Source organism: Grammomys surdaster, unplaced genomic scaffold (genome assembly GCF_004785775.1).
Source record: "Grammomys surdaster isolate TR1022 unplaced genomic scaffold, NIH_TR_1.0 125430, whole genome shotgun sequence".
NCBI classification, from domain to species: domain Eukaryota; kingdom Metazoa; phylum Chordata; class Mammalia; order Rodentia; family Muridae; genus Grammomys; species Grammomys surdaster.
This window is the reverse complement of record NW_021620297.1, coordinates 837670-954997: the sequence shown is the minus strand read 5'-3', so window position 1 is coordinate 954997 and position 117328 is coordinate 837670. Positions and strand designations below refer to the sequence as shown.

At 48.9% G+C, this 117328-nt stretch overlaps 8 protein-coding genes, 1 non-coding gene and 2 pseudogenes across 11 annotated transcripts in view; 6 read left to right on the top strand and 5 right to left on the bottom strand.

The window, feature by feature from the left end:
• Positions 1-1886: 1886 nt before the first annotated feature.
• LOC114637915 lies at positions 1887-17356 on the top strand (annotated as a pseudogene).
• Positions 17301-18796, top strand: Eid2 (EP300 interacting inhibitor of differentiation 2). The gene has a single exon (XM_028786221.1). It carries the CDS (start codon positions 17371-17373, stop codon positions 18076-18078), a length of 708 nt encoding a protein of 235 aa, XP_028642054.1. The 5' UTR covers positions 17301-17370; the 3' UTR covers positions 18079-18796.
• A 7156-nt stretch (positions 18797-25952) lies between these two features.
• Eid2b (EP300 interacting inhibitor of differentiation 2B) lies at positions 25953-27722 on the top strand. Its single transcript, XM_028786231.1, has one exon. The coding sequence runs from the start codon at positions 25989-25991 to the stop codon at positions 26520-26522; it is 534 nt and encodes a 177-aa protein (XP_028642064.1). The 5' UTR covers positions 25953-25988; the 3' UTR covers positions 26523-27722.
• Positions 27723-35172: 7450 nt separating this feature from the next.
• Positions 35173-38215, bottom strand: Selenov (selenoprotein V). Its single transcript, XM_028786252.1, has 5 exons — positions 37473-38215; positions 35709-35733; positions 35512-35565; positions 35332-35406; positions 35173-35250 (listed from the first exon to the last, which is right to left on the bottom strand). Exons 1-5 carry the CDS (start codon positions 38213-38215, stop codon positions 35173-35175), a joined length of 975 nt encoding a protein of 324 aa, XP_028642085.1.
• A 3079-nt stretch (positions 38216-41294) lies between these two features.
• Positions 41295-49365, bottom strand: Dll3 (delta like canonical Notch ligand 3). Its single transcript, XM_028786250.1, has 9 exons — positions 49299-49365; positions 48880-49161; positions 47827-47884; positions 46187-46429; positions 45814-46031; positions 43727-43949; positions 41855-42440; positions 41554-41638; positions 41295-41431 (listed from the first exon to the last, which is right to left on the bottom strand). The coding sequence occupies exons 1-9, from the start codon at positions 49359-49361 to the stop codon at positions 41426-41428; spliced, it is 1764 nt and encodes a 587-aa protein (XP_028642083.1). The 5' UTR covers positions 49362-49365; the 3' UTR covers positions 41295-41425.
• A 4881-nt stretch (positions 49366-54246) lies between these two features.
• Positions 54247-61224, bottom strand: Timm50 (translocase of inner mitochondrial membrane 50). Its single transcript, XM_028786204.1, has 11 exons — positions 61105-61224; positions 60064-60214; positions 59501-59532; positions 59304-59325; positions 56954-57012; positions 56750-56869; positions 56379-56483; positions 56201-56299; positions 55434-55590; positions 55059-55165; positions 54247-54455 (listed from the first exon to the last, which is right to left on the bottom strand). Exons 1-11 carry the CDS (start codon positions 61210-61212, stop codon positions 54354-54356), a joined length of 1062 nt encoding a protein of 353 aa, XP_028642037.1. The 5' UTR covers positions 61213-61224; the 3' UTR covers positions 54247-54353.
• A 4176-nt stretch (positions 61225-65400) lies between these two features.
• Positions 65401-92710, bottom strand: Supt5h (SPT5 homolog, DSIF elongation factor subunit). Of its 3 annotated transcripts, none has more exons than XM_028786181.1 (30): positions 92636-92710; positions 92328-92411; positions 83771-83933; positions 82962-83027; positions 82402-82413; positions 81929-81998; positions 81748-81816; positions 81588-81653; positions 81389-81419; positions 81024-81092; positions 78493-78744; positions 76313-76402; positions 76145-76215; positions 74784-74889; positions 74536-74629; positions 74314-74450; positions 71996-72151; positions 71749-71895; positions 70739-70885; positions 70524-70649; positions 69308-69392; positions 68966-69073; positions 68790-68892; positions 68558-68685; positions 68356-68461; positions 67825-67983; positions 67552-67720; positions 67250-67453; positions 65858-65953; positions 65401-65779 (listed from the first exon to the last, which is right to left on the bottom strand). In XM_028786181.1, exons 2-30 carry the CDS (start codon positions 92400-92402, stop codon positions 65633-65635), a joined length of 3252 nt encoding a protein of 1083 aa, XP_028642014.1. In that variant the 5' UTR covers positions 92403-92411; positions 92636-92710; the 3' UTR covers positions 65401-65632. The 3 variants fall into 3 exon arrangements, with proteins under 3 accessions (XP_028642014.1, XP_028642016.1, XP_028642015.1); XM_028786183.1 differs by having other exon boundaries at positions 92650-92695; XM_028786182.1 differs by having other exon boundaries at positions 92640-92689.
• A 3928-nt stretch (positions 92711-96638) lies between these two features.
• On the top strand, positions 96639-97489 carry LOC114637914 (annotated as a pseudogene).
• An 8596-nt stretch (positions 97490-106085) lies between these two features.
• Positions 106086-108345, top strand: Rps16 (ribosomal protein S16). The gene is made up of 5 exons (XM_028786213.1): positions 106086-106222; positions 106358-106459; positions 107812-107908; positions 107998-108045; positions 108143-108345. Exons 1-5 carry the CDS (start codon positions 106175-106177, stop codon positions 108286-108288), a joined length of 441 nt encoding a protein of 146 aa, XP_028642046.1. The 5' UTR covers positions 106086-106174; the 3' UTR covers positions 108289-108345.
• LOC114637929 lies at positions 106876-107000 on the top strand. The gene has a single exon (XR_003713803.1). It is a non-coding gene; the product is annotated as a small nucleolar RNA SNORA40 (small nucleolar RNA).
• Positions 108346-115292: 6947 nt separating the features above from the next.
• Positions 115293-117328, bottom strand: part of Plekhg2 (pleckstrin homology and RhoGEF domain containing G2) — a 12434-nt gene continuing 10398 nt past the window's right edge. Inside the window, exon 19 of the mRNA XM_028786192.1 lies at positions 115293-116958. Coding sequence (XP_028642025.1) covers positions 115475-116958 — 1484 coding nt within the window. The 3' untranslated portion in view covers positions 115293-115474. The remainder of the gene's footprint in view (positions 116959-117328) is intronic.

Sequence of the window (117328 nt, the reverse complement as noted above, 5' to 3'; positions counted from 1 at the left end):
GAGGGAGGGAGGGAGGGAGGGAGGGAGGGAGGGAGGGAGGGAGGAAGGAAGGAAGGAAGGAAGGAAGGAAGGAAGGAAATCAGGCATGGGGGAATATGCCTATAATCTAGCACTTTGGGAGGTAGAGACAGGAAAATCCAGAGATCAAGGCTAGCCTTAGATGTGAGATGTTCCCCCATAAAAGTGGAGCTGGTACTGGAGCGATGCCCTGGTGGTTAAGAAAGAACACTGGCTTCTGCAGACGGTTCAGGTTCCGTTCCCAGCGCTACCCACCTGCAACTCTGGCTCTGCAGACTTTGTGGCAGCATAATTATTCACAATCTGGACCCTTTTATTCTTAAGATATCCCAATGTGGACAGAGCATGATGAGACATGCCAGGAGCCATAACATTTGAGAAGCTGAAGCAGGCACATTAAAAGGAGTATATGACCAGGAATCAAGAGAAAAAGTTTTCAACATCCTAGCCATCGGGAAAATGCAAATACAAACCACAATAGAAGGATGGAGAGATGGCTTCACAGTGGTTCACAGTACCCGCTGCCCTTGTAGAGGACCGGAATTCAGTTCCTAGCCCTGACACTGGGTGACTCATACTGCCTGCTTTTCTCCAGCCATCACACATACCCACACACTTACGCCGACACACTTATTAACATGGTTTTAAAAAATAACAAAAAAAAATGGGTCTGGAGAGAGGCACACGCTCTGCTAACTGACCTACTTGCTGCTCTTTCAGAGACCCCAGTTTGGCTTTCAGCATCAATAAGATGGCTCAGAACCATCCATAACTCCCAGTGTAAAGGATCTGCTGCCCTCTTCTGACCTCCCTGGGCAGTTCACACTCGTAGTGGCCAGACAGAGATGCAGGCAAACGCTTGCATACAGAAATGGGGACTGATAATCTGGGTGGTGAACTAGACCATATCTGGAATTAACTAAAACCCAAGCAGCTGGGCACACCTGGGAGAGATGATTTTTCTTCTAGATTATAGGACTAATAAAACCCATTCTAAATCCAAATCATTTGAGGTTAGAAAACCCACCCTGGCCAGGTGGTAGTGATACAAGCCTTTAATTCCCTCATTCTGGAGGCGGAAGCAACCAGAACTTTATGAGTTCTGTGTCACTACTCACTGTAGTCCTAGGCTGACCTGGAACTCACAAAGATCTGCTCATCTTTGCTTCCCAAGCACAAGAACTAAAATGTTGGGAACAGCTCCCAGTTTTCGTCTGTGCCTGGAGCTGATCCTGTGCCGCAGTGCTCCATACCCAAATCCCGCCAGGAGAGAGCTGGTCTCCCAGGAATGCTCACACACCTGTGAGCACAGGTAACACCACCACTTCTGCTCAACTTCCTGGCCCAAGAGGGACCTGCCCACAGTCATCAGGACACAGGAACCAAGGAACAGCCAGGGACAGGATCCTTCAGGTTTCTGTCTGCACATACCCTGTGCCACAGTTCTCCATACCCAAATTCCTCCCTGAGAGAACTGGTCTCCCAGGAGCGCTGACACACAGGCTTGCAGGAGGGACAAGCCACAGTCAGAGACAGCAAGACCAGCTAACACCAGAGATAACCAGATGGCAAGAGGCAAGGGCAAGAACATAAGCAACAGAAACCAAGGCTACTTGGCATCATCAGAACCCAGTTCTCCTACCACAGTGAGCCCTGGATATCCCAACACACCAGAAAATCAAGACTCTGATTTAAAGTCACGTCTCATGATGATGATAGAGGACTTCAAGAAGGCCATAAATAACTCCCTTAAAGAAATACAGGAGGACACAGGTAAACAGATAGAAGCCCTTAAAGAGGAAACACAAAAGTCCCTTAAAGAAATACAGGAGCTTTCTACTGGGTGCCGGCTGCTTGCTGTTGAAATAGGCAAGTTCATGAAACTGGGGAAGGTGGTGGTGGTCCTGGCTGGATGCTACTCCAGACACAAAGCCGTCATCATGAAGAACATTGACAATGGCATCTCAGACCACCCTTACAGCCATGCCCTAGTGGATGGGATTGACCACTATCCCCAAGAAGTGACAGCTGCCATGGGCAAGAAGACAATCGCCAAGCGATCCAAAATCAAGTCCTTTGTGAAAGTTTATAACTACAACCACCTCATGCCCACAAGGTACTCCGTGGATATCCCCTTGGACAAGACTTGTCAACAAGGATGTGTTCAGGGACTCAGCTTTGAAATGTGAGGCCAGGTGGGAAGCCAAGGTCAAGTTTGAGGAGCGATACAAGACGGGAAAGAACAAATGGTTTTCCAGAAGCTTCACTTTTAGGTACATTTCTGTTTTCGTCATTAAAAATAATAATAAAAAAAAGACTTACAGGAAAACACAACCAAACAGGTAAAGGAATTGAACAAAACCATCCAGGATCTAAAAATGGAAATAGAATCAATAAAGAAATCACAAGGGAAGACAACCCTGGAGATAGAAAACCTAGGAAAGAGATCAGGAATCATAGATGCATGCATTACCAACAGAATACAAGAGATAGAAGAGAGACTCTCTGGTGCAGAAGATATCATAGAAAACATTGACACAACAGTCAAAGAAAATGCAAAATGCAAAAAGCTCCTAACCCAAAACATCCAGGAAATCCAGGACACAAGGAGAAGACAAAACCTAAGGATAATAGGTATAGAAGAGATTTAAGATTCCCAACTTAAAGGCCAGTAAATATCTTCAACAAATTATATAAGAAAACTTCCCTAACCTAAAGAAAGAGATGCCAATGAACATACAAGAAGCCTACAGAGCTTCAAATAGACTGGGCCAGAAAAGAAATTCCTCCCATCACATAATAGGCAAAACACTAAATGCACAAAACAAAGAAAGAATACTAAAAGCGGTGAGGGAAAAAGGTCAAGTAACATATAAAGGCAGACCTATAAGAATTACACCAGACTTCTCACCAGAGACTAGGAAAGCTAGAAGATCCTGGGCAGATGTCCTACAGACCCTAAGAGAACTCAAATGCCAGCTCAGGCTACTATACCCAGCAAAACTCTCAATTACCATAGATGGAGAAATCAAGATATTTCATGACAAAACCAGATTTACACAATATTGTTCCACAAATCCAGCCCTGCAAAGGATAATAGATGGAAAATTCCAACACAAGGAGGGAAACTACACCCAAGAAAAAAGAAGAAAGTAATCTTCTTTCAACAAACCTAAAAGAAGATAGCCACACAAAGATAATACCACCTCTAACAACAAAAATAACAGGAAGCAACAATCACTATTCCTTAATATCTCTTAACATCAATGGACTCAATTCCCCAATAAAAAGACAAAGACTAACAGACTAGATATGTAAACAAGACCCAGCATTTTGCTGCATGGAGGAAACACACACCTCAGTGTCAAAGACAGACACTACCTCAGAGTAAAGGGCTAGAAAACAATTTTCCAAGCAAATGGTCCAAGAAACAAGCTGGAGTAGCCATTCAATATCAAATAAAATTGACTTTCAACCAAAAGTAATCAAAAAAGACAAGGAAGGACGCTTCACACTCATCGATGGAAAAATCTATCAAGATGAACTCTCAATTCTGAACATTTATGCTCCAAATGCAAGGGCATCTACATTCATAAAAGAAACTTTACTAAAGCTCAAAGCACACATTGCACCTCACACAATAATAGCGGGAAACTTCAACACCCCACTCTTATCAATGGACAGATCATGGAAACATGACGGGGGGGGGGGAACCCCGGCACAGGGGGAAATCTTTTTTCTTGTTGGTTCTTCTTAAGGCAAGGGAGGGGGAATAGCATCGGCAGGGGGTAAGACTTTGTCTTAGGAGATATTTAGGGTTGCTGTATAATAAAAGTTTACTTATCTAAGTTACTATGCTACTGTAGCTGACCTGCCTGCCTTCTGTGACTCTCTGAGGCCAGAAACTGCAGTTTCTGGCACTTACCACCTCATCCTAAAAACAGCAACGGATTAAGTACATAGCCTTTGTACTATCTCAGCAGGAACTGCTGGGCCCTAACTTATGCCTGCTAGTCTGAGGTCACAGGAAGAAAAGACACTTAGAGATGTGGTTATAGCATTTATTACTAAGTGTAAAAAATTTCCTATAAAAGCTATCTATGCAGAAAAGCAGAAAGACCATAAGTGGAGAAATGGAAAAATTCTACTCTATCTGGGGAAAGGTAAAAATTTCTATTTTATCTCTCTATTCTTTTTTTTTTTTTTGGTTTTTCGAGACAGGGTTTCTCTGTGTAGCCCTGGCTGTCCTGGAATTCACTCTGTAGACCAGGCTGGCCTTGAACTCAGAAATCCACCTGCCTCTGCTTCCCAAGTGCTGGGATTAAAGGTGTGCACCACCACCGCCCGGCTCTCTCTCTCTATTCTCTCTGCCTCTCATCTCTTTGTCCTCAGCACTTATACATCTTTCAGAATACATGATCACACGTTACAAAGTTCATCACAAATTCACACCAAAAATCAAATCATAAATTGGAAGAGAAGTTTACAGCAGAGAATGTTTACATGCATATCCATTAGGAGTAATTATCTGGCTAAACGTCCATCACCTGTCTAGCTCCACAGGTTCACTGAAGGTTTAAAACCATCACTAAGTTATTAGTGAAGTTTTGTATAGATAAAAACCAGGCAATGTTTTATCTTCTGTTCTAACACCTATAACAAATTGTGAGTTCACTTTTTATGACCTTTGGTTAATTGTTTTACAACCTCTTGGAATGTGCTCTGAGTAGGAGAAAGTCTGGTTACTATCTAAGAGCAACGAACTGCTGACACTTGGGAGACTGACAGAGTTCTCATAGCAGTTTTGAATATCAGAAAGGGACCTAAATAGCAGTCCCACTATAAAAGAGCTAAATAATCATTGATACAATTTTAGGAATTCTTATAGGATCATCATTAAGACTTAAGAAGTCATCTGTATGTCTATATAGCATCACTACAAGACAGTACATCTCCATGGGTCTGCAGAGATCTGCTCCAAAGGGGTGTGCTATTGCTTAGTGATTGTTACATATGTTTAATAATAATATAAAAAGCATATTAATAGCAGAAATTCAAGGCCCATACCTAAATATAGTAAAAGCAATATACAGCATGCCAGTAGCCAACATCAAACTAAATGGAGAGAAACTTGGAGCAATCCCACTAAAATCAGAGACTAGACAATGCTACCCACTCTCTCCCTACCTATTCAATATAGTACTGGAAGTTTTAGCCAGAGCAATTAGACAACAAAAGGAGATCAAAGGGATATAAATTAGAAAGGAAGAAGTTAAAATATCACTATTTATAGATGATATGATAGTATACTTAAGTGACCCCAAAAATTCCACCAGAGAACTCCTAAACTTGATAAACAACTTCAGCAAAGTGGCTGGATATAAAATTAACTCAAACAAGTCAGTAGCTTTCCCCTACTCAAAGGATAAACAGGCTGAAAAAGAAATTAGGGAAATGACATCTTTCACAATAGTCACAAAAAAATATAAAGTACCTCGGTGTTACTCTATCCAAGCAAGTGAAAGATCTGTGTGACAAGAACTTCAAGTCTCTGAAAAAAGAAATCGAAGAAGATCTCAGAAGATGGAAAGATCTCCCTTGCTCATGGATCGGCAGGATTAATATAGTAAAGATGGCCATTTTGCCGAAAGCAATCTACAGATTAAATGCAATCCCCATCAAAATCGAACTCAATTCTTCATAGAGTTAGAGCGATTTGAAAATTCATCTGGAATAAAAAACAAAAACACCCAGGTCTCAACGATTCAGCGAAAACTATTCTCTCCCTCCGTCTCTCCCTCCGTCTCTCCCTCCGTCTCTCTCTCCGTCTCTCTCTCCCTCTCTCCCTCTCTCCCTCTCTCCCTCTCTCCCTCTCTCTCTATCTATCTATCTCTTGGTTTTTTGAGACAGGGTTTCTCTGTGTAGCCTTGGCTGTCCTGGAACTCACTCTGTAGACCAGGCTGGCCTCGAACTCAGAAATCCGCCTGCCTCTGCCTCCCAAGTGCTGGGATTAAAGGTGTGAGCCACCACTGCCCGGCTAAACTATTCTCAACAATTAAAGAACTTCTGGGGGAGTCACCATCCCTGACCTAAGCTGTACTACAGAGCAATAGTGATAAAAAAAAAAACCTGCATGGTATTGGTACAGAGACAGGCAGGTAGATCAATGGAACAGAATTAAAGACCCAGAAATGAACCCACACACCTATGGTCACTGGATCTTTGACAAAGGAGCTAAAACCATCCAGTGGAAAAAAGACAGCATTTTCAACAAATGGTGCTGGTTCAACTGGAGGACAACATGTAGAAGAATGCAAATTGATCCATACCTGTTGGGAGCCAAGTTCTAGCAGAAAGCAGCTGTCATCTTTGCAGCCATCTTGAATCATATACCCTGACAAGAGACTTGTTTTCAACAGCCCACAACAGCTGAGCACACTCTGATAAACATCTTGTTTTTCTCACATATCTTGTTTTGCTGTTTAGTGCCCCCAGCTGCAAGGTGCATGTGGTAAAGTGTCTTCATCTGTGTTACCCTGCTTGTCCACGAGGGCAAGGCACGTGGTAAAGCATAGAAATACCCAGGATTTCCTTTCAATAAAAGGGACTCAAACAGACCCCTCTGACTTGTTTCCATTCTCCTCTTACCCCTCTATCTCCACTCTCTCTCTTGCTAGTCCCTCACCCACAGACCGGAGCAGCAGCTCCAGCCAGGACAGAGTGGCCCCCAAACGTAGGGCAGAACAGGTCATTACACATACTTATCTCCTTGTCCAAAGCTCAAGTCCAAGTGGATCAAAGACCTCCACATAAAACCAGACACACTGAAACTAATAGAAGAGAAAGTAGGGAAAAGCCTTGAACACATGGGCACAGGGGAAATTTTCCTGAACAGGACACCAATGGTTTATGCTCTATGATCAAAAATTGACAAATGGGACCTCATAAAATCGCAAAGCTTCTGTAAGGCAAAGGACACTGTCATAGGACAAAACGGCAACAAACAGATTGGGAAAAGATCTTTACCAACCCTACATCCAATAGAGGGTTAATATCCAATATATGCAAAGAACTCAGGAAGTTAGGCACCAGAGAACCAATAACCCTATTAAAAAATGTGGTACAGAGTTAAATAAAGAATTCTCAACAGAGGAATACCAGATGGCTGAGAAGATAAAGAAATATTAAACATCCTTAGTCATCAGGGAAATGCAAATCAAAACAACCCTGAGATTCTATCTCACACCAGTCAGAATGGCTAAGATCAAAAACTCAGGTGACATCAGATGCTGGTGAGGATGTGGAGAAAGAGGAACACTCCCTCATTGTTGGTAAGATTGCAAGATGGTCAACCACTCTAGAAATCAGTCTGGTGGTTCCTCAGAAAATTGGACATAGCATTACCTGAGGATCCAGCTATAACACTCCTGGGCATATACTCAAAAGACGCTCCAACATTTAACAGGGACACATGCTCCACTGTGTTTATAGCAGCCTTATTTATAATAGCCAGAAGCTGGAAAGAACCCAGATATCCTTCAACAGAGGAATGGATACAGAAAATGTGGTACATTTACACAATGGAGTACTACTCAGCTATTAAAAACAATGACTTCAGCCGGGTGGTGGTGGCACACGCCTTTAATCCCAGCACTTGGGAGGCAGAGGCAGGCGGATTTCTGAGTTCGAGGCCAGCCTGGTCTACTGAGTGAGTTCCAGGACAGCCAGGGCTACACAGAGAAACCCTGTCTCGAAAAACCAAAAAACAAACAAAAAAACAAACAAACAAACAAAAACCAATGACTTCATGAAATTCTTAGGCAAAGGGATGGAACTAGAAAATATCATCCTGAGTGAGGTAACCCAATCACAAAAGAACACACGTGGTATGCACTTACTGATAAGTGGATATTAGCCCAAAAGCTCGAAATACCTAAGATATAATTTACAAACCACATGAAGCTTAAGAAGAAGGAAGACTAAAGTGTGGATACTTTGGTCCTTCTTAGAAGGGGGAACAAAATACCCACAGAAGGAGATACAGAGACAATTTGTGGAGCCAAGACTTAAGGAAATGCTATCCAGAGACTGCTCCACCTGGGGATCCATCCCATAATACAGTTATGAAACCCAGACACTATTGTGGATGCCAAGGAGTGCTTGCTGACAGGAGCCAGGATACTCAGGGCTACATAGAGACCCTGTCTCCCTGATTCCGTCCCCTCCCCACTAAAAAATGGGAGAAATAAAGAAAGAAAGAGGAAGGAGTCAGGCAGTAGTGGCACATGTCTTAGTCCTAGCACTAGGGAGGTAGAGGCAGGTGGCCTAGTCTACATGGTGGGTTCTAGAACAGCCAGGGCTATACAGAGAAAGCCTGTCAGACAGAGGAGGGAGGGGAAAGAGAGAAAAGGAAGAAAAAAATGGAGCACCATACAAAAGAGATGAAGGGTGTCTTGGAGGCCATAGTGGGGGAGTAAATATTATCCAACATGTATACGAATATGAAACTCATTATTTTGTACAATCAATATATACCAATAAATATCATAATAGTTTTTAAAATTGAAGTGCAGAAGACGGAGAGATAAATGAGTTTGCTTTGTTTGTTTTGGGGAATAGGGTTTTTGTATAGCCCTGGCTATCCCCAACCTAGCTCTGTAGATCAGGCTGGTCTTGAAGTCAGAGGTCCTGTCTCTGCCCCCTCCAAGTCCAACCCCTTCGAGGGCCCCCAAGACTGTGCCCTCAGCAATGCAGGAGGGCTGGGAATTAAAGGCATGTGCCACCACTGCCTGGCCAAATGTATTTTTTAAATCAAATTGTATTTTAAAAATATTTTATGGAGCTGGGCGGTGGTGGCGCACGCCTTTAATTCCAGCACTTGGGAGGCAGAGGCAGGCGGATTTCTGAGTTCGAGGCCAGCCTGGTCTACAGAGTGAGTTCCAGGACAGCCAGGACTACACAGAGAAACCCTGTCTCAAAAAACAAAAAAACAAAACAAAACAAAAAAAACCATTATGGAACTGTAGAGATGGTTCTTCAGTTCAGAGCCCTTGCTGCTCTTACGGAGAACCCCCGTTGGGTCCCCAGCACCCACACCAGCTGATTCCAACTACCGTTAACTCATAAACCACATTCTTTTCTTGAAAAAAAAAATCCAGCTTGATTCCCAGAACCCACGACCTCTGTCTCAGGGATCTCTAACCCTCTCTTGGTCTCCAGGAACACTTGAAATCACCCACCCACAGACAAATATATGTAATTATTTAAAACGTTGAACAGATTGCTGGGACATGGCCCAGCAGTAGAATCTTTGCTTAGCCCAGGCGATACCATGGGTTCTAGCCTCAGAAAGCAGCAGAAATAGAAAAAGACAACACAGCACCCGAAGTTACAAAGGTTGGGGAGAAAGTCTGTAGCCCTTGACGGGATCTGACTATGAACTTCAAGAGAAGTTGGATACCTCCCATCTTGGAGCAGCCACAGCCATCTGCCCCCCCACCCCACCCCCACGCAGCTTCTGCCTTTGCTCACGTGACATCGAATCCCTCTGAACAGAAGATTTCTCAAGCAATCCGAACACTTCGCGGTCCCCCAAAGCTGTGGCCCCAGCGATGCAGGACTTGGAAATTTAAATAAAATCACACCTACATCATCAGGCCTCGCCCAACCCCTCCCTAATCCAAGAGGGATAATCCTCTCCTGCAAACTCTACAGAACCCATTTTGATTTGAGTTTTCACAGAGGACACTGCGGGGCGGGAAGGGAGTGTGTAAGCTCCAGAGTCATCCCTTCACTCAAGATAGTCACAAAAACAGAAAGTTTCAGCCCTGCATGGTGGCCAGCAGTCACTGCACTGGGGGCGCTGAGGGGGAAAACTGAAATTCAAGGCTAGCCTGGGCTACAGAGTAAGCCCGAGCTCTATGCTGTGATGCTGTCTCAAGGTAATTTTCTTAAATCAATAGCCAGGCCTCGTGGTACTTGCCCATAATCCCAACATCTGGGAGGCAGAGGCAATTAGTTCTCTGCTTGTTCCAACGGGGTTATATGGAGATGCCCTGTATATATATATATATATATATATATATATATATATATATATATGCAGATATTTATATTAGATAAATACAGAAAATATCCAAAACACTTTATTAGGGACAGGGTCTCATTATGTAACCCTCTCTGGCCTGGAACTCTCCTAGCAGACCAAGCTGACAGCAAACTCAGACCCACTAGGGAATCGATCGCTGGGATTAAAGGAGTGTGCTATTATAGCTTGATGCCTTTTTAAAAAACTGTGAAGCCCTGTCTGTCTGTCTGTCTGTCTGTTTCTTTGTTAGTTTGTTTTTCCTTGCTATCTCTTTGCTTAGCAATGTATCTTTTTGTTTTGTTTTTCAAGACAAGGTCTCTCTGTGTAGCCCTGGCTGTCCTGGAACTCACTCTGAAGTGGAAACTTTTGGTTTCTTTGCTGAAAGAAAGTCAGTTATGTCAAACGATGTTTTGCTGGGTCACATCGGTGCTAGGATGTCCTGCTAAGCAGACACTTGAATACGTGTTTTCCTGAAGCAGACACAGATCAAGGACGCTTTGCTATAGATACAAGAAAGGACACGCGATGAAGAAGTATAAATATGACCCCACAGACAGCGGGAGACAGAACTGAGCACTGGTTTGGTTTGCTCTGCCTCACTATTCTTCAGGAAAGGCAGGCACTATTGGCTTGCCTTATATGGCATTGCTGAGCTAAACTTGTGATAATGCAGCCATTGAGAGAAATTTGCCTGAGAACTCCTCAGGGGTTCCTGTGAAGCTTGCCGCTTCAGAGGTCTCGCCTCAGGGCCAATTGATCAGCCTTGCAGTTTCTTCAAGACTGAACTAATGCTGCTGGTTAGTGTGTGGCGTTTGCCTGCCAAGAGGCCCTGACTGCAGCTGCTGAGTCATATTTGGTGTTTGCTATGGGACTGAACTGCTGCCAAAGATCAAGCCTGCACCCAAAGAACTACTGCTAAAACATGTCCACTTCGCCCACATTCTAATAACTTTTCTCTTCCACTACCTCTGCTGGGTGGTGGGCAACAGGAGAGGTTTAACATTTATTAAAAATAGGCTACAAAAAATATATGCCTATATCACTCTATAGATTGGGCTGACCTTGAACTCAGAGATCAGCCTGCCTCTGCTTCCTGAGGGCTAGGATTAAAGGCATGTGCCACTATCATCCAGAGTTTAGAGACATATCTCAGAAAACACTAAGATAGGCAATGGTGGTACATGCCTTTAATCCCCATGTTCCAGAGACAGAGGCAGGGGGATCTCTGTGACCTGGAGGCCAGCCTGGTCTACAGAACTAGTTCCAGGATAGCCAGGGCTACACAGACAAACCTTGTCTATAAAAAACAAAACTAACTAAAAAAAAATCAACAAACAAAAGAACCAAAGTTTAAAATGTCTGTTTTTGGAGCAGAGACTGAAGGAAGGGCCATCTGGTGACTGCCCCACCTGGGAATCCATCCTGTCTGCAGACACCAAACCGGACACTGTTACCATTGCCAAGAGGCACTTGCTGACAGGAACATGGTGTGGCTTCTCCTTAGGAGGTTCAGCAAGCAACTGACCCATGCAGATGTGGAGCTTGGAGCCAACCATCAGACTGAGCTCAGGGACCCTGATGGGGAAGCTGTCGGAAGGACTGGAGGAGCTGAGGGGGATTGCAACCCCATAGGAAGAACAATACCGGCTGGCAGGACCACCCAGTGCTCCCAGGGATTAGACCACCAACCAAGGAGTGTACAGGGAGGGATTGATGGCTCCAGATACATAGGTAGCAGAGGATGGCCTTGTCTGACATCAAATGGAGGGGAGGCCCTTGGTCCTGTGGAGGTTTGATACCCCCCGTAGGGGGATGCTGGAGGGGTGGGGCAGGAAAGGATGGGCAGGTGTGGGAGCACCCTCACAGAGGCAAAGGGGAGGGAAGGGAAGGAGGTTGTGGGATGAGGGGTGCTTGTGGAGGAACCAGGAAGTAGGATATCATTTGAGATGTTAAAGAATGGAATGATTAATAAAATAAAATAAAATAAAATAAAATAAATGTTTTTGATTGTTTGTTTCTCGAGACAGGGTTTCTCTGTGTAGCCCCGGCTGTCCTGGAACTCACTCTGTAGACCAGGCTGGCTTCGAACTCAGAAATACGCCTGCCTGTGCCTCCCAAGTGCTTGGATTAAAGGTGTGCGCCACCACCGCCTGGCGAAATAAATGTTTTAAAGAGAACTATAAAGCAAAATTGGACCTACCAATGGTTAAGGGCTGGTAAGGGTGTTTTTTGTAAATGTCTGGTCTTGTACAACTCTAATGAAATTATTGTTTATTCAAGGTAATAGGTCACGAAGTTAGTCCTTGTTTCTGATTCTGTAAAGAAAATCTTGTTTTGTGGAGATAACTTGGACACCGGAAAGACTTCTATGTGCAAAACCAGATGTAACTTTATGTTCTTTGCTTTTATAAGCCCCTGATCTACGTGGCTGCAAGTTATACTTGGGGAATCCCCAGTCTGAGTCTAGAGTATTGACCAGTACCTGAATAAAAGTCTCTTTATTAAAATATATTCATGGTCACACTGGTAACTCTCTGGACCCCAAGCCCATAACACCGCTACTACTTCATTCTAAAATTTTTACTTCTGTGACTAGTTTTAAGCTTATTTTTGCACACTGTACTAGAAAAGTCACACCAGGTTCTTTTGCAAATTGCTGAGTGCTGGAGTAAGGTCTCCTTCCCTGAGGAGATGCTGTGATGGTTAACATTACATTTATGGTTTTAATTACTATGCTTAAGATGCGCCTGTATGGGGCTGGAGAGATGGCTCAGTGGTTAAGAGCACTGTACTGCTCTTCCAGAGGTCCTGAGTTCAATTCCCAGCAACCACATGGTGGCTCACAACCATCTGTAATGGGATCTGATGCCCTCTTCTGCTGTGTCTGAAGAGAGCAACGGTGGTATACTCATATGCATAAAATAAATAAGTAAATCTTAAAAAAAAAAGAATAAAAAAAGATGTGTCTGTATGTGATATATATGTGTGTGTGTGTGTGTGTGTAGAAATATATAATATATACATATATACAAGGGGAATTGTGATCTCCCACTTCCATGGTCCTAGAGATGAGCCAAATTATAATTTCAACAAAATTCAACCTGGGGAGCCAATGAGTGTATTGGGCTTATTTACAGAGCACGGGTTGCTGACAGAAGCCTGAGGGCCCCAGAGCTGCAGCACTGTGAAGTCTCACTTAGCTGGATAATGGTTCCCCCCAATCTCGGGGGACGGAGTTCCTTTACACTGACTTCACACTGTTTACTCCAGGGGCCACTCACAATTAGGGCACAATGGCAGACAAATGTGTAGGAGGATCGGGTGCCAACTCAGGTGAAAGTCCAGTAACTCTCCCTAACCCCTTCTTCTCTGAGAAAGTCTCAGCATTGTTAACAAGTCCACTCTCGCGGTCTCTGACCCTAGAGGTCTCCTGCAAACTAGCACTGCTGATCTGATCAAGATGTTTGGAAGACTGGTTTCTAAGACACATGTGGAATTCCACTTGAAGACTCATCTGTTTATCAGATCATCCCTCCACCCACTTAAGATCTTGGTACCTTATCAAATCAGCTGACAAGAAGCTAGAGAGATGTCTCAGTGACTAAGCACTTCAGGAGATCCAACCCTCTGCTGGAGTCCATGGCCATCACAGGACCCTACCCCCCCCTCTCTCTCTCTCTCTCACACACACACACACACACACACACACACACAGAGACATACTACATATGTTAGAAAAAGAAGCAATTTTTAAAAGGGGGTCAGTTAGCTGGCTCAGAGAGTAAAGGTCCTTGCTGCTAAGCCTGACAGCCTGGATGCTGGGATTAGAACCATCACAACCCAGATCTAGTCCCTAAATGCATCTTTTTCTCAGCTGTTTTCTGCTGGTGATGTCCAAAAGTTAAATCTCAGATAAAAAGGTCTGAGAAGCCAAATGTAGTGTCATTATGTGCTTTTGTTTGTTTGTTTGTTTGAGTTGATTGGTTGGGCTTTTGTGTGCTTGTTTGTTTTTTTGTTTGTTTTTGGTTTTGAGACAGGGTTTCTCTGTATAGTCTTGGCTGTCCTGGAACTCACTCTGTAGACAACGATGGCCTCAAACTCAGAAATCTGCCTGCCTCTGCCTCCTGAGCACTGAGATTAAAGGCGTGCGCCACCACTACCGGGCATGTGTTGCATGCTTTTAATCCTCATATTTGGGAGGCAGAGGTAGTCATATCTGTGAGTTCAAAGCCAGCCTTGTCAACATACTGTGATCCAGGAAAACCAGGGCTACATAAAAAAACAAAACAAACAAACAAAATCCTATCTCAGAAACAACAAAAAGTCTGAGATACTGACTACAGCATACAATGTGCTTTTGTGTGTGTGTGTGTGTGTGTGTGTGTGTGTGTAGTGCACACAAACACACAGGTGCTTACTGTCATGAAGGTCAGAGGACAACCTGCAGTAAATTCTGCTCTGTGAAAATGTACTGATCCACAAACTAGAAACAGAAAGAACACTACCCAATTCATTCTGTGAAGCCACAGTTACACCGCGTATTCCCCCTTAGAGATGAAACGGTTTCTGTCTAATCAGGAACTTGTCACAATTTCCTTTCATAGAGGACTTCATAAGAAATTTTTTCCTACTTCTATCGTGTTTAATGCTCCAAATAGATTTTAAAAACTGGTTGAGCGCATATTACTTTTAGGCTCAGAAGATATCATATATGTTTAAGGGGCATTTAACTATTATAAATTATTTTTGATGACTTAAAAATGTCAATACTGGCCGGGCGGTGGTGGCGCACACCTTTAATCCCAGCACTTGGGAGGCAGAGGCAGGCGGATTTCTGAGTTCGAGGCCAGCCTGGTCTACCGAGTGAGTTCCAGGACAGCCAGGGCTACACAGAGAAACCCTGTCTCGAAAAAAAAAAAAACAAAAAACAAAAAATAAAAAAATGTCAATACTGAGTTGTATATTTTAAAATAAATTTTATTAGTTTAGTTTTTTAAAAAGAAAAAGAAACTATACTGAGCTTACCGCCCAGTCTCTCAGTTAGGAATCCCTCTGGTGCTGTCCGTGGTGCTGACTGGCACTACATCTGAACCACTGATTCCAACAGGCAAAGGCTGGAGTGACGGTTTGGCAGCTAATAGATGCTGCATATATGCTTGGTCTTAGGGGTCCTGGGCCAATACTGATCCTTTCAGAGTCCACAACAGATCAGTGCAGATATCACCAAAGTCGAGTTTGGTGAACCAATAAGTTTTATTGGGGTTTCTTCAGGAGGAGAAATGACTCACAGACAAGCCATATCAGCATGAGTGACAGCTTACAAAGCTGAGAACATGGAGCACACTGCACACCCTGGAGACAGCTAAACAGGCTGAAGAGTGTCCTTCCAAGCGACTCAACCTCTTCCTGGCGGCTTAGCTGGTCTCTGCTTCTTCCAGGCAGCTCTGTCTGGTCTAAGAGTCTTCTTTGCAACTTGGCTCGTCTAAGAGTGACTCTCAGAAGCTTAGCTTGTATACTTTGGGAAGGAGAGGCCTAGTGAATCTGGTCAGTTTCGGGGACTTCCTGAAGCCATTTTGAGATATTTACCTTCCTGCTTAAGGCGCTTACCTGCAAACTGAAATGTTTCCCTCTCAGAGAATGCTGCTACACAGCATGGCCTACAGCTGAGCTGCCACCCTAACCCCTTCTTGTACTATTTCTACAGTTTAGATGAGTATCACTCAAAGTCTGCATGTTAAAGACTTGGTTCCTAGGATGCTCCAGGGAGATGCTGTGAGCCTTTAAACACACACACACAACTGAGGTGGTTTGAATAGGAATGGCCCCACAGACTCATATGTGTGAGTGCTTGGTCCATAGGGGAGTAGCATTATTAGGAGGGAAACCCCATGATAGGGTGAGGTGTTTAATTTTGATTGGGCAGGTTAATTAGGACAACCAAAGGGAGCTTTTGATTACTAGACTTCAGTGCTTTGGTAGCTGGATCTTGAGAGCCAGCTTCAAAAAGAGGAAGTGAGGGTCTAGACCTTAGTGGCCAGCTTTTAGGGATGTAATCTTAACGTTTTCTTAGCAAAGCATTGGGAATAGGAGAGAAGGGTGAGGCCAGCCAGAGCCATGTTTGCCACGGTCCACACATCAAAAGCCCTTTCCGTTTCCAAAACTTGTTTTCTCAACTCGCGGTCTGATTTTGGGAAAGAGTGATATTTAAGAGTCCACAAAGAAAAATAGATAATTGACTGAGTGACATCAGTGACAGGAAGGGCTTGGCTACCAGGACACACCAAGATGTTTGAGCAGTTTCACTAGAGGTCTAGAGTGTCTGTGGGCAGCTGACTCACAGGAGACGGCTACTCTCTTTTACTGTCCAGTTCTTCTCTCAACATGTTCGCACGCACAAAGATTTCAGAGAACAACTTTCAGGGGTCAGTTTTCTCCTTCCATCAAGTGAGTTTCTGGTCATCAGACTTTGGGGAAAGTGACTTTGCCCACGGTGCCACCTTGTTGGCTTTTATGGTTCAGTTAAAAGTGGATCTATTTATGTTTTACCTTTGATAAATCACAGTATAGTCAATAGGTTAATATAGTTAATAATAACCTATACTAGGTTAGTTAACTATCTAGGCATGGTGAGGCATGCCTGTCATCCCAGACTCAAGAAGCAGAGGCAGGGAGATCAGTTCAAGGCCATCCTTGGCAGTCTGGGCTTCATGAAACTGTTTCAAAAACACAACCAAGAGACTCGTGGCTGCAAGGTTAAGAGCACTACCTACTCCTGTAAAGGTTCAAATCCCAGGACCCAGCAGGGAGTCCCATAACTCCAGTTCCAGAGGATCCAGCGCCCTCTTCTGGTTTCCGCCGGCATTGTATGTATGCGGTGCGCATACAAACATGCAAGCAAACCATCATGTACATTAAAAAAAATACATACAAATAAACGAAACTTTAAAGACTAATTTTAAAACTAAAATTAAACTTAGAAACTTAAGCCGGTTGGTTGAAATGTGAACCAGATCCCCACCCTTCAACCGAAAGGGTGCAACGGCTCTTCGGACAGCTAGGTAGCAAGTGCGGGGACCGGAGGACACGCGTGCGCACTGCTCCTCGGCTTCGGCGTTGCAGCTACGCCTGCGCAGATGGCGGGGCGCGCGACGCTCGGCCGTGCGCATTGCGCTCGTGTCCGCGCCCTCGCGTGCACGCCCCGCGCGCCTCCCTGTCCCGTTATTCCCGGGTCTCGGCGAGCAGCGGTGCTGACCCCGCGGTCCGACATGTCGCAGCTGCCCGCAGTCAGAAGCGTCCGGCGGACGGGAGCAGCGAGCGGCGACCGCGGACTGCGGCAGGCCGAGGTAGGCGGCGGGCGGCGTGCGCTCCCGGGTCCGGCGCGACCTGAGGAGAGCCGGGGAGGCCGGATGGCGGCGGCCCGGCAAGACCCCGCAGCCCCGGCGCCGGCGGCGGGCAGGAGAGGCCGGGGGGCTGCAGCCCGGGAAGGCAGGGCGGCGGAGGCCCGGGGAGGCCCCGCGGCGGCGGCCCGTGGCGGCGCGGCGGCCCGAGAAGGCCCGGCGGCGGCGTCCAGGGAAGCCCGGATGGCGGAGGTGGCCCGGCTGCTGGGCGAGCCGCTGGAGGACGAGGCTCCGGAGGGCAGGCCCCGGTCCAGGGCGGGCGGCCTGGCGGCGATGCCGTACATGCGCTTCCGCCACCCCCTCAGCATCTTAGGCATCAATTACCAGCAGTTCCTGCGCCACTACCTGGAGAATTACCCGATCGCCCCGGGCCGGATCCAGGAGCTGGAGGACCGCCGCCGGCGCTTCGTGGATGCCTGCCGAGCCAGGGAGGCAGCCTTCGACTTAGAGTACCTGCGCAACCCCCAGAGGGTGGATTTTGACATTTTAACGTTTACCATAGCCCTGACTGCGTCCGAGGTGATCAATCCTCTAATAGAAGAACTGGGTTGCGATAAGTTCATCCACAGAGAGTGAAGAGTCGGGCTCCGGGGTGGGCACGGTACCAAAACCTCGGCATCCAAGTGAAACCCCATCCTGCAACTTGATTTTCAGAAGTCAAAAGGATCTTGAGAATGAGTCAGGGCTTCGTTGGAGGGGGGAAAGGCGTCAGAAAATTGGGGTGGGGGGAAAATGTCGAAAAAGCATCCTAAGACTCCTCCACCGTTTCTTGAGTTTATGATCGGTTGAGATTTCTTGTGCTATGGAAAAATGTCCATCCTCGTGGCTTCGTTAATAAGTGAAGGCTGGTGTTGTAAAACTTTAAAGACTTAAAATTTCCAGTAGTAGAGCCCACGACGAAGAAACGTCAGCGTGAAGAGTTAAAACTGGTTTTAGGACGAAGTTTATGTCAAGAACTTGACCTTGTCAGAACACACAAAGTCTTCACATCAGAGTCAACATGAGTGTATAGTGTAAGACGGATTTTGTGTTTCTGAGACATTGCGAATGGCAAGCAACATAAATACTGTATATAGTATGTGATAAATCGTGTTTTCAAACGTACCAAATTTCTGGGGTTTTATTTTCCATTTTTCAAAAGTTTTGTTTTTGTAACTCATCTCTTCATAAACCCCAAGAATATGAAGGACCGAAACTCTTCTGTACTTCCCTCCTCGCAGCCTCACGCAGCCTCTGAAGGCAGTTTCCGTCCTTCTTTCATTATTTATACACAGTATTTTATTTCTTCACAAAATTGACGTATTTTGGTTTGCGTATTGTGATTTATTATGAAAATACCCTGAAGAACCTTCCCGACCAGTGTGTTCACTCCCTAGGGCTGTATTCCTTTGTGTTCTGTGGTTATGCTGTAATGAAGTGGGAATATACTGATGGACGGTAGCCTGTTTCCCATCAGTTTCCCCTGGCACTATGACGCCTCCTCTGTTAGGGTGATGACTCCTATGCACACCAGTTGGCCCGTGTGTGGGTGCATACTGCTTCAGTTCTGAACACATTTTTCATGTCTGCCATCCCAAGGTGGAATAAGTCTTATATTTGATGGTGTTATATACCTACTACTTTTTTTTTTAACTTTAAGTTTCCATAAAATTGACGGCACAACTTACCAGCTTTTTACACTCTTGTTCTTGGTAATATCCGTAGTCTGAATTCTAGAAGCGACAGTCCTGGGCCGAGGGCTTGCCTTTGTAACTTTACAGATATAGCTAATTGGCCTCCTGGTGCTGCCACCAGTGATCGTTAAGTGGGTATCTTCTGACTGCCTAGCCAATATGCTCAAACATCAGATGAACAGTGCTTACCAGACTGATGGTAAAAAAAAAAAAAATCACTTTTAAGGTTCTTATTGTAAGTTATCTTTACATTTAAGAATGAAAAGAGGGCTCAAAATATATATGTCATTGATAGCACACTTGCTTAGAATCCCCCATTGAGGGGCTGGGGGCGTGGCTCAGTGGTAGAGCCCCTGCCTAGAATCCCCCAGTGAGGGGCTGGGGGCGTGGCTCAGTGGTAGAGCCCCTGCCTAGAATCCCCCAGTGATGGGCTGTGGGCGTGGCTCAGTGATAGAGCCCCTGCCTAGAATCCCCCAGTGAGGGGCTGGGGGCGTGGCTCAGTGGTAGCACCTGCCACTTAAAGAATGTACAAGTCTCTTGGGTCTGATCCCCAGCACCACAAAAATCTAGTTCCTTTTCCCCTCTCATGACTGTGCAGATTCTGTTTTTTCGAGACTGTTTCTCTGTGTAGCCCCAGCTGTCCTCCAACTCAAGAGATCCCCTGCCTCTGACTCCCAAGTGCTGGGATTAAATGTGTGTGCCACCCCTGCCCTGCTGACTGTCCACATTCTCTATCCGTTTCTCCCCTAATAATTTCCTTAATGACTGTAGTAGCTGACTATACAATAGTTTGTGATATGAGTTACAAATGTATTTTTCTAGTTATTTGGCTGGCTTTTCTGAAAGATCTTATTTTTATCCTTGATGTGGGTTCAGGGGATCAAACCAGGTCACCAGACTTGTGTCGACTAACCTGCTTAGGATTTTTGTTTTTCCCGTTTCCCCTAAATTGTGCAAGATTTTGAATTCCAAAGTTTTATTAGTGCGTATGAGATCTCTCTCTCTCTCTCTCTTTCTCTCTCTTGGATTGTTTGGTTGGTTTGGTTTGGTTTGGTTTTTCAAGACAGGGTTTCTCTGGGGAGTGCATTTTTATCTTGAACCATCTGGGACTTATTCAAAGACGTAATAGTGTTTCTGGTTATTTATGCTCATTTTTACTTGGTGGGGGGGTGATAAAACAGGGACTGTCCTCAGACTCAGAGATCACCTACCCATGCCTGCCACGTGCTGGGATTAGAGGTGTGACCCCAGGACACCTGCATTATTACTAGCTTATTTGAATCACATTATCTGTAACCTAGGAATCACTGTTATCTTTAAGATACTGATTTTAAATACCTTTATTTTATAATAAGATACTTTTTATTTGAAAGTGTCTATCTTTAATGTGTCTGAGCTGTTGCCTCATTTATGTATGTTCACTCTGTGCATGAAGTGCCTCAGAAAGCCAGAAGGGGACATTGGGTGCTTTGGAACTGGAATTATGTACAATCTTTGGGATGCTAGAAACAAACCCAGGCCTTTACAAGAGCAACACGTGCCCTCAACCTCTGAGCCATCTCTCCAGCTTCTCAATCTTTCTTTTGAGCTGTGTTTTGTCATATTTGGTTCAAGACAGGATCTCACTTTTAACCCATGCTGGCCTGAAACTAAGGCTTCACATGTCTTGTCTTCCAAAGGCTGGGGTCACAGGTGTGAGCAGTCACACCAGTAAGATAGGGAACTCCTCCAGCTAGGTATGTTGATACTTGCCTTTGCCTTTGATCCCAGAAGAGGCAGGCCAAGGCTGCTCAGAGAAACCTTGTCTCAATAAAACAAAATAAATGATAAATAAAAAGATACAGAAGTCTTTCTGTCCAAATGAACTGCTTTCACATTTTTATTTTATTTTATATTTTATTTTATTTTATTTTATTTTATTTTATTTTATTTTATTTTATTTTATTTTATTTTATTGGTTTTTCAGTACAAGACCTCTCTGTTGTCTTGGCTGTCCTGGAATTTGCTCTGTAGGCCAAGCCTGCCCCTGCCTCCTGCATGCTGGGCCTAAAGGTGTGCTGCCCAGGTGTTTTCATGGTATTTAAAGACTTTGTAGCCGGGCGGTGGTAGCGCATGCCTTTAATCTCAGCACTTGGGAGGCAGAGGCAGGCGGATTTCTGAGTTCGAGGCCAGCCTGGTCTACAGAGTGAGTTCCAGGACAGCCAGGGCTACACAGAGAAACCTTGTCTCAAAAAGCAAACAAACAAACAAAAAGACTTTGTAGACCAAGTGGTGACAGCTCACGCCTGTGATTTCAGGACATAGGAGGCCACCAGAAGTTTGATATTTGGCTAAATATCCTGGCTCAAAATATAAAAGTTAGGGCTTGGGGTCAGCAGTCTGTAAAATACTTGTTTCACAAGGTTTCCCAAACTCACATAGGAAACATGAGGTGACACACACATAGCCCCAGCATAGGCAGACAGAGAGTTCCTGAAGTTCTCTGACAAGCCAGCAGCCCTGGGACCCAGCAAGAGACCTGTCTCAGAAGACAGGTTAAATTATCACAAAGAACACTGGAGGTTGACCTCTAACCTCCACATGAACATGACACCTGCACACATGAAAACAAGCACACACACACACATACACACACACAAATGTTTAAAAACTTCTTTGTATCCTTGAGTATAAATGTTTTATTTGGAAAGTATTAATAATGTTAGAAGAACTCACCTAAAACTGGTCTTTCACAGGTCTAGTTGTTTGTTTCTAGAGCTTTCATCTGTTGTCTGCATGAATGTTGTGTACTTGCGTGCCAGATGCACAAGGAAGCTACAAGAGGGTATCCGACCCCCTGGAACTGGAGTCAGAGATGGCTGTGAGCTGCCATATGGTGCTGGGAATTGAACCCAGGTCCTGTAGAAGAACAGCCAGTGCTCTTAACCACTGAGCCATCTCTCCAGCCTCGTATTTTATCTTTTACAAAGTTGTTCCTATAATATATTCTAAAAGCTTCTTTATCTCTTCAAAAATTACTCGTTTCTGCTCATTTACAGATAACCTGTCAACATAATTGAGTACGTTACCATCTGTAGTTGTTCTAATGATTCTTCTCTGACTTTTCAGTGTATGTGTTCATGTGTGTGGTGTACACATACATGTGGGGTATGTGTGATCATATGTGCAGAGGCCAGAAGAGGATGTCAGATGACCTCTGTCACTTTCCTTGAGACGGTCTCTCACTGAACCTAGAGCTAAGCTGATGGCCTCCTTCTGTCTCTGCCTCACAGAGATGGGCTTATAGCACATACAGCCATGCTCAGCTTTTTACATGGGTGCTGAGATCCAAATTTCAGGCCCTCGTGGATGCAGGGTGTGAAGGCCCTCGTGGATGCCCGGTGTGAAGGCCCTCGTGGATGCACAGTGTGAAGGCCCTCGTGGATGCAGTGTGATGGCCCTCATGGATGCACAGTGTGATAGCCAGTCTTGGTTGTCAACTTGACTTACCTGGGGAAAGAGACCTCAGGTGAGGAATTCCCTTTAGCATATTAGCCTTTGGATAAATCTATGAGGCATTTTCTTCATTGCTAATTGATGTAGAACGGCCCAGCCCACTGTGGGCGGTGCCATCTGTAAGAAAAGTAGATGGACAAGCCAGAAGAGGAAACCAGTAAGCAGTGTTCCTCTGTGGCCTCTGCTTCAGTTCCTGCCTTGGCTTCCCCCATGGACCGTGACCTTAAGAGTTATAAGCTGAAATAAACCCTTTCTTCCCCACATTTGTTTTGGTCGGTGTTTTATAACAGCAACAGAAAACACCAGAGCATATGGCAAGGGCTCTCACCCTGAGCCATCTCTCTGGCCTCCTGACTTTTTTCCATGTGCACTGACATTTTGCCTGTATGTGTTTTTGTGTGAGATCCCCTGGAACTGGAGTTACGGACACTTCTGAGCTGCCATGTGGGTGCTGGGCATTGAACCCAAGTCCTCTGGAAGAGCAGCCAATGCTCTTAACCACTGAGCCATCTCTCCAGCCCCCCGACTTGCATTCTGTATAATGTGGTCAGTGATCATGACTTTTTTTGTTGTTGTTTTTTGAGACAGATTCTCTGTATAGCCCTGGCTGTCCTGGAACTCACTCTGTAGACCAGGCTGGCCTCGAACTCAGAAATCCGCCTGCCTCTGCCTCCCAAGTGCTTCGATTAAAGGCATGCGCCACCACCGCCCAGCGTGATCATGACTTCTAAAAACTATTTCCATAGCCATCTATCCATAGTCTCTAGAGAGACAGCTCAATAATTAAGAGCGCTGTTGCTCTTGCAGAGGACCCAGGTTCAATTCCTAGCAACTACATGGCAGCTCACAATCACAGACATCTGTAATTCCAGTTCTAGGGGATCTGATCCCCTATTCTGGCTTGCACAGGCATCAGGCATCCATGCATGCAGGCAAAACACTCATACACATAAAGCCAAAAAGAAAAATGGTCGTTGGGGCTGGAGAGATGGCTCAGGTAGTAGGAGCACTTGCTGCTCAATCATGAGAACCAGAATTTGGATCCTAGTAACCATGTTGGGGAGCTCAACCACCCCACAACTCCAGCTCCAATGGATCCAGTTCTCTTTTCTGGCTGCCACGGTCACCCACTGTACTGGCTGGTTTTGATTCAAGCTGGAGTTATCAAAATCTATAGAATCTATAGAAGTGCTAGGTTATGTCAGATCCACCATGATGCATTATGAAATCACGTTGAGGATAACACAGCATGATCTTTTTTTTTTTCAGATTTACTAACAAGCTTTTGAGTATATGACAGGGTCTCACTATGTGTAGCCCTGGAAGGACTGGAACTCTTATGTAGACCAGGATGGCCTTGAACTCACAGAGTTCCTCCTGCATCAGCCTCAAGTGCTGATTGAGTCCCAAGCAACACCACTGAGCTACACTCCCAGGCAGCGTGTATGCACCTCCCACAATATATGCATAGTGTCAGAAGGCAGCTTGCAGGAGTTGGTGTTCCTTCCATTGTGTGAGTTCTAGGAATGTAACTCAGGTCATCAGCACCTTCACCTACTGAGCAACTCACTGGTCCCCTAACCCTATTTTTATGTTTACTTTGAGACACGGTCTTAGTTGCCAAGACTGTCCTTGGACTCTGTACCCCAAGCTATCCCTGAACTTTGTCTTCCTGCATCAGGCACCTAAGTAGCTGTGGTTACAGGCTTGAGCTGCTACACCCCCAGCTGTGATGGTGTTGGGGACAGCATTGACAGGTCAGAGACACGTGGACCCTGGATGCCTCAAAGGCACAAGAAGGCAGATGCAGAGTTGATTATGTGACTGGGACACAGCTGCATTTCAGACAGAACCCGGGCCATTTTGAAGGTGATTGGATGCAAATGGCACTTACCACACTTTTCACATTAACCCAGGCTGGCCTAGGACTTGCCAAGTAGCCAAGGATGAACATGATCTCCTCTTCCTGCCTCTACCTCCCAAAGACTGGGATTGCAGCTGTGTTCCACCACAGACAGCTGTCTTGTAGTTTTCTAAGATTATTGACAGGCAGTTGCAACCGTGGGAGAGATACAGCAGTATATTACACTCAAGTAAATGAAGTGCCACTCTGTGGTGAAAAGAGGTATGGAATTACCAAGAGAAACAGCTACAAGAACCGTGATGGGGAACAAAAAAAAATCTTTCCTGAGAAGGAAACTTCTTGAGAAAATATGCCAGGAAGGTGGATCACTGGGTAGAGGCGTTTGCTTCCCAAACCTGAGTTTGGATCCACATGGTAGGATGGAACTGCCTCCTAAAAGTTATCTCCTGATCTACACATGCCATGGCTCGAACATGTGTGCACACACAAAACTATATGCGGCACAGAAGCCAGAGTCAAGCACAACTAGCAACTTGAGTTCGAAAAGGGTGGAAGGAGAGAACTCCACAAAGTTGAATTTGACCTCCACAGGCACACGGTTCCATCTTATATAGACACACTAAAAAACAGCCCGGAGGTTAAAAAGCACATTTTTCTTGCAGACATCCAGGTTCAGTTCCCAGCACCTGTGTGGTAGCTCAAAACTACCTTGTTCCTGCTGGAGAGGTGGCTCAGTGGTTAAGAGCACTATCTCCTCTTCCAGGTCGGTCTCTCTCTATCTCCTCTCGGATAGTAATCAAACCCAGGACTTTACACCCTAGGCAAGTTCTCAACCACTGAGCTATCTCTAGCCTAGTTCACAAGTACCTTTTAACTCCAGTTCCAGGGAATCCAATGCCCTCTTTTGATCTCCTTGGGATCCAGGCACACATACGGTGTGCATATACAAATATGTAACAAAACGCCTATACACTTGTTGGTTGGTTGGTTTTTCGAGACAGGGTTTCTCTGTATAGCCCGGGCTGTCCTGGAACTCGCTCTGTAGACCAGGCTGGCCTCAAACTCAGAGATCCACCTGCCTCTGCCTCTGGAGTGCTGGTATCAAAGGCGTGCGCCACCACTGTTAATTCCAGTTTTCTGGAGGCTAAAGCAGGCGGATCTGAGTGTATAGATGGGTTCCAGGCGAGCCAAGGGTATATGGACGCTGCCTCAAACAAAAACGCCAACAACAATACCATTAAAGAATGTGACGGAGCCCCTACTGGCTTCAGAACTGGAGGCGGCCATGGCGGTAACGACACGCGTCACCCCTAGAGGGCGATAGAGCTCGCTCCGCGCGCCGTGCTTGCGCAAGCACTTTTGTTTTCCAGGGGGCCGGGGCCCGCGCATGCGCACAGCGTCACACCGCCGCCGGAGCAGGTTCCTCGGTGCTTCTGAGGACTCGGCGATCCGCAATGTCCGAGCTGCCCGGAGACAGCAGGATCCCGGGGCTGAGCCCCATGAACGGCGTCGGCGACGTCCTGCAGGCGGGGATGGGCGGAGGCAGTCAGATTCCCGAAGGCCAGGAAAGCCCGCTGGCCAGAGCCGCCCGGTCCATGGCGCAGGCGCCCGGCCTGGCTCCCGGGCAGTTCCCCGGCGTGGCGGGCCTGATGGCGATCCCGCACGTCCACGCGCCGCTCCTCCTCCTCGAGCTGTACGAGCAGCGGATGTTCCAACACTACCTGCACACCAACCCCCTGATCCCCACCAGGGTGCTCCAGGACATCGAGGAGCGCCGCCGGCTGTTCGTGGAGGGCTGCAGGGCCAGGGAGGCGGCCTTCGACGCCGACCCCCCGCAGATGGACTCGGACGGCCGCGACTTCATGCTGGCGCTCATAGCCTCCGACGCCCGCGGCCCACCGCCGACCGAGGGGTGGCCTTCGCCTATAATCCCACCCTCAGGAGGGAGGAGCCCGGAGGATCAGGAGTTCGAGGTCATCCTCCGCTAAGTAGCAAGTTGGAGGCCAGCCTACAGGCTTTTAAAATTTTAAAAAAAAAAAAAAATTTTTTTTTTTTAAAGAAGATTGGTGGCCAGGAAGTCAGGTGACTCTTAGGATCAAGGGCGAAGGCAGATGTCTGGGCAAATGTCATGAGGTGGGACATCCAAGCCAGAATGCAGCCATGGGCAGGATGGAATGAAGCAGGCTCAGAAAGACATGGACACTCGAGGCTTGAGGCTGACAAGCAGAGGACTCTTCTGACTCCCACCTAGTGACTGTCAGCAATCTTTCCCTCCCCTGCATTTGTTGAAAATCATGTTTGCTTCACTGTGAAGGACGATGGTTTTGCAAAGATGAAGTCTAAGAATTACCAATGAGAGAGATGATAGAAATCAACGGAGACGCGGGAAGAAACCGGGGACATGTGCCTGTGACACTCAGTTGTTCCTAGATTTTATTGGAGTAAGAAGACTGTCAACAACTTGGACATTTCAGGATTAGGGGTCATCTCATTGTCAGCTGAGAAGCTCAGTGTATCGTTAATTCTTGTGTTTGATGTTCTGTAGACAAGTTGTAAATATTCAGATAGGAAAATCATGTATGTGTTGTGAGATGAACATTTTTCAGGACCCTGTGTAATTGTATCCATGTGGAAATAGATGGGTTAATATTTAAATAATACAGACACAAGACTCAAAATTAGCAAAAGACACTACGAGAAGTTCAACTTTTCTGCCAAATCAAAAACAGGTATCCATACAGATATGGGTTAAGATGAGAAGTTGTTTTCTGTAGGGTTTTAAGAACTGTTTTATAAGGTGTGTATGAGTTGGTACCAGTCTCGTTCTCCCCCAATCCTGGGTGCTGTGGATGGACCCCAAGCCTGCTTGCCCTGCTCCCAGTCCTTCTGAATGAAGGTAGGGTAGGATCATGGCTCAGTGGTTACAGGTATCTGCTGCTAAGCCTTGTTACTGAATTTGATCCCGGGCGGGACCCATGAGGTGGAAGAAGAATCCGCACCCGTTTCCTCTGAGCACCATGCATGTGTGCATACACATGCGATGTGAAAAAGACTCCATGATCAGCATCTTGGGTTTTTATGTGTTCGGTTATAATGGAAGTAATTCTATATCTTTTTTTTTTTTAATGACTACTATTTAAGTCTGTATCTTAACGTGTTTAATGAACTAGTTGTCTTCTGGACATCTGGATTGTTTGAAAATGTTTCCTTTTTGTTGTTTTAAAGAGTTACGTGTATGTGTGTGAGCCTGCATGTGTGTGTGTGTGTGTGTGTGTGTGTGTGTACCATGTCGGTGCAAGAAACTGAGGAGACCAGAAGAGGGTGATGGGTCCCCAGAACAGTTTCAGGCAGCTGTGATACCCCATGTTGGTTCTGGGAACTGAACCCACTTCACTGAATCATCTCTCCAGTCTTATTTTTTGGTTGGAAACAGGGTCTCCCTTTGTAACTCTGGCTGGCTTAGAACCTGCCAAGTGGGTAGACCAGGCTAGCCTGCCTCCTGCCTAGCTTTTCTGTGTTTTTTTTTTTTTTGGGGGGGGGGTGGGGGTTTGTTCGTTGGGGGTTTTTTGAGATTGGGTTTCACGGAACTAGATCTGATCATGAATTCCTTGATCTACTTCCCAGGTCCTGGAACTGAGGGTGTGTATCACTGTCCCTGGCATTGCTTCTGTAATGTTCTTTGCTGTGCTTGCTCTTCCTGCATGAATGAACAGGAGTGGTTACAGGGCAAAGGCACTGGTGTTTCTCATAGGTATTCCCAGCCTGCTTTGGGCCTCTGTCTATTTCCTTTCACTAAGGAACACTTGTGCCTCTTCACAACCCAGTCTTGGCTTTGGGAAAAACTCACAGTGAGACTCACATCTCTCTGCAAAGGGGACTCTTTTCAATGTGTAAGGGCCATTTGTTTGGCTTTACTTTCCTGTGTATTCATAGCCTTTGTTTGCCAAATCCACATGTAACTCACCAGAAAGGCAATTCGAGATGGGTGTGGTGGCACACACCTGTAACCTAAACACTTCGGAAGCTGAGGCAGGCAGGTCCAGCGTTGAGGCCAGGAGAGGCGGCATATATCTTCAGTCCCTGCACTCGAGACACAGCAGCAGGCAGATCTCTATGGGTTTGAGGCCAGCCTGGTGTACATAAGTTTCAGGCAACCATGGTTACATAGAGAGATCGTCAAACCATTAAAGGTCTAGAGTAGCCTGGGCAGTTGAGCTCAGAACTAGGAAAAATGTTCAGTGAGTAAATAGCTTGCCAAGAAGCCTGGTGATCCCTGGAACCTTGTGAAGCTGCAAGTGCTGGCCCCTCCAAAGGTGTCCCCTGTACACATGGCTGTTCCCACATAATAAACCTTTAACACCCACCCACCCCTATGGAGTACACACTATGGATGGCTTCTCAGCATTGACTGCATTTGATCCTTCTGCCCTGCAGGAATTTTTATGGCTTTCCATGCTCAAACTTTGGGGTTTCCTGGCTGATTCATAATGACCTTGCCACACGTAGGCGAGTATAGTTGACGCTTCCAATCTCAGACTCAGAAAGCTAGGGCAGGATGGTTGAGTTTCAGGAAAGCCTGACACTACATTCTGAGACCCAGCCTGGGAAAAAACAAATCTTGGCCACTGTGAGTGGTAAATGTGAAATGCTGACACCAATCTTCATTTGGGACACTCACAGCTCTGGGAGCACCCCATCTCCAGAGACTTGCTATCTCTCCCATTTTTGCAGGGAGAGAGGTTCAAGATAGGGTCTCTGTGTAGCCCTGGCTGTCCTGGAACTCCATAGACCAGGCTGACCTCAAACTCCAGAGATCCACCTGCCTCTGCCTCCTGAGTGCTGGGACTAAAGACGTGTGCCAACACCACCTGGCCCATTTTTTTTTTCTATAATGCAACTTCAGAATCAATGTGACTTTTTGTTTTGTTTTGCTTTTGTTTTTACCAAAAACGGGTGGCATTTTTATCTGGGCCGCATTTAATCTGTATGTGAATGAGATTTGCCATCTGTGCTGTGTCTTCTTATGCAGTCATGTGGTCCTTCTCAATTTGCTTCATGTCCTTGTGTCTTAAAGCTTTTATAGGTCTTACGTTATTGCTGAGAATATTTTGGGATTTATGACTGCTGTGACTGAGGTTCTGTTTGTAAGTCGGACGCTCTCTCCGTGCTCAGACTTGCATTTTTTTTTTGTTTGTTTGTTTTCGTTTTTCGAGACAGGGTTTCTCTCTGTAGCCCTGGCTGTTCTGGAACTCACTCTGTAGACCAGGCTAGCCTCGAACTCAGAAATCCGCCTGCCTCTGCCTCCCAAATGATGGGATTAAAGGCGTGCGCCACCACCACACAGCAGACTTGCATTTCTTGAAGGGAGGGCAGCCTTACCACGTGGCAGACGGGAGGCCAGAGGACCACGGGCAGCAGTTTTTCTTCCCTTGCATCACGTGGCTCCCAGTCATCCAGCTTGGCCGAAACACCTGTATCCGTTACGCTGCACCATCTTGCCACCACCGTCTCACAAATAAAATACATTTACTTATTTCTTAAAGATTTATTAATACATATGAATGTTCTGTTGGCATATCTGCCGAAGAGGGCATCAGATTCTATCATTCCAGATGGCTGTGAGGCACCATGCGGTTGCTGGGAATTGAACCTCTGGAGGGGCAGCCAGTGCTCTTAACCACTGAGCCATCTCTCCAGCCCCCAGTAAATCATATTTTTTAGATAGGATCTCACCCCATATGTAGTGACCCTGGCTAGCCTGGAGCTCACTATGTAAATCAAGCTGGCTTCTAGTTCATAGATAGCCTGCTGGAATGCTGAGATTAAATGCATGTGACCCCACACTTGGACAGTTTTTAAAAACTCAATTAATATATATATATGTGTGTGTGTGTGTGTGTGTGTGTTGTGTTCTCCCTGCGTGTATGCCTGTGCCCAGTGCCCTCAGAGGCCCAAAGATGATGTAGGATCCCCTGGAGCTGGAGTTAGAGGTGTCAGTGAGCTACAGCATAGGTACTAAGAGTTGAACCTGAGTCCTCTGGAAGAGTTTGATTCCCCAGAACCCACATAAAGATGGAGAGTGAGCCGAGCATGGTAGCTTGTCTCTTTAATCCCAACAATTAGGCGGCAGAGCGCTTTTGTATCAGCCAGGGTTGCACAGAGAGACCTTGTCTCAAAAAAAAAAAAAAAAAGGAAAAAAAACTGAGAACTGACTTCACAAAAGTTTCCTCTGATTGCACACACAAGAATAATAACTATCAAGTCACTTGATTTTCTAAAATATTTTTAATTTGAAATATATTTTTGAAAAGAGAAGAAAGCTTTGAGATCAACAACAATCCCTCTTTCCACATCAACAGTTTGGTTTGGTTTGGTTTGGTGTTTTGGTTTGGTTTGGTTTGGTGGTTTGGTTTGGTTTGGTTTGGTGGTTTGGTTTGGTTTGGTGGTTTGGTTTGGTTTGGTTTGGTTTGGTGGTTTGGGTTTGGGTTTGGGTCTGGGTTTGGGTTTGGTTTGGTAAGACAGGGTCTCACTATATAGCTCTGGCTGTTCAGAAACTCAGGGATCTGCCTGTCTGCCTGCCTCCGCGTGCCTCTGCCTCCTGAGTCCTGAGATTAAAGTTGTGAGCCAACACTGCCCACCTGGCCTCGAGACTTTTAGCTGCGCCAATAGGATCAAAAGTTTTCCAAACATGCCTTGAACTGGGCTGTTGGAAATGAAGACATGACAAAAGTTACAAACTGGCTTGGACAGTATGAGGAGTCGAGGCTGGACCACCAGAAACCTTGTATTCCTCTAGCATTATATTCTGAGTGATTCAATCAGCTTTCTATCTCTGTCCCGAAGTACTGGAGACAATCAAGTAGTCAAATAGGGAGAAAAGGTTCACTTTGGCTCATAGTTTCAAAGGCCTCAGTCCATAGTCACTGGCCCTTTGCTTTGGGCCTGTGGTGGCATGGTACATCATCGCTTACCTCACGGTGGGAGAGAAAGGAGAGAAAGGAGAGGTCTAGGATTCCAATATCCCCTTCCAGTGCACACACCCAGTAACCTAACTTCCTCCCACTAGGCCTCACCTCCTAATGGGTTTCCGCTACCTCCCAATAGCAGCGCGGCCTGGGGACCCAAGCCTTCAGCATATGAGTCTTTAAGGGCATAGTATAGACCTTCCCTGTCCTTCCTCCCAGCTCTGTCATGGACCAGACTGGGGAGATGCTGAAAGCCCTGTAGCGAGTGATGGCTTCAGACCTCAGGTTTGAGTGTGGTAGTGACAGCAGACATTGTCAGACACCGACACAGGGAAGCAGATTACATTTTTCTTTACTCTCCCAAGCCCCTCCCAAGCCCCAGCCACCATCAGAAAAGGACCTGGTTTGGCAGCATTTCAGCCCTTCTCATCATCCCGCTGAGGTTCCTGAGATGGGGAGAGAAAGAAAACAAAACAGTAATGATGCCCCATCAAAAGGTAAGTATTTCATGTTCTAAGGCAGTCCATGGATCTCATTCCCCACTTGAGATATGCATATATGTGTATGTTGACCACTGAGCTACATGCCCAGCCCTTTTGTGATTGCTATGTGCAGTATATGTGCACTTGTGGGTATGGGTGCCCATGTTGTGTGCCTATACACACACACATGTGGAGGCCAGAGGCAGATGTTAAATAGCTTTTATCACACTCCAACTTATTTCTTGTTACGGTTTATTTACTTGTATATTTATGAGTGTTTCCCAGCATATAAGACTGTGTGTACCACGTACACACCTAGAACATGAAGAGGCCACAAGAAGGTGTTCGATTCCCCGGAAATGGAGTTACAGATGGCTGCGAGCCACCATGTGAGTGCTAGGAATTGAACTCAGGACCTCTGCAAGAGCAATGCCATGCTCTTAACCCCTGAGCCATCTCTCCAGCCCGGCACCTTATTTTTGACACAGGGTCTCAAGCACACAGTTTCAGCTAGACTGGTTCGGTAGTGAGACCCCGGGATCCACAGAGTCTGTGCCTCAAACACTGGAGGCGCAGGAACGCGTGGGTGCCCAAGGTCACACCCAAGCACTGTGAGTTCGAACTCAGCACCCCTCTGTTTACAACCATTGCTCTCACTCACTGGCCAGCTCCTTAGCGTCCCCGTTCTTTTGATTTTTTGAGACATCCTCTGAGGAGCCCATGTTGTCCTCAGACTCCCAGTGAGCCTCCTCCTGCCTCAATTTACCCAGTGCTTATAAGTGGGATTGCAAGTATGAGCCACCATGCTCAGCTGTTAAAAAAAAAAAAAAGATATTTTTTGAGACCCTTGATTGGATAACCTGAAGACATGTTTTTTTCAGGTGTCATAACGGCCTCATATTCCCATTTTAAACACTTTCCTCTTAGAGCCAGGTGGCAGCCCACACCTGTAATCCCAGCACTTAGGAGGCTGGGGCAAGATAGTCTTGAATTTTAGGCCAACCTGAAGTAATAATTAGTTCCCAAAGTTTAGATATAAAAACTTCCAGTATCAGGCTCTAAAGTGGAGTGCTTTCTTAGGATGCACCAGTGAAAGGCTGGGGGCATGACTCAAAAATAGAACACCTGCCTAGAATTCCCCAGTGAGGGGCTGGGGGCGTGGCTCAGTGGTAGAGCCCTGCCTAGAATCCCCCAGTGAGGGGCTGGGGGTGTGGCTCAGTGGTAGAGCCCCTGCCTAGAATCCTCCAGTGAGGGGCTGGGGGCGTGGCTCAGTGGTAGAGTCCCTGCCTAGAATCCCCCAGTGAGGAGCTGGAGGCGTGGCTCAGTGGTAGAACCTCTGCTTAGGAGACCAGATATCTGTGGTTGGTTCATGCCTCACAAATCCAAGGTGAAAATCTATGCATCAATGGTATATAAATCATTGCAGACATCTTTTAATATCTAAGCTATTTTAATATCTTAAAATAATGCTGGATTGCCTTTGTGTGCTGTGTCCGCAATCCAATGCAGATCAATGTAGCCCAACACACTAGCCACATCTCACTGTTGAGAAGTTGAAGTGTGTTTGGTATCTAAGAATTGGATTTTTAATGATTCTTAGCTTTGGTTACTTTTTTATTTTGAGACAGGGTCTCTCTATACAGTCCAGGATGTCCTCAAACTCACCTCAGTCCTCCTCACCTCAGTCCTCCTGCCTCAGCCTCCTGGGGTTACAGGCATGTGCTACCACACCCTATCTCAAAATAAGACAGGAGAAAAAGAAGGTCGTGGATGCAGCTCCACGGTAAAGCTTTCACCTCCCATGAGTAAGGCTCAGGTCTGATGCAAGATATTTGGTCACACTGTGAATCCCGAAATTGTGTCACTAGAAAAGAAATCTGTTTCTAGCTGTGGTCTGGCTCAGCCCTTAGCACACACCTTTGTTCCCAAACAACGGAAGTAAAGTTAGTTGGTAGAAGGAAGCGCCCACGTTTGAAGTAGTGTCTAATTGAGTGGCAGACAAAGTGACGAATCAGAGAAAGATTTGACAGAACAGGATCCGCCCAGCTCTCACAAGCAGAGAGGGGAAAGGGAAGCTACTTAAGAGAGCAGTGCAGAGATGGAGAGAGAGTAAGGAGGCAGTCTGACTGGACAGTTGTGCAGGGGCAGGCTGCAGAGAGAGAGAACAAGCTAGACACAGCGTGAGCCGGAGAATGAGAAGGAGCAAGTCAGTAAGAAGCTGAGAGAAGCCAGACTGAATCAGTCAGCTGGGAGAGGAGTTTGAGCAGAACAGCTGAGTTGAATCGGCCAGCCAGAGATCAGACAGAACTAGAAAGGGGTGAGCTTATTCAGCAGTAAGTCTCAGGGGCTAGAAACCGTTCTAGGCCTAGATAAGATTCTACGGAGGCTAGAAGCTTCCAGGACTAGGCCTAGGTTAGCAGAGGGAGGAGGAAGTCTCAGATGACAGTCACATCAGAGGATTAAAAGTTACCTTACACAGGTCAATCTCCAGCACTTGAAGGAGACAGGAGGAACAAGAAGTAGCCGGCCTGAAGAGTGGTGCAGTTTGTGAAATGCCTGCTTAGCAGAGGCAGGCTCTGGCTTCACACCGCAACACCTAAGAACCTGCGGATGGTGGCCACACCTGTAATCCCCAGTGACTGGGAGGTAGAGGCAGATGGATCCCTAGTTGAAGGTCATTCTCAGCCCCATACCAAGTTTGAGGCCATCCTAGGTAATGTGAGACTCTGTCTCAAAGGAGGGAGGTAAAGAGTAGAGGGGGTAGCTCGGACCTGTAATCTCAACACTTAGGCGGCTGAGGCAAGGGGATTGCTGGTCGTTCAAGGGCAGCCTGAACTACATAAAGGCTTCTAGGACAGCCTGGTCTCTACAGTAAGACTGTCTCGAGTTGGGGGTAGGAGAGTGTCAGTAATATTCATTGAGTAGAGAGGCTTGTTGCCCGGTTTGATGATCTGAGTTCAATCCCCAGAAACCACACTGTGGAGTCCTCTAACTTGCATATACACGTCATGGCATTCGTGTGTTCTCTCTCTCAATATAAACTAAAACAAAGATGTGCTGTGTCGTGATATTCAGGATGAGGGTCAGCTGAGCTGGAGATCCTAAATAACGCCCTGCCCCCGTTCACTCACTTGCACGCCTTCTCCTTGCCCTCCACCGCACCTCACTCACGTCCAGCTCCACTATGGCTGCTACCTTTTCTTGATCTCTTCATCGATAGCACCCACAAGTTTCTTCAGACCGGACTCATCCACAAAGCCATCACCTTTCTGGGTATGGAGGAAAAAAAAGAGTCCAGACGTGACTCAACCTCCTGGTACCCCATCCCTGCCCTCTGAACCCAGAATCACCTTCTTGGAGTGAATCAACTTCCCGTCCACAAACACTTCAAACTCCCCCGTAACCTGGGTAGCTCTTTCCTCCTCCTGCCGAGGGAATGTTGCGGGTGGAGGAGGCTGAGGGTTTCCTGGGGTCCTGGGAACCCTGACCACTCCCCCTGCCCCCCCTCCCCAGGCTACCAGTATGCTTACAAACTCCAGAAGGTTTGGAAATTGATGCTCCAGGGTCCTTTTCAGTATAATGTACTGAGAGGGAGGAGATGAAGTTATGGGGTCATGGTCACAGGACAGAAAAACAGGGACACCCCCCCACCCCACCCCACCCCACCCCCGCTTCCATTCTTCTCATTTGCTCCCTTACATTCTGAAGGTGAGGGGAAACTACTCACCCGAAGGCCATAGCTTCAGAGGCCACTGCAAGCAGAGGGTAGGGGGAAGGAGGCAGGAAAGAAATGAGGGAGACGTTATAGCAGCAGTGAGCCTGAATCTGCCCCCCATCCCTGCCTGCTCGGACACTTCCCCCACTCCCAGGGTACCGTCTCAGGGGAGAAATCCTCACACTCCTTACATCCCTGAGTTCCCACATAACTCTGTCCATTATCCCTCATCCTTTACCCCCCCCCCTCGCCCAGCTACAGAACCCTCCTCGCTGGTCTTTCCACACGCTGCAGGTGTGCATTTGCACGCTGCCTCGGGGCCTTTGTACCGGTAGGTGATTGCAGAATGGTCCTCCCTAGGCTGTGCATGGCTCCTCTCCCTTCCTCAGGTCACCTCAGCAAGGCCTTCTTGAGCCTCCCAGTAGAGACTGTGACCTTCCCGGATGCCTTCCTGTGCATCCCGGCTGTGGCATATTGCCTGCCCCTCCACACTAGCATGTCAGAGCTACAAGGACAGGAGTCTCCATCTGTCCTTTGCTCTGTGCCTGGAGCCACAGACACCCGATGAGAGTGTAACAATGGCTGTTGAGCCAGCTGTGGTGCTCCGTACTCTAACCAGAGCATGTAGGAGGATCTCTGTGGATTCCAGGTCCGCCTGAGCCACATAGCGGGTGTTCCAGGACAGCCAGGGATACATAGGGAGGAAGAAGAGGGGGAGGGAAAGGGGGAGGAGGAGGAGGGGGAGGAGGAGGAGGGGGGAGGAGGGAGAAAGAAAAGAGAAGAGAGAAGAAAGAATGAAGAGAGACAGGAGGGAGGGAAGAGGGGACCAGCTTGAGAAGAGAAGAAACAGTTGCACTGTGGGGCAGGAGATGAGCAGATGGAAGTTGCCTGTCAGGGCCAGAGAGAGGAAGGACAGGACGAAGGGTGTGCGACAAGGGCCTGGAGTCCTCCCGAGCAACAGAAGCAATGGGGAAGACAGCCCTGACCTGCGCTGCTCCACCCGGGTAAGCCAAAAGCCTGACGCAGCATCTGAGAGCTGTATTCAGCCTCTGTGCTTGTTCACCAAATGCCCCACTACGTCCCCCACCCCTGCTCTTCATTCAACAGCCTCATTCCTCTTCAAGGGTCACCAGGGAGCAAAACCATCCTGACCACCCCGCTCGGCTCTGAAGTGGACAGCCTCTCCTCCTTCCTCAGGAAGTGCCTCTCCGCTCTCAGTTCGGCAGGCTGGCTTAGGGTGTGCATTGCCCGGCCCTCAGAGTAAAGTGCAGCGAGACATGGAAATGGATTCCCAGTCGTAGGAATCACCCGATGAATGCGTGAATGCATGCATGCATGAATGAGAGTGAATGCATGCACGAAGTTGAGAGGCAGGATTCAGGCAGCTAAATGAATGATTCTGGCTGCCTCCAGGTGGGAAACGCCCATCAACAAACGAATAAAAGCGAATGACAACAGCCCAGTCACTCAAACAAAAGCTTGAAGGAAGAGAAACTTAGAAGCAGCTTAGTCAATCAACTTGCAAATGAAAGCAAATGAATGAGTGAAGATCAAAGGCAGAAATCTCAAGGGTAGATGGGAGTGAAGGAAAGAAGCCGAGAGCCAGGGTGGGAAACCGAACAGAGCTTTCTGATCTCAAAGGGACCGACAAATGGTCGTCAGAACTCTGTGGACCTGCCTCCCTGCCCAGCGCGCACACCTAGGCCTTCACAGACATGCCCAGAGCTCCAGCACCTGCCGGCTCCAATTCTCTCGCGAGTAGGGGGAGCCCCTCACCAGTACATCACACGGATCAAGATTCTGTTGGCCGTTGGGACGTCCTCGCTGGTGGAGGGGACCTCCTTAGTGGAAACGAGGCTGAGTGCTGGGGAAATTGCGGAGAGCCCACCCAGATCAGGGGTTTCTTTTAGTGGAGAGGCCAAGAACTCTAGTGAAGGTTTGGGGCCCGGAATGGGGCCCAATGTACTGGAGGGCATTGCAGTGGAAGCCAAGGAGTCTACTGGAGGGGCGAAGTCTGGTATGGAGCCTCGTGTCTTGGAGGCCGAGGGAGTGAGCACTGGAACGGGCCCCTGGATGGCCTCCGCTAGGCTGTGGATCGAGGGTCTCTGCTTTTGATCCTTCGAGAGAGGGCTAGCACCCACGGAAGAAAGGGGCTGTGCCGTGGGCGAGGCCAAGCTCGGGAAGAACTTCGCTGGAGAGATCGTTGGAAAGCCCCGACCTAGATGCGAGGCCCGGACCGGTGCCGGAGCCCGCACCGGTGCTACGGCGGGGACGGGAGCTGGAGTTGGGGCTGGAGGTAGGGTTGGGGCAGGAGCTGGGGCTGGAGTTGGGAACCGGATTGGAACAGGGGTAGGGACTTGGGCAGGAGTCCGGACCCGGGCGGTGGTTCGGACCGGAGTCGGGTTGTGCGCCGGGCTCGGGGCCCTGACTGGGGTCGCGGTTCGGACGGGAGCAGGTGTCCGGGTCGGGGTGTTTGCCCGGGCTGAGGAAGGAGCGGGGATCCGCGCCTTGTTATTCATGGGGACCAGGTGAGACCCTGGCACCCCAGGCTGAGCGTCCCGCGTCGCCCTGCTTCCTTGGGCAGGGAGAGCTTTCGCACCCCAGGGTTCTAAAACCACAAGCAGGCACTGTTACACCGGGTTCCAGTCAGGCGGAGATTCCAAGCTCTGGGCCAGGGAGGCGCTGCTGTCCTCAGATCTCACCGAATAGACTCCGCCCCTGTCCCCACCCCCAGCAGGAGCCGACTCTGCCCGGAGCTTCCCACAGCCACCCTGACACTCGGGCGTTTAGCCGGTTGAGTTTATTAAGCGCCCTCCTAAGAGCTTGGGATTCCTGGGACAAAGCATCTCTGCCGGACTAGCTTCCTGCCCGTGATAGGAGGTCACACCCAGCATCAGAGTGACAGCCTAAAGCCATCAGAGCAGGGGAGAATACCAGCACCCATACAACTCAGAAGGGAGGCACCTCTCTGCAGGATTAGAGAGGACCTCTGAGAATAGGCGACAGCGACAAGGTCCGGAGAAAAATAATGACGACCCACAGAAATAATGCACTTTACACAGAGAACAGAAGCTATGTGTAACCTTCCCAGCCTTGAGCAGGCCAAGCGGACCTTCACCATTTGCCACGACAGGCCTTATCGACCTTGGTAGAGACATCTGCCCTGGCTGCAGTTGCAGGTTCCCATGGTAACTTAGCTGTTTGGTTGCTCTGCAACATACTCCAGCTGAAGCGGCGGGTGGGTTTTGTGGTTTTCCCTTTATAAACTCAGTGCTCATTATTAAACTCTATGAGCCTTGATCAGAACCTTGTCTTGGCTCCATGCTTCTCTCGCCACCCTTCCCACACCCCACCCCACCCCCGCCGCCCTTTTCATTTCCAGCCCTCCATTCAGGTGAACCCTGTTCATCCTCTGGCCGCTGGACGGCTAACATGGGGCCTGAAAACGGGGGACCCGCTGAGAAACGCTGTCATGGTTGGAGCGCTCCACAGAAAACAGAAAAAGTCAAAGGATTCTCGAAGCTCTGTAAGCAAGAAATGGCATTGACTTCTTTTCTTATTTGGATGCTAGCGCTAGTTTATAAATCTTATCTTTTGGAGTGTTGTATTTGGCTGTTGTTGCAGGAGTTGCATTGGGGGTGGGGGAGATATTAGCTAGGCGGTAGAGATGTTGACCCGAGCCGACTTCACCTAGGGTTAACAGCAAAATGGGGCAGGGAAATACTAAACAGACATTTCACTGTGAGGCTCACAGAAGGATGCTTTAACAGGGGGGTGTGGCTCAGAGTTCTCACAGCGTTCACAAAGCCCTGGGTTCAAGTCCCTATACCACACAAACCAGTTACGGTGACTCAGGACTATCGTTCCAGCACTCAGGAGATAAAGGCAGCCACGTGGATCACTCTCAGGTATAGATAGATAGATAGATAGATAGATAGATAGATAGATAGATAGATAGATAGATATAGAGATATAAATCCAGGATGCATATGACCCTGTTGATGTCCTAAGAGATATCAGCCTCTGGCTGTGACTTCTTTTGAGTAATATTTCTAAGCCAGGGAACATCCTTCTGGAAAGGGAGCACACACATAGGTGGGGCACACACATAGACCAGACAGCCCATAATAATGTGGATAATGATGACAGCTTGGGCCACACTGTGTCAGCTCAGCCTCAGGAGAGCTATTAACTATGTCTGCCTGACCAAGATCCCGTGAAAACTCTCGGCCCCAGAATGCAGATGTGCTTCCTGCTACACAGATGTCTCATGGACATTATCACACTGAGTTGCCAAGAGAAGTCAGTTCAGTCCATTCTTCCACGGGAAGAACACACAGATGTTTGTACTAGGAACTGACCTGGAGCCTGGCATAGCCCCTTCTCTAGATGGCTGGGTTTTACATTTATTTTTTGTTTTGGTTTGCTTTCTGTTGTCTTTGAGAAAGACATACAGCTGTATAGCTTAGTCTAGCCTTCAATGTACGACCCTCCTGCCTCAGCCTTTTTTTTCCCTTTCTGAGACAGTCTCACTATATATCCCTGACTGTCTTGAAACTTGCTCTGACCAGGTTGGCCTTGAACTCACAGAGAGCCACTGCCTCTGCCTCCCAAAGCTGGGATTAAAGGCTTGTGCCATCATGCCAGACTCTCCTGGCTGATCTTAATTATATTTTAATTTTAATCTAATCCCCTGTGCTACAGAATAACCAGAAGCCCAAAAACTTTTGGCGAACCCTTCTATCAAAGGACCAAGCCTAGTCCAGTGTGGTGGTGCATGCCTGTAATTCACAGTATGCAAGAAGCAGAAGCTAGAAAGTAGCTGCAAATCTGATGCTAGCTTCGTTTGCAATCTAGCAGGTTTACAGAGCAGCCAAGGCTACAGAGAAACCGTGTGTTGACAAACAACAGGCCAGGGAGATGGCTGAGAGGTTGAGAGCACTGACTGCTCTTCCAGAAGTCTTGAGTTCAATTCCCAGCAACCACATGGTGGCTTCACAACCATCTGCGATGGGATCTAATTCCTTCTTCTGGTGTGTCTGAAGACAGAACCGCCATATAAAATAAATACATGTTTAAAAAGAAAAACGACAACAAAACAGAAAACAGTTCAGTGGCTCTCAACCTTCCTGATGCTGCGACCCCTCAATACAGTTCCTCATGTGGTGACTCTCAGCCATAAAACCTTTTCATAACTGTGACTTTGCTATTGTGATGAATCCTAATGTACATTATCTGATATGAAGGAAGCGACCCACAAGTTGAGAACTACTGGTTTACATCATGAACTCCAGCTAGCACAAAATCCTGCCTCCATTTAAAAAAAAAAAATCCTATTTTCCCCCTTATGAGACAGCTCTCTTATTTCAACACCAAAAACAAGTTCACCTGTTGGGGTGACACACACACACACACCCCCGGCACACGCCCTTGGGAGGCAGAGGCAGGTGGATCTCTGTGAGTTAGTTCTAGGACTGCCAGGGCTTTTACAGAGAGAAACTCTGTCTTGGGAAAATAAAAAGTTCTCAGCCTGTTGTAGTTGATCAAAATAAGAACCTTTATAGATGTCTCTGGGGAGATGAGAAAGACTAGTTTATAAATAAGCAATATGTACAATAAAGCCCTTTCAAACAGTCTCCAGTCGGTGTGGGGAGGTAGAGATTGGAGACCACAAAGCAAATAAAATCATTCAGGCTCCATCTCCAGGCAATGATGGAGAGGGGGCAGGATCAGGCCTGGAAAAAGAAATGAGAAAGAAGCATTAGAAAAGATACTGGGGATGGGGTCGGGGGCGGAGCTGGCTGCCGCTGAGCCAAGTGCCCAAGGCCTGGAATGTGGGAACCTGGGATGTGGCTACCTCTCGTGCATAAATGGAAGGGGCTGGTATGACATAAATGGATCGAGAGTCTCCATCTTCCGGGTGAGTCCAGTCAGCCGACGAACTGTGGGAGGAGAGAAACGGGGGACAATTCAGACCCCACGAATTCTCTTTTTTTTTTTTTTTGTTTCTCACACCCATCGGAGAGGGAAACCTCAGACTAGCAAGGAAGAACCTACAGTGACCCCATCAGAAGAGAGGGCTAGAACACCTGGGCAAGAAAAGTCCAATCGGATAGAACCAGTCAATTGGCCATAGTGACAAGGTGTGCCGACCTCACCTGGGGCCATCCCCAGCACCGTCTGGTGATCTCAGGTTGTTGAGTGCATCCGGGAGCGTGTGGACGGACGGCTCCCGGGTCCCGGAAAGCAGGCGAGTCCTAGTATCCCGGCCAGGACCTCCTCGGCGGCGAACGTGGATGAGCAAGAGTGCGGCGCCAGCCAAACCCGCGGCCGCCAGCAGCCCCAAGGCGGGAGGCAGAAGGAGGAGGCGCTGTGGGTCGGCCCGCCTCAGGCCCCGCGGGGCGGCGGGCACCGCGTCCGCGCCGTCGGGGCGCACGGCGACCTCGCATCTCACGCCCATGTAGCCGGGCGCGCAGGCGCAGACGAGGCCGGAGAAGTGGGCGTAGCAGCGGCCTCCGTGCGCGCACGGGCGGGCGGCGCAGGGGTCGGCGCGCTCCCGACAGTCGCGCCCGCCGAAGCCCAGCGCGCACGAGCAGCGGCGCGTGCCACCGCCCTCCACGCACGTGCCGCCGTTGGCGCAGGCGCGGCCGGCGCAGTCGTCCAGGTCGTGCTCGCAGCGCGGCCCCGCGAAGCCCGCGCGACAGCGGCAGCGCAGCGCGTGGCCCAGGTCCAGGCAGAGGCCACCTACGGGGAACGGGTGTCAGCGCCCACAGATCGTCCGCACCCCACGCCCCCTGTGTCTTGTCCTCCGTTGGACCGTACTTTAGAAGCTCCCCGTCTGGATGTCTGAAGAGCCAGGTCTTTGGGCCAGCTGGCTCCCGTCCACGGCTTTTTTAAAAGTTTGAGCGGGTCTCAGCGTGTGGCTAGCCTGGAACATAGTGTCCTCCTGTGTTCTCCTCCCAAGTGCTGGGGTTACAGCTGCAGGCCAGCATGCAAGGCTAGCCATGGCTACTTGAATCTCTCTCTCTCTCTCTCTCTCTCTCTCTCTCTCTCTCTCTCTCTCTCTCTCTCTCTCTCTCTCTCTCTCTCTCTGTGCTCTTTTCTCCGGGAAGCCCCCTCACTTTCCCTCCATTTCAGCCGAGAGCCACTGTGTCCTGTGCCCTCATCCAGCCCTGATGTGTGTGACCTGAGAGTGGGCAGAAGAGCCCCTGGGAAAAGACAGCTGCTGGTACTTGCAAAAGGGCATTGCCTGGTACACTCCCTTCTGTCACTCAGTCCAAAGGAATTAGCCCAGGGTAGCTTTGAATTTATGGTCCTCTGGCCTCAGCCTTCAGAGGGCTAGGATTAACTGTGCCAACCTGTTCAACTGTAAACAGCATGCCAGACTCACCGTATCTACCAGAGCCGTTTCATTCAAGATCTTGTTTAACCTCTGTTTGGGTTTTTGTTGTTGTTTGTTTGTGTGTGTGTTTGGAGCTAGCCTGGAACCGATTATATACGCCAGAATGACCTTGAACTCCTGACCCTCCTGCCTCTAGCTTCTAGAGTGCTGGGCTTTATACGCATGTGCCACATCACCCAGCTTGGCCTCATTTAATCACTCAATACTTGTGTCAGGGCTGGTGAGATAGCTCAGTGGTTAAGAGCACTGACTGCTCTTCCAGAGGTCATGAGTTCAAATCCCAGAAACCACATGGTGGCTCACAACCATCTGTAATGAGATCTGATACATACCCTCTTGTGGGGTGTCTGAAGACAGCTACAGTGTATTTACATATAATAAATAAATTCCCCTGTCACAGCCTAACCCCACATCTCTCCAGTCTGTTCTGACCACGCTGTCCTCCCTCCTCAACACCTAAGTTAAAGCTTGACAGGCAGTAAGATCTTAATAAAGACCTATGGGATGAATATTCTTCCTGTCTCATAGAACAGACTAGGCAGAGGGAGGGGGTCATGTCCCCAGGACGTACAGGCAGCGTTCCCACCCCCACCCGGCCACTCCGGCTCCCCCACCTCACCGTTCTCACCATTCTGACATGGCTTCAGGCTACAGCGATCCACTCTCTTCTCACAGTTCGAGCCTTGGAAACCAGGTGGGCAATGACAGACATAGGCAGAGTCAGGATCTTCACCGCCAACACACAAGCCGCCATTGAAGCAGGGTCCATCTGCGCATGTCACCCCGCTCACCTCACATCGAAGCCCGTAGAATCCCCGGGGACAGGCACATTCAAAGGAACCAGGGGTTTCCTGAACAGAGAGACAAGCTGGCTTTGGGCAAGAGACTCCTTGGAGCCAAATTTCTTCCTTCTCCTTTACCACTTGGCTCTTTGTTCAACCCCAAGCTCAACCCCAAGCCCTCGGGTCAGGGATTTCCTGCAGGAGTGCTGCTCACAAGCTGTGTATTCCACGCGGTGAATTCTACACGTGTGAAATCCTACAGGTGGGGAAGGGGGGGCTCTGGAAGCCCAGAAAACTGTTCCCACCACAGCTGAGCCTACCACATGACACCTACCTGCCCTGTACACACACACACACACACACACACACATACTGTGCTCAGTTCCCCCATGAGAGCAATTTTTAAAGACAGGTCTCTGTCCCAGGAGGCCAGGATGGCCCGGAACTCAGGAGCCTCAGTGTCCCAAATGCTGGGGTTCCAAGAATGGGCCGCATCACATCTACCCCCACGAAAGCTTCTTTCCTGTCCCGCCCCCTACCTGAAGACGCATGTGCAAGGGAAGTGGTCAAAACTGAGCTATGGGCCCAGCTTCCCCACAAAGCTCCTTAGTGTGTTAGGGATTGACCCCTGGACCTTTCTAATGTTAAGAAAGTGTTTGACTCCTGAGCCGGCACCACAGACCCTCACTGGTAACAAGTGCTCTATCCTTGAGCCACACCCCCAGCTCCTTATTGGAGAATTCTACGCAAGCCCTCTGCCAAGCTAGTCCCCAGCCCCTCACTGGTAAATTCTAGGCAAGGGCGCTTACCACTGAACTCTAAGCCCGGCAAGGAGGACTCACCGAGCTCCCCTTCGCAGGCCCTCTCTGTAGCTTGAGCCTCGCTGTCTCGCCCAAGCTGTCACTGTCAGAAGGCCCTAGAGATTCTACTGTCCCAGCGCCCTCCTTCCCAGCTCTGTTCCCTTGGGCTCTCTGGGCCACTCGCCAGTTGCTCTCTCTGTTTGTTCTGCCCAGGGCCCGTCCTCAGGAAACTTAGTCTGATGCCCTTACCTTCCATATGTGCCCCGATCCCAAACCTTTCAACTCAGAGACCCCACAGGGTACCATCCATGCCGCTCACACACCTTGTGACACTGCCCATTTGCTTTCTGCTCATCAATACCCTTTTGATACCCTAATCCTACTTTAAGATGCTGGCAGGACAGCCGGCCTCCAGGAAGGCTTCCCAGATAGTTGCTCCCTGGCTTCCTCCTAGCCTACAGTGTTACAGAGCCTGGCGCTGGGTGTGTGTGTGTATGTGTGCTGGATCTCACAAGGTAAAGATCTAATCAGGTCAGCCATGGTGACACAGACCTGTAATCCTAGCACTCAAGGTGGCCGATGCAGAAACATTAGGAGTTCTAGGCCAGCCTTTGTTATCCAGAGTTCCAGTGAGGGTTTTATATAGCTAAAACCTATCTCAAAGAAAGCAGTGTGAGGGCAGGCTTGCCAGACATGGTAGCACACTCCTTTAATCCCAGTGTTCATGAGGCCTAGATAGTTCTCTGGGAGTTCAAGAGCAGCCTGGTCTACATAGTGAGCTCAAGTCCAGCAAGGGGCTACACAGTGAGACCCTGCAGTGTATGGAGGAGCTGCTGGGAAGATAGTTCAGTAGGTAAATGATTTCTGTGCAAATACAAGGACCTGAGGATCCCTAACAGCCGTGTAAAAGGAGGCTTGGTAGTGCACATCTGTGACCTCGGTGATGCTGAGAAGACAGAAAGATTGACCAGACAGGCCAGCTCTAGGCTCAGTGAGAGTCCCTGTCTCAAAAATTAAACGGAACTCGATAAAGACACTGGTGTCTACATCTGGTCTCCACATGTGCACACATGCACTCATGTACACACACACACACACACACACACACACACGGTTGTAATTAAGATACTGACACTACAGCTGCCCCCATTGGCACACGGGTTCCCATCACAGGGTCCTGGCCCAGGTAAAAGGCATCCAGTGTTGGCAGACCCAGGGACCCTGGAGTTCAGGCAGCTGCTGGTGGAGACAGGAACCGTGCAGAGGGGTCCGGTCCAGCCCTCCAGGCACTGGCATTCATCAGGCTCTTCACAGTAGCCGTGCTCGGGGCTGCAGCCCGCTCGACATACGGCTGCAGGAAGCAGAGGAGAGGCAGAAAGGACAAGACGTGAACGCTAGAGCAGGTTGGGATCAGGGCCCTCAGGTCCCTAAAGGAGATCAGTGGGGTGTGAGAAGACACTGGGATCCGCGCTTAAGCAGGGGAGCAGGACACACACAGGGACTCACGCGGGGCTTCGCACTCGTCGGGGAATGGCGTGCAGGGACGCAGTCCTGGGCCACACCGCGAGGGGGCGCTGCGCGAGCGGCACAGGCGAGCGCAGGCGGCCCCGACGGCTGGCGGCTCGCAGCGCGCGCGGTAGGAGAAGTGCAGCTCCCATGCGCCTGTGCGCTGCACATCGCGAGCCCACGGGCCCCCAGCCGCCAGGCGTCTGCGACCCGTCACACGCGCTAGCAGGTTCCAGGCGGGCCCTGCAGGGAGAATGTAGAACACTGAGATTCAGGTTATCCCCACCCCTCCTGGGAGTTCCTTGTTGTGGGTAGGTGAAAAGTAGAAGCCTGCCCTCCCCTTAATGTACCTAGGGACCTATATGTCGTATCTAATGTTACGATAACAGGCTTTTCAGAAACCAAATTACTCCTGTATTTGCCCCCAAGATGTTTGAATATTAACATAGGAGACTTCTAACATGTTGTGACATCAGTGTCTACGGACATGCTCTCCAAAAGTGAAGTAATAGCGCCCCCTCAAGGACTTTTTGTGCGTAGCGGCTCCACTCACGCCTGTAATTCCAGCAAAAGCCTCACAAAGAGCAAAGAGGCCTGACGGAGGGCCTGCCGCCGCCTAGGACCATTGGTGGAGCCTCATCCAGAAAGCTAAGAGACGACCAGCCTCCAAGTGGTGGCTTATGCTCTTAACGCCAGCACTCAGGAGGCTGAGGCAAGGGAATTATGAATTCAAGGACAGCCTGGGCTCCACAGCAAGTTCAAGGCCTGTCTACATTATGTGGCACCCTGTTTCAAGAAAAAGACTTAAATTTTAAGTGCAGCAGAGTGAGGGCAATTCCTGTAATCCTGGCGTTTGGGAGGTAGATGGGGAGGAGCAGAAGTTCAAGACCAACTTCAGTTATAAGGCAGACTGGGCTACAGGAGACATTGTTTCAAATATAAAATCAGGGCCAGGGAGATGGCTCAGCAGTAGAGAGTGTTCCAGGAATCTACCAGGGAGGGACTAGGAGCAAGGCTCAGTGACAGAGTCTTGCCTGGCATAGGGAGAGTTCTTCTCCATTACAACAAATAAGTACAATAAATGGATTTTGGAGCCCTTTGGATGTCTTGATTTTTGGATCAGAGATCTCTTTACATTGCTACCATTAGAACTTTAAAATATATATATATTGTTGTTGTTGAGACATGGTTTCTCTGTGTAGCCTGGCTGTTCTGGAACTCACTCTGTAGACCAAGCTGGCCTCGAACTCAGAAATCTGCCTGCCTCTGCCTCCCAAGTGCTGGGATTAAAGGTGTGCGCCACCACCGCCCTGCAAATATATATATATTTTAATGCGTGTGTTTTACTTGCATGCCTGTAAGTAGCACACAGTAGAAAACCAGGATCCTCTAGAACTGTCATGGACGTGGGCCACAGCATGCATGGGTGCAGAGAACTGAACCTGGTCCCCCACAAGAGCAACAAGCGCCCCCAACTGGTTGAGCTATCCCTCGGGACTCATCTGTACCCAAACTGTCCACAGATTTAGACCCGCTAGCCCAGCACCACATCCCAGGAACTACGATGACATCCCAGGCCCAGCCTGAGTGCTCCACTTGAAAGGCAGCCCCTTCCTCCCAGGGAGACTGAAGACACTCACCGCCAGCATGCTCGCCCAGCTGCTCTCTCCAGGTTTCAATGATGAGGGAGAAGGTGCCCTGGTTGGACAGAGACAAGAGAAAAGAAAGGAAGCCAGTGGTTAGCTCAGTGAAGGCCGGAACACAACACGGAGTGTGGAAGCTGGTTCCAGGGCTGAGCAATGGAGCATTCCCAGGGGGAGCTGCCCAGGGAGCCAGCAGCATTTTGGTCGCATTCCAGATACCCCATTGTGTCAGGTGTGTTTGCGCATACCTGTAGTCTCAGTGTTCAGAAGGCCACGGAAGGAGAGTTTCAAATATGAAGTCAGTTTGGGGTATCTAGCAAGACCCTGTCCAAAAGGACATACTAGGGTGTTCCTATCTACAGGTGAGGAAATTAAATATGGAAGAAGTCCCCAAAGATGTCTACATTTCAAATCTGGCCCTGACACTTTCTGAGATCTTCAAGGTACAGGGGTGGGCGTCAGGATTCAGAAAATGACTCGATGTCCCAACCAGATAAACTAAGGTTGAGAACATGAGAGATTAGGTGCTCTCAAGAAAGTGCTTGGGAGGCGCCCCAGGTCCAACGAGATCTAGAATAAAGACAATGATCCCAAACCCAGCTTGCTGGTTGTACCCCTGTAATTCCAGCACCTGGGAGATGGGAGTGGAGGCAGGAAGATCAGGAACTCAAGACCAGATTCAGCTACATACATAGTGAGCTCAGAGACAGCCAGGCTTGTCTCTAAAAATACAAAACCAAATACAAACAATAACAACGAAACAAGATGAGATAAATCACTGGGCAAAAAGCACTTGCTGAAAGCTTTAGTTCAATCCCTGGGTTCCACATGGTAAATAAAGAACAGAACTGAAATTCTCCACATATTGCTGTAGTGTACAACACACACACACACACACACACCATACATACATACATACCCAATCAAACAAAACCACAAAAAGATGAGAAGCCCAGTTTTTTAGACATCCCTGAAGAAGGTCTAGGAATGTGAGTTCCTGGGGATGGTGTTGGGAGCTGGGGGACAGAAAGAAGTGGAGGTTGAGCTCACCGGCCAGGCATCGCGGAAGGGCACACGTACGAGGCCATCGGGCAGCGGCAGGGCAGCCGCTGGCACTCCGGGCTGCTCCGTGTAGACCGGGCCGCTCGTGCTCAGTGCTGCGCCCAGGGCACACAGGGACTCGGTGGCCTCCTGGGAGACTCCCGGCTTCAGGCAGACCCTGAAGAAGAGGCGGCAAGGACCTCGGGCGTTGCAGGGGGAGCGTGGGTTCCCAGGGCCTGGTCCTGGCCCGAAAGAATGAATTTGTAGCTCGAAGACACCGGCTGGCAGTGCCTGGGAGAGAGAGGGCCACAGGGTTAAGGGACCTCTGGGATCGAAGTGTCTGTCTGCCCCACGAAACTCTCTAAGACCTCCAGGTCTCAGCCCGACCCCATCTGTTCCTTTCCTTTCGGTATCCCACCGAATCTGACCTGAGGAAGGAGAAAAACCAGGATCAGCGTCTGGGGAAGCGGAGACAGCAGAAGGGAGACCATTGCTTTTGGGGAAAGGATGGGGAGATAGTCTCAGGAGTCGCAGCTGCTAGATCCCGGAGCTTTATATCTGAGGGGACGCCCCGCCCCCTCAGGCCAACCTCCTGGCTACCGACGGAAAGAGGGGTCGAAAGGAAAGGGACACACAGTAACTCTATGTAGGCGACTCATCGTGAGTGTGATTGCATGCACCAATATGAAAGTGACAGGGGTTAACAAGCCTCTGTGTGCCTGAGTGGTACAGGTAAGGCCTACTGAAAGGTGACTTTGTGTGTATGTGTATGGTGTGTGTGTGGGGGGAGTCATATATGGCTTAACCTGTGTGGACAGCTAACACGGTTGCGAGGTTATAAAGAATTCTAAGGTTCTGTGCGTACTGGAAGGGGAGGACGGAAATACAGGTGACTTTACTGTGGCCGTGTGCATTCCTCTCTATCGTGTATGTGAGGTCCTGTCCACTGTGGAGGACCCTGTGAACCCGTGAGTGCTGTGAACGCGTCTCCGGCGGGCTGTGTGCGAGGTTACAAGGAAGCGTGTTTGGGAGACCCACAGATGAGGCCGTGAGTGAGTAAGAATCCTGGGTTCTTTGTGTGGAGCCCTGTGTGTGTGTGGAAGGCCTCTTGTATGTATGCATGCGTGTTTCCTCTTCTTAAAACAAAGCCTCCCTCTGCGAAGCCAGCATAGCCACCAGACGCCAGGCTCGGAGCCTCGGCTCAGAGGGGCCTCCCAGCTGTATGTAAATGTCGCCATCTGCCGGGCGGCCGTGCCCCTCCCCCTCGGGCCGCAGCTGGGCCTCCCGTTTGGGCTCAGGAAGGTGTGAGGGGCAAATGGGCAGGAAATTAGTCTTCAGGAACCAGGGGCCCACTCTCCACCCCAGATGAATGTAGCCGCCCACCCCACTCCCAAGGGGGCGGGATGTCAAAGGATCCGGGCAAGTAAAACAACTTAGGTGCAGGTGTCCAGGCTCTGGTCATAGTGTGTTGGTGTCAGACACTGTGCAAGGCTGCTTAAACAGAGGAAACCCACTCCCCACCCCCAGTAAATAATAAGTTAATACTCAGAGCTAATAATTCTAGGGAAAATACAAGTTGCACCTATATCCACATTTGTCTTGTAGAGGGAGGCAGCTGTCGTCCCACTCAGTAAATGTTTAGTAGAAAAAGAACCATGGGTGATGAACACGGCAGACCTGTAATCCCAGCACTGCAGAAGCAGGACAATCAGGGGAAAGAGGTCAGCCTGGACTACATAAACCCATTCTCAAAGACAATACACAAACAAACCACAAAGCCTACCGCTCCTGGCTTTGCCTCAACCACGAGGCAAGGTGGCATTTCCAGAACTCTGAATCACAAAGCAGACTTTAAGGGATTTCTGAAAGTCTTCTTAGCTGTTTAGGGCTTTTTGTTATACACAGAAACAGTGGCCATGCTACCATCTGGATCCCGGGGAAGAACACAAAACACAGAGGCCCTAGGGCGACCATGGCTGTTCTACCAGCCAGTCCAAGTAGCTTTTCCTCTCATTTCATTCTAGGCTCTGCTGCCACACACACACCTTCCTGAGAGGCCCTGCAGTTGGTGAGGTGGCTTAGCCTAGGTGCTCACTGCCAAGCCTGTGACCTGTTTTATCCCTTGGACCCACAGGATGAGAAACTGCCCCCAAACGCTGTTCTCTGCCCACGCTACCCCATACATATAAAAATGTAAAATAAATGAAACACCTTCAAGGCCCCAAACCATGGCTTCTCTCCTCAGTTCTCTCTACTGTGCTCAAGACTGAACATTCCTCCTGCCTGTTAGGTTAACACTCTATGGCTGAGCTACAGTCCCAGGCCTCTCCTATTTTGAGACAGTGTGGCCAGCCTGAAACTTTCCATCCTCCTGCCTGTTTCCTGAATAGCTAGAATTATAGGTCTGTGTCCCCCTTTTCTTTGCCCCTCCTTTTCTATCTTTATCCCCCACAACAGCCTGCCTTGCACCTTCCCTGAGGGACAGTGGGTGCTGCTTCCTAGCAGCCTTGCTCGATACTGTCTTGGGGGAGTGGGGTGAATCAGTTGGTGTCAGCAGGTACTTAAGCAACACACTGCAGTAAGACTAAAACTCACTCCCAGAGATAGACACTAATACTTTGTCTCAAGCGTTTCAGTGGTGGGGCCTGGGAATTCCGATCCCACCACTGGGCGTGAGGGGACATGATCATACATAAACGACTCCTCACAAAGCCCTAGAGCACGGGCATTTGGGGTTAAATGCCCAAGCCTCATTATGTGAGCACTGCCTCTGGGCTTCTGTGCCTATGCTCAATTCTCTCCTCCAGCGAGTGACAGGAGACAGGGCTGAGGGAGCAGACTCAAAAGTCACATGGCAAATCCATTCTAGAAGAGTGTGGGGGGCACACGGCTGGAACCCCAGTACTCAAGAGGCTGAGGCAGGAGGATCACTCAAGTTCAAAGCCAATTTGAGCTACACAGTAAGACCGCCTCTAACATGATACCCCCTCAGAGGGACAAAGTATGTTTCCCCCACTCCAAAAATCAAGTTCCCTCCATCCACAACTCACTCCACCCAGGACCCCATTTCCTACACCAAGCGTTGGTCCACTGTTGCTCTTTCAGACACAGCCTCCAGATGCAAAACACACACATACCCCAACACAGAGACTCTCAGCTAGTGGTGGCACACACCTTTAATCCCAGCTCTGGTGGGAGAGGCAGTTCTCTGTGAGTTGGAGCCCAACCTGGTCTACACAAAGAATTCCAGGCATGGGAGAAAAAGGAGGAGTTCTCAAAACATGTTGGGAGTACCCCTCTGTACTGTCCAGGACTCTAGGCTGGGAGTCTTGGTGTTAATTTTAATTCCTTGGATAGTCTTGCTACATAACCAGTTTTCCTTCAAACTTGTCAGTTCTCCTGTGTCTTAAATACTAAAATTACAGCCCTGTGGCACACCAACCCTTCCCTCCATGACACCCCTAAAGGCATTTTAAAGTCTAGAATGCAGTCTTCATCTGATACATAGCTTGAGATTTCGTGAAAGCATTAATTCTTTTGTTGTCGCTTTACACTAGACTAACAGGAGGTGCTGGCTGGAGTAGAGAGGCTTGGGTAACAGACAAAGCAGACCTTTACCCTGCTTCAGACAGGAAGAAACGAAAACCTTTAGTACCTTGCCTAAGGTTTGTGTGGCTACTACACAAGGACCTATACATTCGGTAAGAACTATTTTGAGTGGGCTGGAGACGGCTCAGCAGTTAAGAGCACTGGCTGCACTTGCAGAGGTTCAGTTCCAAGCACCCACACAGCAGCTCCCTTACAACCTTGAGGGATTCAGTACCTTCTCACGGCCTCTATTGAGTTCTGTAGGCACACAGTGCACTGACAAAACACCTATAAACATACTGTGAAGAATAGACTATCACTGGGGCTGGAGAGATGGCTCAGGTTAAGAGCACTGACTGCTGTTCCAGAGGACCTGGGTTCAATTCCCAGCAACCACATGGTGGCTCACGACTGTCTGTAACCCCAGGTCTAGGGGATCCAACACCCTCACAGACAGGCAAAACACCAATAAATATAAGTAAACATAAATAAAAAACCCTATTACTTTATAGATGTAGAAAGTGACCTCAGAGAGGCTAACAGCCAGTAAGAAACGAGACCTTGAGTTTGAACCCACAACTGGGACTCACATGCTTAAATGCCACAAAGTTACACTTTTCAAAGCAGAAGCTAGCAGGCAATGCATGACTGTTAAATAGGAGGCTGGGGCTATGGCTCAGTAGGTAGAGGGCTGCTTCTCAGCATAAAGGCGACTGAGTCCCAGCACTACACCAACTGGGTATGGTGGTACATGCCGGTCATCTTGACAATTAGGAGGTGGTTAAGATCAGGAGTTCAAGGCCATCCTTTGCTACATGGTTACACCAAACCAGCATGGGGTATATACCAACAAACCAATCCAAACCAGAAGAAGCTCTAGAGGGTAAAGACCTCAGTAATGACTGGAGTTCTGTCTCCAAGACCCACATGTAAAAGAACAGACTCCCAAGTTGTCTTCTGACACACACACACACACACACACACACACACACCCCTCTTACAGGGTGACACTGTCTACTTGGCATGTTCCGGGCTGTCTGTTCCATCCTTAGTTCCACAAAGATAATGAAAAATAAAACTAGAGGAATCTTCTTGTTTTTAGATCTTGATTTCTAGCAGAGAACAGCGGCACATCCGTCCAGCCCCAGTTACTTAGGATGAATACTTAAGACTAGGACTTCCAGGCTAGCCCAAGCTGTGTAAGAACCAGTCTCCAAAAGAAGAAAAAAATACTGGGGCATAGTGGTAAATGCCTTTAATCCCAGCACTTGGAAGGCAGAGGCAGGCAGATCTCTTGAGATCAAGGCTGGCCAGCTCTATGCAGTGAGACAATGTCTCCAAAAAGAAAAAACAATCCAGATTTCTAGCTTCCACAAGGTGTGGATGACTGACAGCTCCAGAACCACAGTCCCAAGGAGCCACACAGCAGCTGGGCTGACAGTCCTTGAGGGGGCTCTCCAGAGGCCATACTTCTCTTTATTTCGACAGCACACAGGAGGAGAGAGAAGGAGGGAGAGAAGAAGGGGAGGGAGGGGGAGGGGAAAGGGGGGAGGGAGGGAGGGAGGGAGGGAGGGAGGGAGGGAGAGAGAGTGAGGCTCATAGAATGTATGGGAAGACATGTGCAGCAGAAACCCAGGTTCTCCATTTTTCCATTTCAGGCTGGCAGGAGCCCCACTCCAGCAAGGCACTCACAGGACCCGGCCTAGTGGTAGTGCCCAGTCACTGTGAATGATGACCGAGTCCAAGACCTCACCCCAGTGCCCCATCTGGATTCTCTGGACACAGACATTGTGGCATCTGGGACTTGCTTTATTGGACACACAGCTGTCCAAACCTTGCTCTGTGAGGGCTGGGGCCCGAGGCCCAGGCACCAAGTCTCTGAGTTGGCCTAGTCATCATGGCTGCTTGGAGCGAGGCCACAGGCGGCTGGCGAGTGAGCCAAAGAAGAGCCCCTGCTTGTTGGACTTGGAGAGCTCGGCCAGGCGCTGCTGCTCCTCCTGGGGTTGAGGGACAGAAAAGACAAGGGTCAACTCAGGAGCCTGCCTGTCATTACACTCAGGCCCAGTATAGAACCCAAGTCTACATGTTAGAACCAGACCCTGGAAAAAGCAACTGGAGCCCCAGGGGTGCAGGACTAGCGTGCCTGAGACACTCTTCTATCCCTAGCACGCTCAAAAACAATTAAAAAGTCAAATGCTGCCATAAGTACTGTCAGGGGAGGGAAGCTACACCTGTAAAAGTAGCATTCAGAAGACTGAGGCAGGCAGATTCAGTTTCTGGCCAGTCTGACCTATATGAGATATTGTCTCAAAAAGAAAACCAACAAAACACTCCTTCCCCGACCCTGAGACCAAGTGTCCACAGATCCCGAGTCTACCACGAAAGGTCCTAGGACCGCCCAAGGCCATGGGGGACTTATCTTGAGTGCTGACTATTTTCTGCCTCCTGTTTCTAGGCCAGGGTGCAAACTCAGCAGAGCAGCCCCGCAAGGCTGTGTGAGAGCTCTCCGTGAGGTCTAGGCCAAGGAGACAGTGCTCAAGTCCAGGGCACCCACTTCTTCTGAGAGCCTCAAAAGTGCCCAGTAGGAACTAGAGCCTAACCTGCTCAAGCCGGCTCTGCCGCTGTTTGAATGCCTCCAGTGGGTCATCCTCCAGCGCATAGTGCTCCAGCACGGTCCGCACATCCTCCACTTGGTTCAGGGCAATGGCTGCAGGCACAACAGGTAAGGAGGAACCAGTCAGTCAGATCTCTGCACGACCCAGGGTCAGTATACCCTGGAATGCTGTCAGTGGTGAGAGGGTTCCTCCAAATATGCCCAAATAGCCCCTAAGAGAAATGCCTGGATATTCCAGAAAATTCCAGAAGGTTCCAGGATACTCATAGGTCTTTCCCACCCTGACTGCTCAGTTTTACACTAATGACAAGCCAAAATCAAGTGTCTGCATTGTCTTCAGGGTCAAGGGCTCTGGTCTCACTCTTAAGGAAGGCAGACAGGTCCAGCAAGACCCGATCATCTGAGTTGCCATCCCAGGGCCGCAGGGCGACACCGTTGAAGGGCTGTAGGCGGAAAGCTTCCTTCTTGCAGTCCACAACCACTACTCGGGCTGGGTCCCGATTCAGACATGAGATGTCCTGGAAGTGAGTGTGACAGATCAGGGCATCAGCTCTCCACCCTGCTGACTGCAGAGGGGACAGACACAGCATCATACACTTGAGGATATGGCTTGCAAAATTTCCCGAATACAGGTTATGGAGGGTAACCTCAGGCTTCTGGGAAACTGGGGAGCTGGTCATATGGACACCTAAGCTAGGAGTCTCCGGAGAGAACACGGGCTCTGTCTGGTGGGTTCAATTCACACCCCAAATCCGCAACGGGCTACAACTAGACTCACTACAAACCAGGAATTTACAGACAGGCCCTTGTCAAAGCCTGAGTTTATATCATACAATGGCACAAACTCCTGAGCCACCAAGCCATAAGGGAAGGCCTAACAAACACATGTCTAATAGGAGCCTGGGCAACATGTCTAGATGCTTGGCTAGCCAAAGAAACAGGTTCTATGACAGTCCCAAGCACAGCCTCATGGAAGCCATTTACAGCTCCAGAAGCAAAACCTGGGCCCCGACCCCTCACACAACCTGGAGGCAAGCACGGACATCTGAGGGAGCAAGGCTCTTCCTCTCAGCAGTAGAAGCACCCCCAAATCTCTCCCCGAGGCCCACCGTGATCCCCACACGGCACCTTCACATGATGTCCCTCCATGTATCTGGTGGCATCCCGGAACAGACGGTAAGAAATGAAGCCATGCGGATCCACACTGTCAATGAGTGGAAACGCTGTCTGCAAAGATGGAGAGAAGGTGAGTTGCTCCTGCCCCCGCGCTTCACCCACGTGCATCACTTCCGCCTCAGTGCCTCACCATGCCAGTCTCTGACGTGAAGATGACAATCTCATACAGAGGAGCGAGCTGCTGGAACAAGGTCTCGATGCCCGGACGCTTCTTAAACCTCCAGCCAGTGGCCAGCTGCGGAGGCAGTAAGGACAGAGGAGCGTTTAGACCAGAAAGCCCAAAGGGTCAAGACCCTGCCTGAGGGTCCAGAGGCAGGCATCTGTCTGCTCCTGGGGGTTGAGGTGCATATGGCTTGGCCTCACTAATGTCCATCTACTCTGAGTCAACCTAAACTAGGTACCGAAGGACACAGGGAGAGTGCACGGCAGTGGGCGGGCCCCACACCACTCCTGACCCAGCCCCCAGGAGGATCCCAACACACTGCCTTCTGCAGGACACACCGACCACTCTGGATGCAGAAGGACCCCGGTGAGCTCCAGGACCAGTGTGTAAGGTGGCTGGTAGTAAGGCTCCCGCAGAGGGTCTGGGAGAAGGCAGGGGCTGGTGGGCTCGATGATCATCTGCAGGAGATGGACCGCTCGTTCAGATACAGGGCTGGGCACGGGAGACAGGCTGCACCCAGCCCCCACCCCCACCCCACTCACCTGTCGGTAATCTTTGAAGTACTTGTATGTCCGGCGCAACTGCTGAACCAGAATTGGATCTAAAACACCAGGCACAAAGGGGTTCCAAAGTAAGCCGCTGTCCACCTCCCGGACACACCAGCTCAGTTATATTATTTCTTTACTTGCAGAACAAACAGATCTCTCAAGGAAAAGTGAGAAAAAGTCCCCAAGAGTCGGAAAGTTTTTACGGGAAGAACACTTTATTGTTTTGGGTTTTTTTTGTTGTTGTTGTTTACAATTTCTCTGTCTACCCCTGGCTGTCCCAGAACTCACTCTGTAGACCAAGCTGGCCTTGAATTCAAGGAGATCCTCCTGCCTCTACCTCCCAAGTGCTGGGATTAAAGGCGTGTGATACCACACCCAGCTAACATTTTTTAAAAAGTATTTTAAGTATATGAGTACTCTATTTGCATGTACACCAGTGTGCCAGAAAAGGCCATCAGATCCCATTTGTTGTGAGCCATAGTGAGGTTGCTGGGAATGAACTTTGGAAGAGGAGCCATCGCTGTTAGCTACTGAGTCATCCCTCACCACTACCTCACTACTACCACCTCTGACAGACATTTTTGTTGTTGTTGTTTTTGGAGGATATCCAAAAAAACCTTTTTTAAAAAAAAAAACAAAACAAAACAACAACAACAAAAAAAAGACATTCATTTGTGTGTACATGTGGTCTCAATACATAGATAGCCCTGGCTGGCCTGGAACTCACTGTGTAGACCAGGCTGGTCTTGAAAGGCCCTCCTGCTTTGTCTCTTAAGTGTTAGGATTAACTAAAAGCATGCCGACCTTCACGGAGGTGGTTTTAATGGTTGTAATACTGGCATCTGATGAGTAGACACCCAGGACACGGTTTAAAACATCCCACAACATACAGGACGGATGCCCTGCAACAAGGAGCTACCTGGTTGGAAGTGGAGACACAGCTGGGCTGCAGCAGCACAGGTCTGTCACCCAGTGTGCTGTCACCCCAGCTGTGCAGGGGGCAGCCAGGATTACATAAGGAGTTTAAAGTCAGAACAAGCAATTTTGTAAGATCTTGTCTCAAAGGGTGGGGATGGGGGTGAAGGTGGGGTGGGGATGGCTGTACCAGCAGGCAGGGGAGATGGCCCAGCAGTTGGGTCCCTGGCAGCCATGTCAAGATGGCAAACACCTGTTACTACTATAGCTCCCAGCGCACTCTTATCTAGCCTGAGGGCACACACACAGATCCATATGTCCGCACACACATACCTAATTTTAAAATTGAAACAATGCTAGGGACGCAGACAACCCTTGCCTAGCACCAATCACCCGACCCCAGTAGCCACTGTCCTAATAAAAACCTTCAGTGTTAGAGCCAAGGGCAAAAACTCTTGGCTCAATGAACACAGGAAATTCAATGGAAGTATTTCAGTGTGTCCTTTTAAATCTAGCTCTATCTATGAACCTGCCTCTTAGAAGTCACAGTGTTGACACCAGTTTAAACTAGTAGCCACACTTTAACCTCCCATGCCTACCTGCCCAATTTAGATAATTTGTTTAAACCAGAGGGGAGCAGGGCATGGTGGTGCAGGCCTTTAATCCCAGCAACCGAGAGAAGAGACAAGTGGGTCATGTGGGTTTGGGATTAGCCTGGTCTACACAGTGAGCTCTAGGATAGCCAGGGCTACACAGAGAGACCCTGTCTCAAAAACAAATAAGTAAGGAGGAAAAAAAAAAAACTCATGGAGGTGGGGGTTGTCCAGTTAAAAGAGCATACTCACCCATCTGCCTGGTGTAAACAAAGCAATCAGTGCTTGTACAAGCTGTCTGCACACCTCCCCCACACAGGCCTTTCTGACCCACCAACTTCACTTTCTCTAAGGAAGGGGCAGGTAAAAACCACAAGGACTCCACAGGAGTCCAGCAACTCCAAGGATCTAACGTATGGGACGTTCCTTGACACACTCTGGGGAGTCTGGGTGTGTGGAGATGCAGAGGCACAGACACAGGGAGACATTGTTTTGGAAATGAGGCAGAGAGCTGGAGTAAGGACTTAGGGATTTTAAAAAAAAAAGAGAGGGTGTTATAAAAGAGTGGGGTCAGGGGCTGCAGATGCCCAGAACTAAGGCACAGACATCCCTGTGTCTGGGATGGACTGCTGACACTCCCTGCCCCCATCTGTTCCCGGCCATCTGCTCCAGGGCAGAGGGGCAGGAAAGGGAGCTGCAGCTTTTGTCACGTCCCTCCCCTGAGCCATCTAACTGTTGCACCTCCGTGGCTGGAGGAGGGGTTGGTACACAGGACAGGGCGCACCGTAAACAAACAAAGTGGCAGAGGTGGGAACCCCAGCTGTGTCATCACTCACCACTGTCGAATTCATCAGGGATCTGGGAGAGAAAAAGGAAAGGTTTGAAATGGCAGAGGCAGGACCCCAGCATGTCCGCTTTGGGAGCTCCAGAGCTCCAGGTCCCAGAGAAGAAGGGAGAGGCTCACTCCAAACTACAGAAGTGCCTGACCCAACGGAAAGCAAGCTGCCACACCCTTATGGAACACACTCCTTACCTTGACACCGTTTTCATCCACAGGGTTGTTTCCTGCAGGGGAGGGAGACAGACAAAAGAAGGAAACTGGAGTCCAGTCTGCTGGGTCAGGAGGGGGAGGAAAAGGAGGGGCTTGGACTCCCCACTCAAAGGGAATATTGCTAGAGGCACAGCTCCCGGATAAAGGGGGGAAGAGGTTGGGGGCCAGAATCCCAAGTGGGCTGAGACTGAGCTGGACAAACGAGGGAAGGCTAGTCTTTTGCTGATGAGATGGAGACATAGCTTCAGGGACTATGACAGGTTATTCTCCGCCAATACCCACCCCAGTCCTTTGTCCTGGGTCCGAAACCAAACCCAATGGTCTAGTCTCATTCTTCCCACCGTTCCCTTAGTTCCTGAATTCAGGTACAGGGAACCACTACAGGATGGAACTTTTAAGTACAAGGGATAGAAGGTGAATTTCAAGGTAAGCACCCTAGTTGATGGCCTTATTAAGGGAGGAGCCATGAACTCAACATGAGGAAAGAAAGGGGAAGTTTTACAGTAGAAATCTGGGGGCCAACAAACAAGGGTTATGTCTCTTACCAAAAATATAGACGATGCTGACCGTTCCACCAGCCCCAAGCAAACCAGCAATCCAGAGTGCAATTTTTTTGGCATAGCTGGGACCCTCTGAGCCTGCCTGATGCTGTGGCCCTTGGGCCTTGGAGCCCCCACGGTTGGCGACCTCAGTAACCTGAGTGGAGGAGGAAAGAGGAGAGGTCATAGAGAGAAAATAATATAATATTCTGACACTAAATTTGGTCCAAGTAGACTCAAGATCAAGAGCAAGGAAGTGGACATCCAGAGCAGAAAACTGTGACCCTGTAGGGGTAAGTTCTGAAGTTAATCCTCTCAGAGGGTCAAAACTAAACTGCCTAGAGAATCACAGGGGTTCAAGAGCTGAAAGGTTGGATTGCTCAAGGTCTTGGAAGCAATAGAACTGCAGGGTCTGGAGCCAGGAAGCGTAGCCCAAGGAGAAGAGAATGGATGTGTATGTATGTATGTGTTAGCATGGGGATGTCAAAACTAAGGGGACAGAGGGTACCCAAGGGACAGGACACAGGTAAGGTATTCTGACACCCAGAGCCCAAGATGGAGGGGTTTGAAAGAGAAGGAAGCAGAGACCAGGAGAGGCAATCTCCTGTCTGGGACTTAGGGGACAGAAAGTCATGGACTTGGAGGTCAGAACGACTAGGTCGAATCGGACGGCAGGCTGGATCCTCCTAGTTCTCTCGCTCACCGACGCGATGGAAGTGTCAGTGGGACAGAGCCCGGGTCTCTGGCGTCCTGGGCCCCTCCCCCGTCAGGGATCACCTGAATGGTCACAGTTATCAGAACAGGTGACCGCTCCCGGGACCCATGTGGTTGAGACGTGGGCTTCATGGGATGCACTTGGGGCCTCCATAATCCAGCCCTGGGGAAGCAACTATGTTCCACACAGGAAGCACGGAGACCTCGGTAACGCGGGCTCCATACCATTCAGCACCTTGAGGTGCGGTATTCCAGACTCGCCGAACTGCGACCATACGCCCAAAAACTTTAGAAAGGACCCCATAACCGGGCCCGGATCCCGGCGTCGCTCACCTGCTCTGGAGTGCGGGGAGGTGGAGGCGCCAGCCGCGTGCACAGTCCCCGCGCGCCGACCCGGAGCCCGCTCCGCAAGCGCGAGAAGACAGCCGCCGAGGCCGCCATCTTGCGCTGACGCCACGCGGCCCCGCCCACTCGCTCCCTCTCTCCCGCCCAGGAGAGGACTGTGACCAATGGGATCGCTGAGGTAGTGCGTGTGGACGGGAGCCCGACTGGGACAAAAAGACGCGGGCGGAGGACCTTGGGTGCGCTTCTAGTCGGTTTTTTTTTCTGGCTGTCCCCGAGCGCGAAATTGGAATACTGTCATCTGGCACCACGCCCCCTGGAGCCCTAAGGACCGCCACCATCCATCCAGTCGCTCGGACTTTGGCATTCACCTCCCATCGTCAGAGATGGACAGAGGCCCAAAAGGCGAGCTGAACCAGCAGCCCTCAGTTTTTCTCACGCGTACCAGGAGGCTGAACCAGTCTTCTTTCGCGTTCCCAAATCTCTTTCTACCGCTTCTGCCGTGAGTTTCTAGAAAGTACTGGAGTATCTTTCCTTTGCCCGACTACTCATCTGGATTCAACCAAAGGAACATTCCGTGCTGACTGGTTGAGGCTTGAGAGTGATTAAGAAAGCATTTGGGGTGCGGGAAGCCATCATGAGTCTTCCCCAAGTTGTTTTCTATTTACTTATTTATTTATGTATTTACTGATTTATTTATTCACTCATTCATTCATTTTATTAAATGTATGAGTGCACCGTCTGCGTGTACAACTGTATGCCAAAAGAGGGCATCATATCTCGTTATAGATTGAATTCAGGACCTCCGGAAGAGCAGCCAGTACTCTTAACAGCTGAGCCATCTCACCAGCCCCCCACAAGTTGTTTTTAATGGGAAAAAAAAAGTCAAATTTTTTTTACATTTAAACTTTAAAAATCCAAGATACTAAGATAGTAAAAATACAAAGTCGGGCAAAGGAAAGACACAAAAAATTCAGAGATGTTATTTCTGGAGTGGAATCAAATAGATTGGGGGTGCTGCTTGAATGTGTGCACTCTCGTGCCGTGCCACAGGGTGTGGTCAGAAGACAACTGTCAAGGGTCAGTTCTGTTCTTCCACCCTATGGGTCCAGGGAATCAAAGTTGAGTCATCTGAACTAGACTGTTTCCCTCGTGCTTAACTTGGGTGAAAATGTCCCACATGCCTAATAGTGATCAGAACACTGCCTTGACACGGTCTTCTTGGCCTTATATTACTGTAACTGCGTGGAGGGAACATAGGTCTTCAAGAAATATATCTTAATTTTTAAAAATGAGTTTTATTTTGCACACAGGGTCTATGTAGCCTTGGCTGGCCTATAGATCAGAACTCATAGCGATCCACCTGCCTCTAACTCCCCTACATGCTGGGATTAAAGGTGTGTACCACCTGCCTGGATGGGGTGGTCAGAGGAGTCAGTATCTCCTTCCATTATAGGAGTCCAGGGGAATTGAATTCAAGGCATAAGGTCTGGCAGCAGTGCCTTTACCCATTGGCCAATCTCACCAGCTATTGTTTTTGGAGATGGGGTCTCATGCAGCTCAGGCTGATCTATGAGGCTGAAGTCCTTGAACTCCTAACCCTCCTGCTTTCATCTCCAAAGTGCTGGCATTAGAGGCATATGCTACCTTACCCTGATCAATGGCATGTCTTTAATACATGAAGTATTTTATAATACGTTTTGGGCCTATCAGATATGGAAAGGAAGAAGGTCCAAAGCCTAAAATTGTTAGGAAGCTCATTCCTGACCCTAAGTTATCAATCAGACTTACAGAAGCAGTCTTGTGGTTACTGCTCTGAGCACTCAAGACTGTAGGCCTGGAGACAGAGCTCAGTGGTAGAGTGCTGACTTCAAATCCGCTAAGGAGACTGGGAACATGGCAGCAGCACGGGAGAAATGTAAGAGTCCCTGGGAATACTGACTCGATTTTTCACTTACCCACAAGATGTAATTGTCAGTCATATGGCAAGCCGTTTTAAGGAAATCACCAAACAATGGGGAATTTAAATTTCATAGTCAGTATAAGTTAGCATTGTTTCAGCTCTTCCATAAAACCTCTGGTTGTTCTTCAGTTGTTTCTGGCACTTGAGAGCTCTATTCTGGATACAAATCCCTTCTATCCACCTTCATCTTCCAGTCTACCCAGTTTGACTGAGGTACTACTTTCTGGGGATTAGTCTCAAGTCTCCAGGCCAAGCACTGAATCTTTTTGTAAGTCTTTATTTACTAAGGAGAGGATAAAGCATGTGGAGGTCAGAGGTCAGTTCTCTCTTAATGTGGGTTCTCAGGACTGAACTCAGACCACTAGGTGTTACTAACTGAGCCATCTGGCTACATCTGGTTATATGGTCTGTTCTGGTTACGGCAATGCTCACGAACCACAGATTCCAACAGCCAGATTCTTCGTTTTCTAGATCTAGATTTTGACTTATTCTCTCATATTTCATCATATGCTGGGTAAGTTCTGAACAGTCCAAACTCCATTCTTAATTACATCACTTTGTACATACTGGGAGGTTAAAGCCATGATGCAGACCTACTTTATAAAGCACTCTTCATTAAGTGTGTCCCAGCTGAACTGCCGAGTAGCCTCTGTCCATGCCCTAACCCCTAAACAGGGCCTTACTGTGTAGCTCTGGCTGTCCTGGAATTCACTCTGTAGACAAAGATCCACCAGCCTCTGCCTTCCAAAAGCTGGGATCAAAGGCGTGTGTGCCCTTCCCCCAGCCTTGAATAGGCCTGAGAGACCTTGTTTACCACAACAGACCAAAAGATAGGATCTAGGTGGAGTTACCCACCTTGGCTGCCCAGAATTTGAAAGAAGACTGCCCCTGGGCTTGCCTTGAGATATCTCTGGCCATCCCACCCATCTCTCCCCCCCTCAACCCCCAACTAGGAAGAGTTGGGCGGGGGGGGGGGTGGGGGGTGGGGGGTGGGGGGTGTCTTTCCCTTTAAATTGAGAAGCTGAACACTAAAGCATTGAGCCTTGATCAGAGAACTTTGTCTTGGCTTCATCTTTTTGCTCTCCGTTCTCCTTTTGTTCCCAGCCCCCTTTCAGATGAGCCTGGTTGATCCATGGCTGCAGGCGGCTACAGGCGAGTACCACCCTGCCCTGCTCTTGGACTTTAAGACTCAGGCCTATTAATGTAGCAGTTCTCAACCAGAACCCAATACAGTTCCTTACGTTGTGATGACCCCAACCATAAAAGTATTTTCGTTGCTGCTTCATAACTATAATTTTGCTAGTTATAAAACATAATGTGAATGTCTGATATGCAGGATATCTGATATGTGACCTCTGTGGAAGGGTCATTTGACTCTCCCATGAGGAAGGTTTAATACTGTGGTGGTTTGAATATGCTTGGCCCAGGGAGTGGCCCTACTAGGAGGTGTGGCCTAGTTGGAGTAGGTGTGTCACTGTGGGCATGGACTTAAAACCCTCATCCTAGCTGCCTGCAAGTCAGTCTTCCACTAGCAGCCTCAGATGAAGATGTAGAACTCTCAGCTCCTCCTGTACCATGCCTGCCTGGATGCTGCCATGTCCCCATCTTGATAACTGTGGAGAGCTGCGCAGTGCCGCGCCTCTAAGATGGCGCAGGTTTCCATCTTCCGCCATCCCGATGGGAAGAGCTCTTAGGAGTAAACAAGCCCTTATTTGGCTGTGGCTGGTGATCTGGCTTGCTTCCGTGTATGTGGACCTATCTGCTGTCGCCATGTGGCTCGCTGGGGTAGGTTAGTCCTAGACTACTTAAGCCTGGGAGGCGCTCCCCCCCACCCACCCCCGGGTCAGAAGCTTGTTCAAGGTTCCTGAATAAACTGTGTGAAGAGCTGCTCGGGTGTTGCATTATCCTTGCTGGTCGAGGGGGCGCGACAGATAATAATGGACTGAACCTTTGAACCTGTAAGCCAGCCCCAATTAAATGTCTTTTATAAGACTTGCATTGGTCATGGTGTCTGTTCACAGCAGAAAAACCCTAAGACAACTAACCTCAGGTTAAAAACCACTGCAGTAAAGGGACATGTTGTCCTTAATGAGACTGTTGCTCAGATAAGCCATGAACGTGTGATCTTCCTCCCCAAGTCTGCTAAGTAGCTTGGATGACAGGCTTGAATCACAAAGCCCAGCTCTTTCCCATCTTTAACATCCTCTGAAGAGCTCTCTGGAGTCCCAGAAGCATTATTTTTCTAGATGGGGAAACTTAGTTAAAATCTGGTTATTTGCCAACTTAACAACTATACTTAAGACCAAGAAAACTCTTCATACACATACTTTTCAAACAGCTCTTTATTGAAAGACCTGAACACAAAGGCAAGCTGGGACTGCAGAAAGAAGGCAGGAACATTCCTAAGACTCTGCTCTGACTCCTAGAGTATCAGGGAAGGAGGAAAAGGAAATCCAGAGTGACTGCCCTGGCTTGCTCCAGACGCAGGGTTCCATGCTAGGCCAAACAAGGCCAGAGTGGGCTGCTCGCTCCGTGTCTGCAGCACACACGTGGGCTTCAGGCCTCCAGGAGCTTCCCTAGGAAGCGGAGGTTTAGGATCTTGATCTGCTGGTCTTCCAGGTCCATGCGGATGATGCCGTCCTCACCGTCGATGCTCAGCAGGACCCCGGTGGCCTCTCGGTCCTCACCCAGAATCACCTTCACCTGGAGACAACAGTCAGTGTCAGGCCCAGCAGCAGCTTGACACTCCTTCCTGTATCCTCCCGTAGGCCCCAGCTCTACCTTGTTGTTCTTGGTGGGGGTGATGGGCTCCAGATGTTCACTGGAAATGCTGACCACCTTCTCACTGTCTTTCAGGTACACGGAGCACATGCCTCCCTGCAGATGGACCGACAGCCTGCTCAGCCCGTCCTGCCCTCTCAGCCCGTCCTGCTCAGTGTAATTTAGAGCCCGCCCTCCAGATGCCACCGGCTGGGTGGGGCTGTTGCATAAGGATCAGGGTGAGCAGTTAAGGCGACTAAGGAAATCAGTAAAATCTAACTATATCAGGTCAAGAGTGAGCGGGGCACTGTGGCGCATGCCTTGATTGCAGTGCTCAGAGACCGGGCACCGGCAAGAGGATCTCTGTGAATTCCAGTCCAGTCTGCCTGGGCTATAGACTTTTTTTTTTTTTGCTTGCTTCCTTTTTTTGTTTTGTTTTGTCTTCTGGGTTGTTTGTCTGGGTACTTTTTGTGGGTTTGGTTACTTTTTGTGGGTTTCTTTTTTTTGGAGACAGGGTTTCTCTATGTAGTCAGGTGGGCCCTGAACTCAGGAGTTGCCTCTGCCTCCCAAGTGTTGAGATTAAATCCAGGAGCTGGGACTAAAGGTGTGCAGCATTATCCTCCGGCTCTGGACTTACTCTTATTTCCCCTTCAGGTTTCAGCTTCAGTGTCTCCCCCAGGAATTCTTCCCTAAAACCCTACTCCCCAAGCCTTCTGGGCTTCTCATCCCAATCCCGCCCACTCTGGGCACATATCTCTCCCATAATGCAAGGTAAGGTCTGGAAGGGCGGACGGAGCCTAGAGCTGCACTTGTCCAGTGTTTGATCAGTCCAATCAGAACAGCCACAGAGGGTTAGCATGGTTCAAAGCCTTCATATAGAAAGTTGGGCTCCTAAGGAAAAAATACAGGTGCTTTTCCCCTCAAAGTTAAACAAATGCACTGAGACTTTGTTACCCAAGCTAGGACTGACACTCAATTTTTAGGCAGCAGGCTGGAACAGCTCAGACCCCTAAGACACAAGCTGAGACAGCAGCTGAGACAAGATTGGGGTAGCATGTGCAAAGGCTGGGAACTCAGTGAGCCAGCAGACTACTGAGTCCATCATCCCAAACTGTGACCCCAAGTCACCACACTCACAAGCCTGAGCTGTGAGCACACAAGGCTCAATTCCACATCCCCTGGATCTCCCTGCCTTCCACCTCCGTTTGTCCATCACACTTAGCACACGTTATAGTTGTAAAGTTACAACTAAAACTAAACAGTCAGTTGAAGATACAGCTCAATGGAAGGCCCTAGCCTAGCATGTATGAGGCCTAGGGTTCCATCCACAGCAACACAGACAAAAATAAGTAACTACAAAGGTTGGGGGCGCGGGGCCGGGAACACACGTCCACCTACTAGAACCACACTTACCGTGACACTCCGGATGACACCTGTCTGCCCCACTATTTGTGTGTCCAGATAGGTGTCTCGAACCTTCACCTGGATATCAGTGGTCACCCAGTCGCTGGAGTTCTGCTCAATGCCTGAGCCTGGTGTATGGGGATTATAGCCTCCAGGAGAAGGAGCTCCAGGGGTCATTGGACTGTAGCCAACAGGGCTGGGGCTGGGACTAGCCTGAAAGAAGACAGGAATGAGTGTCTGGAATAGTCACTGGGCCTGGCCAACCCAACCAGGGCCCACCTAAGTTCATAGCCTTCTATGACGTGGCATACCTGATAGGCCATGGGTGATGGTGTTGGGTGGTAGCTGGCTGGGGAATGGGTGTTCTGATAGCCTGCTGGACTTGGTGCCACTTGGTGATAGCTCTGTGGGCTGGGGCTGGGCTGGTAAGACCCCTGTGGAGACGGGGCAGCGTAGGGGGAGAACTGGTCTGTGTTGTACCTGTAGACAGAAGAGAAGGACGTCAGTCTTGCAGAAAGGGTCAGGAGGTGGGGCGGTGGGTGGCTGCGTGCAGGGCTTTTCGGGCTCAGCCCTGATGGACTCACATGGCTGGCGTCCCTGGTGTCTGCGGGTTGTACTGTGGATTGACCTGGGGGGATGATGGGTCTGGGTAGCCGGGTGTTTGGGGATTCGGGGTTCCCCCATATGCTTGTGGGGATGGGGTGGGTTCGTCGTCAAAGGCATACTCGTATTCCTCCTCAGCCCTGGTGGGGACAGAAGTCTTTTGAGAATGATGGGTGGCAACAAGTCTGACGAAGCTTGTAGATCAGCACTACAAACTGGACCCTCACGGAAGCAACTTCACTCTGACAGAAGTCCCAGCAAAGGCTTTCTGACACTAAAGCCATTCCAGTTGAGTCGACGGTGCAGAGGGACAAGGCTGCTTGTTCAAGATCACATGCCTGGACATGCAATGTCCCCAAGCAGAGCAGGTAGGTGTACGCTGAGGCTGGGGATCCGGACAGGACTGCATTCCCAACTATGCCAGGCAGGCCAGGGACCGGCCTGGAGCACAATGCTCTAACATAACCACTCATGCCTTTGCCAACACAGCCCATCCTAGAAATGGCTCTCACCTGGAAGGCGTGTTTGGGTTGTTGGGGTCCCAGGCCCCACTCTGAGCAGGAGTGCGGCTACCATCATGCAGAGGTGTCTGTGAGCCATAATGTGGCGTGCGGCTACCTGGATAAAAGAAAGAAACATGACCTTCATTCTATCCTATCTGCTGAGCCCTCTGCTGCCCGACTGCTCCACCCCTAGTATTCTAGACATACTTACCATCCTGCAAAGGTGTCTGGGAGCCGTACATGGGTGTTCGGGAGCCAGAGCCATACATGGGAGTCTGAGAGCCATACATGGGAGTCCGGCCATAGGTGGATGTCATGCCACCTGGACGCTGGGAGTCACTGTGGACACGGAACAGGTGAGGTGGGTGAGATGCACCTTCACGCTAGTCCTCTCTAGGCCCAGCCGTCAACCGCACACTAGTTTTCCCTAAGCCTAGACTTACACGGTGGTGAGCCGCTGGCGGTCCACAGAGATGGTCTGGCAGGTAGAGTGCAATTCTACTCGGGCCGTGGACTCTGTGGCATCCTTCACCACACCAATGTAGCCTGCAAGGAATGGCAGTCAGAGGTATGGACCTCCTCCACCACGGCCCCTGCCTCTGCACACGGCATGCCTCACCTTTGTAGGGTCCCTGGGAGATGCGCACAGTCTGGCCTATGAGCTCGTTGTCTCTTCGCCCTCGACCCCTGCTCATGCCACCTGGGCTTCCAAAGCCACCATGCTGACCTGTAGGGTGGGACGGTGTTGTGGGAGCCCAGGAATTATGCTTGTCCCCCTTATGCTGTGCTCACAGCCAGGACATCCTCACATCTCTCTCTACCAGCCTGAGCCATCCGAGCTGGGTTAGGCGCCTCCTCCGCCTCCTCCCAGGCCTCTCCTGACTCCACTCTGGCCACAGGCTCTCAGGCTCAACAGTTAAGGCTCCCCCCAACTCTAATCTCTGAAGTGACCCCATCTCACCTTCAGCACTGGGGTGCATAGGGCTGCTGATCCGGGGGCTCATAGGAGTGAAGCCACCAACGGTTAAATTGGTCACATCCCGGGGCTGAGAGATGGATACGGAGTGAACAGCCAGGCAGGACACGAAGGAGAAAGGCCTCCAGCCCGCTCCCCACAGTGACAGAATGACAGGGCTAGGCTCTGTTTGCAGCTGCCCAGCAATCATCCCTCCTCCTTCTAGGGACAAAGCCTCTATCTCCTAGGAGAGGAAGTGCTACCCCTCTGCCTCTGTATGCCTGTCCAAAGGGCCTGGCTCTCCCCACACCAAGATATGCATCTTAACCACAATAAGTCAGAAATGTAAGTCCCCAAGTCACAGGTACAAGCCATTTCATCTGCAGGGCACTGGGGTCACCTACTGGCCCTGACTTCCTTATTTTTTATTTACTTCTATTTTTGAGACAAGGTCTTAAATAGCTCAGGCTGACCTTACACTTGCTACGTAGCCAAGGATGGATGACCGTAAACTAAGCAGCCTCCTGTCTCACTTTCCAAGTACTGGTCCTATAGGCGTATGTCATTGCATCTTGCTTCAATTTCCTTTTTTTTTGTTTTTTGTTTTGTTTTTCAAGACAGGGTTTCTCTGTATAGCCTTGGCTGTCCTGGAACTCTGTAGACCAGGCTGGCCTTGAACTCAGATCCACCTGCCTCTGCCTCCCAAGTGCTGGGATTAAAGGTGTGCACCACCACCACCCGGCCCAGATTTCCTTTTAATATCTAGTTCCACACAACTTTCCAGCCAGTCCTGTCTCAGGGACTGGGCAATGGCAGTTCTTGAGTTACACGATGGCTCTGTATTACCCCTTCAGTAATCTGATCTCTGATGTGACACACGTGCCTGTCCCTCCCGCTGTCTCACCCCTGTCACTGTCTTTGCACTATACTATCACTTCCAGGAAGAGGGGCACTCAGGAAAAGAGGTTCTGAAGTGAAAACCTGCCCCTACCTCATACTTGTCTCAGCTCCAGGAGGGTGGAGACTTTCATCTCCTTTGAAGGTACCCCAGGGTGTCTAGTACCCAACATATACCTCACAAAAATGAGAGACAAATGACAGAAGGGCAGCTCAAAGTCCCAAAGAAACCTTTTACCTTCCCCGAGAACTTGGCAGAAATAACCACTCCCATATAATCCCTACCAAGCTGGTCTTGTCACTTCTGGAGCCCTTACAGTCTCACCTTTGAGCCACCAGCCAACACCAAGTGCCGTGCCTTACAGACAAACATGCCACCATTCTCCACCAGCTTCTTGCAGTGCAGGAAGGCAAAGCTGCGGTACAGATGGCGGATCTCACCCTCTCGGCCCTGGGCAGGAGAGGAGGGTCACATGCTGGGCAGGCAGACTCCACCTCAACTCTTTCAGACTCAGCCAGAGAGCAGCAGCTGACACTTACTGAATGGGGGCCATCAATGACCTTGACAATGTCCTTCACATGAATGTTGTTCTGATCTGAGTCCAGAGCCACAGCGAAGCGGTTGTCCTTCTTCTGTGTCACAGCCTGGTGCCTCACGGTCACCACCTTCCCGTGCATGTTGAGAACCTGTGGAGGGAGAAGGACGCAGAGGATGAGAGGGGACGAGTGACGGGAAGTGAGCTGTCTCTTTCTCGTGAGAGACAGCCCTGAGATCCTGAGCTCTACACAGCATCCTGACCAGGAAGCCAAGTCAGCACCATCCACCAGGTACTAGGTCAGCCACGGACATTCTAGATCATTCCAAGACCCTATAGGAGGTTCGGCTGTAGCTCAGTCCACAGAGTGCCGGCTTAGCATACATGAGGCTATGTTTGACTGCAGCACCGTATCAACTGGCATGCCTCTTGTCCCAGCACTCAGGTGGAAGCAGGAGAATGCAGAGTTCGAGGTCGTCCCCAGCCATATTTGGGGGGTGTGGGGGGAGGGCACACTTTAGGAGGGGACTCTACCTTCCTGACTGAGCATCAGGGCATGAGAGGAAGAGCTTACTGATTACCCACCCCTCCTAAACTCTCCACACACTTCCCTCTGAGAGAGATACAACCACAATTCCTACCTTAACCGTGGCCCTGAGAGGGCAAGTCATGAGGCCAGGGTCACACAGTATAGAAGCAACAGAGCTGACAGATTCAGGGTCCTAGGTACTATGCTAATGCACACATGGGGGCGGGAAGTGGGGGAGGGTGAAACTGTGGCAACTGTAGCACTCCATCCTTACAAAAGCACCAAACACTGACACATACATTCAACTTCACAGCCAATGAGGCAGACAAGAAACATGACAGACCAGTTGTCAACGCTACCCAGACAGGATCAGGGAGCCTCGCCAGGCCTGCAACTCAGCACGATTTGTGGACTTGGCCACGACACTACACTGCTACCTCCTGGGATATGGGACTCTTGGGATAGGAGTGTAACGTAAGACACACCTGGAAGGTTTCTCGCTCTAGCCGCACGATGACACCCACGGTACGGGGGTCCAGCTGCACCAGCTCCCCCCACTCATGCTGGCCCCCAACATCCACGCCTGAGGCTGTCTCTGAGCACAGCTGTAGGTCCCGGGGAAGCACTTTCAGCTATGGAGAGACAGTGAAGGGGTGAGGCAGCCCCAGCAAATTATCTCCCTCGTCTCCCCTTGCTGTCCCACGCCTCTTCCTCGCTCCTCTGGGCACTTACCTCATGCATAGTGAGGTCCGAGAAAAGAATAACAAAGTTCTCTTCCACCCGCACAATGAGACCGGTGTCACCCTCAAATCGGCCAGCTATCACCTTTACATGGTCCCCCATCTTGAAGTACTTCCGAAGTTCCTGAGCTGGGAACTCAAGCATGTCCTGGGAGATTTGTCATGAAAACAGTTAAGTACTCAAAAAAAGCCATAATCACTTGGGCCACTCTGTGTTACCTCAATCACAGAAGAGACACTGGCAGGCCAACTGCAGCTTCCCACCACCCACCTGAGGTCTCCCCAGACACTCCTCCGGCAGCTGCCCCAGGCAGGCACACCTTTTACCCCAAAGATGGCCAACCCATACACTATATAAGCATGCATGTCTGAACCCACAGACAGCTTGTCCTCAAATACATGGACCTCTCTTGGAACAGTCTTTTGTAGTCATTCCCTAGGCCAAGACACCGAATACTGACACCAATACATACATACTAGACATACATACACGTATAGATACTCGCACATACAGCTCTGTGACTGAAGGCAGGCTCTGACCTCAGGTTACTCCACAGTCAACCCCTCAGCCCAGTGAGACCCAGACATGCTGCTCCTCAGAACAACAGCAACAGACGAACCACGTCATGTTCTCACGACAGACTCAAAGACAGCCGCTCAACATATCAGCTGTGATGGTCTGTGTATGCCTGGCCTAGTGCATGGCACCATTAGGAGGTGTGGCCTTGTTGGAGAGGGTGTGCCACTGTGGGCGTGGGCTTTAAGACCCTCATCCTAGCTGCCTGGAAGTCAGTCTTCTCCTAGCAGCCTCAGATGAAGAGGTAGAACTCTCAGCTCCTCCTGTGCCATGCCTGCCCGGATGCTGCCATGCTCCCACTTTGATGATAGTGGACGGAACCTCTGAACCTGTAAGCCAGCTCCATTAAATGCTGTCCCTATGAGAGTCGGCTTGGACATGGTGTCTGTTTATGGCAATAAAACTCTAAGACACCAGGAAACGGAGCAGAGGTGTAGGAGGATGAAGACCCAGGCAGGCATGGCGAGCAGTCCTGGGTAACAACTTGTATTTAGGTTAGCTAATTGGGAAACACCTCTAATTGTATGGGCATATTGCTATTGAACATTACCAAACATAAAGCCTTTGATTAATATTTAAAAAAAAAAAAAAAAAAAAGACACGAGGAAACATCCCATAACAGGGACCTACTGGTCACAAGCCAACCATTCCAGCTACTAGAGAGGATGACACAGAAGGACCACAAATTCAAGGACAGCCTGAATAATTTAGCAAGTTCCTGACTCCAAAGTCCGAAGAACCAGTGAGAAGCCTCAGCTCTTCGCCAGAGCTGACAACCTGAGCTCTGACCCTGCCCTTCTTCCTCATACACACACACACACACACACACACACACACACACACACACACACAGGAATTAAAAAAAAAATCTTTTGTAAGTAAAAGGAGGCTGAGCATAGTGCCAAATGGCTTTAATCATGGCACTTGGGAGGCAGAAGCAGGCGAATCTCTATGAATTTAACAACAGCTTGATCTATTTATACATAGTGGGTTCCAGTTCAGCCAGCACTACATAGAGAGACCCTGTTTCAAACAAAAGAGGGGGAGGAGGGGAGAGGGCAAAGGAGACCAGAAAAATGGTTCAGTAGTAAGGACCAAATCTGTCAGCATGAGTTCAGTCCTGAGTAGACAGTGGTGAAGGAGGGAATAGATGCTGACCTTCATTGTGTGTGCTGTGGTATGTGTACATACAAAAGCAGTCAATGTAAAAAACAAAAGAGGGGAGAAAGAATATGACTCAGTGGTAGAAGCCACCAGTGAGGGACTGGGGCCTGGCTCAGCGGTGGCGCACCTGTCTGGATGGTATGAGGGGTGGGGGTGAGGCTAAGGACTGGGGCACTTATCTAGCATGCACAAAGCCTTGGGTTCCATCCAGAGTACCACACATATGCACCAACGGCTGAGGAAGGTGTCCCTCAGAAGCACTCTTCCTCTCCTTTAAACACCCACACATAGGTGTGTCACTATCACATTGTCTTCTTCATACAAAGGACAGAGTGCAGGCTACAGCATGGACCCACAAAGTCCCCTACAGACAGGCAGAATCAGGCCTGAGACTTCAACCAGACACCTGCTTCCCTAATTACAGAAAGTAGGCCTAAATACTCTCAACACACCCATTAGCACAAGGAGTCAAAAAAGGTCCAAACATGTCCTCCTTAAGGACAGAAACCACTGCCTGAACATCTTACAACAACCCGCCATGAGCAAACATGGCCGTCCTGTGGCTTCACCTTGAGGTCCTCGTGCTTGGGCATAATGGTGATCTTGTTGCCGTCCACGCTGAGGACTCTGCCCTGCAGGTTGATGAGCTCGCCCTCGCACACCTCCACGTTGTCCCCAGGCTGGAAGTTGTGTTCCCGCTCCTTCCCTGAGGGAACAGTGCAGGGTTGGCTGGACATCCCCTTCCAGAGCCACACTCTTCCTCAGCCAGGTGAGTGGTCGAGACCGCATACCTGTGCTCTCAGTCACGACCTCCAGGTCGATGCCCTCAGGCTGATCTTCAAACTTTTCCAGCTCTGACAGAGTGGGCTTCACGCCTTCTGTAATCTGAGATCCAGGGTGAGGGGAGGAGGTGGACAGAGGTCAGTGTCACCATGCCATGGTCAGAGCCACTGCCCAGGACAAACCACGAGAGACCAGGGCTCCTGGAGGAACAGAAGCCACACCTCCCCCATGAGCACTGCCCAGCAGCAAGCCTTACCACGGCAGACATGGCAAAGCTCTTGAACAGGAAGCCCTTCCGGCTGTAGCGGTTCCCCTCAAAGATGAGGAAGTCACCATCAGAGGCAACATCACCCCCCAAGGACCTGGGATTCGGGAGAGAACAGAAGATGGTAAGGGTGTGTGTGTGATCCTTTCCTGGATGGAAAGGAAAGGGCTCAGGACCCTCTGGCACACAACCTTGGTGGCTCGAATGACTTCTCACACCCCAAAGGCAAATAAATGAAGGGACTGCCTGTCTTACTGGGTCACTGGACCTGGAATGTCAGCTACGTTAGGACAGGCCTTCAGGACCTGCTGCTATCCCTATGCTCAGTGGACAGCACTGGGCATACAGCAGACTCTCAAAACATAGACAGGCAACGTTGTTCTTGGAGGGCAGGGGCAAGACTCCCTGCACGCTCACAGCTGCTCAGATGCCCCCAAGCCCTGAGACATCAGAAGCAGAACTGAAGATGGCTCTGAGCAAGGCTCAAGGTTATGGTCTAGGCAGGTGGGAGCCAACCCCATGTCGTAACTGCAGCTCCGACCTGTCAGGTCACCCTGAATACAGGGTGCGAGGACTTCGCTTTCCCCAGTATGGAAAGACGGTGGCTGCTATAAGGAAGTGTTCAATGGCTGTTCCCTCAGCTATCCTTGCCACATGGTGAGTCTGGGCAAGTGAGCTCTACTGGGCACACTGAGGGACCCCCCTGGGCATGGCCTAGTGGTAGAACATGTGGACAATGTGCCCAATGCTCTAAGTTCCATCCTAGCACCAAACCAAAACCCTGCCTGACTGCCTCATACAGCAGGCTCCAGAACAGGACTAGAGAAAACCATGCTTCCTCTCTCTTCTGCCTGTCACCAGTAACCTCAGCCATTCCTAGATGTTCTCACCAGAGGCTGTTCTAAGTCATCAACCTGAAAGACATCCAACTCACAAGGGCAAGGGAAGAAACTGTAAAGCAGGGACTTCTGCTCTAACCAGACTTAGACACAAAACCAGGCAGGCAGGCAGGCAGGCAGGCAGATATACACACACACAGAGTAAATTACTATAACCAGGAAACTGGGGTAGGTCATCATTAACAGCAACACACAACAGACTAGGACGTGCTCAGTGGTAGAGTGCCGACTCAGCATGAATGAGACCCTGCATTCAATCAATACTAAAAAAGGAAAAGGAGTAAAATCTTCACCAGAGGAAACTGAGGTCCCAAGACAGAACGTGCCTGCCTGAGGCTAGACTGCCCAGCTAAGTGTTCACACAATGCACCTAAGGGACGTGCCTGGAGAAAGCACCAAAAGCACATTGTACTAAGCAACCAAGAGCCAAGCCTTGTCCCCGGGTGTGCTCACCTGATCTTCTCAGCGTCAAAGAGCCTCTGTGGAGGCCGCTTGAACTTCTTCTTTTTGGCAAACCAGTCTTTCTGTGGAAGACAAAGGACGAGTGGGAGAGGTGAGGGAGGAGGAATGGCCACCAGCAAGGACACATGCTCCACCAGCAGACGCCACAGCTCCACGTACCAAGCTCATGCGGGCTTTGATGCGGTCATAGTCGATGCGTGGGATCATCTTCAGGGAAATGGTGTTCTGGCTGGGCTCCACGTAGTCCACCTGCAGGAGAGCAGCAGGTCAGCAGGGCCCAGCCGGACTGCACTGACCTGAGCAACCCGAAGGCAAGGACTAGAGGGGCCAGAAAAGAACAAATATGCCTGCTCACAACTCCCAGAAGCCTCTCTGTCCTACCTGACACTTCTCTGCACTGGAAATGAACACACTGCCCACCTGCCTTCCCCACTTGGATATCTCAAAGTTCCCACAAGCGCTGGACCACAGCTTAATGACTGCTCTCTCCAAACTGCTCCCCTTCCATAACTCTGCACTCTATTCTGCTCAGGCGCAGCCTAGAGTAATTTTCTTTCTTCTTCTTTTTTTGTTTTTGTTTTTGTTTTTTGAGGCAGGTTTCTCTGTATAGCCCTGACTGTCCTAGAACTCTCTGCAGACTAGGCAGAGAGAATTTTGAACTCAGAAATTCACATACCTCTGTATCTTGAGTGCTGGGATTAAAAGTGTATACCACCAATACCTGGCAATTTTCTTATTTTTTCTTTTTTTTTTTTTTTTTTTTTTTGGTTTTTCGAGACAGGGTTTCTCTGTATAGCCCGGGCTGTCCTGGAGCTCACTCTGTAGACCAGGCTGGCCTCGAACTCAGAAATTCGCCTGCCTCTGCCTCCCAAGTGCTGGGATTAAAGGCGTGCGCCACCACCGCCCGGCCAATTTTCTTATTTTTTAAAGACAGGATCTCTCATAGCCCAGGCTGTCTTCAAACTAGCTGAATAGCTGAGGATGATGCTTAACTCTGACTCTACCTCCTGAATCCTGGGATTATAGGCATGAACCATCACACCTGGCTTTATGCAGGGCTGGAGACTTAAACAAGGGCCTCCTACATGCCAGGCAAGCACTCTACCAACTGAGCTACATTCCCAGTCCTTTTCTTTCTCATCTGCTCCCCTAGTGAGGGGATTAAACCACAATCTCCTGCATTCGTATCAGGCAACCATTATCAGCTTAGAAGCCCTGGCAAGCCATTCTCTATTCCTTCATTTTTACATACCCATAAATCCCCTCAACTGTAGATTTTTTTTTAAAGATTTATTTATTTATTTATTTATTATGAGTACACTGTAGCTGTCTTCAGACACATCAGAAGAGGGCATCAGATCTCATTACAGATGGTTGTGAGCCACCATGTGGTTGCTGGGATTTGAACTCAGAACCTCTAGAAGTGCAGTCAGTGCTCTTAACCACTGAGCCATCTCTCCAGCCCCCTCAACTGTAGATTTTTAAGATTTCAACCTTCCCTGCTGGGAGTAAGAGGGGTTCCACGGTAGAGCATTTGCCTAGAATCTACCAGTGACGGTCTTGGGGTGTGGCTCAGTGGAAGAACATTTGTCAAGAATGCGTAAGGCCCTAGGTTCACTAGCCACTGCATAAGTGTAAAAGTTGGATTGTATTCCATAGAACCTTCCCCATCTCCATCCACGGAAGCCGAAGGTCTACAAGCCTTTAACCCCAGCACTCCAGAGGCAGAGGCAGGTGAAGCTCTATGAATGTGGGGCCAGCATACTCTTATTATATAGTAAGTTCCAGTCCAGCTGGGGCTGCAAAGTAAGACCCTGTCTCAAAACAAACAAACAAACAAAAAATTAACCATGAGGCGGATTACCTCAAAACTAAGTTCTACTTCCCTCACTTCCTGCTTTAGCCATCTTGATTTTTTTTTTTTTAATCTGATGTGTGTCAGTATTATGTTGTACCTGGTTCCTTCAGAGGAACAGAGAAAACATTAGATCCCCGGGGCCTGGAGTTTCAGAAGGTTGTGAGCCACCATGTGATTCTGGGACTCAAGCGCAGACCCTCTGGAAGCATAAGCAATGCTCTTAGGCACTGCGGCATCTCTGCAGCCTTGCTTCAGGGACCGTCCCTCCCACACACTGCATGCGGCTCATCTTCAGTCCCTTCCTCGACCTCTACTCAACTTTGAATGTCCTAGGAACATCCATCTAGAGGCTGTGTGCTCAGAGTTCCACCCTCGCCTCACGCCTGCCCTGAAGGAGGCTCTGCTCTGGCTCTTGGAGAGGGAGCGGGAAGAAGTGCAGTGCACATGGACCCCACCCACCAGCTGCCCCGTCCCCTCCCACCTGAGCGATGTCATCCTTGTAGATGCCTCGTTTGAGGCGGACCCAGGACTTTGGTTTCAGGTTGGCCACCTCCTTCACCACCTTGAGTACGTCGGTCATCTCCTTGATAGGCACCATCTGCTGGTTCCAGTAGCCAAGCCGCAGGTTGCCCACACCCTCAATGGCCTGCTTCACATGGGTCTGTTTGTAGGCCTCCACGTAGATGTAGCCCTTCACGTGCTCCGGGGCAACCACTGACTTAATCTGCAGTGGCTGGAGACAAAGGTGGAGAGAGACAGTGAGGAAAGACAGTCTGTAAGTCAGGATGCTGCTGCTCCTGGCTCCCCCAGGAGGTGAGTCCACAGGAATAGACTCCCAAAGTGGCACACACTGCAATGGTCACATAATGGAAGCCTCCAAATGACTCAAGTTTTGTTCTAAGCTGGCCATGAATTCTTGCTCCTGTCTCCACCTCCTTAGTGCTTAGATTACAGGGCACAGTAGCACGCCCAGTACGGGACTGCTTCAGTTACAGCTTAACAACGCTGCGAAGAACGCAGTGTAAGTACGAAAAAAGAATGAGGGGCTAAGAGTGCACCTCAGTCGCAGAGTGGGAATGGAGAGAGACTACTAGTGGTACTAGTTTCCCTCTCTCTCTCCCCCTACCCTCTTGTAAGTTAAAGACAGCATTTCTCTGTTATAGCCCGGCTGTCCTGGAACTCACTGCGTAGACCAGGCAGGCTGGCTTCAAACTCAGGGATCCACTCGCCTGACTCCCAAGTGCTGGGACTAAAGGTAAGCGCCACTACGACCGGCTTAGTGATGTCAGTTTTCACACGTGTTCTGGAATTACAGCACACTGATGATAGAGACATGAACCCGAACACTAGCACACGCTGGGCTTTACATTAACAGAGAATTTCACATACTTACAACCCTAGTAGACTGAGGCAAGAGGATTACTATGAGTTCAGAGCCAGCCTGAACTAAAAAGGGAGTCCTTGCCTTTAAAACATTTTAATTTGGCACTTCTGTTAGCCTGTGTATATGTGTATGTTCATAAATCTAAGTGTAATCACTGGAATCAGAGGTCATCCTCGTGTGCAGCCTACCTTATTTTGTAATGATAGGGTCTGTCAATTGACCTGCAGCTCACTGACTTGGCTAGACTGGCCAGAGAGCCCAGGGACCGACCTATGGAGCTGGAGCTACAGCCCTCACTACTGTCCCCAGCTCTTTAACACGGATACTGAAGAGTAACTCAGTCTTAATTCTTACACAGCAAGCATTGTATCAACTGAGTTAGCTCCCTAAACCCTGACTGTGTTTCAAGAGACGGTTTCATAGCCCAGGCTGGCCTAGAAATCTTGACTTCTTGTTCCTCCTGCCTCTGCCTCCCAAGCGCTGAGATTACAGGCTCGTGTCCCTGTGTCTGGTCTTCTGCCATGCTGAAGCCCCAGCCCAGGGCCTCCCACTCGCAGGGACATTGCTTACTGAGTCACATCCACCATCCTTCTGTTCTTTGAGACAGTTTCTCCTGTAGCCCAAGTGGGCCTTGAACTCTTGATCCTCTGGCTGCAATTCCCCAAGTGCTAATATGTCACGTATGGGCTACCATATCTGGCTGAAAGACTGTTTTGTGTGTTTTTTACAATATTTTTATGATTATTCATGTGTACATATGTACCTGTTATGTGCCTGAGATCAGCGGGCTCAGACCTCACGGGGCTGTAGTTACAGGAGTCGTGTCAACGTGAGCTGCCTGATGTGGGGGCTGGGAACCAAACTCCAGGCCTCTCTAAGAACAACATGCATCCCTAACAGCCGATCTCTCTGCCCCAGGGTTTAATTTACACACACACACACACACACACACACACACCCCTAGGGACATCACGGTTCACTCAGTAAGAACATCTGCTCAGCAAGCATGAGAACCTGCATTTGAATCCTTAGCATACATGCAAAAAGCCAGCGGGTATGGAGATATGGAATGAGACAGGAAGATCTCTGGGGTTTGCCAGCCAGCTTAGCCAAAAAAAAAAAAAAAAAAAAAAAAAAAAAAAGAACTCCAGGTTCAGTGAGACCCATCTTGAGAGTAAGGCAGTGACCAATAGGAAAATACATGTTATTCTAGCTTCTTCATGAATGTGTGCACAGATGTGTGCACCCATACAACAGGTGCGTATATCACACAACAATACTCCTGTGTGCTGCATATGTACATACATACACTCCAAAATAAGGACTGGAAAGATGGCTCAGCCATTAAAGGCTAGCACTCACAACCAAAAGGGCAAGAGTTCAGTTCCCATCATGAGTCAGCTGTTTCTCCAGCTGCAAACAAACAACATCAACAAAACCAAGTCCCATGGCGGCCGAGCACCCGAGTCAGGCCGTGGTCTTTTCTTTCACTCTACTTCGTGTGCCACTCGCTCGCTCGCTCGCTCGCTGCACACTTCTGCGTGCCCAAGGGCACTAGTGCCTATAATATCCTTCCACCCAGGCTTAGCCTGTTCCTCACCCACAACCAGCCCAACTACTCAACTTACTGTGTCTGTGAACTGGTAAGCGATGAACTTTCGCATCAAGGAAATTGCTGTGGCTCGTTCCTCCCCAATCTGGAAAGAGACACGAGTTTGGAGAGCTGACAGAGACCAGGACACAGGAAAACTGGCAGGAGACAGGAGAAGCAAGGGAGGTGAACAGAGGGAGGTGAAGGAGGAGACAGATGGAAGGGGATGGGTTCCAAGGAAAAGGCACTAGGGGACAGAGAAAGGGGGATAAAGGGGCAAAAAGTGGGTAAAAGGAGGAGAGAGCAAGGCAGCTACAGAAAGACCAAGAGAATAGCTGTCAAAGAAGACCCAGAGAGACAGACGGTCCCTCCTCACACACAGCCTAAGATCAGAACACGTACCTTACACTTGACAGTCCACAGGTTGGGGTCCCTATGTAGCACAGGGTAAGAAAGACAAGGAAGCTGATTACCACCGTCTCCTCTGTAAGCCTTGATCTACACCACCTTCCCTCTGGCCCAGGAATACACAGCTCAACTTCCATGTGTCTTCACCACGCATGGGATTCCCACCCTGATGTCTATCCTCCTCCTCTCTTACTTGACTCCTGGGAGCAGCTGCTGCTGGGTGATGTCATCTGAGAGCTCATCAGACCCTCCATACACCCTAGAGAAGGGAGAGCATTGAGAAGAAAGGCGTGGCCCAGCAGAGCCCACCGTTCGTTTCCACACAGGGCTGCCCGCACCCGCCAGGCACGTACGTCTCTCCCACAGACGACTTGGCGTATTTCTTCATGTAATACTCGCCCAGTTCTTCTTCTCTCTGGTCCCTAGGGTATGAGGAGGAGCAGACATCAAGGAGAGTGGAGGAAGGCAGGCTGACCTGCCCCCCACATCTGTCCAAGGAATCGAGGTTGCACCCAGGTCTCCTCCCTTGCTCACCTCCAGAGATTCTGCAGACGGCGAGCCCCGGAGCGGTCTTCATCCAGCACGACGTTATCAATATTGGAGGCTGTAAACAGAGGCACAGGGGAGTCAGGCCGGGAGTGGGCTTGGGAGTTCAGGGGCCACACCTGGCCCTGGGGCAGGAAGACACCTAGCTGAGGATATCATCCCATCCTTCCCCCAGCCTCTGTCCTACTCAGCCTCTTGCTTCTCATCACCTGCGCTCAGGGATGGGTCTGGCTGCTGGGGGCATCCAGCGGTTCCATCTCACAGCTGCCAACTAAGCACACCCTGAGTTCCTTACCCACACTCCTATATATACTGCATCTAGGCCTATGGACACAGAAATGTATACCTTTCCTAGGTCAGCAACCCAAAACTGTCTAACCCTGCACCCCATGTGAGTCACAGCCCCAGGGCCACACAGGATATGGGAGGAGAGCCACAGACCACACTTTCCCAGTTCTTACCTTCAATCTCTTCTACTCGGAGGAAGAGGAGAAGGTGGTGGTGGTGGTGGTAGTGGTGGTGGTGGTGGTGGTGGTGGTGGTAGTGGTGTGCAGGGTAGACAAAGTATGAGCCAAATTATAGCAGCGAAATCAACCAATGGGGTGGGGCAGAGGGAGGGACACAGGAAGGTCGAAAACCAAAACTAAAGGCCAGGCATCAGGTGGGTGGGAAGAAGCCGAAATGTATGAGGCGCACAAAACGGAAAATAACGGGGGCACTGGCCCAGCAAGTGGGGGGGTCGGGGTCAGAGCCCACCCACCCTACACCCCACAAAAGGGATACCCAGAATCCTCTACCCACAATACCACCCACCGACAGTCCCCGGCCCCCACTCATGGGCCTAAAAGGAAAAGGGTTGGGAGCAGCTGTCTCTCTGACGAGGACAGAAAGAAGCACGGTGAAGGAGGTGTGGGGGAGGAGGGGTTGCAGGGCATGGGTAGGAAGGAGGACTTAAAAGGAAGACACCCTCCCAGGCACGGTCCATCCCCAAAGTGCTCCTGTAGGCAGGTCCCACACACACCTTTCTCCAGGATGTCTTCAGCTCCATCTTCCCACTGGTCTTCATCTTCATATTCATCATCTACATCTGAACGGGAAAGAAAGCCAATGGGGTCAGCAGGGAACCACGTGACCACAGAACCCCAGCTCCAGGAGAGTGGAGAAGACCAGACCCAGAAATCCACAGACCGACAGACTGAGAGCACGCCGCTCTCTACCCCAGGTCAGACCACACGTGGTACAGTGGGGCAGGGGTATTTAATGTGGATATCCACCCGTCTCTACAGGCTATCTCCCACAACCCACCACATATACCCCTTCTAAAAAATTAAGACCAGAGCTGGCATGGAAGCAATCACCTGTATCCCTAGCACTCTGCATCAGGCCCCATGAAATAAGCTAGCCATTCCAACTACTTGAGAGGCTAGCAAGAAAACTGCAAGTTCAAGGCCAGCCTAAGCAACTTAACAAGAACTTGTCTCAGAATAAAAAGTAAAAAAGAGGGCTGGGGGAATGGCTCAATGGTAGAGCATCTGCCTAGAGTCCACCAGTCAGGAGTCAGGGATGGGCGCCACAGCACTCATCATCTGACACAGTCAAGCCCCACACGTCCTCTCGTTTGTCGACATGCCTCCAGCTCCTCAGTGTGGAGATTAATGGTGTGTGCCACCACTGCCCTGTCAATCCCCACATTTTCATGAGCATGCACACATGCTCACGCGCGCACACACACACACACACACACACACACACACACACACACACACACTGGAAGCACAGATTGTCTCATGCACTCTAAGCTTACTCAATGCTTCCTGGCCTGTGACATACCAGCCTCATCTAAAATGAAGCCCCCATGGCGTGGTTTCTTGGGGGGCCGGTCATCATCTTCCTCCTCTTCCTCTTCATCATATTCTTCCTCTTCTTCCTCCTCCTCTTCCTCAGGCTCCTCCTCCTTCTCACTGCCGGCGGCACTTCGTCTGTCTTCCTCTACCTATAGGGATCAGACAGAGCTGAGACACCAGGATTTTACTATCCCCAAATTTAGAACACCTGATCTGTCTCTCTGTCTCACACACATATCCACAATGCCTTCAAAGTCCCAACCTGACTAGGCCCTCTGATTACTGTCCTGTCTCAGTATAGTATAGCCAAGACCCAGCCTCCCAAGAAACCCCTGGGAGCCACTCCTTCCACTGGATCCCTTGCTCTGAGAGCCTTTATATGTCAGGGTTTTGTGGCTTGTTCATCTCTGTGTTTCCTGAAAAATCCAGCTCCTAACTCTAGGATCTGTTTCAGGCGCCTGACACTCACCGATGGATGGCCCTAGTGCTAACCCCTTGCACTTCCTAACATTAAGAGTCAACATACGGGGCTGGAGAGACGGCTCAGTGGTTAAGAGCACTGACTGCTTTTCCAGAGATCCTGAGTTCAATTCTCAGCAACCACATGGTGGCTCACAACCATCTGTAATGGGATCCCATGCCCTCTTCTGGCATGTCTAAGAGAGTGACAGTGTACTCATATACATAAAATAAATAAATCTTTTAAAAAAAAAAGTCAACATACGTGCTACTTCCCCTGAGCTCCAATTAGTCCGCAAGTGTGCGTGTGTGTATGTGTGTGTGTGGGGGGGGGGTCACTCAGTAATGCAGACTCCCTTAGAACTCACTGTGTAGCCTAGGCTGACTGTGCATGTGTGGCAGTCCTCCTGTCTGTGTCCCAAGTATTGGAGTATAGGTGTAAACCATCACTCACAGCTTCCACTCATCCCTTACCATCAGCAGCTTTGGACAGACCTTCCATGGACCTAGACTCTGTCTAGGGCCATGTTTCTTCCTCCCATGCCTCTCTCACTGGGCCATTTACCATCCAAGACCTCAACTCCTGTCTCTGCTGCTGATGCTTCTATTCCTTGCTGTTTTCCAGAAACAGAGCCTCCCCCACATGCAGCAGCCGCTGGGTTGCCTCTCTAAATCTCCTCTGGGTCAGCCAGGCCAATACTTGCCTGGATTCTAATCCCCATTCCTTACCAGTTACAGATCCACAAATTCTGCTGCCCAAGCTTCAACCTTGAACTCACCACCTCAAGGCTCCCGCCATCTCCACACTCCTATAACCTATTCACTCAGTATTTCTGTATGTTTTTATTTTAATTTTGCTTATTTTTTGTACATGTGCATGCACTCAGTCTATGTAAGTACATGCCAGATATGTGCAGGTGCCCTCAGAAGGTATAAGGTCCATTGGAGCCAGAATTACAGACAGCTGCAAGCCACATGACCTGGACACTGAGTACCAAACTCAGGTCCTCTGGATAAACAAGTTCTAGTAACTGTAAAGAAAGCTTGGTTTCTTTAAAAACCCAGTTATATTATATGAATATGGTTTTTTACTTAATCCCAGGTGTGGGCTATGGAGCTGCTTCAGTTTGTCCACAGCTGTTAACGATGACTATACTATCTCGTGCTCTAAGAGGGACATGATTTTGCCAGCTTCATGTAGTCTAATTCTGGGGTCTCTGGAGATGGAATAAAGGCCAGAGCCCCTCGAGGCGGCTGCTGCTCCTGGTTCCTGTTGTTTCAGTTTGACAAGAAGTGGTTGGAGGCATTCAGATGACGGAGACTGGAGTGGTCCCAGGAAGCATCATCCCTAATCAGCAGGAAGTAGTCTAAGAGGGCTACACAGCCCCTTCCCCTCTCTCTAACCTTCTTTCTCTCCTACCTAGTGTTGGGGGTTGGGATTAGGGTGGAAAAAGAGTGGGAAGAGAGGCAGAAGTATAAGAATTTACAAAACAGAACTTCAAACCGCTCTTTACCTCGGCAAGGAAGCTCCTCTGTTGCTTTTTAGATTTACTTTCTGTATATGACTGTTTTACGTACACATCATCTGTGCAGCCTGTGCATACCCAGTGACCAGAGAAAAAGGCCACTGGATAAATTCCCCAGGAATTAGAGTTAAGGATAGTTTTCAACTGGTGCAGGGAACTGAACCCAGGCCCTCATTCGAAGAGCACCAAATGCTCTTAACCACTGAGCCATCTCTCTAGCCCAAGGAAGGAGATTTTTTTTGTTTTTGTTTTGCAGTGGACACTGCTTAATGCAGATTCATTAATGGTCTAAGTGACAAGAATAGGTAACTGCTGAGTGTTCAGTTATAAATGGGACATCTACACTAACCCCAACAAGGCTCAGGGAACACCAGAAAGAACGTAAGAGCCAGCGGACAGGAGTGTTAGAGTGACAGTTCTGTGCACTGTGTAAAAATTGCCCTGTCATTATTCAAATGCTGGTTTCTGTGCTGGCAGAGACCTGGTTATAGGCTGGTCTTCGGTACTGTCAATACGGGGAAGCATCTCCTGCTTTGGTATTCTGTAAACACTGTTCTCCGTCACCTTCTGGTTGGTCAAATGAAGAGCTGAAGGCCAACCGCTGGACTGGAGAGGGTCGCCGGTGGGAACTGAGGCCAGAGCACCAGCCACACAAGGATAAAAAAGCAGGTGCCAGGACCAGACTAAGACGGACTACGTGGTGGGATATAGGCCAGACCAGTTCTGTCAGGTGAAAATAACTGAGAATCTGCCCAGCTATAGTGCCCAAATAAGTCTCCACATCCTTACTCAGAGCAAGAGCAGGCATCAATAGGTAAGGCTACAAAGGAGTGCTGTGACACACTGTCTTCTGGATATGATGTGCCACTGAACCATGGACTCACAGCAGCTGTGAATACCTACCTGCACAAGATCAAGCCAGGCAATAACTTCAGCATACATGGAGAAGGGGCTCAGGACACTAGCTGAGGAGCTACTAGCAATTAACGGTGGCTAGGAGAGTAGGAATAATTTTTCTTCAGTGGTAAGGATGCTAGAAGGTTGTCTCTGCTCATGAAGGTAGCACTAATTGGATTTAGTGGATTTAAAAGACCAAGAAATGGCTGGAGATAAGAGCCCTGGGCTAAGAGCAGGTTAAGAGCACTAGCTGCTCTTCCAGAAGTCCCGAGTTCAATTCCCAGCAACCACATGGTGGCTGAAATGGGATCTGATGCCCTTCCTCTTCTGGTGTCTGAAGAGAGCAATGGTGTACTCATATACATAAAATAAATAAATAAATCTTTAAGAAACAAACACACACAAAGTTGGGAGGCTCACAGTATGGGGTGGGGAGGAGTAAGCAGTCGTTGGAAGTGCGTATCATCAAGATCCATCATTATGGCCAGATGTGGCAGAGTGCGCCTTAAATCCAACACTGGGGATCAGCAGAGTTTCAGGCCAGGCAGGGATACAAAATGAAACACTGTCTCAAGAAAGGGATTTTAAAGATATAATGTATATATATGTGAAACTGTCAAAGAATAAAGAAATATCTTTTTTAAAAGAAAAGTAATAACTATGTATCACATTTGTATCAAAAGGTACTTTTTTTTTTTTTTTTTTGGTTTTTGGAGACAGGGTTTCTCTGTGTAGCCCTGGCTGTCCTGGAACTCACTCTGTAGACCAGGCTGGCCTCGAACTCAGAAATCCGCCTGCCTCTGCCTCCCAAGTGCTGGGATTAAAGTTGTGAACCACCACTTCCTGGGAACATGTGCATTTTAAAAAGATTTTATGAATTTCTTTTATACATGAGTGCTCTCTTGCATACATGCTTGCTTGCCAGAAGAGGGCATCAGATCCCATTGCAGATGGTTGTGAGCCACTGTGTGGCTGCTGGGAGTCAATCTCAGGACCTCTGGAACAGCAGAGCTCTTAACCCTGGGGCATCTCTCCAGCCCCCCAATATGTACATTTAACATTGCTCTGGGCTAAAGCCATGGCTCAGCGGTTAAGGGCATGTGCTGCTCTTCTGAGTTCTAGGGTTCAATTCCCAGCACTCACATTGGTGGTGCACAACTGCCTAGAATTCTAATGCTGGGGGATCAGAGCCCTCTTTTGTTCTTGAGGGCACCTTGAAAAAACTCATAGCAGTCATAGCAGCATACGGTCACACAGAAAGCCACACAAACACACAAAAAACCAAAAACCACTTTAAGCTGGGTGTGCTGGTGCATAATTTTTCCTCCTCCTTTTTTTGACAGGTTTTTTCTGTGTAGCCCTGGCTGTCCTGAAACTCTCTCTGTAGACCAGGCTGGCTTCAAACTCATAAAGATCTAAGTGCTGAGATCAGCACTTAGGAGGCGGAGGCAAGCAGATCTCCGAGTTCGAGGCCAGCCTGGTATACATAAAACCACTATTTATTCTATGCCAGCCCTGGGGTACACTCCCAACACTGCAAGAAAAAGGTTATTCCTGAGTTGAGTTCGTAGCTCCGAGTTAGAGCCCTTGTTTAGGACGCACAAGGCCTGGATTAGGTTACTAGGGTCAAAGAAGAAAAACAACACCACCTTCCTGTTACAGACAACCTGCTCCCTTCTACCCTAGGTAAAGCCAGGCTCTTCCCACCCCCATCTCTGAACACTGATCTGCCAAAGGCTCGGGCAGCAGTGGGTCCCCTGCATACAGGGTAGGCGTACGGTGACTGACACTATGGAGGTGGAAGCAAAGGATCAGGAGGTGAAGGAGTCTCTCTTGGCTGAATAGCAAATTCCAGTCAGCCTGGACTATACGAGACCCTGCTTCAAAAGCTAAGAAGAGAGCTGATGGCTCTGAGTCAGGGAGAACTTGCTCTTCCAGAGGATCTGGGTGGGCTCAGTTCCCAGCACTCCCCACGGTGGTTGACAGCTATCCCTAGCCCCAGCTCTGGGAGATCTAATGACTTCTGACCTCTGCAGGCACACATGTGGTACATATACATACAGGCAAGCAAAACACTCATACACCTAAAATAAAGATCAATTTAAAACAAAAACAATCACTGACCCAGGCTGGTGGGTTCACCTTTATTCCCAGCGTTCAGGAGGCAGATGGGGCTCTGTGAAGTTCAGAGCACCCTGCCTACATAGCCAGTTCTAGGCCTGCCAGAGATACTGTCGCAAAAATAAAAACACTGAGAAGAAAAAAAAATGAATTCCCTTAATATTAATACTGACCAGGCCACAGTATCTCACATTGCAATTTTTTTATTCATATATTTTACATGTGTGACAACCTTCAGGAGCCCGTTCTCTGTTTTACACATATATTTTACGTCTGTGACAGCCTTCAAGAGCCCGTTCTCTGTTTTACACATATATTTTATGTCTGTGACAGCCTTCAGGAGTCCGTTCTCTTTCACCACATGGATCCTAAAACTCAAACCCAGGTCCTTAGATTTGAATGAGCCATGGCACCAGTCCAATGCCTCACGTTTTAAAGGTCAAACCTCAGAGGCCCATTTCAAGCAAATTTGCCACTGTCCTTTGCTGGGTCCCAGAGAACCCTTCTTTCTTCTCCTGGAGCCTTCTTCTCTGAAGTAAGGGCTCCTGCACACTTTTGTGTTCCCTGGAGTCTAGACTACAGTCTTTGGTTTGCATTCTATTTTGGTTTTGAAGCAATCTGGAATTGTAAGCATAACCTAGAATGGCCAGTTCTTAGTAGGTCTCATGAACGAGGACCACAGTGAAAGCCTTAGAGACGACCTAAGAACTGCAGAGCCCCAGGTCCGTTTCACCACACTAGGACGCTGTCCCCACAACCCTGCAGCCTCTGCCTGATCGATTCACCACACTAGGACGCTGTCTTCAACAACCCTGCAGCCGCCTCTGCCTGAGGACTTAGCTCCAGAAGGGAGGCAGTGAGCCACGATGCCACACCTGAGCCCTTGCTGGATGAAGGGGTAAGAACGGGAAGTGAGCTGATTCCTTCAACAGCAAGCATGCTATTTGCCTGACAGCCAACCTAGCTACACAACGCAGGGCATCTGGCCCAGTCGACAGAAGCTGGGGGCAGGCCTCACTGCCTTCTGCTTTGTGTCAACAGCAGGTGACTCATGCGTCTGAAGTGCCCAGTGGGAACCTCTGCAAGCAAGGAACCAGGGACCCTGGTCTCATTAACTACAAGTACAAGCAGTATTCTGAGACCACGAGTCACTGCCCAGGGCCCAATGCTAAACCTGGAGCAAAGGCCAGTCCTGTCATATTCCCACCTTTCCTTTATCACCATGGTACCATGATACCTGCCTGGGAGCACAGGACCACCCCTAGAGGCACACAGACTGGCAACTAAATGCCTACAGAAGACAAGCAGACCAATGGAAACCAATGGGTTTCAATGGAAACCCAGAGCCCTAATCCTGATCCCCTCCAGGACACCGGGCCATGACTCCTTCCCTTTTCTAAACTCTGCCATGAGGTAATTAAGCATGATGATAAATGGTCACTGATGTACACCAGTACTGGAACAGGGGGGATGGGCACACGGCTTAGTAGTAGCACACTTGCCTAGTATACCTGGGGCCAGGGGTCGGCCCCCAGTCCTGTAACAAAAGGAGAAGCTAGCCACTTCTGAGCAGAGATACTGTTGTTTCCTTCTGTTTCCCACTAAAGAAAAGGACGGTGACTTAGAGCTTCAGGTTACTGTTTGGTGGCTGAAGCCTGATAATGGTAATGACACCAGGGTCCCCAGTTCCTTCCTCACAGGTTTTATATTGTTCACAGTGAAATCTTGGAAAGCACTGACATATGGTGGCTCACAACCGTCCTTAAATCCAGTTCCAGGGGATCTAACATATTCTGACCTCCAGCATATCGAATGCATGTGGTGCACAGCCATACATGCACACAAAATCCCACACACAAAATAATAATTTTTTTTTTAAAAAAAAAGTTAATTTAGGGCTTAATGACAGAGCTTGGTGACAAGAGTACCTGTCTAGCATTTGTGAGGTTCTAGCCCAAGAACTCCCTACACACACATACATACATACATAGCAAGATAGACAGAGACAGAGAGAGAGGGTGGGTGAGAGAGAGAGAGAGAGAGAGAGAGAGAGAGAGAGAGAGAGACTCTCTAAAAGCTAAATTTAACAAAGTGTAGCTCAGTGGCAGAGCTCATACTTAACGTGCATATCATATTTAATTTGTACAAAGTCCTGAGCTCTATTATTTAAAAAAAGAGGGGGCAGGTCAGGCATGGTGTGGTACATCTTTAATCCCAGCATTAGGGAGGCAAAGGCAAGTAGATCTCTACGAGTCTGCCAGCTTGGTCTACAAAGCTAGTTTTAGGCCAACTAAGGTTACACATAGTAAGATCCTGTCTCCAAAAAAAACAAAAAAACAAAACAGATAGTCACGATCTACCCCTTCACTTCTGAGTAAGTCCTCATTTAAATGTCACTGACTCATTCTGACCAACTGCTTCAAAGTGCAGCTAGGACCCTCTCCTCCTTTTTTGTGCTTGGATTCTTCACCAGAGTACTAGAAAGGGTTTTCTCAGGCCTACTATCCTTAATTCACAGCTTGAGACCAGATGTGATTAGATTTCAGATTTCAGGCTGTCCATGCTGGCACAACACCTATAATCTCAGGAATCTCATCATTTGGGAGGTAAAGAAAAAACAAAGGCAGCACTCAGGAGGCAGAGGCAAGCAGATCTGAGTTCAAGGCTAGCCTGGTCTACAGAATGAGTTCCAGGACAGCCAGGGCTAGTAACTATGTCTCAAACAAACAAACGAACAAATAAAAAAATCCAAAATATACAGATCTTGGAGGATTTCTGGATTATTTGCACATACACAATAAGGTACCTTGGTATGGGACAATACATGAAATTCATTTATGTTTCATATATACTGTGCGCAGTAATTTAATACAGTATTTTTAGTGCACTAGTGTCTTGACTTTGACCTGTCACGTGTGGAATTTTCTGTTCGTGGCACCAATACAAGGCTCAAAAAGTTCCAAAGTAATCTGGATTTTCAGATTAGGACTGCAGAACCTGGGAGTCTTATATTTATTGGCTAATACTTATTCACATTAGCAAATGCCCGTTCGACTATCAGTTGTCGATTTACATCTTAAAATCTGTTAACAGGAGCCCAAGGACAAAGAACTGTGGCTGGCACACAGTAGGCAATACATGGACACTTCTGGAACAACTGGGCATACCTCAAAACACAAACACGAAAAAAAAAAAATCCTAAGAGCCGAGGCTGTGACTCGACGGCGGAGCGTCCACCTACCAAGGCCCTGAACGCAAGCCTGGCATCTCAAGTAATAAAAGTAAACAAAAAGACAAATCAGATACCGGATAAAAACGACAACGACGTCTGAACACATCCCCTAACACCGCGTCCCGGTGCGCCCCCACCTTCCGGATCCTGTCCCTCCGCTCCACCTCGATGCACACCGGTCCGGCTCTCCCGACTATCTGGACCCCCCTCCAGCCGTTCCGAGTCCCTGGCTCCCGCACCCGCAGGGCCCTCTCTGCCTGGCCCGTCCCCAGGCGCAACGTCTCCCCTAAAGAATCCCAGGCACCGACCTCGGCCTCCTCCGCCTCGCTGCTGCGGTCGCTGTCGTCCTCCTCCGAGAAGTTGCTGTCTTCGCTGTCCGACATCTTCCGCAACTGCAGAGGGAAACCGCGGCCTCAGCGCATCGCAGGACCCGGAGGAGCGCCACCCCGAGCCTCAGTTTCCCTGCAGGTTCCAGTGGGGAAGAAAATCCCCCCAGGCGCACTTCCGGCAGCCTGGTTCAGGCAGTCGCGACCCCGAGTTCTGCTGCCTATGCCAGCTAGCGCAGCCCGCTCTGGCCCCCGCCAGCCCCTCGGCCTTCCGCCGCAAGCCCGCTTACCGACCCCTAGCCACCTGAAGCTTCCGCGCCAGCTGCCGAGCACACAACGCCTAGCTGGCCTGAGCGCTCTTCTCGCGAGAACTGCCGCGTTAGCCTCACCTCACGCGATGCTTCGGGGGGGGGGGGTGGCCTGCCCTGAGGACGGCATCTTGGAGCCGCCATCTCGGAAGTGGCTAGAGTGGCTTACGCGCACTGTAGAGCCGCCATCTTGAGAAGGTCGAAAAATAAGCAGTTCCTCCTCCCGACCCAGGCCTGAATTGAGTAACCTGTTTATTCGTAAGTCCTCTCAGCTTCCCTAGAAGGTGTCAGAGGTGACGGCGGACAGAGACTCTGCCTCACACCGCCATCCTCGACATTCTGAGGAGTTCCCCTAGATTTTAGGGACCTAGACTCAGGTTAAATCCGAATTCCCGGCGATGCTCAAAACAATCTCACAACTCGTCAGTTTAGTGCAGCGTAGTGCAGCGTTATTAACGATCTGGTTTCTTTGGTTTTTGATAGGGCCTTACTGTGTAGCCCGGCTAATCTCAAGCTCAGATCCGCCCCTGTCTGCTCCTGCCTCCCCGATACTGAGATTAAAGGTGTGTGCCACCATGCTGACAATTAAAGACGCTTTGATACGGATTACGGATTTCAGATTGAGGCTTGACAGACAGGCGCGCCAGGAGTTACGCACAAACCCAGCAAGTTTAGGTAATTCAAGACAGCCAGAGTTGCACAGTGAAACACTGTAACAAAAGCAAAAAGAATAAAACAAAAACCCTGAACTGGAGAGATGGCTCAACTGTCAAAGAACTCTGGCTGCTCTGGAGCCTGGTTCAATTCCCAGCAGCTAACTACCCGTTTTAACTGCAGTCTCGGGATCTAATGCTCGCCCTCTTCTGGCCTCGGCCGGCATCGCATCCATAAAATGCACTGACTGCCAGGCACGCTTCATAGCCACATACATAAAATAAAAATGCAGGACAAAAATAAAAAGTAAATAAAAGCAGCATGCTTGAGCCATGTAGATGGCTCATCAGATAAAGGATCTTGCTGAGAAGCCTGACAGAACTGAGTTTGATCCCTGGAACCTATATGGTAGAAGGAAGAGTGCCCAAAAGTTGTCTTCTGACCTCTGCATCCATGCTACGGCATACATGCACCTCGCGATGTATATGTGTATGTGTATATATGTGTGTGTATATGTACACATATATGCATACATACAATGCAGACATATATATATATATATATATATATATATATATATATACAATAGATGTTTAAAAGTCACATGCTTTAGCAAGACATGGTGGTACCTACGTTGTAATACTAGAACTTGACAGACTGAGGTAAGAGAATCTGAAGTTCCGAGTGACCCAGCCTACAAAACGGGACCCTTTCTAAAAACAACAAAATAGAGTGGGGAAGGGCAGAAGGAGGAAGAAGAGGAAGAAACAGTAAATTCCACCAAACGACTGAAAAGCACAAGTTAATTCCAAAACGGATTTCTGCAGAGTGAAAGAAGCCAGACAGTGGGGCCTGGCGGAGGGTATGATTCCATTCACACAAAACTCCAGAGCAAGCAAAGCTCAGCTATTCACAGGGAGAACAGATTAGTGGTGTCTGAGCACAGGAAATGAAGTGGAAACGTGTCAGTGTCTGCCGGGATGGGAATGTTCACTATACAGGGTGACTTTTACTATGTGTAAATCAGGACTTAATAAAGTTTAGTCTTGCCTTTCCTTTTTTAAAAAAAAATATATATCTGGCTTATGTTATTTTATGAAGACAGGCTCTCACTATGTGGTTCTGGGTGGCCTAGAACTCATTATGTAGACTAGGCTAGCTTTGAACTTGAATGAATCTCACTGGAATGAACCTCTGCCTCCCGAGTACTAAGATTACAAGTATGAAAAAAGAAATTGAAGCACAAGGGCAAGTTCATTAGGGCTTTTTATTTTGTATTTCTTTTTATGTGTGTGGGTGTTTTGCCTACGTGTATTTTTGTGTCCTGTGTGTGTTCCAGGTGCCCTTGGAGTCAAGAATAGGGTGATAGATCCCCATGCACTGGAATTACAGACACAGTTATGAAACTGAAACACCATGAATCTATGGGACTCAAACTGGGGTCCTCTGGGAGAGTGCTGAGTATTCTTAGGTGCTGAGTAATCTCTCCAGCCCAGATTTTGGAGAAAAACCACAGGGCTGGCAAGCTATGCATCTCAACAATTGCTGCCCAGAGAGGGTGACGGCAAAGGGGAAGCAACACATGCCTTTTTGAGTTAAGGTCCTGTTGGACTCCAAATGAAAGTCGAGAAAACTCACATTCACTTCAGATGCAGAAGCTTGAGAATGAACGCTTGATGTTTGGTGTGTTCAGGGAGGCGGCCAGTTTGGGGTCGGAACCGCATCCCTGGAGGGAGAGTATATAAAACTTCTATAGGATGGGAACAGAAAGCCAGGGGGATCAGGTGGGCTGTTGTGCTAACCAATCATTATTTTTTTTAATATTATTTATTTAGTTTTATTTATACAAGTACAATGTAGCTGTCTTCAGACATACCAGAAGAGGGCATTGGATCTCATTACAGATGGTTTTGAGCCACCATGTGGTTGCTGGGAATTGAACTCACGACCTTTGGAAGAGCCGTCAGTGCTCTTAACCACTGAGCCATGTCTCCAGCCCCAATCATTATTTTTTTATGAGAGGTTAAGCAAGGAAGTTAATATTGATGACTGGGCCTTATTCAAGTCACCTGGTTTCAGGGTCCTTGGGTCAGATTTGCAGTCAGGTCCCCTCCTGAACTCTGACCTAGAACAAAGGAGCGGGCAAGCTCCACATAGTCCATTAAGCCAATTTTTGACTTGCGTGTCTTAGTTTTCTTTTCTTTTTTTTTTTTTTTTGGTTTTTCGAGACAGGGTTTCTCTGTGTAGCCCTGGCTGTCCTGGAACTCACTCTGTAGACCAGGCTGGCCTCGAACTCAGAAATCCACCTGCCTCTGCCTCCCAAGTGCTGGGATTAAAGGCGTGCGCCACCACCGCCCGGCGTGTCTTAGTTTTCTTTTCCTAGTGCAGTTAGCGCATGACACGTGAAGGCTTATAGACCTCTAATTGCAGCTTTTATTTTATAGGAGGAATACTTGTATCAGTTTAGGAATTCTATAAAATCATTGTCAGGAATCATAAAATCATCAATCTGTCTACATAGCATTATCATATGAATGCACATCTTCATATTGACTCTTCAGGAAATCTGCCCAATAGGGTGAGCTGATGCCCAGGAATCCTTAGGCTATGTAGTAGTGACAGGAAAGGCATTCCAGCAGCGAGAGGCAATCCTGGGATGAAGCCTCTAAGGACCCTGTATTCTCAGAGCTCACCCAAAGCAGCCATGCAAAACAGTGGGCCATCTCCAGAAAACTCAACTTGCTTGCCATAATCTTTCCTAGATGGCTTCTGACACTACCATTAAGTTATAGCCCTAGTTTTCATAGGCATGTCAATTTATTCTAAAAGTAAATGTGTTACATGTAGATGACAGGTTGGACAACAGCAACAGCAGAGTCAAAAAACAATAACAAAAGAATATAGGTATTGGGCATATAAGTAATGACACCTTGTATCACTGGGTTTTGTCAGTTCTTGCAGCTGCCTGCCCACCTCTAGCAGTTAGACTGAAAAGAGGGTGAAGTCTTCATGGGGCCAGTGAGCTCACCCCAGCAGTGCCCACGCCCTGGGCGACCATTCCAAACACTCTGAGGAGACAGTATTCAGAGTTACTGAATAGCCTGCCTTGTGAGGGGCAATAATTTAATTCCATCTCTGGGTTTTCTGTAGACACATGAACGGCTCTACCAAGGAAGTGTTTGACTGCCATATTCTCTATGAAGTCTTCACTCCCAAGGACATTCTGGCATTAATGAGCTTTCTTCCTCTGAAACTAAGGACGCTTTTTATACCACAGACGTTCTAAAGAAGCATTTACAATGGCTAAGAGTTCTTCATGCCACTCCCTTTTATGAAATCCTATGATAGCAGAGTCATAGTGAACACCTTAGCCACCATTGGACAGGGCTTGACTGAGCAAGCAAGACTGAAATACAGTCGGTACAGGGTCTTGGGGTGCCTCCAGAGAGGTACAGCCTTGTAAACAAGTGTCTCAAGTCAAGTCTGCTTCAGTGATGGAATCCAGATGATTATTTTTGACAGTGAAGTTAGTAACAGTTGCCAGAGCACACCCAAAGGCAAAGTCGTTTTTTGTTTGTTTGTTTGTTTGTTTGTTTCTGATTGCCACAGAAGATTCCAAAGCACTTTGTCACCTCAGTGTTAAGTTTAATGCCACACTCAAATCCAGCAGGCTTCTTTTGGAAAGGGCAAAAAACCTAATTTTTTTTCCTGGAACTTGCTCTCTTGAACTTACAGATTTGCCTGCCTCTGCCTCCTAAGTGACAAGACTAAAAGTGTGTGCCACTGCATCCCGCAGAAGAGCTGAGGGGTGACATCATTGGTGCCAGCTTCCATGTGGGCAGTGGATGTACTGATCCTGAGACCCTCCTACAGTCAGAGTCAGATGTCCACTGTGTCTTTGGCATAGGATCAGAAGTTAGTTTTAGCATGTATCTGCTTGATATTCGTGGTGGCTTTCCTGGATCTCAGGACATGAAAATTAAATTTGAAGACGGTGTAACCAGCCCAGCTCTGGACAAGTGCATCCCATCAGACTCCCCAGGGAGAAGCATGGCTGAGCCAGGCAGATACTATGTCGCATCAGCTTTTGGGTTTGCAGTCAGTATCATTGCCAAAAAAATCAAAGGCACAGACCAGCTCCAGTGGTCTGTGGAGGAGTGGTCTGGAAGAGGAGTCACATGAGCAAACCTCCATGTATTATGTGAATTGTTAAGGCCTGGGTAACTGTTGCCTGTGTAGCCAGCCATTTATGTTGTTACTACTAATATCGCCCGCTACAGTTACAAGGAAGCTTTCTCATGCCCAAGGTGATTGCATATTCTGTTATGTCCTGTGCTTCCCTGTTCTTGGAAACCAATCACAATAGAAGTCAGTTAGAACTTCTTGGTATAGTTAGTACAATAAGCTTGGACCTGAACCAACTGTCAGGCAGTTCTCCTCTTCCTCCTCCTCCTCCTCCTCCTCCCCCTCCTCCCCTCCTCCTCCTTCTCCTCCTCCTTCTCTTCCTCCTCCTCCTCCTTCCTTCTTTCCTTTCTTTCTTTCTTTCTTTCTTTCTTTCTTTCTTTCTTTCTTTCTTTCTTTCTTTTTGGTTTTTTGAGACAGGGTTTCACCGGGTGGTGGTGGCGCACGTCTTTAATCCCAGCACTTGGGAGGCAGAGGCAGGTGGATTTCTGAGTTCAAGAGTTCAAGGCTAGCCTGGTCTACAGAGTGAGTTCCAGGACAGCCAGGGCTACACAGAAAAACCCTGTCTCGAAAAAAAAAAAAAAGAAAGAATGAATGAAAGAAAGAAAGAAAGAAAGAAAGAAAGAAAGAAAGAAAAAAGAGACAGGGTTTCTCTGTGTAAGCCTGGCTGTCCTGGAACTCACTCTGTAGACCAGGCTGGCCTCAAACTCAGAAATCTGCCTGCCTCTGCCTCCCAAGTGCTGGGTTTAAAGGCGTGCGCCACCACTGCCCGTTCAGGCAGCTCTTCTTGTACCTATGTATAAGCTGTTATGTGTTTCTTTTTTCTTTTATAAGCTTCCCCTGGGATGGACCTGAACACAGAGAGACACCTACACCAATCGAAGAAGCCATTTGGAGTCAAACTTCCATTTTGAATAGGAGTCTGGTAAAGTTCCCAAGACCTCCCTGAGAACTGACATCCTACTGGGCAGAAAGAGCCATTTATGTGGGTAACTGACATCCTGGATGGTAGTCCCCCCACCACAGTTGTAATACCCCAACCAATGGGAACAAGAATAAATGTAGAACAAAGACATGTTCCTAAAGAAGTCCCCTCTCCCTAAACCTTGATTGGTGGAACTGTGTTTTGGTTTGTGGGGCATATTCTGGACCCTAACATGAGTGATGGGTCATGTAACTGCATACTTGGTGCTCAGGCCCTGCTGCAGAAGAGACCTAAGCTGGACGTGAAGTATTGCTCATCCAGCATCTGAGGACAGACATGTCATGACCTTGACTTGACCATGGAGTGTTGCACCCTGACTGAAATGCATGTGGGTGATTACATGGATGCATATACTGTTGCTTCTGCTTCTAATTTCAATAGATTCCAGAGGCCTACTACCCACTATGTAACATCCCAGCCAATGTAGCAACCTATGAGCCAGCTCCAGAGCCATGGCTTCCTACTAGAAATGAAGGAACACGATGCTGACCCTCTACCCATGTCTCATGTCCAGAACGGGATGGACAGTCACCCTGCAGCCTGTGCTTCTGCTAGGATCAAGGTGTAGGTGCCATTCTTGTAGCTCTTGCTCGTAAATGACTTAGGGTTTGTATTCCTGCACAAAGCATCACGACCAAGAAGCAAGCTGGGGAGGAAAGGGTTTATTCAGCTTACACTTCCACACTGTTGTTCATCACCAAGGGAAGTCAGGACTGGAACTCAAGCAGGTCAGGAAGCAGGATGCAGAGGCCATGGAGGGGTGCTGCTTACTGGCTTGCTTCCCCTGGCTTGCTCAGCTTGCTTTCTTATAGAACCCGAGACTTCCCTCAGCATAGAGCTGATCTTAATACTTGCATATAATTAAAATGGTATAAAAGCAAAAAAGATGAGGGAGGATGGGATAGGAGGGGTTCTAGGGAGGGGAAATGGGGAAAGGGGAGGACATCTGAAGTGAAAATAAATAAAATATCCAATAAAATGTAAAAAAAAGGAAAAATAAAATCTGAATAAATAACAAAAAGAAGAAGATGAAGAACAAGAACAACAAGAAGGAGAAGAGGAAGAAGAAGAGGAGGAGGAAGAAGAAGAGGAGGAGGAAGAAGAGGAAGAGGAGGAGGAGGAAGAGGAGAACCTAAGACTACCAGCCCAGGGATGGCACCACCCACAATGGGTCCCCCCCCTTGATCACTAATTGAGAAAATGCCTTACAGCTGGATCTCATGGAGGCATTTCCTCAATGGAGGCTCCTTTATCTGTGATAACTCCAGCTTGTGTCAAGTTGGAGTTATCAAAACCAGCCAGTGCAGTAAGTTTAGGTTGAATTAAGAGATTGGGGGAGGGGACATTTAACTTAATTACTGCTAGTTTTGGGATGTCTTTGTAAGAGTGGGGTTGGCTCAGATGCAGCAGTATGGAGGGCTATGGGGGTCACGCTTACCTGTGTTCCTATGGAAACGTGGAATATTTGTTGTATATGGATTTTTATTCACTTTTCAGACACGATATTAACACGTACCCTTCAGCAAGTATCTGTAGCTTGTACACTATCAGAATGGGTCAAAAGCTTATGTTGTGACCTATTTTAAAAATAAAGTATCTTGAAATAATTAGAAAACAAAACAAACAAAAAGAATGTGGCTGGATGATATATATAGCTTCAAGCCTGGTGTTCAGAGTCTGAGGCAGAGGGATAGAAAGTACAAAGTCAGGGGTTAGAGAAATGGTTCTGTGTTTATGAGCACATACCGCCCTTACAGAGGACCAGCATTTACTTCAGAAATCCACATCATGCAATTCATAATTGCCTGTAACACCAGCTCCAGGGAATATGGTGCCCTCTTCTGGCCTCTGCAGGCATTGCACTTACATGCAGACACCTACAGATAGATATATATATATATATATATATATATATATATATATATATATATATATGAATAATCAATAAATATGTACAGCCAGCCATGGTGGCAGGGCACGCCTTTAATCCCAGCTCTTAGGAGTCAGAAGCAGGTGGATCTCTGAGTTGGAGGCCAGCCTGGTCTAAAAGTGAGTTCCAGGACAGCCAGGGCTACACAAAGAAACTCTGTCTCACAAAAGAAAACAGAAAAATAAATATGATAATAATAGCAAAAATAAGGGGCTGGAGAGATGGCTCAGTGGTTAAGAGCACGGATTGCTCTTCCAGAGGTCCTGAGTTCAAATCCCAGCAACCACATGGTGGGTCACAACAATCCATAAAGAGATTGGATGCCCTATTCTGGTGTGTCTGAAGACAGCTATAGTGTACTCATAATAAAATAAATAAATAAATCTTTAAAAAATAGCAACAATAATAGCAAATTCTAGCACTCAGAAGAAGCAGATGGATCTTTGTAAATTCAAAGCCAGCCTGTTCTACATAGAGAGTTCCAAGGTAGCCAGAACTGGATAATAGAGACTCGGTCTCAAAAAAACCCAAAACAACTTTAAAAAAAGGGGATGTTCAAAGTCACCTTGGGCTGCACAGAGACAGCATCTCTTTGGCTACACAGGAAGAGCATCTCTTGGTCTGCATAGGGAGAATATCTCAATAAAATAAAACTATAATGTAATGCGAGCTGGAGAAATGGTTGATTCAGTGGTTAAGAACACTAACTGCTCTTCCTAGAGGTTCTGAGTTCAAATCCCAGCAACCACATGGTGGCTCACAACCATCTGTAACGGGATCTGATGCCTTCTTCTGGTGTGTCTGAAGACAGCTACAATGTACTCATATACATATAATAAATAAAATCTTTTTAAAAAAACTATCATGTAATAATACATTTCTGTTAATGTTATTTGAATATAATAAAATGCAGGACTTTTAAAATTTTTTGAAAATATTTTTTATTTTATGTGCATGAGTATTTTGCCTGCATATATATATATATATATATATATATATATATGTATGTGTATATATATATATATATATACACATATATGTACTACCTGTGTACCTGGTTGCCTGGGGAGGTCAGAAGAAGGCATCAGATCCCCTGGAAATGGACTTATAAGCAGATATGTGCCAACATGTAGCACTGGGAACCAAAGTCAGGTCTTCTAGAAAAGGAGTTAGCACAATTCACCATTGAGCCATCTCTCCAGCCCCTTAGGACTTTTAAAACACAGATGCTCTGGGCAGGGGATGCAGCTCTATAGTAGATTACTTGATTAGCATGCACAAGGGCATAGTCCAGCTCCCAGCCTCCCTGTTCTCTCAGAAATACCAATCAACAGCTCTTGGGAGGTGGCAGCGAAAAGTTCAAGAATTCAGCCGGGCAGTGGTGGCACACACCTTTAATCCCAGCACTTCGGAGGCAGAGACAGGCGGATTTCTGAGTTCGAGGCCAGCCTGGTCTACAGAGTGAGTTCAGGACAGCCAGGGCTACACAGAGAAACCCTGTCTCGAAAAACCAAAAAAAAAAAAAAAAAAAAAAAAAGAATTCAAGGTCCTTGGCTACATCCTTGGCTACAAATCAAGTTGAAGGCTACATTCACAAAAAAAAAAAAAAAAGAAAGAAAGAAAGAAAAAAGAAAAAGGAGGTTAAGGGTTTGGCTAGAACATGGGCTGTACTTACTGAGGATACTTCACAGGGTAGACAGGGTTCTGGCTGGCCACTGACAAGGAGGACCTCAGAACCTCAGTGAACACTTTCATAGAAACACAGTATTCCCTAACAAATGGCTCTCCTCAAACCATCCTGATGTGACTGATATTCTCAGCAGACCAGACTTACGGAGCAGAGGGAACTGGTGTCTCCAAGCAGGGACCTGGTCCCAAGCCTCCACTCCTGAGGTTTCTGTCGAATAGCTTGGGACAGGCCTGCTCACTTCTCTGGGCCTCAGTTTTCTTATCTGCAAAATTTCTTTTATCTCCAAACGATCCTGCCCTAAAGAATAACATAGCCCTTAGGAGATCTGTGTGCCAGTTAGAAAGACATTCGTTCTACCAGATTTTTGTAAGACGTATGTATGTATGTATGTATGTATGTATGTATGTATGTATGTATGTATATGGGTACTCTATATGTGTGTCTGCATGACAGCAGAGGGGCATCAGATCCTATTGTAGATGGCTGTGAGCCACCATGCGGTCACTAGAAATTGAATTGAGGACCTCTGGAAGAGCAGCCAGTTCTCTTAACTGCTGAGGCAGTCCCCAGGGTTTTTTTTTTTTTTTTAATTAAAAAATATTATTTTATTTGCCAAGTGTGTTGGGTCATGCCCAATCCCCAGGCACTCTAGCACAGTACTTGAGAGGTGGAGGCAGCTGGATCTCTGTGACTTCAAGGCTAGCCTGGTCTACATAGGGAATTCTAGATTTGCCAGAGACACATAGTGAGGACCTGTCTCAAAAAATATATATTATTTTATTTTATGTGGATGGATATTCTACCTGTATACATATCTGTTTACCACATTTGTTGAGTGCCACAGAGGCCAGAAGAAATTGTCTAATTCTCTGAAACTGAAATTACAAACAGTTCGTTATAAGGCTGGAGGCTAGGGCAGGAGTATCATTAGAAATTCCCAGCCAACTCGGAGTACATGGCTGGGTTCCACAAACTGGGTATAACCTTACAATCTCAGTATTTGAGAGGCAGAAGCAAGAGTATCAGGAATTCAAGGTCATATTTGGCTGCCTAAATTTCAAGTTTGAGGTCAGCCTGGCCTACAGAATATCCAGTTTCAAAATACTCATACAGTGTGCTGGAGAGAGTGGCTCAGCAATTCAGAGATTGTACTGCTTCTGCCAAATAGCAGAATTCAGTTGTGATATTCTGGTGGGAAGCGCACAACTAATTGTAAATCCAGGGGATCTGATGCTTTTTTGTGACCATCTTTGGATACCTGGATAGCTGGCTTCTTTGGGGAGAGAGAGAGAGAGAGAGAGAGAGAGAGAGAGAGAGAGAGAGAGAGAGAGAGAGAGAAAGAAAGAAAGAGACAGGAGAGGAGAAGAGGGGAGGGAGACGAGGGGGGACGGGGAGGGAGAGAGAGAGAGAGGGAGCATAAATCTTTAATCTTTTTTGTTTGTTTGTTTGTTTTTCAAGACAGGGTTTCTCTGTGAGGCCCTGGCTATCCTGGAACTCACTCTGCAGACCAGGCTGGCTTCAAACTCAGAAATCTGCCTGCCTCTGCCTTTGGAATGCTGGGATTAAAGACTTGTAGTACCATTGCCTGACTAATAAAAGGAATCTTAAAACACACAAACAAAAGGAAAAAAGACACACCCTTTCCTTAAGACACTTTTAAAAGGGTATACATCTATACTCCCAGAACTGGGGAAGTGGAAGCAGGAGAATCAGGGGTTCAAAGCCATCTTCTCCTTAGCTATATTGTGACCTCCAGCCAGCCTGGACTCCAAAAGAAACTGTGGGGTGGAGCAGGGCAGGGTGGGTGGCAAGGGGTGGGTGGATAGAAGGACAAAGTATTTTACTGCCATCTGCTGGAAGTTGACAAATATGACTCTATGATGTCCAGGACAAATACTGTCCTGTGTAAATGTCTTATGTCTGCCCACCTCACAGAGTTAGCCTGGAAAGAACATGAGTCAACGTACTCAATACATTTAGATTGGGTCAGCACCTGGCACACAGCAAGCACTATTTAAGTGTGACTGTAATCAACATAATTAGCATTTATGTGTCTGAAAGATGTTTATCTGCTCAAGTGTGGGGTAGTGGGTCAGAAATATGCTATCCAGAGCAGCAGCCCTACTGTTTGCTGTGAGCATGTTCTAGCATGCATGACTGCTTGCACACAGAGCCCAGTGGTTTTTCCTTAACTTTCCAGCTTCGAGAAGGAGTTACCACTGCCAAAGGCATGGTCACGCAAGTATGGACAGTGCCATGCTTTGGTTTTGGCTGGCCTGGAATACTCTCTATGAGCCACATTGACCTCTAATCCAGAGATCCACCGTGTGTTTTCCATTTTATTACATTGAAGTGTGTGTCCATGTGTGTATACACACACCCCAGCACACATGTGGAGCTTGGAAGACAGCTTGCAGGAGTTTGTTTTCTGCCTTCTACTATGAGAGTCCCAGGAATCAAACTCGGGTCCTCAGACTTGGGCATTTCACTAGCTGGTTTCTTTCTTTTCTTTCTGAAGCAGGGTCACATGTAGCCCAGGCTGGCCAAACATTCATAATGAGGAGAGGATGGCTTTGTACTCCTCCTGATCATTCTTCTTCCACTGTCCAGGTATACATGACCATACTTAGTCTTTTTTTGTTGACAACTCTGTCCTCCAAAGGTCTCCACCTCCCCTAAGGTCCCCCCACCCTATTCTGCTAGAGAAACCGAGGCAATCCTGAGAAGGGTGTCGCCCAATGAGAAAATTCCCTTGACTTAGAACAATTCGGGGGTGGGTACTATGGAAAAGTTAAAAGCTGGGTTTTCTCAGGTTGGTGGGCTGGAGAATTCTGTGGTGTAAAGACATAGAGCAGAGGGTTTAGGGGAGCATTACAATCGTTTGGAGGTTGGAAAGATGGCTGGTTAAAAGCACTTGCTGCTTTTCTTAGAGAGGATCTGAGTTTCCACAAGTTGGACGTGGCTCTGGGAGATTGGAGGCCTCCCTCGGGAACCTGCCCTCGTAAAAGTACTAAATCTTTTTTTTTTTTTTTTTTTTTTAGGTTTTTCGAGACAGGGTTTCTCTGTGTAGCCCTGACTGTCCTGGAACTCACTCTGTAGACCAGGCTGGCCTCAAACTCAGAAATCCGCCTGCCTCTGCCTCCCAAGTGCTGGGATTAAAGGCATGCACCACCACCGCCCTGCGAAAAGTATTAAATCTTAAATCAAGACTATTTATTAGAATTCTGGATAATGACCTTTTAAGATAATTGCCCCGAAGACAGTTCCTGAGGGTAGGTTCTCTAAGGGATGGCCAAGCTGTCTGTTGGAACAATTTCCCTGGAGCAGCTGCTGGGGGGAGAAGAGCCACCAAAGAGGTAGTCATTCCGGCGGCGAAAGCAGGCGAAGGCCCGCGACTTTGAGGGAAAAACGTATACAAGGCACAATCCAGGAGGAAAGAGAAGTTTAGGGGAGCTTCGAAAAGGCCGTCTAAGGGGTCAGGTTTACAGAGAAGAGTCTCGGAGAGGAAGGCAATTCTGGTGAAAGGCAGATTCGCGGCGGAGGATCGGAAAGGCTAGGGAAGAGGGTTCTGGGAGGCAGAATTCTGAAAACCCAGCTTGACCTAGCGCAGTGGATGCAGGAAGACGCAGATGGGATGGGGATCCTGGGAGAGGGTGGGAGGAAGACGGCGATTGGTGGAGGGGGGCGAGAATCCGTCTGGAGGAGGGCCGAAGGAGAGGATCGAGGAGCAGGAATGTCAATAAAAATCGGTCGAAAGTCAAGACGAAGGCTGCGGGAAAGTCCTGAAAAAAGGAGCCCAGCCCCCATCTTCCGCGTGACGCACCGAGGCCCCGCCCAGTCCCACGCAGCACCGCTCCTTCCTCCTCCAAGGCCGCCCCCTCCCTTGCCTGAAGGCGTTCCCGCCGTAACGTACGCGTCCTGGTCTTAGGCTTCAACGTCAGCCGTAAAGCTCGCTTCTGTCGTGACGCGGCGCTCACCGCGCCTGCGCAGACCCTGAAAAATCAGCCCGGGTGGCCCCGAGCCTTCCTTTTCCGGTGGCGGCGCCGCGCAGTGAGCACCTCGTGTTCGTCCTTGTTAGCAATGCCGTCCAAGGGTCCGCTGCAGTCCGTGCAGGTCTTCGGACGCAAGGTGTGCCAGGGGCGGGAGGGAGAGAGACGGGGGTTGGGGGTGTGAAGGCCCGGGCTGGGAGACAGGAACTGGGGCCCACCTGAGAGCCAGGGTCCCGAGCTCACACGGCCCCGCCGTCTCCCTCGCCTTTCGCAGAAGACAGCCACAGCTGTGGCCCACTGCAAACGAGGAAACGGGCTCATCAAGGTGAATGGACGTCCCCTGGAGATGATCGAGCCCCGCACCCTGCAGTACAAGGTATTGTAGTCGGACACGGGCGTCTGGGTGGCGGACCGACGGAAGGAAAAGGCCCGGGGTTATTAGGAGCTGAGGTGGGAGGAGGAGAATGGCTTACCTAGCGGTAGATCTAGACCTGGGCTCAGGAAAGGTGTGAAGTCCGAGCTGGTAAAGTAAGATTGTGTAACCTGCGGTGTCTCGAAGCTCTCCAGATGCTAGGAGCCGGTGGCCAGGGGAATAGCGCAGTGTATCCCACCTGATTGACGGTTTCTGTTCTAGAAGTATGAGTTTACAGGCTCGTGTGTGTGAGAGAGAGAGAGAGATCCATTCTAGGCCAAACCGCCGTTTAGGTCAGCATGGAGCAACAGTGTGAAACTTTGAAAAAAAAATAAAGAAAAGTTAGAAACCATAGGAGCCCTCTGAAATCTGACGTTCGTAGCACTTGTATGTGTTTTTGTTGAACTAGTGGACAAAGACTTAAAAACAGGTGCAAGAACAAATCCTCTTTTGCAACCCAGAACTCATTGTTGTATGAGTTTTGGTACATGTAAGAAGGAATATCATACCCCAGACAATGCACACTGATGGTAGTATTGATGACAATGCCTCTAGAAACCTCAGTCTTAATCCAAGTCTTGTCAGGTGACTAAAAGTGACAGACACAGTTGGGTTGTCGACAATACAGGTCTGGGAAGTTTTTCATTCCTATACAAGGCCCCTACCATTGTCAATCAGGCAGAGTTACTAGACTTGCTCTTCCTTGGGTCCATTCTGTAAAATGGGGGTGATTCTTATTCTTGTGTGTTAATGTGTGAACACGTGAAAAACTGGCTTAAATTCTATTCCTCTCAAAGAGTAAGAATACGGTGCTTTGCAGAGTGGAAAATACAAGGTTTCCTTTGAATGCCAGATACTGGGTAATAGGGATTTTGTTACTTGGTGTCAGTTTATTTGAAGGATTTGTGTGTATGCTCTGTGTTGTGAATTGGGCAAACACCAATGATCTGGGTGGCTCTAGGCCTGGCACCGAGGGAGCTTCTGGATAGACTGGTTTGATCGATTAAGTAGTCTGGCCTGGGATGTGTGCTCGGGAAAGTGGGATGGCCACTGTGAGAACAAGGGACCTGATTTGCCTATTGTTCATAATTGCCCATCACTCCATAATTCCAGCTCCAGGGTGTCTGAGGTCCTCTTCAGGTCTCTGTGGGCACATACATGGAGACCTGAAAGGCACAGGGATCCTAGCATAGGTTGCTTCCTTGATTCTGGTGCTGATGGGACCCCGCACAAGGGGGGATGAGGGATGCCTGCGGAGGGTGGTTAAGCCAGGCTATGATTTAGCCCCTTAACCCGTTCATGTCCCATTTTTTTAGTTGCTGGAGCCTGTTCTGCTTCTGGGCAAGGAGCGGTTTGCTGGTGTGGATATCCGGGTCCGCGTGAAGGGTGGTGGTCATGTGGCCCAAATTTATGGTGAGTCTCGGGATCTGGGCCTGTGGGTGTGAGACAGCTTCTGGAGCAGGACTAGGTCTTCACAAAGCTTTTTGGTCATTGTCTTGCAGCTATCCGACAGTCCATCTCAAAAGCCCTGGTGGCTTATTACCAGAAATGTGAGTGAGAGGTCGTCCTTCATCTGGGTGGGTGGGCTTTGTGTGGGTACCAAGCCAAAGGCTCGAGGCTACCTGAATCTTGTCTATTCGTCTCCAGATGTGGATGAAGCCTCTAAGAAGGAGATCAAAGACATCCTCATCCAGTATGATCGGACCCTGCTGGTAGCTGACCCCCGTCGCTGCGAATCCAAAAAGTTTGGAGGTCCTGGTGCCCGTGCCCGATACCAGAAATCCTACCGATAAGCCCGTCTCAAGGATCAGGGTTTACGTTTGTAATAAACATCCTAGGATTTTAATGTTTCTGTGTCTCTTGTAGTCTTTGTGGTTAGACAATGCAAGAGACACTAAGTGGCCATGAAGGCTGGAGTTATGGCTGCCTTCCTAGACCATTGGGGCTGTTTTTGTGTGAGTTTGTTTTTGTTGTTGTTTTGGTCTCCCTGTTTTGTTTTTTTAATCTCAAAGACCTGGTTTCTCTGTGCCCCTGGCTATCCTGGAACTCACTGTAGGCTCACTGACCAGGCTGGTCTTAAAAACTCAAGAGCTGTTCCTGCTTCACTTTCACCAGTGCTGGGATTAAAAGAGTTGTACCAATGTGTCCAGCCATTTAGCTTTTTTTTTCTTTTCTTTTTTTTTTTTTTTTTTTTGAGACAGGGTTTCTCTGTGTAGCCCTGGCTGTCCTGGAACTCACTCTGTAGACCAGGCTGGCCTCGAACTCAGAAATCCGCCTGCCTCTGCCTCCCAAGTGCTGGGATTAAAGGCATGCACCACCACTGCCGACCCATTTAACATTTTAAAGCACCTTCTCTGCTGGCCTTTATATGGTTTGTAGGGGTGGCAGGTAGGAGATTTAGTTTGTTTCCCTTGGGTGGAATGCATTGTTGGCAGAGCCCAGGGTATGAGGGCTTTGGCTATTGTAGAGTGTATAGCTTTTATGTATATGGGTGTATGTAAATGCATACAGATGTCAGGGCCGTCTTGGATGTTCAAGTGCTACCCACCTTAAATTTTTTTTTTTTTTAAAGATTTATTTATTTATTATATATGAATACACTGTAGCTGTCTTCAGACATACCAGAAGAGGGCATCAGATCTCATTACAGATGGTTGTGAGCCACCATGTGGTTGCTGGGATTTGAACTCAGGACCTCTGGAAGTGCAGTCAGTGCTCTTAACCACTGAGCCATCTCTCCAGCCCCCCCCACCTTAAATTTTTATATAAAGGTTTTATCTATGTGTGATTTTTGTAGGAATATATGTACCCTACATGCCCAGTTCCTACAGAGGCCAGAAGAGGGTGGTGTATCCCTCAAGCTGAATTTACAGACTGGTAGGAGTCACTGTTTAGATGCTGAACCCAAGTCCTTTAGGAGAGCAGCCTCCTTGTTTAACTTGGAGCTAAACCTCAAAGCTATCTCTCTACTAGGCCCGAGATTTTTGACAGTGTATACATGCTTGAGGGAGGCCAAAGGGCAGATTGAACAAGATCTCTTACTGGAGTTAGGTAGTGAGCTACAGGGATTGCAAGTGTGCCCAACCATGTCAGGCATTAATTCATTTGAGACAGGCTTCTGCTCCGGATGGCCTCATCCATATCCATCTGTCTCTAAGTGCTGGGACTGAAGATGCATGCCATCGGGCTTGCTCCAAGGCTTTTCTTTCATGTGTGTGTTCTGAGACTGGTTCCATAGCAGTTGTTAGCTGACAGGTGACAGGAACTGAACCTGCTCCTCTGCACAAGCAATAAATACTCAGCACTTGGCCCCTCCCAAGTTTACTTTGTTTGTTTGTTTGTTTTTCGAGACTGGGTTTCTCTGTGTAGTCCTGGCTGTCCTGGAACTCACTCTGTAGACCAGGCTGGCCTCGAACTCAGAAATCCGCCTGCCTCTGCCTCCCCTTAAGTGCTGGGGTTAAAGGTGTGCACCACCTCCAAGTTTACTTTTTTAACCCAACTTTGGTGTTGAACTCTTCCTCATGCTTCCAAAGCAAGCACTTAGCCAACCTAGCTTTCTCCCTAGAACATTTGGTTTTGAGGAATTAAATAGCCAGGACTTGAGTGTGCAACTATCAGAGTACGCAATCAAGTCTTCTGTTCTCTGCCTACCCTGTGCCTCGGAGCAAGCCCAGGGCTTTGCACAAGGTGAAATGTCCCTGTTCCTTTGCACTTAGCTGTCACACTCCACAGCCTTTGCTCATCTTGAATTCCAGGGCTCAGGAATGCCCCTGCCTCCCAAATGCTGGGACTAGAGTTGTGAGTGAAGTACCACACTTAGCCCTGATGAGCACAGTAGGGATCTCAGGCTTGTAATCTTAAATCCAAAGAAAGTGGAAGTTTTAAAATGTCAGCCAGCAGTACAGATAACCTGGAAGGGCCACTCAAGTTTAAGGAGCCTCCCTCATAGGCCAGGCAAATTCAATGCATCTGCCCTTCTGAATCTTCAGATCAGTTTAGGTGCTAGGGTTGAGCCCAACCTCAAGGCAGCTCCCCATTGTGGGGAGCCCATGGAGCCATCTTTTAGATGGGGCTCAAGTGCTCTCTACCTACGGGAGTCATACACTTACTGGCTGGGTTTGCTGTGGGGGCACATGCCTGGTTTTTTTTGGAAGGCGGGGGCATGTTGAGGCTTTTTGATGCTGGTTTCTTTGTATATCCCTGGCTGTCCTTGAACTTGATCTGAAGACCAGGCTGTCCTTGAACTCTTGATCTGCAGAACCAAGATGTCCTGTCTCTTCCTAGGATTAAAGGCATGTACTACCACTGCCTGGCACATGTCTGTATTCTTAGCACTTGCAAAGGGAAGGTAGGAAAATCAGAAGTCCAAGGTTGGCTGTAGAGGTGAGTTCAAATTTGACCTGACTTAAAAACTGTTTCAAAAATAATTGATCCGGGCAGTGGTGGTGCATGCCTTTAATCCCAGCACTTGGGAGGCAGAGGCAGGCGGATTTCTGAGTTCGAGGCCAGCCTGGTCTACAGAGTGAGTTCCAGTACAGCCAGGGCTATACAGAGAAACCCTGTCTCGAAAAACAAAAAAAAAAAAATTGAGGGGCTGGAGAGATGGCTCTCGGGTTAAAGCCTTGGCTGTTCTTCCAGAGGTTCCTGACTTAGTTCCCAACACACACGTGGCAGCTTACAACTGTAACTTCAGTTCCAGGGCATCTGACCCCCCTCACACAGACATACATGCAGGCCAAACACCAGTGCACATTGAAAAGTTAGAAGAATTGGAGCCAGTACTTAGCAACCTCTGTGGATATCAGTCCTACTATGTGCTCTTTGTAGAGAAGATAGAGTTCCAGGCAATGGCTCACTCAAGGGTGCACAGTGGAAGCCGGAAGTACTGTGAGCCACAAAGGCCGGTAGGAAGGAAGGCCGAGGCCCTTCATGCTGTGCTAAGAGGCTGTGCTCTGCAGTCCTGTTTGGGGAGTGTAAGGTCAGAACATTGAACTTTATGGGAGAAACCTTAGCCCACAGAGTAGCTGGCCCAGCCCAGAGGGTCAGGTGGGTACTTTGCTGGTGGATTGTTAGGTTGTCTTGTTCACATTCACCTCTGAGACGTAATCCAGGGACCTCAGGAACCAGGACCCACTTTCTTGACAAAAAGCTGTTACTGGTAGAGTTGGCCTAGAAGCCGTTGAGTGGCCAGCAGCCAGGGAGCTGTACTAGTGAGTACAGCTTAGAGGCCTTAGAGGGTCCCGCCTTGCACGTCAATTGAGGGTAAAGTTCACACAACTAGGAGATTCACTGCTGAAGCCCACACATAGCTACTGTCCTAAGCTCACATACATTTAATTTTTTGTTGAGACAGGGCTTTATTATGTAGTTTTGGCTGACCTAGAACTAGCTATGTAGTCTAGGCTAGCCCTAGTTTCTCAGAGATCAGCTTGCCTCTGCCTCTAGAGTGCTGGGATTAAAAGTATATCCACCACTTTGGACCCAGCAGATAGGCTATTCCCATAGGCAGGAAAGGCTCCATGGACAGCAATGACATCTAGCAGAAAAATGGAGTGAGTTTTGCTGAATAGCAAGTAGATGCTGGGCTCAGTATTACCTGACATGGCGGCCTTGTGGTGAGGGTGTACCTGAGAAAACCTTCTTAGTGGCAAAAGCATGCCCTGCAGCAGCTAAAGGCAAGGAGAACTGGAGAAGGGTAAACAACCACCCAACCACTACATTGTCCTGGAACTCCCTCTGTAGACCAGGCTGGCCTGTAACAAATCTGTCCGCCTCTGAGTGCTGGGACTAAAGACATGCACCATCATGCCTGGTTTGGTTTCACTCTTTAAGAAGGGCTGGCTTTTGCTGTGTTGCCAAGGCTGGCCTCAGGGATGCTCCTGCCTCAGCTTCTGGAGCAGCTGGGAGTCCAGGCACCAGCCATATCCTATTCTCCAACTATCTTTTTGAGCCCGACTACAGCTGTAGGCAGGCTGATGGGTGGGCAAACGCCCTCCTGGCCCTGGTAATCTGGTGCTTCGAAGCATAAATAAAAACTGGGTGGTGGGATAAGGAACGGAACTCATCAAGGGAGGGGGGCTGAGGCTAGCCTGGAACCTATGGTTTTCCCAGAGGCACAGCTGGAACACATCTGGAGAGGGGAATTGCTTCTCTTCTTCTTGCCAGGCTCTGGAGCAGACAACCCTTTCTCCCTCCCTGCCTCCTTTGAATGCCGGGAATTCCGGCGCTGCTGGGAGCCCAAGCCAGGCTGGGAACTTTCCTACAGCTGGGGGCGGCTGGGAATGTGCAACTCTGCAGAGAAGGGGCGGGCCAGCCTCAGTCCTGACCATGGGGGAAGTCTCCAGTCACAGAGTATATGTGTGTGAGGGAGAACACAGGACTCAGCTGCTGGGGGGCCCCCCAAACACAGTCCAGGCCCTGTGGGTACAATGGCCTTCAGTAATAACCCAGCTCCTTGGGCTGGTTGACTCACAAGCTCTTGTAGCCCTGGTAGCTCTTGGCACTAAATGGGCAACAACTCAGGCTGAGAGGATTTGTCCCTGCTCAGCCCTTTCCTAGCAGTGAGACTAGGGTGAGGTACTTCTTTGTGTCTCTGTCTCCTCTTCTTTATTTTTTGGGTTGAGAAAGAGTCTCCCTCTATAGCCCAGGATGTTTCCTTATCTATAATGTTTCAAAGCAAGGAGCTGGAGAGACGTTTGTGGATAATATTGCTCTTACAGAGGACCCACGTTTAGTTCCCAGCATCCACGCTGGTTGGCTCATAACTACCCACCGACTAAATCCAGCTCCAGAGGAATCTGATGCCCTCTTGTAGACTCCAGAGTCACTTGTGTGCACACACATATCAAATTCCAACCAACCAACCAACCAACCCCAGATGAGGTGCAGTGTCAGAGCACTTGCCTAGCAAGCCCAAGGCCCTAAACTCAATGCTCAGTACTGCAAACAACACAAAAACTATCCTCACCATGTAGGGAAGGTAGCTCATGGACAAACTCTTGAAAGAATAAGGCCCCGGTTTGGTTCTCAATGTAAAACAAAACAAAGTAGAACCTTCATTAATCTCTTGCGGATGCTGAGGGCCAAAACAGAATGAGCTCACACAGTGACAACCTTAAAGCCAGAAGCTACTTTGTAATAAAGCACAGCCTCTGGCTGCTAGCCAATGGCTAACAATCAGATTCCTGAGCTCTGTAGGTCAGGACGGGACCTTGTGTGTGTGTGTGATTAGACTAACTCCCTGGTGAGTCACGGGTTAAGCTGTCCCTGAGAAGTGACAGGATATGTTTACTGGATGCTCATTCTGAGAAGTGGTTAAAGACAGGAAAGCCAGAGCTCTTCGAGGAATGTCACACACCAAATAGAAAGGGGACTTGAATTTACAGCCGCAGCATGGGATGCCTCAGAATTCTTGGGAGGATTATAGACAGGGAAGGAAGGAGCTGGCATTCCGTCACCAAACAAACTGTTTAAATTATGCTGCCCTGCAGACCACTGCTGGGAGGGGCAGGATTTAAACATAAAATCCCTTTTGTCTCCACTACAAACTTGAATTATTCTGTGGGAGGCAAGGGCATACTGAGGAGCTGCAGAGATCCCAAGTGAGGAGGGACGGATGTGGGGTGTGTGTGGCGAGGCTGGACACAATAATAAGAATATTCATGGGAAGGAGCCCTGCATGTTCCCAGGAAAACCAAATGAGGATCAGAGCTTCCACAACCCCATCTTTTTTTTTTTTCTTTCTTTTTTGGTTTTTCGAGACAGGGTTTCTCTGTATAGTTCTGGCTGTCCTGGAACTCACTCTATAGACCAGGCTGGCCTCAAACTCAGAAATCCGCCTGCCTCTGCCTCCCAAGTGCTGAGATTAAAGGCGTGCCCCACCACCGCCCAGCTTCACAACCCCATCTTAATCTGCCCTGGTGTTAGCCTGGAAAGGTCCTGAGGTTTTATGGTACCTGGAAGAACCCTATCAAGGAGAGATGGTCAGGAGAGAGGGTTGATGATTAGAGATGGTGGTAATGAGGTATATAGACGGACCGATGGGTAGCTGGACAGATGGAAGGACGCGTGGGCAAACAGTGGGTGAAGATACAGACGTAGGTATCAGATGTATCTAGACGGAAGAGTGGAACAGGAGTCGAGGTGAGATGAAGAATACAACGGATGGAAGGATGGATGAACGGAAGGAGCAGAGGGTTGATGTGTAAGATACTTAGTAGGAGTTGGATAGGGATGGGTACTAAGGGAACGGATTTCAGGGGTCTACCTGGAGGAGGGCTCTTGCCTTTGTAGCCCAGGTTGCCCCTCAAACGCCTGGGCTCATGGGGTCCTCATTTCAGCCTCCCAAGCAGCTAGGACTGGAGGTGTGCATCACCATGCATGTTCAGGTTTCCTGGATGGGTTATCATAGTTCCAAATGCCTCAAAACCACAAATCAGGGTCTAACAGTTTCTAACTGGTCTAACCCAAGGAGCTTGAGGTTCCCCATTTTTGAGCGACATGGTGTCATGTAACACAGGCTGTCTTTGAACTTGCTATGTAGCCAAGGATGGCCGCAAATACCTGATCTGAGCTTCCTTCTGCACAGGTAGGCATTATCACACCCAGTTTTATACAGCGCTGGGAACTGAACCAAGGGGCTTTGTACGTTAAGCAAGCACTCTACCAACTGAGCGACACGGACAACCTGAGCTACAGCAAACGTTCTTACAGAGCTTTGATGTCTCGGGCCACATCAGCCCTTCCCATTCATGGTGTCTTCCCATCTCCCATTACCTCAAGAATGGCAAACCACGCAGCATTTCATAAAATTAATTAACAAAATAACCTGGACTTCGGGAGAGTCATCTGTGGACAGAGTTTCCTGGGGACTAGAAAGTTACAGCCATTTCTGGACCTGTGTCCAGACTCTGGATGTCGTAAGGAGGGGTGGCACCTTCTTGAAGCCTAATGTCCAGGCTTACATATGGAAAGCAGCCGTCAGGAGCCTCCTGGGCCCTGAGAAGGCCCGCAGGCTCCTGGATGGGGGGCTGTCAAGAGAGCAGGGTGGTTCAGCCGGACCTGAGCTTTAGCTGGTCTCAGCCGGCCACCACCTCCTACCTGGATACTGACTGTGGTGGCGTAGCTGAGCCTCCTGGCTGGAGGGGCTGGGGGCTGGGGCTGAGGTGGTGGGGAAGGCGCCCGTGATGTAGGGGCAGAGGAAGACCAGTGACCCTGGGAAGCTGCTGCACCCTCCCCCCCAGGTCCCTGGCGCCGAGCCAAGCTCTGGCTGATGTATGAAGCTGCCAGGTACCTTGAGAGGGCAGCTGCACTGGGGCCCAGGAGCTGGCGAGTGGAGAGAGAGGGGCTCTGTGGTGGGGTCAAGTCCAAAGACTCTGACGTGGCAACACGAGAGACTACACCCCTGGATTTAGGTAACTCCACGGTTGTCTGAACCGGGGAAGTTATTAGGCCTTGAAGATCCTGAGAGCACCCTTGCTCAGTCAAAGACATGGCAGCTCCTGGAACATGACCAACATGGCCGTCTGTGGTGTTCTCTTGGCCCAGTGAAGGTGAGAGTCTGGGAGCTGGTGTGTCTGTGAGGCTGGACTCTGGACCCAGAAACTCTGGCGCTTCCTCCTGCTCGGGGAAAGACAGGGGCACTTTGGCCCTGATGTCTGTAAGGCCTTGTGGCTGGGGCATGGGGACGACGGCTGGCACCCGAATGTCTTGGGACAAAGATGGTACAGGGCTGCATGGGGCGTAACAGTCCGGATGATCTTCCTGTGTGGGCAAAGGTAAGGCACCAGGACCCTCCATGTCTGGGAGGTCAGGTGACAATGGCGGTGGGGTGGTGGCTGGGATCTGATGGTCAGGGCTGCTTGTGCACACTAGCAAAGGGCTGACAGGTCGGCTACCAACAGCAGCTAGGCCCTGATCAACACTGACATTTCTTTGCTTGGCTTCTGGGGCATTGTTCAGGCTTTGGCTGTCTTCAGGACCTTCTTGCTTGGGGAATGTCACAGCGGTTGGCATCTGGAAGTCTTCCTGACACTCTTGGCCAGGAAGGGAAACGGTGGCGGACTGAACCTGGATCTCCACATAGTTTCTATGCTCAGCTGAAGGAGTGGCAGCTGGAACGTGGCTTTGTAGCTGACATGTACCAGGCAAGGTTGAGGCCGCTGAGACCTGGCCATCTGGAGGATCTTGCTTGGGCAAAAGGGATGTAGATGGAACCTGGATGTTCTGGAAGTTGCTTTGCCCAGGTAAAGGGACAGGAGGTGGTACGCAGCTATTACTCAGATGGTCTTGCTCGGGCGAATCCGAAACGTTTAGACTCTGGACACTCAGATCATCCCCTTGTATACACAAAGGTGTGGCAGCCTGAACCAGAACAGCAGGGCCCAGAGGGACAGACTCCTGGGCACAGTTCAGTGGAAAGGCCAGCTCACAAACCAGCACATGCCCAAATGCAGGCAGGGCCCCTGTGTGGGGAAAACAAATCAAAAACTAAGGATGTAGCTCAGCAGAGGCCCCGCCTAGAATCCCAAGTGAGGGGCTGGGGGCGTGGCTCAGTGGTAGAGCCCCTGCCTAGAATCCCCCAGTAAGGGGCTGGGGGCGTGGCTCAGTGGTAGAGCCCCGCCTAGAATCCCCCAGTGAGGGGCTGGGGGCGTGGCTCAGTGGTAGAGCCCCTGCCTAGAATCCCCCAGTGAGGGGCTGGGGGCGTGGCTCAGTGGTAGAGCCCCTGCCTAGGATCCCCCAGTGAGGGGCTGGGGGCGTGGCTCACCCGTAAGATCACCTGATCAGAATGTGATAGAGGCCCCAGGCCCTAGCAGTACACTGTGTTTGGGGGGG

Excerpts from the sequence above, each read along its gene's own strand:
- Eid2 (XM_028786221.1), top strand. The coding sequence starts at position 17,371 with ATGTCGCAGCTGCCCGCAGTCAGAAGCGTCCGGCGGACGGGAGCAGCG.
- Eid2b (XM_028786231.1), top strand. The coding sequence starts at position 25,989 with ATGTCCGAGCTGCCCGGAGACAGCAGGATCCCGGGGCTGAGCCCCATG.
- Dll3 (XM_028786250.1), bottom strand. The coding sequence starts at position 49,361 with ATGGTCTCCCTTCTGCTGTCTCCGCTTCCCCAGACGCTGATCCTGGTT. Across the intron at positions 43,950-45,813 it reads CCAATGGGGGCAGCTGTAGT|GAAACCCCTGGTTCCTTTGA; the intron begins GTCAGTATCTTA and ends CTCTCTGTTCAG. Across the intron at positions 42,441-43,726 it reads CCTGAAGCCATGTCAGAATG|GTGGCCTCTGCCTGGACCTG; the intron begins GTGAGAACGGTG and ends CGTTCCCCGTAG.
- Timm50 (XM_028786204.1), bottom strand. The coding sequence starts at position 61,212 with ATGGCGGCCTCGGCGGCTGTCTTCTCGCGCTTGCGGAGCGGGCTCCGG. Across the intron at positions 59,326-59,500 it reads TGGATGAAAACGGTGTCAAG|ATCCCTGATGAATTCGACAG; the intron begins GTAAGGAGTGTG and ends TTTCTCTCCCAG. Across the intron at positions 56,300-56,378 it reads TCACGTCAGAGACTGGCATG|ACAGCGTTTCCACTCATTGA; the intron begins GTGAGGCACTGA and ends CCATCTTTGCAG.
- Supt5h (XM_028786181.1), bottom strand. The coding sequence starts at position 92,402 with ATGTCGGACAGCGAAGACAGCAACTTCTCGGAGGAGGACGACAGCGAC. Across the intron at positions 81,093-81,388 it reads TGTGGACTGTCAAGTGTAAG|ATTGGGGAGGAACGAGCCAC; the intron begins GTACGTGTTCTG and ends GTCTCTTTCCAG. Across the intron at positions 68,686-68,789 it reads CGCCAGCGGCTCACCACCGT|TGACTCCCAGCGTCCAGGTG; the intron begins GTAAGTCTAGGC and ends CCGTGTCCACAG.
- Rps16 (XM_028786213.1), top strand. The coding sequence starts at position 106,175 with ATGCCGTCCAAGGGTCCGCTGCAGTCCGTGCAGGTCTTCGGACGCAAG. Across the intron at positions 106,223-106,357 it reads TGCAGGTCTTCGGACGCAAG|AAGACAGCCACAGCTGTGGC; the intron begins GTGTGCCAGGGG and ends CGCCTTTCGCAG. Across the intron at positions 108,046-108,142 it reads GGTGGCTTATTACCAGAAAT|ATGTGGATGAAGCCTCTAAG; the intron begins GTGAGTGAGAGG and ends ATTCGTCTCCAG.